This window comes from Myotis nattereri (genome assembly GCF_964212035.1).
Source record: "Myotis nattereri genome assembly, chromosome: 18".
Lineage (NCBI taxonomy): Eukaryota > Metazoa > Chordata > Mammalia > Chiroptera > Vespertilionidae > Myotis > Myotis nattereri.
This window is the reverse complement of record NC_138093.1, coordinates 2545629-2671187: the sequence shown is the minus strand read 5'-3', so window position 1 is coordinate 2671187 and position 125559 is coordinate 2545629. Positions and strand designations below refer to the sequence as shown.

The following is a 125559-nucleotide window of genomic DNA, read 5'->3' as shown; positions in this document are numbered from 1 at the left end:
CCTCATGGCAATTAAAGTGAGAGTTGCATTTCCAGAAAGGGGCTGTAGGTTCCCGTTATCTAACTTCCTGCTCCAGACAATCTGTGGAGCTGGCAGGCCTTCGCTGGCACAGGTCATTGTCACAGAGCCGCCCTCCTGCAGCCTGGTAGAGGGGCTCACAGAGACAGTGGTGTCCTTGGGGGCGACTGAAAAGACAGGGCACGATGTTAGCAACTGCTGAGCCCTGCCTCGACCAATAGGAATGACGTATTTTTTCAACAGGCCGTATATCTGTGCGCCCACAACTTTGACAAACTTACTGTGTCAGACTAGTGTCAAAAAATTAGTCCATCCAGTTTCTGACTAGTTTGATTGGGCTAATTTTTTTTTATGGTTGGTGTTTTCAATTGGCTATAGATACTCAGAAATTAAGAAAGATCCTTAATGTGGTTCAAATACTTAATTGTAGCTCTCTTTTCCAAGTCCTGCATTGTCTAGCAAAAATATCCCCTATCTTGACTATTCAGAATTTTGATAGAAGTCTCTCCCTCTCGTTCTCTTTCAAGCATGCTCTGGTGGGCAATACTCCTTTTCAGGGTGGTGTCCAGAGCAGAACACAGTGTTTTAGTCTAGAACGGAGTGCAGCAGGGCCACTCCTACACAACCCTGGGACCGTGAGGCAGCCTTAGAACCCCGCAGCCTCTGGGAGTGTGGGGGCAACCAGAGCTCCTTTCCATGCCCCCACCCAACACACATGTACCCACAGAATCAGTGCTCGCCTTATAAGATCTGTGTATCTTGGTATTTCAGGGCACAGTATAAGAATTTACAAACAGGATAAAAAATTATACCATTTGAGCCCATTTCCTACTACCCAGTGTATGGTATTATTACTTCCCTTCGATAGGCTGGGAAATAGAGAAATTCAGTGACTCAAGTTCATAAGTCTTATTAACCCACATCCAGCACTCTTTTCATTGAAACTCACTGTTGACAAATATTATGTTCTTCGTGAATGAAAATGGTCTAAAACAAGTTTCTGCCTGACTTCAGCTGCTAAGCAGACTGCCGTATCCAGCCAAGACCAAACTCCCACCAGGGCTGACCAGTCCCACAGCCCTTACCATAGACCTGTAGCTCTTTCGTGGTCTCCCTTTCCCGGAGCTCTGCATCAACTCCAGTGATGTGCAACGTGGCTCGGCACACAAGAGCCTTTCCCATATCCTCTCTGGTCGGAGTGAAGGTCACCTCCAAGCTCATGTTTTTAAGGGACTTGCCCTCCATCGGTTCCAGAAATTCTTGGTTTTTCAGGAGACGGTTGTCCTTCAGCAGATCAATCTCCAGCCTGTCGAACGGGTAAACGTCAGGGACCAGGCACGTGACTGTGACCGGCTGTCCCACCTGCAGGGGGCCAGGCAGGTGAATCTCCAGGTCCTTGGGGAAAGCTGCAAAGATCAAATGAACACTCGTGAGTGGGCTCCGCGCTCGTGTGTGGCAGGTCCCGTAGGGGCTTAATGCAATGGAAACCGAATCTAAAGTTTCTGTTAGGACAGTCTTGATTCTCTGTTTAAGTTGCCTTTCACGATTCGGATCAGCTCATGAATCAGAGTCAATCACCTTTTAGCCAATTCTTCAGCTCTGATTCTGTATGTCTGAGGTGTGCATGTTATTGAGTAAAAAGAAGGGAGAAGAAATGAATGTTTATTAAGGACTTACATGTGCCCATCGCAGCGCCATTCATTTAACATGAGTGATTTTATTCTGTCCTCACAGTAACCCATATGGAGACCACACTTCACAGATGTGAAAACACAGACATGGTGCATTTGCATGACTGGCCCAAGTCACCCGCTAGTCAATGCGAAGTCTGGGATTTAAACACAGGATTTCTATTCTGCACTGTCTCCACAGGTTTATATTTCGTTATATCACATTCTCTTATTTTAGCTGGGGCAGATATATTCCCCTTTTACATGTAAGGAACCAGAGGCTCAACATGCCATTGCAGAGAATATCGGTTGGGTGAGATGTGCTAAGAAGGGGAGAGAGTCACGTTAAATGATTGGCTTCTGAGAAGGGCACCTCTGGCAGGAACTGATCCGCCAGGAAGGGATGCCTGTGCAATGTGTAAAGTCTGGAAGGCAGGGCTGCCTCCCGCAGTGCCTAACTCGGTGCCCACCCGGTCCTGTAGGGTGCCTCTCCGGGCCCGGGGCACGCACTGCTGGGCTCAGCCTCGGCCTCCTTGCAAAGGCTTCCTTTTCAGACCTTCAGGATGCTGACGAGGGTTTGGCTGGATGCGAGGCTCTGTGATAGTAACCCAAAGGTCTCGGCCCTAAGACTCTCACAACCGAGTGTGTGCAACATAATGCAAGACAGACACACGGAAGAAAAACTCCAGGCAAGATAACGGGGGCCAGAAGGTCTTCCTGTCTCTTCTTTAAATCGTCAGCGATTTAGGACGATGAGCAAAGGCAAAGGACCTGGAAGTCTCGGATGTGAAAGAAACGGAGCCCTTTCATTTTCCCACCCACAATCCCTGTCCCTCTGATTCTGGAAGGACTGTGCCTGTTGCCCACACAGTTCGCTGCCGGTAATCCAAGCCCTTGCTACTTTCCCTCTATTTACAGAAGGGGCCCTTCTGGGGCTCAGGAAGCTGCACACACAGCGAGGATGCCTGCACGGCCCGCACAATGGCAAGCAGCCCGCCAGGCAGTGTCCTGGGAAGAATTAGCAGCACATGGGCCGGGAGGAATCGGCTCGGGTTTCTGGGCAGAGCTGAGCTCCACGACACCACAAGGGAAGCACTATAATCATAAAGCAGGCAAAGGAGGTGGGCCTCCGTGAAGCGCTGGAAAGCACTGCCGGTTGGTGGTTTTTGTTTGTGAAAGAGGGGCCCTCAGTCACCAAGGCCAGTGATTGATTTCAGCCTAGTTGTGCACTCCCCCTGCTGACTGTACTTGCCCGACTGAGAGCAGCCAAGGTTGGATTCCGGTGGAATGCTAAGCGAGGGGCATCCATTCACATTCACCAGGCAAATCTAATTCATTATGCAAATGTCCTTGGGCTTGAGCAGTTGAGCATCCAGGATTCATGGCACCAAAAGCAGCAAGGACGAACTCAAACTGACCCACACCAAGATCCAGTGAGCGACATGGATGCAGATATTCTTCTTATGTCCCGGGGGGAGCTTTTGTACAGGGGCCTGTGACTAAATCACATCTCCCCCTCACACCCATGCTGAGCACCCCATTGCATAAGACTAAAGAAATGGGCAATCCCTGAAGGATGCAATTCATGAATCATGTAGACGCATGGCCAAGTAAACATGGAAGGATCTAATCCAAGAGAAAGTTTTGTGAAATAAGAACGTTAGAGAGCTTCACTTCATGGCTCAGAGCAGCAAAGCCCGGAGCAGTGAAGTCTTCCCGGCTACCAGGTCTGTGCAGAGTGGGAAGTGGAAGCCAAGGCTTGGGTGTCCAGGCTCATGCTAAACTCAGCTGTCTCTCACTCTCTGGGTGCAAGAACCTAGTCCTCTGGCCAAGAATCTAGACATGGACGATGTTTTTCTTTTCAAACCACCCCCCTTAGAAACTTCATTTAACGCAACCTTCAGAGACGACAGGACACGCAGGTACTCACAGTAGACTTGCACCTCGATGCTCCTCTCGGCCTTCCTGACCCCGCACGTGGCGGTGCACAGGTAAGAGTGCTCGTTCTCGAAGCTCACGGGGTCCATGGTGAGCGTGGACGTGGAGCCGGCGCTCCGCACCTTCCCGTTCAGCGGGCTGTCGATCTGGGTTCTCCAGGAGAAAGCCGGGTCCTCGCAGCCCGCGGCCCTGCACGTCAGCGAAACCGAGGCTCCGATCTGAGCCATGACGGGGGAGCCAGGCGAGATCTCGATCTTAAAGGCTTGAGCTGGGAAGGCGAGAGGAAGGCAAACTCACCCGGGTTTGTCTAGGGTCCCCCTCGCCTCTGTCCCAGCATGATGTCCAGTGTGCTCTGGCTGCGCTGCCACTCTGCTCCCCCCACTGCACGGCCCCCCAAAGGCACGGAGTCGGAGTCGCTGCCAAGGAAGGTGTCGGAATGACCTCCATTCAGCGACTCTGACCCTGACGCCCATCTGTCAGCCTTGAGTTGTTGTTTGCTAAGCTTGATCTCATTATCAAGCTCAGGAAACCAAAGAGATAGCCCTTGCCAGGGGCAGATCCACAGACTCGCTTGACACTGGGGGAAAAGTATCCAAAGCAACATCCATCCGCAGCTCCGACTGTGGCACATAAGGCTCCATAGCAGTGCTCACAGCACGTTGGAAGCCAGGTTCCGTCTGTTCCCGCCCCGTTAAAAATCCCAGTGCCTTGCCCCACTCCCCCAGCAAAACTGGCCGAAGCCACAGTCAGGGCTAAATCGGAACCCGAGCTTTCCCAACGGGTCGGGAGCAGAACTTACACGCAGCAAACACCATCCAAAGTAGAGCCAAGGCCCCAGAGATCCCCTCCATCTTCCAGGCGTGTTCCGCTGCTGCCCGAGGGGAAAGCGGTGGCTCCCAGACCTGCCTCTGCCCGTGAACGTGCCTGGGAAGCGCGGTCAGCTCCCGCAGCAGTGGGCGCAGTGGGAGTGAAATAGAAAGGCTGCTCTTTATAAAGGGTCTTGTCGCAGAGGCGGAGGGAAATCCCTTCAAGGGGAAACCCGGAGCAGAGCCAGAAAAAAAAGTTTCCCTGACAGGCGGCCAAGGCCAGGTTAACCCCTTCAGCGGCCGCTGCTGAAACCGCTCCCTCACAGCCAGGCTTCTCCCGAGGCTCCCGCCAAAGGCCACCTTTGCTAGATGCACCGGAGGCCCTGCTCACGGACCAGGCAGGGGCTCAGAGTGCGGGTGGGGCAAGGGGCGGGGGGGTGGGGGGGACTAGGAAACGGCACTCGGGTTTTGGGAGCAGCTAAAGCGCCACTTGTCCTGTGAACTGATTTTTCTTCATGAAGAAGAGATATTTGTGATTCTAAAACAGAGGCTAAAGTTCCTCTTACAAGAAAAAGTGCTGTCTTTTTGATGAGTGCATTTTTTTAAAGGGAGACAGCACAACTTCTTGGTCTTCTTTTTTTTAATTTATAGAAAGAGGGGGGTTGTGTTTTGGTTTTGGGGTTTTTTTTGTTTGTTGTTTTTTACCACAGACATCAGCTTTCTGAAATGGTGTTCTTGAATGAAAGTAAAGGAATGCTACCAAAACAAGATAAATCTTTTTTTTCTCTCTTATTTCAGGAAAGTGACGGGCCCTTTGGTCCTATTGCTGGATAACTGGGAATCTTTTGCAGACTCGAGTGCGAATGTGTGGAATTCACCTGAAGTGGCGGGTCTCGGGGATTGTGAGGTTTTAGCACAAACGCAGCTAAAACATGACAAATAATTAGTTTTTGTCATATGGGAGGTGATGATAACCATTTTTATGCTCTTCCTCCTCCCTCTCCACCCCCCACCAATGCAGTGACGTGTTGAAAGCCGTGTGAAATGCCTGTTCCAGCCTTACGTTCACATAGCTCATCTTTGCAAAATGCTTGTCCATCAGAAAGAAACCGGAACAGCCACTTCCTCGTGCTATACACATGCAGATCTGTCTTCCCCATTGGACCATCAGTTCCTTTTACGGCTGGGGCCAGTTCTTGTTCATCGTCATCTCTACCTCTGCATTCCCCATAGCTAATGCATGGTTTTGCAGTTAGCAGATACATACACACACACACAGTGCAATAATAAATTAAAATTTGGAAAAGAAACTTACAAAGCTGGCAATACCATGTACATATTGCACGAGGAACATGTTGGATTCTATGAGAAAATCCCGAAGCTCACGGACTCACAGGGATGCGTACAATAAGCAGCACTGTGTTATGTGACAAAGGCCGCCACTGGGGTGTGGAAGCTGCATCTGTCTCTCTCCCCGTAGCTGCAGAGGCTTCCAGACCTCCTCTTGGCTTCTGAGGAGGCACCTCGGAAGGACAGGGAGAGAAGCTGCTGTGGGGCTGGGGTGACCTGTAAGTATGACTCCACCTTCCATGAATCTCGGGGTCAGAAAAGTGGCCTCAGGCAGAGTTGGCTGGTAACCAGGAAACCAGAGGTCCTTCATGATGTTGGGAGATGATCAGAACCATACGTGCTGATTGTTCAACTTCAGGAGAGACCTAAAGGGGGCTTTGAATGCATTTCTCAGAGGTGCAAAGACAGGTGGCCCGTAGGATCCCAGTGGGATCACAAGGACCAAGTCTTGGTAAATAACTTCACTTCTAAATTTGGATGTCATTCCAAGTTTGGAACATTGGAGAAATGTCTAATCTATTGAATTAGTTCATAGCAGCTTCAGCAAAATCCTTGATAAAGTTCCTCATTAGATCTTTGTGTTGGATGCCCCTTGAAGTTCTACCTGCTTCTCCCAGGTTGCATGGCTTGCACTCCCTCCTGTGGCCTTTCTACATTCGTGCATGTTGTATGTCAACACATCTGTCTTTCTGAACTCAGGTGGTTTCATTTCTTCATCTCAGCATCCAGCCTGGAAGAAGGCACTCCCTAAAGTTTGTGGAATGAATGAGTGTACAGAGTTGCAAGTGGAAGCTTGACAGACTGTGTGATTAGTCTTCCTGGAAAGAGTGTTGCTGGGTTTTGTCTTTGAAACTGTTGAGTTCCACATTTTTTTTTTCAGTAACATACAAGATATGATTATCTACTATATAATAAAAGGATAATATGCAAATTGACCCTAATGGCAGAATGACCTGAATGACTGCTCGACCAGTCACTATGAGGCACATGACCACCTCTCAGTCCCTCCCCCCGGCCAGCAGGCTCTGATCAGCTGATGGCTAACAGGGAACCGGAGGTGGGTGGCGGCAGGGGATGGGGTCAGCTGCGGGCAGCTGGAGAAGATGGCCCTGATCACAGGTCAGGCCTGGGGACCGTACCCACGCATGAATTTTGTGCACTGGGTCTCTAGTTTATTCATAGTACATGACTGGGAAATATCGATAACCTCAGAGGTGACAGAATCAAGGTAAGGAAGAGCTCAAAGGATGGAATAATGGTGCAGATGATGAAGAGAAATCTAACGGGAATCCATTGAAATTTCTAGCACTGAGATGTGAAATGCCAATACCTGAGGACAGTGTGGAGGAGAGTTGGCCGCCTGATGATCTACAAAGTGAACACAAGCCAACATTGCCATAAGAAACCAGAACAGATGCAGTAAGCTCAGGTGCACTGGAGGCATTCACCCTTCTACTCGCCCGAGGCCATGGTCTCCAAGACCATACTGGGAGCAGGGGCATCTGATTCAGGATGCCATTCCCTGTGAGAGAGGCTGAAAAAAGAGAGGATATCCAGAGGAAAGTGACAAGGGTGGTCAAAAGCTCCAAAATCCCTGACTGAGTCAGAATTGTTGAAGGAACAGGACATTCTGCTTGGATAAGAGACACCTTTAACGCCACTTGATAACTGAATGACGGGTGTGCAGAAGAACGAATATACTTGCTGCTCTGTGTTCTTTCGAGGGCTAAAAGTAGGGCTCACTGGTAAGCAGTTACTAGTTGCTAACTCTAGGGGGGTCAGGGATGTGTCTTGTTCACCATTAGAGCTTCAGCAGGTAACATAGCAGCCAGTAGATAGTAGGGACTCAGTAAATCAACACAAAACTAATAAATGATAACAATTGGAACTAGAGCTTCAAATAGCATTATTCCCAGTGGTAATAGTGGCTCACTGGGTGATGGTGATTCTCACCCAGGGGAGAGGAAGAGCGGTTCCTTTTCTGGAGGGGGTATCAGAATGGGGGAGGGAGGGGGTGACGAGCCTTTGGTAGAGTCTACGATGCCAATCCCTCTCCTCCATTTAGGTCCTCCCTTCCATTTGGCCCCATGTTACAGAAGTCCTGTCAGGGGCATCACTAATGTGGTCCCCAGGGTATGCAGGTCAAGGCGGGATCAGCGACTTGAAGTAAACTTCGAGCGAGGGCCCAGATTGATGCTAGCTCCCGGTCCTGCCCTCCTTAGCTTGTGGCTAAGCCTCAGGATCCTAAGGTGGCTGCTCCAGCTGCAACCCTTGCGTCTGTATTTCAGGCAGGAAAACGAAGGGAAAGTGAAAGGCAAGAAGACAAAGCCGTGGACGTTATCCCCTTTGAAAGAGCTTTCCAAGAGGTTCCAGGATGTGACTTCCACATACATCTCACTGAAAAGGTAGGAGTTTGAATATTTTGTTCAGTAGTCAACCTAATACGTTGTCGCCCCGAGTGGATCGGGGTTCTGTTCATAAGGATGCAGTAGTGGCAGAGCAAACAGTACCCCTGCTTTCATGGACTTCACATTCTAGTAAACTGTAACTAAACTAAACAAAAGAACTCAAAGAGCAAACGGACCAGCAGAGGAAAGGTGAATCAGAAAGGACGGGGAAGCTAAGCAAACACCGGGTGGAGGTACAGAGTGTTTGAGCAGGGGATGGTGAGTTTTATCAGAACTGCTCCTCTCCCTCCCCCTTCCCCAGTCTGTCTTTTAAAAAAAAAAAATGGCCTGAGATATGGACTCCAATGTTAAATACATACCTTAGTAAGTCACACACCTTGCTCTCCAGGTTTAGCTACCACGGGCAGGTTCTGTTGGATTAGCCGACAGGTGAGGACAATGGCGGAAAAGAGGGCACAGGAGGAGGGGGTGAGTCTGGGAAGCAGTAGATGGGGACAGTGAGGCAGAGTCCAAGGTCTGTTACAGGCGGCTTGCAGGAGAGTGAGTGAACTGGGAAAAATAAGGAGGTGGCGGTCAGAAAATAGGAATGTTGATATCAAGGTTTCAGTTAGGAATATTATGGGTGATGACAATTTCAGAGAATGACGAGGAGAGACAATAAGGAAAATCAGGTAGAGACTGTGATCATTACAAACAGGGAGGTTAGGAGATCAGAGGGAGGTCCATGAGGGTATTCAAGTCACAAAGAATAAAGACAGGAGTGGTGGAGAGGAAGGGATGGACGCAGGCGTCACATCGTGAACGAATGCAGCGGGGTCACCAGGAGGCATCGGGACGTTGACGGGAAGGGCTTTGGGCAGTGGTGGAGGGGGAAACGTTTTGGAATTGGCAATGAGAAGGAGACTCGGCGGCATGTGGGGGTCACCGTGGGACAGGACTCCAGCTTTCGAACCCAGCCAGGCTTCCATCAGAATAACAAGGTGAAGGAAAGGCTCAGTGAAGGTGGAGGCCATCAGGGATGTTGTAGATGATCGCTCTCAAGTTCTAAAGGGCAGAGGAGAGGCTCGGAAGCTTGGAACAAGGAATGTACAGAGAGGTGTTGAGAGTGAGTCGAGAAGTGTGGGGAAGGAAGGATGGAAGGAAGGAAGAAAGGGAGGGAGGGAGGGAGGGAGGGAGGGAGGGAGGGAGGGAGGGAGGGAGGGAGGAAGGGAGGAAGGATGGAAGGAAGGATGGAAGGAAGGAAGGGAGGGAGGGAGGGAGGGAGGAAGGAAGGAAGGAAGGAAGGAAGGAAGGAAGGAAGGAAGGAAGGATGGGAGGGAGGGAGGGAGGGAGGGAGGGAGGGAGGGAGGGAGGGAGGAAGGAAGGAGAGGTGGAATTTGCCCTGGTGGCCTCTCAGAGGAGGCCCTGGGACCGGTCCTAATTAGCGCCATCTTCTAGGTTCATCTCACAGGTAATTTATATTGATAAAGAGGACGATGAGCAGGGGAGGGGCGGTCTTTCCAGAAGCTCATTGGCTTTTGGGAAGAGCAGAATGGAGGGAGGCAGTCTTAACAGAAATAACCGGAGCTCAGAAGCGTCTCTTTAGTCCCACAGGAAAGTCATTACTAGTTGTTGACCCTGCTCCAAAGCGATATTTGGATAGATCCTGAGCGTGTAAACAAGTGCCGATGGGCGTGAGCACGCCTGGGCCGCCAGCACGCCCCGCTCACCTTGCTCTCCCGCCCAGCTTACATCCCCTGTGCAGTGGGTAAGTGCACTATGAGAGATGTTACAAAGATCTCTCACATTTGTAAAGTGCTTTATAATTCTTTAAAATTCTTAAAATATTGTATCTCAGGTGAGTCTCCTAACAACCCAGGCGCTCCACAGGGCGAGCATTTTTGTCTCCATTAGATGGAGGAGGAGGCTGAGGGTCAGGGAGGCTGGCTGACCTACATGGTATGCAGCTGGTAATAGGAAAACTGGGACCGGAAGTTCAAGTTCCTGAGTCCCTGTTTAGTGTTCTCTCTGTCCTCCCACATGGCAGGCTCCATGCAGCTCGCGCTCAGGCCTCAGTTGCTTTTCCTGTACCTGGGCCGTCCAGGAAAGCCTTATAGATAACGCGGGCATGACCCTTTCCTTGGACGCCACGTCAGAGGCAAGCTATTTTACCATTTTCTCTCCCTTCACAAAATCCAGCTTTCTGTTTCCAAAGCAGCTATATCTGCACTGAGTAATGTTGTGAAGTCAATCGACTGATTTCCAGAACTCCCTGCTTTCCATCCATCTCCGTGTGTTTGTGTTGGCTCAGAACACACACTGTGGAAATTCCAAGACTTCATATAAAAAAAAGTAGAAACGCTCGCTTGTGATTTGCCACATTATAGCTAAAATAAGACTAAAGGAGAATATCCTGTTTTGGAAGACTTTGTGCCAGAATAAATAAGGCAACTTACTGAGTGATGGAAGTGTTCAAAAAGGAAATTATAACTCATATTGCTTTGTCCTTATGGAAATGAAAAATATTGCATTAAAAAGTTATAGGCAGGCAGGCAGGTGCTCTAACCACTGAGTGAGCAACCAGCCAGGGCAGGGCAGGCTTTTAAGGAATGGGAGTCCCTCTGATGGAGTCCAACCTCATGTCATGTACACGCGACAGGTGGTGGCTGGGCGGAGGAATGAGCCACCTTTCCACTCCTCCCTGCTGACACAGGGATACCTGCCTGGGGTTGCACACATTCAAATAAAATAATTGTTGAGTAGTTCCACCAAATGTCAGCAGGAGGAGGGAGCACAGGACCATTTTGAGGAAAGGACATGACAATAATTCTCCAAGGCTGAGACCTGCAAGGCGAGGGAAACAGGTGGTAACAAATTGGTGGAGTGTGGCCCTTGGTTTATTGTGGGACAGGGGAGTCACCTCTGAGACATTTCAAACATCAGCCCTGGCCCGATGGCTCAATTGGTTAGAGCGTCATCCCAATTCCCCACGGTTGTGGGTTCGGTTCCTGGTCAGGGCACATAGAAGAATCAGCCAGTGAAGGCATCAATAAGTGGAATGACAAATCGATGTTTCTCTCTCTGCCCCCCCCCTCTTTCTTTCTCTCTCAAATAAATCAATAAAAATAATAGTAAAGTGTTACAAAAAGTACTACCTCATAGCCACACACATCCTTCCTCTCTGGCACACGGTGTCTGCTGTCTTCCTCATTCCCACGCCATCCCCGGGAGACAGGCCCTGCCACCAGTACACAGTGGGGAGGGACGCGGTGTTCCAGTGCCATGTGGTTGGAGGCGGTGGGGGCAGCAAGTCCTAGTTCTACAGCTCTTTCTTTTTTTAATGTCCTCGGGCAAGATACTTCCCTCCCTGGGTCCTGGTTTCCCTGTCGGTAAAATGGGGACAAAAAGAATACCCTTCTACTGGGGTTTGTCTCAGGGTTACGGGAGCTCAAGCAAGTGGAGTTCACAACTCATTTCGTGGTAACCAGAGAATACTCAGTCATGTCGGCGTGTCCAGAGAGAAAGGGGGTCATGTCAACTCGGATTTGTGATCTTTCTCTCTTGGCTTCTGTTGAAAACTGATGGTCTACCGCCCCAAACGCCCGTTGTTTCAGGCCACGTCTGAGAAGTAGACTTCCGACAGGTTGAGCCATGAAGAGAGAAAGAACGGGGAACGGAGAACGGGGTGACTATGTGTTTGCCCCGTTTTCTGCTTTCTGTGTTCCTTGTGCGTGTGTGTGTGTGTGTGTGTGCGCGCGCGCACGGGTGTGCATGTGCATGCGCACGGTGATTATTACTGGAAAACAGAATCTTCTGGACTTGGAAATGGAAGGCCCTGAACTACCATGGAGGGATTCTGATCACTGTTCTAGAACAGGGGCTCCCCAAGTGTGCTCCCCGACCAGCAGCACCAAACTCCCTCCTTCCCCCGCCCCCACCCCCAGATCTACTGGATCAGCAACCCTGGGGCTGGAGCCCAGCAGTCCCTGCGATTCTGACGCTGCTGCTATCAGCTGAAAACTACTGTTCCCCTTGCCCGCAGTGCCCTTCCCTCCTCCGCTGCCCAGTGAGGGCCCAGGACCGCGTTCTCGCGCCGAGCCTGCTTCTTAGCACTCACCCGCCACATGTGTGGAGAGATTAGATCATGGAAAAAAGTTCCAAGATGAAAGGAAATAGTTTTTTATGTTTTGATTCAAAAAAAATTAAAGAAAGGATAATCAGAAGCATAACTTGAAATCCCCACTGGTTTGCTCTTTCCTCTGCGTTTATGAGCTTAGTAACTTACGAGTGGACAGGGTTTTGGCCCTGCCTAGTCCAAATGAAGCCCAGAGGAGCCGTCATGTTCCTGAATGCATAGCTGTTTGCAGAGAGCGTGGTCACAGCCCAGGCCTCGGCCTGAAATGAGCTCACTGCCTTCCCAGTGGACTCTACACTAAGTCACTTTTTTATTATTGATTTCTTTAGAGAGAGAGAGAGGAGGGGAGAGAGAGGGGGAGAGAAACACTGATTTGTTGCTCCACTCATGTATGCATGCATTGGCTCATTCTTGTATGTGCCCTGATGAGGGATCAAGCCCACAACCTTGGTGTAGTGGGATGACGCTCCAACCAACTGAGCTACCCGGACATGGCAAGTGAGGGGACCCGAGAGAATTTTCCTTCTAAAATTCGAAAATGGCGCATTACTTAACCCAGGTTCCTAACAGCAACCTGTTACTGTGTATGGGAGCTGATTGCCCCACAGTCATGGAGGAAACTGGCCTTACAGTCACCGCGTTCAGTGGGGGGGGGATGGTCAAACACCAGCTGGAGGTGGATCAGAATCTCTTAGGCAGAGCTCATCGTGTTTCCAGCCTCACACCAAACACAAGCACCTCCCAGAGAGGCCGCCGCCCCCCTCCCCTGTGCAGCAGCCTCGCTCCTGACGGAGTGAGCCTCCCGGTGAGCCACAAGGCGCGCTCCCCTTGTAAAAGAATTCTCTGATTGAGCATCCAAGTTCAAGGCCCCTGTGAAAGAGAAGTGTCCGTGTTAGAATGTCTGGAATGGCCGTATCTGGCTTTTCTGGGGACTGAGAACCTCGGGCTGATAAGAGAGGAATGACAGTGTGGCCACAGGGGCAGCCGGGTGACAGTGTCAGAGAACATGGGCTCCGTGCAGAGTGACGTGCAAGCAAGCAGAACAATGCATGCATAGCGACCGAGCGCATTACAAAGCACCGTTCGTCTAACCCTGGGCTTTTACCTTGAAGTAAACTTACCAGAGGGAAGTGTTCGCGTTGTGTGGTGGTTGGAAGCAAGGGATTAAGTGTGTACACAGCAACATGCGTGAATCTTCAGTACATGGTCCCGGGGAAAAGAAAATTGAAACTAAATCGTAACACAGACACTATTCCAAATAGGCAGATGTTGGCCATGGCATTGCCTTTCCTTGTCATCTTCGGGGGCAATCAAGACAAGCAGCTTTCCTTCATTATTTATGTCAATTAAATGCACACAAAACTCTATGCATTTTGAAAGAGCGCGGGCAAACAAAAAGATACACATTGCACACATCGAATGGCTACCTGGGGAGGGTGGGGAGGTTGAGGGGGAGTGAGAAATAGGAATGAAATGGAAAGAAATTAAAAACAGAGGAGGAGCCTTGCTTCGACCAGTGGTGACAACGTGATAACTGAGGGTGTCCCTGACGCAATCCTGTGCATCTGATGTCAGAGGAGAGAAAGAGGAAAGAAAAGCACAGAAATGGTCTTTGTTTAGATCGCTGTCACCTCCCTCGGCAAACCCTTCATCTCTTTCCTTCAGCTCTTCACTGAAGGAGAGTCCTTCCAAGAACCCTTTTATTCGTCAGCTACAGCAATCCTCCCATCAGAGAACCGAGAGGAAAAACGCGTCTCTCTAGCATTGTGAAGCCCATTGTCTTACTCACTCCAGCACTATTTTTTATTACTAGATGGAAAGAGATGCTTCACATAAAAGGCTCTCCCCTGTATGGGGGGATTTGGGCTGAAACAAATGGGGGAACCATCTGGGAGCGCCGAGGTCATGAATATTCAAGACCCTCAGAGATCTGGGCCTGCAGATCGGACATTTCAACGAGATCTCACGAAATTAAAGAGAGACTCACAGGTGGCCGACCACCCTCTCCTCTCTTCGGAAGTTGTCGCAAAGTAGAAGTGTTCAGGTCAAGGTGGTCTCCCCCCAATTCTTAAACCAAGCACACATGGACCACTCAGGAACTGTGTCTATTTTCATATAGCAACACCTCTGTGATTGTGTGAGTGGAGAGAGAGGGGAGAAATGAGGTAGAGCAGAAAGGCTTGAATAAGGAGGATTTGGGGGTAACAAATAAAAGACTGACCAAGGTCAAATACAGCTCGCTGGGTGCATCTGCCACAGGGTCGCCCAGCAAAGTCTCTCCCATGGCGCCCGTAGGGGCCTAGCCCTCTGGGCCCCCCCGGGGAGTGAGGCAGGAACAGTGAGCAGCTCCCTTTGTGCATGAACAAAGGGCAGGTGCTTGTAGGTGGGCTGCGGAGGAGGCTCTGACGCTTCTGCTGCTGCGGATTATGTTTAACTTGTCGCCTTGTCATCTCTCCTTTGTGTTTCTCATGTTCCCCCAGGAACGTCTTCACCCCGACTTACCGACTCCTTTGTTCCATGAGATGTTAAGGGTCATCAAGCTTTCAGAGCCGTTGTCAAGACTCTGTCATTCTGTCAGGAGCATCATCGCTGCACCTGCCCCTGCCAGCCCCTCGGTGAGCCTCACCTGGTGCCGAGCGCACCCTTCTTGTCCTCCGCTCAGCCTGTCAGTCTCCCAATCCTGGAAGGCTGTGAGGGGCACAGCATTCGGCCTGCCCTCGAGCTTTCCTTCGAAATTACCTTCCAAAAAGTTTACAATAAGAGCATTAACAGATAAGAATGTTAACATCTCCTTCTTTCTCCCTCTCCCTCTCCCTCCCTCTCTCTATCTCTATCTCTATCTCTATCTCTATCTCTATCTCTATCTCTATCTCTATCTCTATGTCTGTCTCTCCTTGGTTTAGGAGCACTTCTGACATTATTTGACCAGCATGTTCTCCTCTATAAGACCCAGATGTTGCATTGTCAGTCGCGCAGAAAATAATTTTAGGACTGCGTTACTTCTGTGTTAAGCAGTTGAGTTTAATTTTAGTCATTTGTGGGAGTTTAGCTTCCATTATGATGTCCAAATAAGAATGAAACTCAGCCTGCATTGTTCACCTGGGTTTCACATGCTGGGAGCTCATCTCAGAGGCTCAGGGACATGGGGGCCGGTCTGGGGGCTGCCACTCGCTCTACCCAGTCACGAGCCAGGACTGGGAATGAAGGCACAGGAGGGGTGTTTCTGTCCCTTCGGCCTAAGGAAATGCTGCTGCAATGGATTGACCCCAAGGGGAGAATTAGATGGATGAGTGGCGTTCCCAAGTAACAGAGCAGGTGTTGGTCCTGGTGCTGCCTTTCTGCTCCTCTGCAGGGGCAGTTAGGCCCTCAGTCTCCTCATCCAGTGCCCGGGCAGGAACGCCCAGCTCCTTAACAAACGCTGGCATTTGGGACACACTCGGAATTGCCCTTTCCCCTCCGAAACATATCTCAGAAGAGAAGAGAACTATTCCAGCGTAATCTCTAGAAAAGCTACGCCACACAGCCAACAGAGTCGGTCATTTTTGGATCATTTTCTTTATATCATTTTAACAATTTCTTATAAGAAAATTCAAAATCTATGTAAGAGCTGATGTAATACAATTGCACGGGTCCCTAGCTCTTCCCCCACCAGCCTGACGTCACCACACAAGTGACCGGGAAGAACATGGACCCAAACGCTGATCTGAGAACGGGTTAGGCCCGGGGAGGGCAGTGTTTCAGGTCATGGCGCTGGTGGGGGCGGGGGAGAGTGGACATGAGTCAGCACGGAGTTGTCTTTATTCTCAGAACAAGAGAACCAAGAGCTTCTGAAGCTCGTGTACATCGTCACTTTGCTGGCTTAGTGTGGACATGTTATTCAATTAGGCAATTAATCTAGAAATCAATAAAAGCAAGATCTCTGGAAAGTGTACAAGTGTTTGGAAACTAAGTAACACACTTCTATGTAATCTAATCCGTCAAAGAAGGAATTCATGAGGAAATAAGAAAGAATTTTGAATAGGATGAAATTTACAACACAGTATTTATAGTAGCTATAGTACTAAACACCCCAAAAAAGAGGAAATGTCTCAAAAACCTCATCTTATACACAAGAAACTAGAAAAATATCAACAAATTGAACCCATGTAAGCAGGAGAAAGATTCAGAGTGGGAATCAATGAAATAGTAGGAAAACATAAATCTTGAAGGAAAGCTGGTTCTTTAAGACGAGCAATAAAATGGACAAACCTCCAAGACCAACAATTTTTTTTTAGAAGCCAGAGAGAGAGAAGAAATAAATGACCAGTATCAGGAGTGAAGGGGGTAGCAGTACGATGAGCTCTGCAGGTATTGAAAGACTTTAAAGGGAATATTATATAACCAACTTTATGCCAATAAATCCAACAACTTAGGTGGACAAATTTCTTGCAAGACACAAACCATCCAACATCAAGAAGAAGCAGGCGAAGTGGGTGTCCTGATAGCAGCCTGGTGGCTTCACTGGTTCTCTCTGCCAAGCATTTAAAGAAATGATGCCAAGTCTACACACATTCCTCCAGAAAACTGGAGAGAATAGTTTCTGTTTCATTCTATGAGTTTGGTGTTTCCCTGATACTAAAACTAGAGAAATACTTTACAGGAAAACTGCAGTCCAGTATGTTTCATGATCACAGATGGAAATGTTCTAATCAGAATGTCTAATCAGCAAATCAAATGAACAGTCTATTAAGAGGACAACATGTTGTGACAACTGTGATTTTATCCTGGAAAGGCAAGTTGAAGGCCATTGCGGGGGTCACCCTATAAATTAGATGATTGTCTAACCACTATGCTGTACACCTGAAACTAATACAAAATAATATTGAATGTCAACTGTAATTGAAAAATAAAATTTAAAAAAAAACACTTTAAAAAGTTGAATTATAGGTTAATCACCATAATGCATCCTATTAAGAAACAAAAATGGCCGAAACCGGTTTGGCTCAGTGGATAGAGCGTCGGCCTGCGGACTGAGAGGTCCCGGGTTCGATTCCGGTCAAGGGCATGTACCTGGGTTGCGGGCATATCCCCAGTGGGAGATGCAGGAGGCAGCTGATCGATGATTCTCTCTCATCGATGTTTCTGGCTCTCTATCTCTCTCCCTTCCTCTCTGTAAAAAATCAATAAAATATATTTTTTAAAAAAAGAAAAAAAGAAACAAAAATGGAAAAAACATATGACAATCTCAAGCAGACTCAGGAAAACCAGTTGATAACATCCAGCAGCCATTCCTGATGAAAAACACTCAGCAAATTAAGAAATGAGGGGAACTTCCTTTACTTGGTAAAGGTCACATTCAGAAAGCCTAGAGCATGCATGGAGGGAAGTAAATAGTAAGGGTAATAAATTGTATGTGTAGGTAAACCACGGGAGAAACGTAAGTTTTAAATGGCCAGAATAGAATTTAAGCTAGTCACACAGCGACAGGAACGGATTATTTTTAAGGAAGAGAAGGTAAATGGGAGACATGAAATGAGTTAGCAGAGATGCGTTAGTGTAAGAGTAACTGCCATCAGAGGGTAGAGGTGCATTCACCAAGACCAGGTGTGAGGAGTCACAGTATTGATAAAGGAAAGGATAAAGAGGGTTCCCGACAAAGGGAGAGAACTCGAATTCGAACCTAAAGAAAACCAGAATAGAAACTGTTATATCAAAATAAAACCGTCAGAAGAGTTGAGGGGGGATGTTCTATAACGCTGAGAGAATGAGCTATCACTCATGCAAAACATCTCTCTTGGTGGCTGGTAATTCTAGCACACCTCTCTCGGAAAACCGGGAAGCAGGGAATTCCTCGGGACTTGAGATTAGCTGCCTGTGGTGAAGAGTGGGGATGGGATGTCAGGCCAAGCTGCCTCATCTCCGTGGGGTCTAGCCCCCAGCCCCGTTCACGGGCTCACCCTGTGCAGGTCACTGGCCTGTGGACGGCAGCGCCCCCCTCAGCCTCAGGGCCCACAGGACCGCACTGACCAGCTGTGCGACTCTCCGTTTGCCTCTGATTCTCAGCTTCCAATTTTTAGAGTAGATGTTTTTTAAAAACTCATTTTAGCAAACTCACCGGGTCAGTGAGCGCAAAGCAGAAAATGACTGGCGAAATGAGATTTACCATAGATGTTACTGATTGGTGCGCTTCTTGGTATCACGGCAATGTACTCTTTGGCTGCACTGTTTTAAAAATTAGGCCGTGTCAGTGTAATGATACTGTCGTGTGTGCACATGAATGCAATATGTTCCCATGCTTTTCACCACCTGAAGGTTAGGTATCTGTGTCCCCACTATAAAGACCATGGCACTGAGGCTCAGGGGTCATGAACTTGGCAGGGTCATCTGGTTAGAAACTCACAGGGACTCTGTCAAACTCATGTCTTCCCAACCCGAGTGTTAAAATAAACATAACAGACACTCGAACCAGTGAGCAGACACTCTGAAAGGAGCTACAGCGAGGAGCGGAAATGGCCCCTTAGCCCTCAAGGAGGTGCGAGGGCTGAGGAAGTCATTGGAGAGGCCTCAGCTTTCCTGAAGCCTCGGGTCCTAAGAGCAGGGGGCAGCCGGTCCCCGAGTCCTCGCCCTGCCCCTGGGCGCCAAGGGGCACAGCGCCCAGTGCTCTCACCTGTCCACACGGTGCTCGCTTTCAGAGCGGGGCCTTTTCCTCTCCTGCCCGTGGAGTTCACTCGGAGCAAAATGAAACCCAACCCGATGCCGAACCAGAGGGATGACCCTGCTTAGCAGGGGGAGCCAGTGGAACCCTCCCTTCCCCCCACACACCAGGCTTCGTTCCTCTCTGGTTTCTAGACAGGGAAGAGCAGCCACGTGCATGGAGACGAGTCTCGGGGAGGGCCTCTGCCAGGGGCCTCTTCAGCGCTGGCGAAAGGCCGGACTTGGTTAGGAGGTGAGGAGCCGCTGCAGGCCCCCCCTCCCCGACCTGTTGGCTGGAAAGGCCCGGCTGCCTTCCCCTTGCAGCCAGCTTTCTCCTGCTTCCGTTTTCCATCCCTGACACCTCAGTGGGAAACCAGAAGCTGTGGTTCTGGGGCACCTTCCGCAAGCTTCATCTCTGGCCGCGGAGGGGAAGCTGGTCACCCCGCAGGCAGCTGCAGGGAGGAGGAGGAGCAGCTCTGGGTGGGAGAAGCTGAGGGCCTCTTTTAAAAAAGAGTCTTTAAAAAAAAAAAATCTTACGGCCACTCTGTCTCAGTGTCTGTCCACTTCCACCAAAACACAAACAAGCAAAGAAAACCTCAAGGAGGAAAGCAAGCGCCTCTCTTCAGGAGGGGCCACGCAACCACGCCTGTGTGTGCGCTGCCTGCTGTGTGTGCAGTCAGGAGGGAGAGCTGTGATCCGTTAGTGCTGGACCCTGGCGTGCCTGCTGACCGCAGAGGCTGTATTCATAGCTGTCTCTTTGGCTCATGAATCCTCAACAGAAGCACAGTTTTTTAGTGAGTATTTAGTGGAATTAAACCTGGGCATCTCAACATCCTGTTACTAATCGCACTCTCCTTTCACCCCACGGTCGATGGAGCCAGGCCTGGCTCCCAGAGACTGTGCCGAGGCCCGTGAAGCGTGCCGGCCCAAACCACGTCTGAAATAACAGCCAGGATACAGACTTCAGACCCACCACGCTCAGGTCAGCGAGGCCCTGGGGTCGCATCATGAATGGCAGAGATTTCCTGGACCACAACGACTTCCTCTGCTTGCAAGGTAAACGCACTGGGCGCCGTTTAATTTATTTGTCCTAACAAAGGGGTGATGGATTGCACCCCAGTGAAGAAGGGGATTCAGGAAGAAGAAGATAAATGGGCATTCGTCTCCCAACGGAGACATTCAAACACTTGTGTTTAGCTCATGGGACAGGCCTGTCCACGTCCTCTACCCGCCGCAGTCTCGGGCTCCAGGAGGGGACAATGCCCAACAGTGTCTGTGTGCACAAGGCATGGAGCACCCTGCAGCAGCCCAGCCCCCTCGCTGCAGCCAGAACACACAGCCCCTTTGAGTCGCCGCCGGCCGCCAGCCGAGGGCGCGCTGCTGGAAGTCCTCTCCCACTGCCATGGGCCCTGACCCAGTGCTGGGAAGTCAGCTGTTCTGCCTCTCACACACCTGGATTAGGAGGGGCTGCGAGGACAGACGGAAAGGCACAGAGAATGGGAATGAGGGGCTGGTCGGGAAAGATTTCATGGAAAGAGAACCCTTAAGCTGAAACTTGCAAGATGAGTAGCTCTTCTCCTGGAATTTTGGAAGAAGGAACAGGCTGAACAAAGCTCAGAGGGGAGGGACAGCTGGGCATACAAGGCTCAGGTCCTCTTCAGGCCTGGAAACACATCCCAAATTCTTGGCAACTTGACCCAGCACCAAACAAACAAACAGAGTCAATGGGAACAAAGCATGATAGCCAACCATATATGCAAACGATGACACCTCTTTTCCCATACGTGTGCCACTTACTATACACACACATATCACTAGAAATATTAGCAGTGAACTCAAGGGGTGGCTGCTGTCTTCGGAGTCCTTGGCTTCTTTCCCACAGCGTGTTCATAAACACGCATCCCCTTTGAGAGCTGCTGGTCCAAAAGGCAGATGGGCCTCGGGCTGTGAGACTGTGGGTTTTGTTAACTGTGGGGAAACCTGTCCAGAGTGCACACAGCAGTGGGTCTGAGCTGTCCCTCCCTCCAGAGAGTTCTTTTTTTCTCTTTAATTCAAGCACATACGGCACCTTCTGACCTGATAGGCTGAATCGCCCACTGTAATGTAACACTTTTCAAAGGACCAGCTTGATCTCTCACCTGGGAACATGCCACAATCAGCAATATCAGCAATTTCAACCCTCCTAACTAGTACCTCTGTCGCAAAGGGCACAGAGGAAGTGACAGGACGTCCCGGTGCAATCTGCAGCAATGGCAAGAAGGCGCCTGAGAGCCTGGCCCGCGGGCCCACAAACACGGCGTGTGCGTTCCCCCTGTTCCTTTCTGCCTGCTCATCCTTCTGACCCTGTTGTTTTGATTTCCTGACTCCGCTTGTCCTTCGGTCATCTCCGCAGCACCCCTTCAGTTACTGGGCAAAAGGGAACCTGCGCCCTATGGGCACCTTATAAGGACAATGTGCCTGGTGCCAAGTAAGCAGCTAAGAACTTTTCTTTTTTTAACGGAGCCAAGATGGAAGACTGCGGAGGCAGCCGAGAGGCAGCACCACGCATCCTACAGGCCGCTTTCCACGGGGCTGCACACGCGAGCCCTTCGGGGAGCTGCAGCAGACCGGCTCCTGGCCACTGTCCGTCGAGTGGGGAAGGCAAACCATGAGTCTCATACTGCGCTTTGTTTACACACTTTTACAAACAGGAAGGCACTTGTCATTGGAATACAAAACTCCCTGCATTTCTTCTCAGATGTAGCCACACCTTCCTCTTTTGTAGCTTTTTATATATGGAAAGTAGTTTATATTCTCCCACGTGGCGTAGGGGCCTGGAGTATTAGAACCATGTTCTGTGACTTCTCGTGGATCCTGGGCAGGGTTATGGCCTTTGCCAGGCTAAGGGCACACACTCAGTCAACTGACGTTGGAGAAAAGAATGGATGATCGGCTTTACCTTAAGCTAATCTCCCCCACAAACCCCACCGCCCCGACTAGCCCGCCAGCCTATTGAGGGCCTCAGTGACATCCTTTGCATCAGTGTGGCTACCGAGAGTATAAGTACATGGAGCAGTAACTACAAGAAGGAAGTTATTGAGATTTCAGAGAAACATAGCATATAAGCTTAGTATTAGTTTTCACTGGTTGTTAGGAAAAATAAAATTGCAAGACTTGAGATGAGGCTGAGAGGCAGGGAGAAGAAACGGCCATGCCAAGGCAGAATTGAATTTTTTTCCTGTATTTTATTAAATTTATTGGGGTGACATTAGTTACTATGACCATATGAATTGAACTGCACATGGGTACCCCATTAAAAGGAAATCTTGCTGCCGAAACCGGTTTGGCTCGGTGGTTAGAGTGTCGGCCTGCGGACTGAGGGGTCCCGGGTTCGATTCCGGTCAAGGGCATGTACCTGGGTTGCGGGCACATCCCCAGTGGGGAGTGTGCAGGAGGCAGCTGGTCGATGTTTCTCTCTCATCGATGTTTCTAGCTCTCTATCTTTCTCCCTTCCTCTCTGTAAAAAATCAATAAAATATATTAAAAAAAAAAAAAAAAAAAAAAAAAAAAAAAAGGAAATCTTGCAATGTTCTTATTTCACAACTGCTCATTAGCAGCATAGAGGCTCGGCTGGACTTCTGGATAAATAAATATTTACACGCTGGGGACTGTATCCGACCATTATTTGTAGGAGATAATAAAAAGCTGACTAATACATCGTTATCGGGGACACTGACCACTTCCTCATCCAGGAAGACGAGGCTGCTTGGGCTAAGTTTAACCAGCGAGGTGCCAGTGTTTTCACAAAGGAGTCGAATGATAATAATAATAACAAGCTTCAGAACAGCGTGCCCCCAAATTGAAAATGCAAGGGTCAAGACTTTTAAGTCTTAAAGTTAAGAAAACTTGGCCGCAAATACATAAAAGCCCCCCCACACACACACACATAAGGGCAGACATAGCGGTAACCACATTTCCACCTCTTCCTTTGGGAATAAAATTACTTATTAACATCTTGGCATACTGTATTATAATTTTTTTCTGAATTCCTTACATACCTGTAGGTATGTAGTTATAGCATGTAAATTTAGAATCTTGAGGTTTTCCTACTTAGTGTAAGTTTTCAGCCTATTTCTTATTGTTCTTGAAGAATAGAAAGATGTGAGCATATAAATAATTTAAATATATGCAGCCAAATTGCTTTCCAGAAATTTTGTACCAATTTACCCATCAGCATTGATGACAGTGCCCATTCTGTTTTATTCTAATTAGCACTGGATTTTTTAAAAAAAATATTTTCTGCTAATCTGAAAAAAATGTAGTTTCCTTTCTATTTTAATTTACATTTATATGAATGCTAAGGGGGAGTGTTAATATTGATGGCTAGTTACACATTTTTCTTATGTGAATGGAAAGTTCGTGTCCTTCGCCTGTTTACCTCTCAAGGTCTTACTGCTTTTATTATCATTGTGTGTGAGTTCTTAATATGTTAAGATTATAAACCTGTCTATCACATTTCTTATAAATACCACACTTTCTTGATTCTAAGTTGCCTCTGATGGGAAGACACATCATTACTTTAATAACAGCTTTTAAGGGGAAAATAAATACTACAGTCATAAGATGTTGATTATAAGACATCTTGATTTCAGATGGTAAAATATTAAAATACAGAGAAGGTTAAAATGCAGTGTTGGCTCTGAATGGACATAGTATGAATGTATTGAGGAATGAAACAAGCTGTGTAGTACAGAAGCCCGGTGACAGCCTGTTGCCGGGGAGACAGCGGTCCCCACAGAGGTCCTGGTGCGGGCAGGTCCCGGGAGCCCGTGGGGCTTCCACACCCCAGAAGCTCGGGTGCCAACACCGGCTCCAGAGAGCCTGGTGCCCACCCATCACGGGAGCTGTCAGCCGGGAGCTATAAATAATCATGGAATCTCCTCTCCCATTGGACGAAATTCAAAATATGCAATGGCAGCGAGAATTAAGGTGCCTTTGCCAAAAAGAAATCAAGAGAAACAATGGACATTGGAATGTTCCCTTGAAGTCTATTTCCCTCAGGGACTTTTTTGCTTGTTACCTGTAAATGTCTCAGTTCACAGAAAGGATCAGTAACAGAAAAAAAGAATATTGCAATATTCCCCAGTGTCCCAATGGCTACTTACAGAGGAGACCATGACGTCAGGTAAGAGAATTAACTCTTTAAATTCAATTTACTTAAAATATTTGCTTCCTGGATTATGGTCCCATAAAGCTTGTGGCCGAGGGGACCCTGAGAGCAAACAGACTCCACTTTCTCCTTTTAAACAAAAAAAAAATTTTAATGAAGGAACTAAGGCCCAGAAAGGAGGTAGAAGCTAGGTCCCCAGACTCTTGTCCTCGTGGCTAGTTTTCCTAAGAGTTTCACAACCGCCCCAAAGCCCTTCAGTGGCCTTCACGCTGCCCAACGACTTCATAGCAGGACACTGATGTCAGGAGGACATTTATAAATTCCAATTTCTTTATATATTTAACATGAAAAGGACCAAGCAATGGTTTTGAAATGAGCATCAATGTCTCTTTCAAAGGGATGAAGCAGTGGATTTTAGCTGCTTGGGGCTGGGACCCCCAGACATACATCTGTTCGTAGTTGGAGCCTCGGGCACTCTCCGGCAGGATGTGTGTTCCGGTGGAAGGCATCGAGAGCAGCCACCCTGGAGGGGCCGACGCCCAAGGACATTGCCTTTGAAGGCACGTGCGGGACCCTAAGTGGTAAAGCCGAGAAGTCATGCTGTTACACGTCCTTACTCAACCGTTCAACAGGCACACGTGCCGCGCACTGTAGGACCTGCCACCAGGCTCTGCCCTAAAGGGAGGCAGCAGGTTAGAATCTGTGATGCCTCTGAGGAGCACAGTCCCAGCTGGGCTCTGAGGACTCATGGGCGGAGCCTACGGTGATGGGGATGGATGAGGACCTGAGCTTTTCGGGATGAGTAATAGGAGGACAAGCTAGGTCCTAGCTGCTAGGAAGGGTGTTCCTGTAGAGGAACCAGTCAATCATCGCGCTGTTCATCAGAGATGGTGACTCTTGGCTAAATTCTGGAGCCTGAGTAAGAGCAGGTGGAGAAGATAAGATAAGAGCGATCCTGGAAGAGGAAGCAGATAAATCTTCGAACCTCAGAGCCCATTTGATAAGCTCCTGAAGGTCAGAGGCCAGGGGTGCTGGCCTTCATAGCCCTAACTGCAGCATGGGCCAGGCCGGGCGCAGGGTGCGTGGAAAGGGGCTGCTGAGTGGACGAATGGGGGCTCGCAGGGAGCGGACCCTCGTGGTCAGCCCTTGGCATTCGGGCCTGGCATCGATGAACCCGTGGCTGGAGGCATGCATCAGGTCGCTGTGACAAGGGGACGCGTGGGCAGCAGCTGTGGGCTGTGAGACATGCCACATAGACAAGGGAAAGGCCCTGCTTTCTTAGCTTTGGGCTCTGCTGGAGAGTGAGGAGAATCTCAGCGCAGAGATAAGTACACGCTGCAGGGTAAACCACGCTGTCCCTTCCTGAGAACTGCATGGGGTGGGGGATAAGTGAGCATATTAAACTCCCCCTCACAGAGCAGACAGCATCCCTTTGATGTTGCTTCTGCGCATGAAGGATGGCTTTACAGTATCTGGAGGACGTTAGCGGTCCTTCTAGCCACACAGCTGGCAGAGTTTAAGAGCAGAGTGGCTAACACTCCACCCCCAGCCCCCCAGACCCTGAAGCTTCTGGGGACTGAGTTTCGGGCGAACAAGCCCATAGTGGGAGAGCCTTGGGTAGATCACTGTCATTATGTCAGATATTTTTTAATCTGAAAAGAATACATACTGGTGGGAATTTTTTTTTGAAACAAAACAAAAGGATAGCAAAGTCAGGTAACTGTTGAACTTGGGTGTTGAGTACAGGGGGAGGGGTCATTGTGGCATTCCTCCTACCTGTGTACGTTTGACATTTTCCATAACAAAAGGTATTTTAAGAAAGAGTGTCCATCTCTCCCCATGGCCTATATCCCTTAGACTTCCAATTCCACTCTCCAGAGTTAGTGATAATGATTTCTTCTGCATTCTTCCAAACAAGCACATACATGCATATATAGAACATATATATAATTGTTTTTAACCCTCACCTTAGGACATGCTTAGAGAGAAGAAGGGGAGAGAGGGAGAGAGAGAGGACAGGGGCAGCATGTCTTCATATGTTTACTGGTCATTCATGTCTCCTGCCTTTGTGGTTAATGCCACCAGCTGCCCCTCTGTGAAGGGCTCCCTCTGGCTCCACCATGGGGCCAGCCTCAGGAGGGCCTCCCGGGGAGGCGGATGCCGATGCCAGACCTGAAGAGTGAGGAGGAGACCTCGTCATTGTTGTGTGTTTGATTACCTTGTTCTCTAGATTCCACATGTGAGTAAAACCATGTGGTGCCTGTCTTTCTCTGTCTGACTTATTTCCCTCGGCATAATACCCTCCGGTCCATCCAGGGTGTGATATGGTAAGATTTTATTCCTTTTGATGGCTGAGAGTCTGCCATGGTGGAAATGTGCCACCGGTTTTTTACCCACTCATCTAGTGGTGGGCACGTGCTTCCATATTGTGGCTATTGTAAATAACCCTGCGGTAAACATAGGGTTCCCCCACTGCCCCAGTTCTACAGGAGTCTCTGTCTACTCAGGGACTGCATATAAAATGGGGGCTGCTATTTGCCACTCATTGTGAAAAAAGGTTGGAATTCATGACCTCCTCTGAGCCTCACAACCATCGTAGAGGATGGTTCCTCTCTCAGAGGAAGAATCCCGGGCTGGGAGCAGATCTGTAAGATCCCTGCGTTAGAGGCTGCCTTGTCCACCCACTTCGTGTCACAGGGCCCGGTGCTTAGTAGGTGTTCAACCCAGGCAGATACTGACTGCATTCATTCTCACCCACTGAAATAAGTGCTTGCCGAATTCTACATGATAACATTCACAACTTTGGGGCCCGGCGTCATATTACTATTCAGAAATTCTCTAGAATCTTAGAAGTAATGCTGACCGAGAAGTTTGCCCACGGATCTCATAAATAGCTGGTGTGAGGCCCCTTTTCCGGGAAGCAGCGATTGAGAGGCCTCCCTAAGTGGCCATTAGTCACACCCAACCCCACATTCCTCCCGGGTTTCCGTTGCCCTCATGCCCCAGGGGCTGGGACTTCTCCCCTGAAACGATTACTTCCTGTGCTTCTGCAAGACCCTCCAACTTCACTTCAGTGTTTTGTTTTCAGCTGCGATGTCTCCGTGGCTACCGCTGAGGTCCAATTGACCTTTTATCAGGGCTTCAGAGCAGCAGCCAAGAAACGGTGTCTGGTGCTCGGTCAGCTTCTGTGAGATCCATCCATGCCGTTGCCTGTGACAATAGCTTGCTTTCCCCCATCGTTTCATAATACTCTACTGCTGTTCCTTTAAGTCTTTGGTTATTCTGAATAAAGCTACTGTGGGCATCTTATATATCTGAGGTGGCCATACTTCTCTTGGGTATAGACTGGGAAGTGGAAGTGTTGGAGGATGGAGCCGGCTTTGTTTGGAATCTTGAGCCAGTTGGGAAAAGTGGTGGTAGGGGACAGAAAAGCGACCTTTGGTTGCCATCTATTGCATTGTTTGACTTTCTCAGGGAGTATTTATAGCTGCAGTGGCCCAACTTGAACAGATGTGCTTCCAGGTAAAGTCTCAAGGAGCCAGTGGGTCAAGTCAGAACGCCCTTGAACTGCGTCATTCATATGTATGTGGGCCAATGAGAATTACTTAAGTGATTTATTGGAGCCTCTCAGAAACACTGGTCTTTAAAAACCCTTGGAACGATGAGAACGCTCTAATTAGACTCGACTAGAAGACCTTTGAGACAACACAAAGCCATCTAAGGACCCACATATCCCTGTGAATGGCCTTTTCACGGGGAAGCAGGTGGTGCTCTTGTCCTTGTTACCTTTTCCAGGGGCCACCGTGGGATTTGGGGGCTTCCACTTGGGAGTCATCAGTGAGAACGAAAGTATTTTTCCTTATTATTTCAGCCACAGCACCCACCTTCAAATGAAATGTCTTCTCTCTCTCAGGGTTTTTCCTAGGTTTGAGTTAAAGCCTTTGTGTTGGGAATAGATCTGGTGCCAAGTCCACGCTAATAATTAAATTATGCTTGTCCCTGGGGAAGCGGGCGTCTGATCAACTTCCTCCACATTGCAGATGTGTTTCTATTTCCCCCGAACACTTCCCTGCCCTCCCTGCTCTCCCAAAGCCACCACACATCGGACTGGTGCCCACCTCTGTCCCGGTGTCCTTCTGCAAGTCACCTCACTTTCTGTAAAACCCCTCTGATAACTCAGGTCCCCAACTGTCTCCTCACATCCCATGGGCGTTAGATCAGTTGCACAAAGGTTATCTTGGGGTTTTGTCTAGACTTTAAAACAAAAGCATCCTGGGAATAGTTCCAGGCTTTTTGATTAACTGGGCTGTTCTGGAAATGAAGTCGGCTTTGGCCAGTCCTCACTCGAATTACGGTACTCATCACCGGCTATCTGCATCAGGGCGTGCTGCTGAGTTTCTGCTCAGCCCGGATGTGGCAGCTTGGATTCTCATAAAAGTGTTCATTCTGAGGCCACTGCACTCTCATGTATAAACCTTTGGTTAGATTTTTTTTTAATAAATAAATGAGGAGTCAATGCTAAACCTCTGCTGAAAAAAATATTCTACTAAGTCCTTGTCCAGCGTGTGGCCCGCAAACATCTTCCTTCTGATGGTCTTAACTTCTGTTGGTCTAACTGAACTTTGTTTCAAAGGAACTTGGGTCCGAACAGACTCCCTTAGACACAATGCGCAGCTGCTCTTGAAGAGACAAATCTGTCATATGCTGGGATCTACAATGGCTGTCATTTATCCAGATCGCTCGGTGCCATGCGGTCACCTGAGAGACACCAGCCAGTGGAGACTAGCCAGCATGGAGATGGCCAGCTCCACCGCTGAGGGGCGGGAGTCGCTTCTTGCTAAGTGGTCTTTTGCATGTCTTGCCTCTGAAAGAAAGGAAGGAACCAACGTTCATCCAGTGCCACGTGCCAGCCGCTCTGCAAACATTTTACGTGGTTAACTGAAAAGTCTCCATCGCGGGGGTCAGGGGGGTGAAATACCTTCACAACAAGATTGGGGAATTCCTTCCCCTGCGGGTGTCACAGATTTTATAGATTCTTGTCCGGCCGAAGGGAAGTTTCTGCAGGGATGACTGGAAGGGGTTGAGCAGCCGGGTTAAAAGACTTCCCCGTCTTGAATAGTTATTGGTTCAACTCATGAGTGTATATTCTCCATTGCTGCTCCCTGCACTTGCAGCCTTGCCCCGTCTCTGTCTTATTAAGTATTCAAAGCAGCTTATTAATAATTGACTTGTCTGCTCCTGCACCGCTCTGTAGCCACTTTGGGGATGGAGGTTTCCCTTGAACACTTCCTGGGTGCTGGTCCCTGCTGCTGGCCCTCATCCTGCTGGGCAGCCGCTCTTGCTCTTCCAGCAAGTCCTTGGCAAAGCTCTTGTTTGGCTGCAGATGTCATGCCTACTGACTCTTGCTGGTTCCTCCCACACATCATCTCGACTCCCGGTCAGCTCTGGACGTGTTCCACCTCCAGCTGGTGCCACCCCGCTTGGATTTCCAGTCTGTGTAACCCACGCTGGAGCTGATGCCCAGGGCATGCTAGGCCGAGGCGCGCAGGGTCACCCGTGTCCACTACACTTCCGTGCAGTCAAACCAGATAGATCGCACCAACCAAACCTCATGACCAGGATGACTCCCGATGGCGGCCATCAGTTGTTTCCCACCTTCTGCGTGCAGGCCACACCTCACCGAAGGGCGGAGTCCCGTCCTCGCCACCTGGAAGCTGGGCTGGCCCCTGCCTGCGTCAGCCCGTAAATATAGTGGAAATGACCTTGCGTGAGTTGTAGGCTTGGCCTGAGCGAGGACTGGAAACTTGCACTTCCTGCCTCCTGGTGCCCTGACTCCATGTCGGGAGTCTGAGCTCCTTTGCAGAAAGGCCGAAGGTGTGGAGGGGCTCCGAAGTGACTAACAAGGCCTCCTGGACACTCACCCGGTTGAGCCCTCTTATGGCTCCCACGTCTCACGTGGCAGCTCTGGGACCAATACAGCAGGAAGGACCCTGGTGAAGTCGGCCCAGGGGAGCTTGCGCAACTCCGCAAATTAGGAGAGAGGACAAGACGTTGTTGTCTTGAGCCACTCAGCACGGGTGGGATGGGCTGCAGGGCGATAGGTAACGGGGCAAGTGAGTCCCCGAGGGCCATGATAAAGCAGGACTGCAAACCAGGCCTCCCCGTTAGAGTGCTACCTCGGATGGCCTTTCCGCGTCAGCTCACCGCTCGCCAGTTGTTTGGCCCATGCTTTTAGTCACAGGTGGGAATTATTACTGTGAAGCCTCAGTCTTACCTGTGTGTGTATATACCAGCGGTTCTCAACCTGTGGGTCACGACCCCTTTGGCGGTTGAACGACCCTTTCACAGGGGTCGCCTAAGACCATCCTGCATATCAGATATTTACATTATGATTCATAAGAGTAGCAACATGACAGTTATGAAGTAGCAACAAAAATGATTTTATGGTTGGCTCACAACATGAACTGTATTTAAAGGGCCAGAAGGTTGAGAACCACTAGTTTATACACATACATCTTCAAGTTTGTTTGTAAATTTACTGTAGAAACACACACAACTCGCAGAAGCTATCGGCCCGGCACAGAGTCGGGCCTGGAGATTAGTGGAGGGGAATCCCAGCGGAGATCACCAAATTTTACATGTCAGGGACTGCCTGGCAGCAAGGGCACCAGCTAATGCCTGTGCTTAAGCTTCTCCATGAGAGGATCCCGACGGGAGCCACACCACAGCCACGCAACCCCAGCACGGCCATTTGCTCCCTAGCTTCCTAGAGAAAACGCCGGCGTGAGTATGCGGTCTGGCTTCCAGAAGACATCCATCTCCTGCCAGAACCAGAGACCACGGCAGCCGCTGCAGCGCAGCCCTGCCTGCAGCCTCCGCATTCACAGCGTGGCCTCTGAGCAGCAACCGCCTCCCGCTCAAACTGACTCCAGAGCCAGTTCCGGAAACGGGCCTTTGACTTGCTCTCTGTGTCCTTTTAAAAATAGGAGAGAAATGTGTGTAGACAAAGATGAGCCCACACTCTTTTACACTCGCAGCGCACTAGGCCTTTCCCATGGCTTCTCAGGCATCTCCTGGCCCCGCCGTGTGGGTCTTCTCTCCTCCCTGGTGCTCAGCAGGTGCTGCCTGTGTCCATCGCTTGCGTCATCCCTGGTCCAGTGGCATCTCCACACCCCTCTCTCCTTCTCACTCTGAGTCAGCTCGTCACCGAGTGCCGTCCTGTCTGCCTCTACACCCACCAGGTTGTACCCTCTGGATGGGCATGATTCAACACAGTCCTATCCTGTGTGAGTGGCATCTCAATAAAGCCATCATTAAACATTAAAAATACGTCTAGCGTCTCCCCCACCCCTCCTCCCCAGAGTTTTGTGGGCGCAGATGCCCTCACCACCAACACCTCAAAGTGGCGGAAGGAGAAGTTCACTACCGCGCCCTCAGAACAGGCTGAAGACTACCTCCTCCCATGGGAAGGACACCGAGACCAGGTGACGGGCTCCAAGTCACAAAACGTCTTCCGAAAATGCCGCCCCGCAGCCCAGCCATACATGCTCCAATAGCCATTTCTTGCTTGTGACTACATGGCAGACCCCGCGCTGGACATGAATATATAGAAATAGGAACAATCGAGTCGCTTGGGAGGGTCCTTCAGCTTCTCTTGACTAGTTTTATATGCATCGTTTTTTAAAAAAACTAACCTGATTTCTCAATAACACGTAATTATTTTCTTATTTCAAGAAGTGAACCCATTTCTTCTGCTCTGCCCTGGGAAGACCCACCTTAAAGCCACGCCTTCCCAGGGGCAGTTTCTCTCTCAGCAGGTCCTCCTCCCGCCCTTCTTTCCAGAGCTTCGCCCACTCACAGTACTTAGACGCCCCTCCAGCGACCCCTCCATCATTCAGTCTCTGTCATCGTCATTATCAAGTCTCTCAAAAGAGCATCTCCGTCCTGTACCGAGGCGGTTTCTGCGCCCATGCCCAGTGCCCTCCCCTAAGCTCACAGCCCCATCTGCGCACTCTCACGCCCCTGGCGCTCTCTGCAGGATTTGACCCTGCTGACTTCTCCCTGCTCACTCGCACCTCCTCCGCTAGGTGGACAGCCCTGCTCTGCTCTCTCCCCTTGTCCCTGCGTTCTTTGTCTCCCTAGGAGCTGTCATCTTCCCCCAGCAGCCACTCATCCCTTCTGTTACCTCAGCGGCACCCCTGCCGTCAACTGGCACCCTTTGGGGGTCCCGCAGGTCTCCGTCCTCAACCACAACCACAGCCATAACTCGGGCCCCCCGGAGCCATCCGTCTGGCAGTGCACGTGGCCCACAGGGGACAAGGAGGCGTGTTGACTAGAGAAATGAGGGGACCGCAAGCAGCCGGTCCAGGCTGACACCTCCAGGTTGAGGGGACCACTTCGGGCGAGTGTAGTGCTCCAGGTGGCAGAGAAGGGCCCTGGAGAGCTTGCGAGTGGGCGAATTTGCTTTCACTCGATGGAATCTTACTCATGGCTCTATTTCTTGTTAGTCATGTGGCTTTTCATATGACCGCTGCCCTTGGCAGGCACCACAGCCAGTTTATCTCAGAGTCAGCAGCCAGCGCCTTCCTATTTTCAGATTTAATCTTCATGAGAACTGTGGGCAGAACCTCCGGGCTGGTACTGCTGAGGCCACCGGAGCTGGGAGAACTCGGTCCAGCAAGTTGTCCAGCTGTCCAAAGCGAGCAGGGCAGCCACCTCCCAGCGTTTTTGGAAGAAATCTCTCCCTCCCTCGTCTGACATGAGCTTGAATGAGTCAGATGCCTTTTCCTTGGGCTCATAAATGACAAAGTCAGGAACTGATTTAGTAGCTTAATCCCGAGCCCGGTGTCGCAGACAGGAAAGCGTGGAGTGCAGGAGGCGGGCGGGAGGGCCGGCAATGGAGTCTCGCCCTGGCCGTGCCTAACCTAGACTGGGCTTGGCACACGGGTCCTCTCCAGGGGCTCTTCCGGTCTGCAATTCCGAGTCCAGGTCGCCAACACATTCAGAAAGGTGGGCCTCTGGGGTGCGGTAGCCCACTGACACTGGATGTTGTTGCAAATAACAGCGGGATTGAGGTGCTCACCGCCCCCCTCCCGTGAGTCTCCTAACTAGCGGCTAAGCAGCGTCTGTGAAAGGCCAGGCCCCTGGCTCCCACAGGGAGACAGTCAGTGGGACCCCACTCTCGCCAGGACCTGAACCCAAGTGCCTGCACTAGAATAATGTCTCCAGGCAATGAAAGCGGCTTCTCCCTGTCCAGGGAGGCCATTCTGTAAAGACAGCGTGAGGGCGCCCCTGCTGGGCCTAGGACAGGGTTTACCCTCCACTCCCCATAGCTCCCCCCTGAGCCGGACACGCAGCCCTCCTGGCCTGCTGCCAGGGCCTCCGTCCTCACGCCTGTAGGATGCACAGAGCCTCTTCCGGCCCCCAGCAGCCTTAGTTCTCAGTTTCCCTGAGCGCTGGCTGGTATCCCTGACACCCTCTTGGTAATAACCCAGGAGCTCCCAGTCTGGGAGCTGGCAGTCTCCCCCTGCCCGGCTCCCTCCCCCATGACCCAACTCACTCAAGTTCCTGTGTCCACCCAACGCTGACCTTGACCTCCACCACCCGCTGCTCTTCCAGCTGGCCACTCTCCTAACTGCCAAGAGTGACGCCCCCCCCCCCCTCCCAGCATAATGAAAGGGTTTCACATCTTCCTTTCTTTGCTGTCTCTGTATGTCAGTGTTTTCGGGCCTAATATTGGCCATGTGCTCTGCAGCTCTCTGGCCTCCGGTTTGCAGAGGAGGAAACTGAAGGACGGGGAGATGGATGATGTACTCAGAGGGGGCACCAGCAGAGGTCAATGTCAGCGCTGAGTGCCCTGCCTTGTCTTGATCCTGTCCTCTCAGTGGCCAGCAGGACTCAGTGAGGGAAGGCCCTTCCTAAACATTGTCTGCTGGCCTTAGGGAAAGTGAAAACTCAAAGGAGGTAAGTGAATTGTCCCAGGATTAAATCATGTATATATATATATACTAGAGGCCCGTTGTACGAAGATTCACGAAATAGGCCTTCCTTCCCCTGGCTGCCGGCACTGGTTTTCCTCTGGCACCCGGCACCCAAGCCTTTGGTCCAGCCGCAGTGGAGAAGCCAAGCCTCTTCAGTCTTCAGTCTTCGCTCCGTGCCTGCATATGCAAATTAACCCGCCATCTTTGTTGGGTTACTTTGCATACTCATCCCGATTGGCTGGTGGGCGTAGCGGAGTGATGGCCAATTTACATGTTTCTCTTTTATTAGTGTGTGTGTGTGTGTGTGTGTGTGTGTGTGTGTGTGTGTATTACTGATTTCAGAAAGGAAGAGATAGAAACATCAATGATGAGAGAGAACCATTGATCGGCTGCCTCCTGCACACCCCACACTGGGGATCGAGCCCCAACCAAGGCATGTGCCCTGACCAGGAATCAAACTGTGACCTCCTGCTTCATAGGTGGATGCTCAAGCACTGAGCCACGCCGCCTGGGCCATCGTAATCAATATTTAAACAGGAGGTTTGGTTAGATGGACAGAGGGCCGGGTGTGAGGAAGAGGAACCAGCACGGATAAAGCTGGGAAGCTGAGAGGAGCCTGCCGCTGATTCCACGCTGTTTGGACAATGTCCCCGCACTTCACTCTCCTCCTCTGTGACAGGAGGCGGGGCCGCGCCCACACTGGCAGGAGGTGTCCCAGCCGCTGGAGGCTGTCGCCCAGCACCCTGTCTTCTGCGGGTACACAGCTAAGCTGTGGGGCATGTTCTTTATCACATTCCCACCAAAACTGTCCGCCTCGCAGGCGGGAGCGCCACTCGCGGCATTTCCCAGAACCGGGGCAGCTTGAGAAATGCCTCCTGCTAAACAAGAGATAAACAGCCAGGCAGCCAGCGTGGGCCCAACGCCCGGCTTCTCGAGGGAGTGGCAGTGTTTATCCCATGAGGCTCTGGGGGTTTAGCCAGCATTCCTTAAGTTGCGACTCCAAGAGCTCCATCTCCAAGACCCTCATTAAACAGGGTGCTGGTGATCCAGGAAGCCTTTGCCCTTCGGACCGAGTGAGTTGACCTAGTTGATTAAAAGACTGACCAGGGGCTTCGCATCCCACGAAGGGCCAGCTTGCTTCACGGAGAGAGAGCAGGCCCGCCTGGTCCCACACTGCCCACTCCTGAGCTCTGGCCAGACAGCAACACAGTGGCACACGCTGCTGTGCCACTAAACAACGAGGGTTCCTGCCCGTACCATGGGCCCGGAGTGCAGTAGTTGCTCAGTAAATATTTACAGAGAAGCTGAGTGAACACAGCCCCACATGTGTAAACAGAGCACTTGTCATGAAGGACGTGGGGTTCTGTTTTGAAGGTGGGACTCCCTCAAGGCTGTGACCTTTGGCTCCTTGCAGTCCCTGCGAAGGTGAGTCCCCTTCAGGGGTCCCAAAGGGGCCCCTGCTGTGGAGACAGGACGGGCTCCAGCTGCTGGAGGGACCCTGGCGTCCCCTTCAAGGGCCTTTGCTGCAATGGTTCCCCCGCGGGGGGCAGCTGTTGGACTGAGGGTCACAGCAGGGGACCAAGGGAGCCTAGTCACCCTGAGAGGACGCTTGTCTGCAGAGAACGCAGGTTCTAAGCAGCAGGACTGCACTCCAAGAGGAGGTCCGAGAGGGGCCAGTGACACATCCTGGTGCAGAGGACACCCGTGCCTCTGAAACCTGCGCATCCCCCGTCACCTCCAGCCATCAACAGGCCTGGCCGAGTCCTGCCTGGGGAGACAGTCTCGGGGCTCAGGATCTTCCTGTCCGCGGACCCCGGGGACACCTGTCGGAAGCCTGGGCTTTCGGGTGCCCTGAGCTGGGACCAACCTGTTTTGCTCCCGGGCACTTTCCTCTTGGAGTGGCAGCCGAGCCTGGGCTGTTTCCTGGGCGAAGAAGCAGAGAAACCCACAGGAGAATCTGCCTGAATAAACCGAATGCCTGTCGAGAAATGGAAGTCGTCAGCAGCACCAGACACTGCAGAGGCCAACGTCACGTCACTGGGACGTGAAAATGACTTTCAGCAGATTTGACAGATGGGTGGCTGTGGGTGACCTTAGCAGGATAGTTTCAGGAACTAGGAAAAGCAAAGGAAGAAATAAAACAGATCGTAGCAAAGTAGACAGGGACTGGTAGGGAGAGAGGGCAGTCAGGAGGTGAGCAATAGAAGGAGGGCTTGTACTTGAAGATGGGTGGGGCGAGGGCTCCGGGGTCAGAGGGCCGGTTGGCACGGAAATCCTCAGCTTTGTTCTGGTCTGGGTCATTCTGAAGAGCCCGAGGGACATCCAGGCGCCATCATCAGGTAGTTAAACTGCAAGTAAAAGTTAGAGCCCAGAGGACACAAAACATGTAAACCACTCGGTGCCAGGCCTGGTGCATAGGATGCCCACTCCATGCTGAGTATGACTTCCCGTCGTTTTCATTATAATAGACTAGAGGCCCGATGCAAGGGTAGGTCTTCGTAGCCCAAGCTGCCTCGCAGCCCCGCCCCTGCCCACTGGTCATTCTGGAAGGTCGTTCTGGAAGGTCATTCTGCCATCCAGTCTAATTAGCATATTAGCTCTTTGTTATATAGGATGTGGCCAGAGGTAGCTTGTTAGCGTTGCGTGCTGGTACATGTTTGTCCCGGGAGATGAGACTTAAAGTACAGTGAAATGTGAGGTGCGGCATGAAACGGGTCATAGCAAGCCTTGAACAGGGCCCGTGTGGGATGAGACAGGCTCATGTCCTGTTGCCTCCCCCCTCGGCACCCCCACCCCCCAGTCACCTCGGAGAAATGAGGGTTTATTCTGCACTTACGCGCATTCCCATGTTCAATAACTGCTGCAGTCGCTGTGTGTTTTGTTTGTTTTTTTCATTTTGAATTCATCTAAACCTAGTGAGAGCTCACACACTGATCCCAGAATGCAGCTCCTTCAAACCCTCATCTATGGCGTGGTTATGCCTATAATATGTGGTGTGCTTATGCCTATAATATGTGGCGTGCTTATGCCTATGTGACGTGGTTATGCCTGTAATATGTGGTGTGCTTTTGTCTGTTTATCTGACGTGCCAGGGCCCCTGCGGAGCTTTGCAAGGCAATATTCTTGGATGCAAAATGCAACCGGGTTTTAGGTAGCTTTGTTAGGAGTCTGCATTCTTCGTCAGGTACGGCACACAAGTAGAGCCCTAGCTTAGCCGTGTGGGCGGGAAATTGGGGGAAATGAAGACCTGTCACCCATGTCATGATTTCTACATGAAGCCTTTAGTGAGGAGGTGTCGCTCAGAGATCCCTGCCGTTGCCTGAGCGACATCGGTGTCACCAGCTGCCTGGCACCCTCGCTTTGGTGCCGAAACTCCCGTTTTCTCCCCATCGGGGCATCCCTCCCACTCCTCAGCGGAAACCAGACCAGAGTTCGTTCAAACTCAGTGGGAAATGGCGGCGAGCGCCATCTTCGCTTGGACTCTCCACAGTAACAGCTAACGTGTGCGTGAGGAGGCGCTGGGGCCACGTTCAGTGCGGCTGTGTCCAGTCCTCCTAGCCACGGCCCCGTGAGGGGTGCCCGTTGATGCCCACACCTTCCAGGGGAGGCCTCTGGCGCTCCGGGTTAAGCAGTCTGCCCAACCAGCAAGGGGGAGATTTGGAATTCAAAACGGAGTCAGACGGCCACCGGAAAAGGCTCCCCCTGCCGCGTCCTCCGTGTCACCGACAGGAATGCCGTCGGGAGCCCAGAGGGCGGACGGCCAGCTGCCCTTCTGGAAGCTTCCACCCCAGCCACAAGGCTCTGTGACTTCCTCTCTGTTCCCAGTCTTCGCTGGCGAGCCCTCCTACCGGGCCCCGCAGCCTCCTGACTCCAGCCCGGGCCTGGGGCTTTCTCCAGGGCATTGGGCCTTCAGCGCCCCCAGGGTAGAGGAAGCTGCGCTCACACACCCCGGAAAGCGATGGTGCTTAACTCACAGGCCTCTGGGCCTGGCGTGTGTGAGGCCATCTGGGTTAGATTCAGCGATCGGAGGCTGGGAGGAAGGGGGAGAGGGAGCAGGCTGTGAAGGATGTGGGGCAGGAGAAGACTCAGAAATCAGTCCACAGGCTCTGGAGCCAAAGCTCACCCGCCAGGTCCAGAAAAAGGCAATGTGGCGTGCATGGGCCCCTCGGCCATGGCAGGGTCCTGCTGGCTGTGGTGACGGTGTGAGGACCACCGCCAGGCAGCTTTTGGATGCCTGTCTACTAGAGTTTGCTGTTTTCTTGCGATTGCACTGGGGTGATGGGCTTAGGGGCGGAATGTCATTCTCGTTCCATGATATTGAGGGTCAAAGCCATCAACATGCCTCATCGCTGTTCCGACAGCCTTGATCGCCGGGTGGGGGTCTCCATGCAGCTCGTACTGGAGGGCTGGGAGTTACATTCTACGTCCTTGAGGAGGGGACATCTACGTAAGTTATACACTCAGATTTTTTAAAGCACATTGTTCTCCTGGATTGTCTTGAATACCTGTCTTACTCTTGGGTTTCTCATAACCAGTTTGGCCTCTTCTTGGTGGAGTGTTTGGAGTTTGGATAGAACTTGGGTTAAAGACAAGGTCCGGTTTCCTAATTCCCTTTCTAAGGCCTATCCTCTAAATTGGACTCACTGGTTACACTTTAAACTTATGACTTATAGTCTTTATTAACCTCTACAGATAATAAAGAATCCCAGCTGTTCTTTGGGAACAGGAGAAACAACAGACTTGCAGTGTTAATGGTTCAAGGCAGCAGAAAGGGGAAATGATTCATAGACAGGATAACTGTTGGTTTAATATAACTGGTCAGTGAAGAAAAAAATCATTTATTCTTTTTGTTTTTTAATCCTCACTCAAGGATATGTTTTACTGATTTTAGAGAAAGGGGAAAGGAGAGAGAGAGACAGAGAGAGATATAAGAGAAACACGCCTACACCGGGGATCAGATGGAAACCCAGGCCTGTGCCCTGACGGAGTGGAACCAGTGAGCTTCTGGTGCAGGGGTTGATGCTCCAACCCACTGAGCAACACCAGCCAGGGCTCCTGTTTTCTTAAAGTTGCGCAGATACTTTCTGCCCCTCGAGGACAGCTCAGTGCACTTTTGAGGATTTGTCCTCCTCCCCGGCCCCACTCAGCACCGGTACTGCGTGAGCATCGCGATCTAGGCAGAACCGGAGATCCTCACGGCGTCAGCATCAAGGTCCTTGGGTTCATCTACTTCAGAACAAGGCACTGGCCCCGCCCCTTCTCAGACTCGGGCATTTATTCTCTTCTCCAACTGGCCAGTCTGCAGCGTGCACATCTTGTGGCCAAACTTACTGTGTTTATAAAGCCTTTCTCTTTGAAAGAAAAACCCACCTCCCAGAAAAAGCCTCCTGTTTTAGCCTCCTGTAAAAATCAGCTGGAAAACGTGCAGGAAAAGTGGGCCCGGTTGGTAGCTGGCTCATCACTAGTGGTTTCACTGACTCAACTATCTTTTCCCCAGAAACGAGTCTATGTGTAGCCAGGGCCTAAACCCAGATCCTGTTGGATCACAGTAAAGTGTGGGTCCCTAAGGACCCCAATTTCAACAGTGAAGGCCAGTGAGCTGGCCTGACTGTGACCCCTGGAATCCCCCTAAAGTGCTTTCCCTGGGGCAAAATCTCCCAGAGAAAAACACCACCAAAGAGATGACGTCACCTTTGTTTTTGGAATAGCCGGACGGGTAAGGGAGAGGCTAGCCATCACAGAGAGTGTGTCTTAACGTTGAACTTTCCTAAGCACAACTGCAGGGTACTTGTAAAACAGACAGCAAGCCAGCCCTGGGGCAGACGGAGAGACTCGCGGGCTTCTGGGAGACACTATTTGGTTCTGAGGTGACCAACTTGCCCTGGCTGGTGTGGCTCAGTGGTAGAGCATCAGCCCACGCACTGAAGGTCACCGGTTTGATTCCCTATCAAGGGCAGTACCGCTCATGCCTGGGTTGCAGGTTTGTTCCACCAGCATGCAGGAGGCAACCAAGCAATGTCTCCTCTCTCTCTCTCTCTCTCTCTCTCTCTCTCTCTCTCTCTCTCTCAATGGCGGGAAATATCCTCAGGTGAGGATTAACAAAAAAGAAAAGCTACAGCAATGAGGTGACCAACTATAAAAGGAATACTGTGTCCACCCAATAATTTCCCCGTGTCCTGGACAGGTGGCCCCGGACTGTCTCAGGCACAGGACATGGGGGCCCACGACACCCAAACTCCGTGAGCGACGGCTGACAGTGCTGGCCACAGGGGAGACGCCCTAGCGCCGCGGTGGCCCACCTCTCGGCCTCACGGATCACCAGTGTTCCGCGGACCACCGATGGGCGGCCGCTGCCCTAGAGCCTTCTCTGCACCTACATATCCTGACGGAGCTAGAACCACAGGCTGCTACCTTGGCAAACAGTGTGCCAGGGAGCATCTGATTTTTTGGTAAAATAGAGATCTACAGTATAAATGTCTATTTGCAAAAATAGTAAAAATCAGAAAGATATGATTGCAGTGCTGGCGGTGGTTAGCACTCAGCGTGGTCCTCAGCGAGAACGCGGCTGGTTTTCAGTTTCCGCTTGTACTTTATTATACACCTTCCGGGGTTTTCTCATTGTGCTTTTTAAAGGCTTTTAAAAACGATATACGTGAGCATACTTTTCCTCTGTCCTGCTGGCGTCTCCTTTCTCCTTCTCGGTCGCATTTCTCCCAACTCCCCGCCAGTGCGACCCTCCCATGCGCCTGGGCCTCCGACTGCAGGGGGTGGAAGGGACCCCGACGGAAAGAATGTGCCGGTGCCGCGGCAGCCGTGGGGACTGGGACCAGCGGGGGCCACGGAGAAAAAAGCACAAAACTCGCATTCGCTTTCTCCCTGGGAGAATTTCCCGAGGCCCGGAGAGCCGACGTGACCACCAGGATGCACAGAGACTTGATTCCACGGCGTCTGTTGGCATCCGCGGTCGTAAACGGAACTCGCGCTTTCCCCAGAGAAGGGGCAGCATGCCGTCTCCCTCGTTCATTCACAACGAAAGCCTCGTCATCGTCATCGGGGCAGATCAGGCCTAGCCGAGGCCGGCGGCGGGAGCGGGGAGGTGGTGCGTTCCGCGGGCGCCAGTCCCGGTCCCGCGGGTCCTGCAGGGCACGCATTCTTTGGATTCTGAGACAGACGCGTCCGAGGCGGCGGGACGGCCCGCTCTGCCTTGGATGGTGTGTGAGCCGCGGAGGGGGGCGGTCACACGGAGGAATGCGCTCTCCACGAGCCCCCGGCTGCTTCTTGTCCGGCACAGGCCCTCCTGTCCTCGGGGTCAGCCCTCGGGGCCAGCCGCCAGCTGCAGGAGGGATGTGCGCATGCGCATAACCACCCGGCCAGCTGCACAGCGTCCGGGACACCGCACCCCACTGAGCGCAGCGCCGGCTCCCAGACACTGGCTTCAGGGCCCCAGACTGCGCAGGCGCCGTGGAGGCTGCAGGTCCTGGGAGGGCACGTGGCGAGAAAGCAGAGCCCGGGGGCCGGCGGCATGCCGTCTCCGGCCCTCCCTGGCCACGTGCTGTGAACACGGGGGGGGGGGGGGGGGGGGGGGGGGAGCCAGTCCTTCCGGGCTCAGTGGGCCCCTCTGTGAAACGGGGTGATAACCGCCCCTGCCTGCCAGCTGTCCTGAGGACTAACTGGCCAAAGCCATCCCAGGCTCTCAGCTGTTGTTTTTAATGCTCATGTCCTGATGTTTTCTCTAACCTTCCCGACGTAAAACTGAGGAAACTCAGGCCCCAGGAGGGTGAGGGACTGACTCTCCCGGGTCCCAGAGCTGATGGCGAGTGAGGTGGGCAAGACCCTGGGCTTCCAGGTCCCTCAGGACACCGGAGCCCAGACGCCCTGCAGGAGCTGAGCACTTCCCACGGGTCTCAAACCCACGGCCTTCGCGCAGGAGGTAAAAACAGGCTCCCCGGGCACAGCACCTCCCCCGCTGACCACCAGCCGGGCGCACTTCTGCCAAGCTGGAAGGGAACATACCGTCCAGGCCATCGGAGGGGAACCAAGGTCACGCTGCACGAGGAAGCTGTCACAGCCCTCTCCCTGGGGCCGGCCTCGCCTGCTGCTAGTGGACACTGTTGACATTGGAGCCATCCCCGACCCACCGGCGCGGCCCGAGGGCAGTGCGTCCCAGCGCAGCTACTCCCAGGGTGGCCGCCCTCTGGCCTGCTGGGCCAGGGAGGACTCCTGTCCTTCGGCTTCCATAAAGTGCACAGTTCTGCATTTTTAGAATAACACAAGAGTCCTTCTTCCCCCCCCCCCCCCCCCCCCGACTGTAATGTGCTTTTCAGTAAAGCTGCTGAGAAAGGCGAGGAATCCCAGCCTCACCTTCGTGTGTGTCTGGCCTGGAAATCAAGGAATAAGCCGAATCGTTTGTGTCCATCAACATGTGCTTTAAAGCAGGGGTGCCCTGGGCTCGGAGCAGTGGCCGGGCAGTGGGCAGGACGGGAGTGCCACCTAGCTGCCCTCCTGGGGGACACCGCCCTTCGTTGGATGTTCTCCGTGCCAGAAGGAACCAGACCGGGTCCAACACCCTGCTGGGCTGATGAGACAGAAACAGACGAAGAGGCCAGCATCTCCCTTCCTATCCGTGCAAAGAGCGTGCACATCAGAGGGGGACCGGGAGCTGGGTAGGATCCTGCACAGTCCGGACCCAGCGCCCCGGCCCTGCCCCACACCACCCCCTGCCATGCATACAAACTCAAGATGGATTAAAGATTACAGAAGAAGGCCTGAAACCGTAAAGCTCCTTGCCGAAAACTCCTTGATGTTGATCTTGGCCATGAAGTTTTGGACTTGAAACCAAAAGCTCAGGCAACAAAAAGAACAGTAAACCAGTGGGATTGCATTAAACTGAAAAGCTTCTGCACAGCAAAGAAAACAGTCAACAAAATTAAGAGGCAGCCTGTGAAATGAAAAACATATTTGCAAATCAAGTTAATATCAAACTAATCCTTATGTGGAACGATTCGATGTGCAATCTGGAGAGCTTAGGCCACTGGAAGAAGAATGAGGCTGGGGGCGGGGCCTGGGTGTGAACAGACGAGTCCCTCACAAACATGGGGTGTAAGGCCAGGAAAATGGACGCCCTATGGCAGCGATTTTCTACCTTTTTCATCTCATGGCACAATAAATGCATTACGAAAAGTCTGCGGCACACCAAAAATTTTATATTTTTTGCCGTTCTGACAAAAAATAGGTATAATTTTTATTGGTTTACAAAAATAATAATAGTGGTTACCTACCGTTTTGCTCCAAAGTTACTTTTAAAAACATCAGATGCCTATACTTGTATATCAGGATTTCTGGTACCAAGAATTAGCCAATCAGATGCCACCTTAATATGCAATGTCACCAATAAGATGCAACTCTTATATGACCTGCAGATTTATGGTTCACGACAGGGCATTCCCACTGGACGGCTATTGTGTTGGCTGTTGTCATTTTTTATTTGACAGTCTAAGGAAGAAGAGGCCGGTGCCCCTGACTGAATAGTCAGGTAGTGCATGTTTTAAAAACAATCGTGGCACAGGTGGAAAATCACTACCCTAAAGAAAAAGAATATTTTAGAATAGAAGTAATCCTGTTATTTGCAGCTTTTTAATATGTCCTACACCTTTTGTGCTATTGTACTATGTTAGTACAGTTTGGGTAATATTATTATATTTAAAATCTTTTTTCCTGAAATATTACTGTTTATTGCATGTAACATTATTTAAAATCTTTTTTCTAAGGGGAGAGTACAGAGAAAGAAAGAAGAGGGTCTGAGACCGATGCTCTCTGCGGGAGGTTGATTAGAGGTGAACCCATCAAGGAACCTGAGGTGCTGTGGGCAGTGAGACAGGGATGCCATAAAGCACGAAGCAGGACCTTCAAGCCAGGGGGGCGTTTATGAAGAAAGTTGTCACTGTGCCGATGCTGCTGAGACATCAAACGACCGGGGCGAGTCAGCTCAACTCGGCCACTTGATTCTAGGGCCTCCAGGAAGCTCTCAGCCCTCACAGACACACCCCAACCCCCACCCAGCCCGGGATGTATGAAAGTCTGCACTTAAATCGTCATTCCTTTGTTTAATTACATACAAAGTCCCACGAGTGAAATAGCAAATTCAGTCATTTCTACCCCCCAGAGAGAATAAGCTTTGGATCATTTGTGGATCCTGGAGATCTGTAAGGAAGAGGCGAGAGAGGGAGAGAGAGACAAGCGTGGGGTAGTGAGGGAAGAGAGGGGATGTCAGAGTGGCGGGGAGGAAAGGCGGACATGCTGGGAGACACCAAGCAGCAACTGATCTCACACATTAGCCCGGGGCCGGCTCCTGCACTGAGTCACTTCTGTTGCAAACTGGTATTCTGGCTGACACTTGATTTCATAAATGCATATGAATCTCCCTCACATCCCCTCAGGGTATACCCACATGGTCTCTTTATATGTGATACATCATCGATAATGAAATTTTTGACATACTCTCTTTACAGTTGTTACATCACCATCCTCCCTGAGGATGTATTAGAGACATAATTAGGGAAAAAACTCTGATGGTCATATAAACACCACATGACAGCAATTTTCAGCCGGTGTGCCCTGGCATGCTGGTGTGCCTCAAGAATTTTTAGAACATGCAATACTTGACTATTGAGTCAGGGCACTGACCTCTTTTCCTTTATAATGTCAAATAAAAAATGACAACGGCCAACACAACAATAGCTGTCCAGTGTGACTAAATCAAAATTGTATCTTTTTTTGGTTATATTGGCAAAAAATATATTTTTTTGGTGTGCTGCAGAAGTTTAGTAATTAGTTTATATGTGCCATGAGATGACAAAGGTCGAAAATCACTGCCACATGATGTTACTATTTAACTAATGGCGATGTGGTGAATGAAATAGACGTTCCAGTAACTAGCATCTTCAGACCAGCCCATACCCAACTAGACCTACCCACAGCCAACTAGACCAACCCACACCCAACTGAACCAAACCACAGCCAAATAGACCCACCCACACCCAACTAGACCAACCCACACCCAAATAGACCAACCCACAGCCAAGCTAGACCTACCCACACCCAAACTAGACCAACTCACACACAAGACCAACCCACATCCCTAGACCAAACCACACCCACACTAACTAGACCCACCCTCAACCCTCAAGAGGTTCCATTTGTCAGAAAGAGGCCCCCCTTCCTGGCTGGGTGCTGGTGAACGTGGATTCCAGTTGGCATGCTTGAGTTGAACCCATTGGTTGCCCACTGCTTTATAGACTCTTAATTCTTCTTTGTTGGTCTTTCACAGATCCTGAGGGGAGAGAAAAACTGATAAACCATCCATCTTTAATGTCAAATGTTTCCACAGTAAATGAGTTCCAGTGACCAGATGGGGGGTAGAAATACCATTCATCAAAGTACTTAATTCTTTAAAAACCCTGCTTCCACATCAGCATGTTCCGAGGAGCAAAACAAAGGAAGTCAGCATCCTCCCCACGACTTGTGGTTAGAAAAATAATGATGTTATGTAACAAATGTCCCTTCACCATAGGAAATTCTACTCAGAAGAATGCACAGTGAGCAAACTAACAGGTTAATGAATGCAGGGAAAAGGCACACCATATGCTGATTCCCGATAGGTCGAGCCAGGTGTACCTCTAGGGAACGTGATTCCTTCCAGATGCAGAGCAGGGCATGAGCCTGGGACAGCGGGTTAGGAATGCAGGAAAAGCTACAGGGGCACAAACAAAGAGACCTTGGCCCCTGGGTAACGGGGTGACTATGCTCTCCACATGTGTCCTTGTGGCGTCTAATCGGAAGTCCCAGCCAGTGATTCTCAAATCGCTTATCTGAGGATGAAATTTCCCTGACTGTGCAAAAAGGAGGCAGCGACAGTCTCCCTAAGGAGGTGTTTTTGAAAAGCAAGCATTTCCTCTCTTCAGATCAACCCCCTCGGAGAAGGTCAGCATTCCTGGAGAGCCTCCAAATGGTCCAGAGAGACTCTGTCCCTGGAGGCTGAACAGCAACAAGAAGGAGAAAATTCAACAAAGTTGCTTAAAAACCAAACAAACAAACAACCACCAAAAACCCCACTTTTCATGTGGAGGCCAAAGGATTGTGGGGTGGGGGTGGGGGGGGGGCGGCGGGTGGGCAGGGGCCCAGGACAGTCGTGTCCCTGGGGCCATGGGGCTGCACTGGGTCAGAGCCAGGACTGGGATTTCGTTTCAGGCGCTGCCCCAGGCAGAAGAGCTCTCCTTGTTAAAATTCATCAGCGGCATTTTCTACGTCGCCCTAGACCAGTGGTCGGCAAACTGTGGCTCGCGAGCCACATGCAGCTCTTTGGCCCCTTGAGTGTGGCTCTTCCACAAAATACCACGTGCGGGCGCGCACGTACAGTGTGATTGAAACTTCGTGGCCCATGCGCAGAAGTCGGTATCTGCCCCTTGGGAACGGTGCCTCGGTAAGACTCCACAACCAGACTGAGAACGTGTGTCTCGCCCCCGACTTTCTCCATGTTCTTCTCCCGCCTGCAGGAGAGCTGGCCCTCCGCCATCTCCACCGCCTCCCGCTACAAAAATGGGGGCTTCGTATGGGATTATCACTTGTCCCTAATACTTTGAATCAGCAACGTGGGGTAGAGAAAAGAGCAGGCAGGTCCGAGAAAACTGGTTTAGCCTCCCACCCCCGCCACTTACTAATTGCTTAATCTCAGGTCCAAGTTCCTGAACTTCTCAGAGCCCTGCTTCCCAACCTGGAAACTGGATCCACACGGGATGGCTGTGAGGGTGACAGAGGTGACACCCTGTCAGCTATTGGTGAGCTCGGAAATGAAGGTTCCTCTCTGTCCCCTACACTGTGTTCGCCGCGACCACAAATGACCTTCCTGGTCCTACACATTCCAGAGTGTGTTCCCCACCTACAGAAGGCCCATCGGGTCCTGCCTGGTCTTCTCGGCTCCTCTGGGCTCTCCTTGAGGGTGTGGGAGTGCGCGCACAATCTCATCCTCTCTCCCCGCCTCGAGGCCCCTTCACAAGTAAGGCCCCTGGGACACCAGCTAAACAAACAAGTCTCTCTCCTTCATCGGGACAGACGGGCAGGACACTCCCCTCCTGTGCGTCCTCAGAGAAGGACTGAGAGGTCCGAGGACCCATGAGATGGAGAGAGAGACACCAGCACTGGCTGAGGACCGCCCCCCCCGCCCCCCCTCCCCCCCCCCCCCCCCGGCCCTGTGCTAGGGTCTCACTTCCTGATCTTATGATTTCTCACCCGACCTCCTTCAGCCCCAATTTACAGAGAGGTCCCTGACTCAGAAATGTCCTAACTCGCCCAGGACTCCCCAGATCGTAAGAGCGTTTCAGTGACCCTAATTGATACATTTCTATGTGGAATTATGGGGAGACAGTGGGTTATGTCCGGGGCCCCCGGCAATCATTGCGTTTGATCAGGTCTCTATTTTGCCAGTCACCATCCACACATGACAAAAACAACTGAAAATCCGCTAACAATTTGGTCAACTTGTAAAAACTGCCCATTTTTCTTCTAAGGAAAACAATTAAAAAACTATACTAGTGAAAACAACTCCCTGGCCCAGCAGGTGTGGCTCAGGGTTGAGCACGGACCTATGAACCAAGAGGTCATGGTTCGATTCCCGGCCAGGGCACATGCCGGAGTTGCAGGCTTGATCCCCGGTGGAGGGTGTGCAGGAGGCAGCCCATCAATAATTCTCTCTCATCATTTCTCTCTCTCCTCCTCCTCCTTTCCTCTCTAAAATCAATTTTAAAAATATTAAAAAAGCAACTTTCTGGAACCTGTGAGCCCTCTCTATTGGCTAAAGTTCAAAACCCCGTGGCCACCTTTAGTCTCATTCCAACATGCGTGGCCCTTCACCCACTGGAGAGAGGCTTGTCCGGAGAGATGTTATTTTAAAGGCCAAACCCCGGCTCAGCAGTCTCGCTCTGGAGTCAGGAACAGTCTGTTTTCCACCGCAGTCCCCTGGGCTCCTCCAGCCCAACAACCGTGGGCTCAGCCTCACACCCTCCCCCTCTGGCAGGCCTGGGCCCAGGACCAGACGACAGGCAGACAGGCAGCCCTCCCCGTCTTTCTGCCCAGCAGTCTCTCCAAAGGATCCGCATCTCAAATCCGCGGTTTGCTCCGGAGGGAGCACCTTAATTAGGTCCCACTGGTCTTCCGCATCCTCTTTCTCCTGCTAACCGGAGGCAACACGGCTCACGGCATGAGGCAGCCAGGAGCGGGGCCCAGGAAGGGGTGGCGTGAGGATGCGGGGCCAGCTATCTTTTTTTTTTTTTTTGCGGGTCCCGCTTCCCTTCACCATTTGATTCTGCCCTTCGGCCGCATCAAGATCACCCACATCCTTCGACTCCCACAGTTTCACCTGCGTATTTGAATCTCAAACAAATAGGTTACAGGCCAGTATTTCGCACCCTGGGTCCCAGCCCAGGGGAAAGCTGCCCAAAATATCAATCACGTGTTTAGGAAGAGAACACATTTCTACAAGTCACCTCTGGATTTAACCCCTGGGCCAACACGCAGGTTTTAGGGACCAGAACTCCTGCCGTAAGGAAAGTCCAAACTAGAAAGCTGGCCCCAGCGTGGTCCTCAGAGAGAGAGAGACCACGCCGCGCACGGTGCGGGGGGATGAGGGTTCCAATCGCACAACTGGAGCCACTGATGGATAATGAATCCCTAACGGGTCTGGAGAGACTGGGGCAGCCCCTGAGTTCAGGGCCAGGGGCAGGCTCTCTGACCGCATCTGACTGCCCCGGGCGCTCCGGGAGTTTGCAGACAGTGTCCACGCGAGGCCCAGGACGCAGGCATTGGGACCCGGGTGCCGCGCAGGCTCGGGGTGCAGCGCAGGCGCGGGGAACAGCCCTGCCAACACGGACTTGAAGATAAAAACAAAGGACTATGGAAACGTGACGTGTTTATTGACATGAAAACTCGATTGGACACCTTGGCTCTGTACTTAATGTCTTTAAAGTTCAAAATTTCTCGGGGAAAATAGCGACTTGAGAGAGAGGGACCAGGTCGCTTGCTGCTGTCACGGCTTCTCCCGGCAGATTTCGTGGAGGAAAGTCGGTCTCCCCCAGGAACACACTCTGGAGTCGCCGGGGCCTCGTCTCCGGTTAAGGATGGGAGTCAAGGGAGGTGGGGAGCACGACCCTCACCCCGGGGTTTGCAGGTCCTGTTGCCTGGACGGCACCCAGAACCATTGCCCTTCCCTCCACCCAGCTCCCGGTCATCCTTAGGTCTCCGACGTCACTTCCTTAGGAAGACCTTTCCCGACCCCTGTGGGGGCCCTGAGCAGAGTACCCCAGTCGCCATACACACACGTGCAGGCGAGGACACGGCAGTGTTACTTTAAAGGCCCGTTTGCCCTACGCATGCGCAAGCAGTGACTCAGCAATCGCGCTATGCGTGCTGCGCAGGCGCAAGCAGTGACTCAGCAATCGCGCTATGCGTGCTGCGCAGGCGCGAGGCAGTGACTCAGCAGTCGCTGTGCGTGCTGCGCAGGCGCACCCTCGTGCACCTGCTCACGTCAGTGCGGCACGGGCGCCGCTAATTGGCACGAGGCCGTTAGCCTGAGCGGGTATATAAGTGCACCGACCAGCCACTCCGGCTGCTTCCGTCGTCATGGGCATGTCCCGCCCGCCTGCTGTCGCTCGCGTGTTCTCCCAATTCCCTGCACCCGCACCCCGAGCTCCTCCAGTCCTCTGCTCGGAGATGCCCGCTTGCTCTCGCCGCTGGCCCAGCTGGCACGGGAGAGGGGCGTCTGTCGCGTCTTCCTTCTGTGCCCTCTCCTCCCTCTGCGCTCGGCCTTCCCCCGCCTCTGCGTCCTCGGGTCTCAGCTTCCCAGCAAGAAAGGCTGGCTTTCGGGAGGAGCGAAGGGGTCTCCGCCCAAAGCGTCCTCCCACCCTCCTCGGGGTGCAGGGTGCCTGGGGGGTGCTTCTGTAGTGACTTGGGAAATGGCTGCAACCCTGAATGCAACAGTGATGCTTCCCTTGTCTCAGGGGGAGGCCCCCCAGGAGCGGAGCGCGGTCAGGCCATGCGGCAGGGCCTCCACCTGACGCCAATGCTGGGGGGGGGGGGGGGGGCTCCTTTCAGCTGCAGGGAATCGCCCTCCTCTGTGCCAGGTGTGCACCTCCTCAGGTCTTCCCGAGGAAAGACAGACTGACTTCTGTGAGGGCCGAAGGGGGGGTGTCTCTGAGACAAACAAAGGTCCTCCTTCCCTCTCCGCCCAGTGCCTGGCAGGTGTGTGGGCCGGGCGCCAGGGCCTGCAGACCAAGCGGGTGCCGCTGACCCCGCCGGAGCCCCGGGCTGCAGGCTCAGTCCCCGGAGTGGGGCGTGCAGGAGGCAGCCAATCCACAACTCTCTCTCATCATGGATGTTTCTATCTCTCTCCCCCTCTCCTGTCCTCTCTGAAATCAATGAAAACATATTTTTTAAAAATCTGATTTCATCCCCCGCCCAGCCGTTCCCCTCCTGGGCTCAGAGTCGGGCAGGAGCGTTGCTCCAGCTCCTTACCGCATTGCCTGGCCTCGGGCCTGCTGCCTCCTTTTCCTTCCTTACTTTTTCTCTGCCGCCTTCTTTTTTTCCTGGGCTTCGCTCTTTAAAACGTTTCATTATGAGAAATTTCACAAGTGGAGAAAGCTGCACGGTAACCCGTGCTCCCCCATCCCGTCCACATCTGACCCACGCTGCCTCCCCCGCACCCTCTCACCTGGGGGTTAGGCCGTGGTTAACCCACGTGTGCACCTGCCTGAGCAGTCCCCGCAGGTGGGAGCCGCTAGGAGAGGCTTCCCGAGAAGGTCCTACGGGAGCCCAGAATCGCCCTCAGACTCAGGAAACTGGGTCCCCACCCGGGTCTCACGCTTTAAAGGGCCTGCTCCCACCTCCCTGGCCCCCCTCCTCCCCAAGGGACGAGGAGGCCCAAGGAAATGTGCCCAGCTGGGGCCCAGAACCTGGGAACTCCCTGCCCAGACGTCTCCAGGCCACGCTGAGCCCTGGGTGCCCTGGTGGATGTGGGCGGTGGGTACGGTGCCCACTGCGAGCTGGGTGTGGCAGAGCTGGGACCTGGGCGCCGAGTCCACACACACGTGGGAGGCCCCTCGAAGTACTGAAAGGGCCCCCCTTGTTCCTGCCAACCAAGCCTCCATCTGAAGCCCCGCCCGCGCCTCCCCACCCACCAAGATTTTTCAGCGTCTGAGCAAGACATTGCAGTGCTTCTCGATGTCCCTGAATGTCGTTTAGGTCCTTGGTTCTCCCGTCAAGTCAGCTCATGGGGCTGGGGAGGAGCCGGGCGAGCCTGTCCGGGTCCCTGGGAGAAGGAGTAACAGGTGCAGGTGGAACAGGAGGCCGCCAGGCGGGTGGAGCAGGTGGAAAGGGTTCACTGAGGACATTGCAGACCACGCTCCGCTGGTACAGAGCTTCCCAAGGGCGTCCTGGGTCCCAGAGCTAAAGGGGCCCCTCCACCCGCCAGCTCCCTCCTCCCCCTGGGTCCTCCTGAAAAGACAGTGCCTCCGTCAGAGTACACTTCCTCCCTCCTCCCGAGCCATGGGCCACTTGCCTGACCTTGGCAATCTCCCCTGACCTTGGCAATCTCCCTGTAGTGTGTGAAGCAAAACCACACGTGGATGCCTCTATACAAACCGAATAAGTGTCTGTGCACTTACTTCATTTTGGAAAGTGGGGGGAAGGGTGTTGTCAGGAAAAACACCCATTACATCCTAGACCTCAGCAAGGGGCAGGGGCAGCTCTAAGTCTTAACAGGCACACCCCTCAAGAAAAAAACAAGTTTATACGCGCAGCAAATATTTTATAGAAGCATCGGGAGATAGCGTTTGCAGCACCCACAGTGAGAAACAAGGAGAAAGGCCTCATTAAAAGACCTTTTTGCTAGAGATTTAGAAGAGGGTCCCCAGCCCCCTCCCCCAAAGGAAAATCCTTTGCCCTGTCCTTGCTGCAACCTAATCCCCAATGAATCCTGCTCACAGCCAGGAGCCTGCACCCATGTCCCTATGCTGGCCCAGGGACCCTGTGTTGTTCTCTAAGGGGGAGGTTATCTTAGAAACTGAACATAAATCCAGCCAGAACGAAGAGTGTGCTTCCACCATGGGTGCCCTGGGACACGGTGTCGCCTGTTTCAGTGACAAGGGGGCATGCAAGGAGACAGGCAGCAGAAAACTCAGAGGAACAGTAGTCTCCACTTTAATCATTTGAATCGAGGAAAATGGGAACAGATGATACCTTCGTAAGAGAGAAATGGTGCATGCACTACAGGTGGAGGGGGCAGGTAGATTAATAAAACGACTGCTGATCTATTATTAGTGTTGAACATGTTTGTTTTGCTTGGTTTTTCTACAAACACATCCAAGTTTCCTGCAACTCCCCATCATTCAAAGGCACGTGTCCCCGCTCTCCCAGCTTACAATGTCCAGAGGGCGGCAAAGCATTACCCGGTTCATGGGGGCCGCTCGGCCCTGTGGGGGATGTAGGGAGCAGTCGGACTGCTGGTAGCGCTGATCGTCTCTTCCCAATCTCATGTTATGAAGTGATTTCACACCATTGTGCCTTCCCAGTGTTCCTGAATACAGCAAGTACACCAAAGGTGAACATGACAAGCCTCAAATCATTTCAGAGCAACTCCCTTTGAAACTGCTCTCATATAACTGAGTTTGTTCCACCTCCTGTAACAGACACGATATTAATGTTAATGTCCCGGGAACACATACGAACTACCTAAGAAACAGCGCTGCCTCCTAACGGGTGGCCTGTCAGAACCCTAAAAGCACAGGCGGCTTCACAGACCTCGTTACTGATCCATCTTGACTGCGGTTCCATCGGCAAGATAAAGTCCCAACTGGGTGCCTTCTCCTCCATCGGGTCAAGGCCAGAAGGACTCTGGGGAGCCGCAGGTGTCTCTGTTCTCTTTTCAAATAGCTGAGGGCCGCTTCTCCCGGCCTGGGGGGCCGTGCAGTGTCCTTGCTTTAGGTATTGCTTTAGGAGGCCGCACGCCCGTAAGTTCTAGCGTGGAGGAGCATGCAACAGCGGCCGACAGGAGCTATGCAGTCGAGGTATCTTTGGGGCTCAGTCACAGCATGTGCACTGAGATATTTTAAATGGTAAAGAAAAAGAAAAAAACAGGAACTTGCTCTCCTTAGCAACCCTTATAGTACAGAGTTCAAGGCTGCAATCACACCCATTATGCAAGTAAGTGGACTGCAGAATGAGGGGGCTGCTGTGTGCATGCTATAGGGCCCGGGACACGGGTACCTGAAGTGGGTGAGCCTCCTACCGTCAGATTCCCGTCAGCACGATGGAAAAGGTTCCACTTTGCCACTCGGTGCCGTTTCTCAGTCTTAGAAGTGCAAAAAGGACTATAAAATAATGTACCTGTGGTTTTATTTTTTTTCCTCACTGGCTAAGATTCTGTCTCATTCAGGAATGATTTTGCTTCATAAAAACCCTTTTAAGAATAAAGGGCTTGAGGTGTTCATGCGGCGCATCCCGGTGTGCGCCCACCACGGAGCTTCTACAATACGTTAAACTCTCATTTCTTCCCCAGAACTGCCCGCGGCTCGCGCACACTCAGGGCGCCCTGTGTATCAGAAGACCGTGAACGTGGGGAGGGTCCTCCGTTCCCAGCTCTTTTCCCCAAACTGTTGAAATAAATGACTGGCTCTGGTTAAACGTCATTTCCCAAGTCCAGGACGTTTCCGGTATTTGACTTTAGGATTTCCTCAAACCACAGAAACCAGGGGTGAAAGACAGGGGCCGCCCAACATGACTTTGGGGACCCCCTTGAGGGAGAGACTCGGTTCGCGTATCCCCCCCTGTTGGGGGTGGAAAGCAAAATCTTCGCACCAAAAATGTCCTGGGCATCGCGCAGGAGCCTTGGGTCCGGGGACCCTTTCCGAGGGCGCGAGGCGACGGCACCAAGGACGCCGGGAGCCGCGCGCTCCGCCGCCCCGGCCCGGCCGGGTCACCAGTGCTGGCCCGCGGCGCCGGCGCCCAGCTGCGCCTGGGACACGGCGGGCATGGCGGTGGCGGCGGCGGCGGCGGCGGCCGCGTCCCCGACGCCGGGCAGCACGGAGCGCACGGAGCGGCGGAACTCCTCGTTCCTCCACGTGTAGAGCAGCGGGTTGAGCGCGGACAGCGCGCAGCACAGCAGCCAGCTGGCCGCCTGCACGCCCCAGGGCACGGGCAGCGCCAGGCCGCGGGCCAGGCTGACCCAGGCGAGCGGCTGCGTGGCCAGCAGGAACACGCCGCCCAGCAGCAGCACCGACAGCCCGCTGAGCCGCCGCTGCGCGCGCCGGGGCTGCAGCGCGGGCGGCAGGGGGGGCGCGGGCGCGGGGGCGCCGGGGCCGGGCGCGCGCGGGGCGGCGGGGAAGGCGGCGGCGGCGGCGGCGCAGCCGGGCAGCTGGTGCAGCAGGTGGAAGTTGAGGACGCTGACCCGCTTGACGCTGACGCGCACGCGGCGCACGATGCCCAGGTAGCAGTGCAGCAGCAGCGCCGTCTGCGCCAGCAGCGCCGCGGCCGCCAGCAGCGCGGGGTAGTGCACGCGCGGGCCCGCGGGGCCGGGGCCGGGGCGCGGCGCCCAGGGCGGCAGCAGCAGCGCCAGCGCCAGCGCCAGCGCCCAGGACAGCGCCAGCAGCCCCGCCGTGTGGCGCCGCCGGTACAGCGCCTGGTAGGTGGCGGGCGCCCGCGTGATGAGCAGGTAGCGGTTCAGGGCCACGAGGCAGTGGGACAGCAGGGACGCGGTGAGGCCGAGGCCCAGCAGCGCGCCCCGCAGCAGCCGGTAGCGGCCGCCCGCGCCGTCCCAGCCCCCGGGCGGCCCCGCGGCGCCGGCGGGCAGCAGCCCCAGCACCGCCTCCTGCGGCATCCAGAGCGCGCACACGCTGAGGTCGGCGGCGCAGCCGTTGACGATGAAGGCGTTGCTGGTGGTCTGCAGCTTGCGGAAGGACGCCACGAGGTAGATGACCATGCCGTTGGCCAGCGTGCCCCCGATGGCCAGGCCCGAGTACAGCAGCGACACGGGGATGCGCCGGCCGGCCCACGCCTCCTCGTCCTCGCAGAGCAGCAGCAGCGAGCCCCCGGCGGCGGACGGGGCCGCGGAGGACGCGTTGGTCATCCTGGCCCGCGCTTCACACCTCGCCGCGGGCTCGGCTAGCGTGGGCCCCGCGCCCGGCGCATCCCGACGCCGCCTGCGGGAGGCCAAGGCGCCCGTCAGCTGCTGCCGCCGACACAAAGGGCTGGAGCCGGAGCGCGGCTGGGGGAGGGGAGGCAGCTCGGGAGGACGGGGGTGGCAGCTGACAGGTACCTGCCTCGGGGGTGTCGCCTGGGCCAGGGAGAGGCCTCTGCGCGCAGCAGGCACCAGGGAAGCCCGGGCACAGAGCTGTGTCCTGAACAGCCTTCTTCTCGCCCCAAAACACACACACACACACATGCACATGCACACTCACATAGCACACTCACATACGCACACACACACACAGGAATACTGCCAGGTGGAGCCCCTAGTTTCCAGGAGAACGTGGAGGTGTCCCCGCTGGGGGAATGCCGGGGAAAGGAGTTGGGTACCTTACTTGTGGGCTCGTCCTTAGCTGGCAGATGCAGAGGGAGAGATGCCAAGAAATGCCTCCTCACTGGCAGCATCTGTGGTCCCCAGACCAGCAGGACAAACTCAGCTGGGACCCGCGCCAGGAGCGAGTGGCTTCTCCCGAGTGGCGGCCACGCCCATGGTCCTGGCAGAACCGGCAGCTGCCGGAGCCTCCTCCGCGGGCAGCTGGGCTGGGGCGAGGCAGGCGGGCTGCGGGCCCAGCCGGTGGGCAGGTGGGCAGATGGGCTGGCGGGCGGACAGGAGGCGGCAAGGATGCCGGGCTGCCAAGCAGAAGCCGCGCTGGAGACAGGCGCGCCCGCGCTGCGCCCCGAAGCGAGAGGGGCGGCTGGTGGGGTGAGCCCACTCACGCTCTCCTGCTCAGCTATACATCACCGGGAAGGCATCTCTCCTCCTCGGCATGAATTATTCAACAGCGTCTCACTGCAAGGAAGAAAGACACCTTGCCTGGAAAGTCCTGTAATTAGCAGGTTCCTCTGCCTTGTCTTCTCTCCTCCTCTCCTTCACCTCGCTCTTCACCCTGCTTCGTTCTTCTTCGCTTTTGCTCCCATCCCATGAGTGCGAGAATAAAATTCAGGGTACTCCCCCGCCGCCCCAGTGTCATTCATCCCAGACTGATGCGTGCTGGGGTCAAGGTTTTTCTGAGGGGCAATATACCCCCAGTCCCCAGGACTGACCTCCTCCATCCCACGATTTCAGGGAGAATTCTTTCTATTCGAATTGAAATTTATTTTTTCTTCGGTGCGGTGGGACATGGGTAATTATCCCCAGAAAATCCCTGAGTCTCTGTTTAAATCAGAATTTGGATTTTTTTTTTTTCTCATCACCACACTCCTTTTGGAGTTCGGCTTGTGTTTCAGTCATGAAAAGGTTAGAGGGTGAGAATGACAGGGTCAGAGGTGAGAAATGGGAATGGGGGAGCAGGGACCCCGAATACCCACCAGTGTCCGCACGATGCCGCCTCGGACGTCTGCCCCTGCGGTGCAGCCCAGAAGGCTGGCGTCTGGCGTGGACTCCGGCACGGACTCCGGCACAAGCATGTGACTGACTAACCTCATCCCCCAATAAATCATTTTTCACTGGGACGATGATTATTTTGAAAATGTAACTCAACAGGGCAGCGTGGTTATGGGAAAAAGGCAGGGCGGGGCTGCAGGACACCGGGGCTCTAAGCTGGGCGTCCAGCCGGCCTGTCCTGGGTCATGTTCATCTTGTCAGAGAAGTTTCCACTCAGGGATCCCCACCAGCAGCGCCCGCATCGCTTGGAAACTTGTTAGGAATGATTTGGACCCGGAGTCAGCCTTTATTGCCGAAAAGAAGACGGAAACCCTAAGACTGTCAGTGACTTACCCAAAGTCACACACACACAGGGACGGTCCGTGCGGAGAACTCGGGTGTCCCATGACACACATCCAGGTGGCCCCACGGACCCCATAACAAAATAGCATAACAAGCCCACAGCCTCATTCTCGCCCTGGGAAGTTATCTTTTTTTTAACTCCATTTGTCTTTTTAAAAAATATATTTCTATTGATTTCAAAGAGGAAGGGAGAAACATCAATGATGAGAGAGCATCATGGATTGGCTGCCTCCTGCACGCCCCCTATTGGGGATCGAGCCCACAACCCGGGCATGTGCCCTTGACTGGAGTCAAACCCGGGACCCTTCAGTCCGCAGGCCAACGCTCTACCCACTGAGCCACACTGGCTGGGGCCATCTCCATTTGTCTTTCTGGACTAATTGAGCTGTGCTCTCAAGTCGCCTGCACCTGAAACCACTGGTGTCTCCGCAGCTCTGGCCCGGACCCAGGAGTCTGCATTGTAACCAGCTTCAAGGGGGTCCTTCTCCCCATTGGCACGTGTGGGGGGAGGGGGGCGTGCAGAGCGGCCTCGCTCGCATCTGAGTGTCCATCTGTGAGGTCGCCAAGGCGCCTGTTTCCTGAGCTGCCTTTTCAACCTTTCCAGGAAAAGCAATTCCAGTTCAAATCGCTTTGGCTTGGTCTCTGTCCAGGAGGGACTTTTTTTTTTTTTCCAGTAAGAGGTTTAATATAGTTGTGTGTGTTTTTAATCTGCTTTAAAAATACTTCTGTCTGAGAGATGTAGGAACTTGATGGAGATAGATTCGTGGTTTTAAGCATTTAGGAATTATTTTCGGTTGTTTCAATGATGAGATCAAATTACTTGAAAAATGTGCCGTGTGTGTGTGTGTGTGTGTGTGTGTGTGTGTGTGTGTTCGTTCACATATCGCTGATGGGAAAAAGGATCGGACCCTTATAGGAACTTGGCCACAATTATTATCACCCTTAATTACAGGTCAGCAGAGGTGACAGGATCATAAACGAAGTAAGAGGAAAACAATCAAAGAAACTGTGTCGTTTTCAAGACTAAATTAGAATAATTAGGGACTAAGTGCCCGGAGCCACAACCTGGTCCCGCTCTCATCGAGGCCATGATGGTGGCCAGGAAACTATGGTGTCCCTTCCCTCTGGGATCCACCCTAGAGTTCAGCCAGAGTGGGTCCTGCTGGGGCCAGATCTCCGATGGCTCCGAGGTCTGAAGGCGGTTTCCTCATTCCTGGCCAGGACGCACGCCGGTTTCCAATTAGGACAAGGATGCCGGGATCCACTCCCCACCTCCTGCTGCCTTCAAGCCTCAGCACACGCCCGCTCCTTGGGGTCCCCCTCCGACCACACTCCCGCCCCACGTTTATCCGGTTCCCCCCGAGGCGTGTCCTGGGGCTGGACGGTCATTGTTTCGTGTCTGTGTCCTCAGAAAACTGTGAACTTGACGGTTTTAACTTCCTGCCTGTGGCTCCTCCGTAGCCTCTCAAACTCTGTTGAATGGACCTCAGTCCACCATCCACTTGCCCATCCCCGTCGGTCCATACGGGCTGTCTTAACTCCTTTCTCACTGTGACCTTTCCAGACCAGCAAAGACCCCACAGGCAGCGTCCCCTCATCCTCCCTGCCGAAGCTCCACCCCAGTTCTCCCAGCCGCAGGCCGGCCCAACCGGACTTCGCTCAGACTTCCAGGCCTAGGGGCTCAGGGTCCGCCCCAGAAAACGAGATCTCTGTAGCTCTTAATTTCTGAAAGACTCCGAGAAAGTAGGAAAAGAATCAAAATGAGGCGAAATAAAAGGGCTCACCCTGTGCCCGCGTCGGGGACCTGGGAGACAGCAGGAAGGCGGGCCGCCCCAAGGAGGCTGTCACAGGTTCGCCCGGAGGGAGAGCTGCCCTCCCCACCCCCAGCGGGGGAAGGTCCCCGCGAAGTGGGAGGCGGGCTGGGCGCTGAGGGTGGACACGTGTGGCCCTCGGATGAGTAAGCAGCCTCGCCGTGTTCCTCACGCGGGGACAGGGCCTGTCCAGCCGCCAGCTCATCCTGTGGCAGGAACACTGCGCACATTTGTGCGAGAACAAGAAAAGCCGTAGCATCTCCGGTGTTCAGACAGAGCCTGTATGCAGGTACAGAACATGCCTCACAAAAGCATGTGCAGGGGGAGGGTGGCCACAGCTGCTGCGGGTGAGCCGGGTGAGGGGAGAGGGCGACCCGACCCAGCGCGGCTCTGATTGGTACGAGCCGCACGCCCCTCTCAGAAACAAAAGCGATACTCGGACGCCGAGCAAACGGTGCTTTTAATCAAAGATTTTATTAAGTCGGGGCCTCATGATACGTCAGGAATATTCAGGCCCAGGGTCCTGGCCAATAAAACCGAGAGAGGAATCGCTCAGGGCTCAGTCTCAGGACGCTGAAAAAGTCCTCAATGGCCTGTTGATTCGATGCTGCCCCGTGCAGGGAGAAGCCTGTACCAGGGAAAGGCGGCGGGCAAGTTGCTATGGAAACTTCAAACCTGAGCGCTTCTGCGTTCGGCCAACGCGCCTTTTCAACACGGCATCCTAACAATTGTAATTTCAAGAATTAAATGCTTTCCCGTCAGGTTCCGGGTACCAGTGTTCAGCTTTTTACGATTTTACGCTCCAGCTGAGGACCTGCACGAGGTTGTTAATTTATAGGCACGTCTCTCAGACTCGCTGCCTTGCAACCTGCTCCAGTTTCAAAACAGTGAAACCTTTTAACCCAACTTTTCTAGGTCCGGCAACGTGTGCTCCCACCCAAGGCTTTGAAACGCTGAGTATCCGCTTGCTTGAGGTGTTTCTGTATTTTATTTCTGTTAATCCTCACCTGAGGATTTTTTCCCCTCCACTGATTTTTAGAGAGGAAGGGGGGAAGGGACACATCCACTGGTTGCCTCCTGTGTGCGTGCCGACTGGGGTGGGATTGAGCCTACAACCCAGGTACGTGCCCTTGAGGTACGAGGGAATTGAACCCTCGACCCTTCAGGGCAGAGGCTGACCTCTAACCATTGAGCCACCAGCCAGGGCTCTGGTATTTTACGTGGATGGGTATTCTTTCACACCAGCCTGGCCCTATTTTAACAGGTGCTGTGTGGGGCCCGGTGGGTGCTTGTGTTGTGGGAGGGATCGCTTTATAACCTCTATGAATGTGTACCCGCTACACACCTATCTGAAACCAATACAAACAAGTGTTGAAGGCAAACTACAGTTGAAAAATAAAATAATAAGAGGCCAAAAAAAGACATACATTTGATAGACAGTTACTCCTCAATCTACCGCTGAATGTCAGTGCAAACATCACAGTGGGGCTCATTTCTGCAGTCGCCAAGTCGTCCTGTTTGCGGTCCAACTTTTTAAAACACGTTGGGCAACTTGCTTCAGACCAGAGGAGAGAGGGCAAGCCGTGATCCCGTAGCTCACCGCTATTGGGGCAGCATGCAGGTTAGAGGTCAGTGAGCTTATGTCTGTCCAGTTACAACCAGCTCCGAAGCACTGCGTTTTGCATGAAAGGTCGACTTGCAATCTAAGTGTCTACCTGCACTCACCAAAGTTTAGAATTCTCCACAAAAGCTGTTTTTCTCCTCCTCAATATGATTATCATACTTCGATCCACAGAGAAGGAACTGGGTAGGAATATATTACCATTTCAATTCAGCTCAAAATAACTTAATACAATTATTCTCCACTTTCCGGGGGATGGGTGCCACAGCCCGATGCAACCTGTGTGTAAATGAAGGACTTGTGCTGTGAGGTGCATCTTGCTGGAGCTGGAAATCCCCCTCCCTTGTTCCCAAAGAGACAGCAGCGACACAGTTCTTGCTTTGCCGGGTGTTGCAAAACCACAAGGTCCCCGCAGCGTCCTGACCTCGGCCTCCGAGGGCGAGGAGGAAAAGAGCACATTGTCATCTGGCACCAAACACCAGGGTACGGTCCGGCCCCTGGGCCAGCCATTGCCTTGAAAAGAAACTTTTAACCTATCAGTGGTTTAGCCCACAGGCCGTACACGGCCGGTGGAATCCTTTGGCCTGGCCCTGCCAAGGCATCAGGGGCGAGTGCATTAAATGGCTGGCCAGGGTGGCGGGCTGATTGTAAGCTGATGCTTCTGTATGGCCCACACGCGAGGTGGTAAGTATCCCACGGCCCTTGGCATGGAAAAGGCTCCCACTCCCGGGCAGCGCATCCCCGAGGAAAGCACGCGAGAGCAATTTTGAAAATGGGTTCGTGGTGCTTACCTTCGGGGAATCCACGTTCCTCTGCGGCTGGGACCGCGGCTGGCGGTGCACAGGCACCCCTCCCCAGGGCTCTGGCCAGAGGGAAACCACGTGAGCTCAATGACCCGCAGGCGAGAAATGTGTTGCTATGACGAGCTCGTTGGTTTGTTTGTTGCTTTTTTGGGGGGGTGGAGGCGGGAGAGGAACTAAATCTGTCAAAAAAGACTGTCTGCCCTTCTAGACATGTTTGCCAGGTTGTGACTTCACAAGAAGCCTGTGTAGGAACCGTCATGACCTCGGCCCGCTGTCCCGTGCTCTGGACTCAAGAAGGGAGGCTGCCGTCCTGCCCACAACCCTTCCCACGTGTTCTCAGGTTTTTAAAGAGGCAAACAGAAGGGAAGAACCTCAGAGATACCACACCCCAAAGGGATCCAATCTAGTTGGGGACATAAAGTAGCTCCAACGTCCCCCCGAAGCTGACTTCTCCCCGGTGTGGCGTTCGCAGTCACAGATGACCACGCAGAACCCCGATCGGCGCTTTCTGAACAGAACGGAGCATTACAGAGAGAGAGACATGAAGACACCGGCGTTATCTGACGACTGTGACGTTCGAAGGTTCCTCAGGGCTCATCGTCATGGGTTCCAGGAAATGGAGAACTTGAGAAACTCGACTGAAGGCACCAACCAGGCTGGATCAAGTACAAAATTATCAAGAGACTTCAGGACATTCGTAACTCAAAATCCCAATGATAAAAGCCAGAGGACATGTGAACGGCATAAAACTTTTATTATTTATTAGCAGTGTAGCCTTCTACACTTTAAAATAGAACAGAATATCTTTTGGAAGGTAAACTATTCATAACAAAATACATGTCAAACAATTTTTATTGCAGTAGAATTACTTTGCTATATACTTTCTATGTTATATACATACTCTTCTTGGTTTGTCTATGTATGCACATGTGTATTAATAATTTTTAAGACGTACACATGTAGATACATATGACGAGCATACACACGTACGCATGAGAAATTTACAGCAGTCAATTTTACAATCATTTTCATAGCTGCACACAAACGTGTTCACAGAACTAACATGTCAATGTGGTTCCCTTTCCCACTTCTCCGATGTCACCTGGATTGTGTCCCACTGACCAGGTTTTTTAAAAAAATACTATCAACAGCCTGTACAATTCACCAGTCTCTCTTTTTATACAATAACTCATAATAAAATATTTCACTATTTCAGGTTTAGAAAAAGTATACAATTTAATTCCATAATTTGTGATCCCTAAAAACATATCATCCTCTTTATTTTAAATCAACTTAGTGCAATTATTTGGTACTGTCGTTCTTGAAGGTTAAGCTAACCCACCTGAGTCAAACATTCATTCAAATGCCTGTTTAAAAGTGTAAAACGTAAAACAAACAAAATGTTTTGCTGAAGCGCGTGTGACAGTCTGGAGGTACCCATCCTAATAAATACACCATAAATAACTCAATGGGTGCGCAACGGGGAATCGGGATGCAGGCCCCGACTCCCCAGGAAATGAGCCCACAGACCTCCGAGCGAGGCCCCTGCGGGGTCCTCCCAGGCCAGCTGCGAGCCCAGGGCCCCTTCTCTCTGAAACGCAGAGAACCACCCAGCAGCATCCTTTCCCACTGTTTCTCTTCCTGGATTTGGACACTGGTGCCTGGCCATGTGCGATCACGGGCCAGCGCTGCCTCGTACCCAGAGCGGCCATCCTCCTGGCTTGGGAGCCCTGAGTCCTTCTCGGGGGAGAGACCTCTTGGGAGCCACACCCAGCGAGTGCGGGCGGCGAGGTGCTCAGTGTGGAGAAGCCCCGAGGGTGCAAAAGTAAGCGGCTCAGCAACAAAAACGAAGGGGAAAACGAGTCCGGAGCCAGGCCGGAGGCTGAGGCCCTCCGGGAGAGGAACCTGGGCAGATCCTGACCTTGGGCAGACTTCCCTGAAAGGAGGGCCTGCCGGCCACGTTCCTGGGGGAACAGTCCCTCTCCGAACGGGCCTCCCTCGGGCCTTCCCCGCCAGGGGGTGGCGGCTCATCGCACTGAACAGCGTGCTGCACAAATTCAAAATACAAATGAGTTCTTTTTTGGTAGCAAAGAGCAAGAAAACCTAAGTCAAAATATAGTCTAGCTTTTCCATCATTGTAAATATTTATAAATTTATCAAAATAGGCTTTTTACGTTCACAATACATACATCATGTATACTGTACAGGTACAATAAGAAAGGATTCCCGCGGTACATGAAAAATAACCCTTCGGAATCACCGAGCCCGCGTTAAAACGGTCCTCAGAAGTGTGTGTCACAGCCTCAGTGCCTGTGCGTGGTCTGGGCCAGCGGCGGGTCCCCTGAAGGTCGCTTTAACGAGAGGGAGGACGGCGGAGGTATCCGTGTGCCGCAGCCGGTCCTGGCGCTGGTCCCGGTGCAGCGGTGGCGCTAAGAGCAGCGGTCCCCGACGGCAGGGCCTTAGTAATGAACATACTCAGACTGAAGGGACTGCGCGGGGAGAGACACAGCGGGAGGTTAATGCGGCGCACAGAGCCCTCAGCTCATCACACACTCCTTCCTCCCTTCCTTCCTTCCTTCCTTCTTTCCTTCCTTCCTTCCTTCCTTCCTTCCTTCCTTCCTTCCCTCCTCCCTCCCTCCCTCCCACTGGGGTCTGCTCTACAGAAAGTCAGCGAAAGCCAGGAGGGGACAGATGAGAGATGCAAAGCACCGGCTAAGGAGGGGACGTGCGGTTCCCAGAGTGACGGCATGAAAGGTTTACATGCTTAAAGGCTTGCCTAAGGGCCCCAGCTGGTGGCTCAGTGTCCCAAACACCAAAAGGCTGCGGGTTCAATTCCCAGACACGGCACACGCCTAGATTGCAGGTTGGATCTCTGGTTGGGTGCGAATGGGAGGCAACTGATCTCTCTCTCTCTCTCTCTCTCTCTCTCTCTCTCTCTCAGAAAATCAATAAACATATCCTCGGTAAGGATTAAAAAGCCCACTAATTGCCCTGGCCAGTTTGGCTCAGTGGATAGAGCATCAGCCTGTGAACTGAAAGGTCCTGGGTTCGATTCCGGTCAAGGACACATACGTGTGTTGTGGGCTCGATCCCCTGTAGGGGGCGTGCAGGAGGCAACCGATCCATGATTCTCTCTCATCATTGATGTTTCTATCTCTCCCTCTCCCTTCCTCTCTAAAATCAATAAAAATATTTTTTTAAAAAACTCACTAATTTATTAGTAGTGATGACAAATTAAATATTATTTGAAAATTGGTAGGTAGGGCTCAACTCGCTTCAATGCTCTTGTGCAATAATATTGAATTTTACTCAAAAATATTAAATGACACCTGTAACTAAATTGGGGATTATTAGAATAGACTTTAGGAATATATATAATTTTGAATGCAATGCAATACATAGTGATTGGATGTTAATGCTTCTAATGCAGTAGAATGGGCAGTCACTTAAATAAATTCCTTGAGAATGGGTGAATTTAATACAAATACCTTGCGAATCCTTTCCTTTTAGGGGGGACACAAAGCACGGCAAGCTTTGAACTCGGACCTTAAGTCCCCAAAGCATTTGTGCGGAAGAGTCAGGCAGTCACAGGAAACAGTGGGAAGTTTCTAAAAATGTAAACAAGGCAAGTTCCTCCCTTATCATGTCAGATACTAACATATACAAGGAGCGTGTGGGGGTTTGTAACCAGAAAGCACTGATGGGGCATGTGACCAGAAAGCACTGATCGGGTCATGTGACCAGAAAGCACTGATCGGGTCATGTGACCAGAAAGCACTGATGGGGAAAGTTAGCCAGGAAAAGACAGAGGGAGGAAAACAACGGCCCCACAGTCACTTCTGAGCAGAAACAGCAGTCAGAAAGAAGGAACACAAATCAGTTTAAACATCAACCAAAGTCCCTGCCCGATTCTCCTGCTTAACCGCCGTAGAACAAGGTTTGCTTGCTTTGCGCACGTGCCCTTTCCTCCTCCCCCAAGAATTCTTTTCCCAGTCGGTCTGGGGCATTTGATGACGAGGTCGTATCAGTTCTGAGGCCGGTCCGTTTTGTTGACGGTACAGGGATCAGTAAAAAAGGAATCTGTCCACTTTGCAAATAATTTACTAAAAGATTCAAACTATCTTTGTTTACCTTTCAAGTGCCAGAATTTTACATCCTAGCCACAGCCACTCACTAAGGAAGTCTCTATCAACCCCGCGAGCCAACAAGTTACGGCCCTGCGCCCTCAAAGGGCCAGCACCACCCTCATACCATGTAAAATGAGAGACCAAGGAGTCAGCATTTAATTATACAAACTGAGGGTGAGGGTAGCACTGGGCGCAAGTGAAAGGCTAGGCGAGGGGTGGGCAGGGACGGTTTGGTGGTCGGGGGCTGGGGGTCTCGAGGCTGCAAGTTTCAGGACGAGGGGAAAGGTTACGAGCGCCCCTAGGAAGAGTGAAAAGGGCTTGGCACTTCTCCCCACGGGATGTGGTTTATGCCAAGGCTTCAATCCAGGAGGTGCCCGAGCATCAGGCACTGTAACACACACACCTGAACCCACGGTGAGAATGTGTATTGGCATGATTTCCAATAGGGCTGAATCCAAAATCGTTCTTGGGACTATTCTAAAAAGACATTTTCTTTATAAAAACACCCAGGATTAAGCATTCTGACTAAAGTTTTCATTATGCTTGGCCAACTTTTTTTTATCATTGCCATAAGAAGTAATACCTAATGCATCATAAGTACTAAAAAGGAGGGAAAAATAGCAATGAAAATGAAGGGAGGGAGACCTGAGGCATAAATATTATTTATATAATCAAGCACTAATTTATATAATCAAGAGATTTCAATTACTCAAATAGAATATTCAATTTCTTGTGACTAATAAGTTCAAGCAGGTTATACTGAGTTCAGACCAGATAACTTCATCATGAATATATGAAACGCATACCGTAAAATTAATAACACAGCCATAATCAACCTGGAAAATAAGCATAAAGTTACCTTAAATGTGCAGTCCCCAAAATAAACTATGTCAAAATAAAAGAAGTCTTATTCCCTGAAAGCAGTTAGATCTGACATAAAACCAAGTGTTAGGTAAGGAGAGCGAGACAATTTGTTCTCCCTGCAGCCTGCTCCGAGTCTGCTGGCAGGTGTAGGCAGTGCCTTTAAGAAGTTAGCTGTTCTGGGCGCTTCTTTGTTAAACAGCCTCGTTACCTAATCATGGTAGGAAAACATCTAATGATTATAGCTATAAATACGGGCAGATCTTTAATACATAAACCTATACGATGGCCAGCAAAAGCAGAAAACGGTAAGGAATCGTGAAAGATTACGGTCTTTGCCAGTAAATGAATGAAACTTATCTTCATGTTCAAACGCCTTGGGCCACAGGACCCAGGGCCCAGATGCCAGTCTCCTACTGGGTCCAAATCCTGGCTCCAGGTCCCCGCGGCTTTTGCCACACTGCCCGCCCCCCCGCCCCGCCCCAGCCACTTTCCCAAGTCCCTCCAGGAAGAAAAAGCAGTTCATCGTTACCCTTGGTTTGAGGTCTAACTACAGAGGCAGAAAAGCACCTTAAAAAGTGTTTTGTTTTACTGGCACCGATCATTAAAGGGGATACAGCACACGCGTGGCAATACGTGTCTTATTTCATATTTAACTCCAGTGTTTCCGTTTTAATGAGCAAGTGGGGGGGTGGACGCTGGGGATAGGTCATCTGTTACTGCCTCTGCCATGCCGTCTCCTCCTGGCTCTTCCGCGTTGTGCTGCTTCTAAGGTAACCACGGACGGAACGTGTGGACTGCGCTCCCACGAACAGAGGGCACCCGCCTGTGCTACCCAGGACCCTCCTCCAGGGACACCAGCAGACACTTAGCTCAATGAGGGGTTTTTGGAAACAGTGACACCAAAAGCCTGTGATAAAATGGGCCTGCGGGAGGTATCACATCTCTCCGTAGCGCTCTCTAGCCATTCCCGGGGTCCCAAGAGCCAGCCGACTTGGGTTAACGAAATGTTAACCTAAAATATCCTCTCACCGTAACTTTAATAGATTCCCTCCGCTCCCCCGCCCCCCGCCCCAGGGGTGTAATCTGCTTTTCGACAATCACAGGGAGCTCAATCCTTAGTGACCGGGTGCTGACACCTGACTTGCCTCGGCCATTCCCGAGGAAGCGATGGCCAGTGTTTTCAGTTCATCTGGACGCCGCGATTACACTTGCATTTTCACATGAGACCTCTTTTCTCTTATCCACTAAAGCCACGTGTGCAGGGAGCCGAGCCGCTCAGCTGGCTGCATATTAGAGCTAAGGGGAGGCACCAGGACACGACCTGGGCCCTGGGGGTCAGGTGGGGACAAGGTGGATGCACCCCGCTCGGTGGGAAGTCTCTATAATAGAAGAGATGGGATATTCACGACAGCAGACTCAGTCATCTCACCTGATAAAACGCTTCCCCCACCCACGCCCGCCACACGCCCCCCAGTTCTCAGCGCTGGGAAACACCGCCCCTGATGGCAGAGAGGGAGCTGGTTTCTCACTGTAAGTGGGTCACTGAGCACCCCTCGCCCCTCGCCCGGGGCAGCAGGAACCTCGGACCGGACCAGCCGAGGAGGCCAGAGGAACAGAAACGGCCAGCTGGGCTGCCGCAGGCCCGGGGGAGCCTTTCCCATCGTCCCGGTTTAGACGGCCCAGGGCCTCGGGCCTCCATCTTTCCGGGGGCTGAGCTGCTGCTCTTAGGAGAGATGCTAATTGCAGCTTCTTACCTACTAGACGCCCTCGCAAGGCCCGTCGCCCGCGCCCCAGGGCTTTCTGGGTCTTTCTCCCAGGTGCCGGGAGGGGATGGCCACACAGCCTCCTGTCCTCCGAGGGTTTAAGAACATCACATCCTCAGGGGCATTAGCAGAAGGGCCGGTTCTTTAGACAAGAAACCCACACCCTCAGGACAGCTGCACTGGCCCGGCCGGCGGGGCTCAGGGCCTGAGCGGCGACCTAGGAACCAGGTCAGGGTTTGACTCCGGTCGGGGCACAGGCCCGGGTGCGGGCTCCATCCCCAGCATGGAGCGTGCAGGAGGCAGCTGATCCATGGTTCTCTCTCATCACGGATGTTTCTATCTCTCTCCCTCCCCCTTCCTCTCTGAAATCAATAAAAATATTTTTTAAAAAAAAAAAAAAGTAAAGAAAAGCTGCAGTGGGCCCACAGGGAAAACCCACAGCCCCCTGCTTAGCGCCTCATAAAGCAGGGATTTCCGAGGCGGGCGCAGCCCCCTCTCAGGGACGGGGTCTAAGGCAGAGGGAGGAGGCAGGGCAGTGACAGCAGACCCGCTGCCTCCCGGGGGCTGGGCGAGAAAACGCACCCTGCTGGCAGCTCTCCTTGAAAATGTGTTTTCTTTACAAGAAAATGACAAATTTAAGGGGGAGAGGAGGGAGCGAGCAGCCGCTGCCCACACAGACTATGACTTTAAATTTAATTATTGGAAAATTACCCTATTCGGGCCAGAAAGAGAGAGGAGGAGAGGAGGAGAAGGAAAATAAGAAAATAGCGACTGAAGCCAAGATGAGATTATATAAGCGGGAGGGCGAGGCATCGACGGGCACCTAAGGATTCCACCGGCCACGCGGAGACCCAGAAACATGCGCTGCTTCTGGCCCAACCACGGGGGCTCCGGTACCCGCCGCGACGTGGGCGGCACCAGCCTCAGCCGTGACCTGGGCAAGGTGCTCACGGACCGGCTCCACGTCCAACACCCGCTCTGCCAAGGGCAGGGCCTCCCCTCGGGTCTGACAACGGCCGGCCTCCATCAGGGGGTGCAAGCAGGCGGCCTCCACTCCTGGGCAGTGTCTGACCTCGAACCCCGCTGCCCACACGGAAACGCAAGGCCGTTCCCATCCGCCGCCGCGGCGAGGATTTAGGCTTTGCCGACACGCATGCACCCACAGCAGAGTGGGATTCGAGTCCAGGGGGGGGGGGGGGCTGGCAACTGCCCGGGCCCTGATCGCCACAGGAATCTAGAGTGATGGGCAACACGCCCCTGGGAATAACGTCGCGGGGAATATGCGCGAAGGACATGTGGACGGAGGGGGAGAAACTTTGAACAAGGCCTGAGGTAGAGGTGGGCGTGGCCGAGTTCAACCAACACACACACACATGCACACACGTGTGCACACTGCACATACATGCAAACAACATACATGTGCACACATGCACGCTGCATACACTCACACTGTATCTCCATGTTAGAAAAGTGGTTTCTGATCTGCCATCTGAGGACGTGGGTCTCACTGTCGCCCACGGGGCTACCGCTCGGCTGAGGGCACTGCACCCGCACGCCCCCTCCTCGCTGCGGAAGCAGCCTCTCCCGATAACACGAGGAAGCGTGTGGAGAGCGCGGGCACAAGGGCGGCCCGGGGGGATCAGTGCGGCTGCTGACGTCGGCCACGTGCCCTGACCGGTGCGGGCTTGTTCCCCCAAATCAGAACTCACACCCCGCAGACCTCAGTTCCCTTTGAGACGAGCAAAATGCCCGGCCGGCGTGGCTCCATTGGTTGAGCGTCGTCCCGTGCACTGGAGTCACCGGTTCGATTCCCAGTCAAGGCACAGGCCCGAGGTGCAGGCTCGATCCCCAGTAGGGGGCGTGCAGGAGGCAGCCAATTGATGTTTCTCTCTCTCCCTTCCTCTCTAAAATCAATAAAAAGGTGTTTTTTTGTTTAAAGATTTACCCCAACAGGGATCCCCAATCAGGAAAGGGGGCTGGTACCCTGTGGGTAAAGCGTGTCTGGGGAGCTTTCATCCAGTCTTGCGGGGAACGGCAGCTCATTCTGCCCGTCGTCCTGATACCCTGCTTCTGCCTACGCCCCAGGGACCCCTGTGCGCTGCCTTATGCTCACCTCCCCGGGCCACCGAGTTAGCGCCGGGCCAGTGCCCTGCGAGCGGATGCGCTCAAGGACCTAAGGCTCCGTCCTGAGAAGATACTGCTCACGATTCACCCTTTAGTGCGGCGGAGGAGGTCCCGGCAGCGCCCGCCCGGCACCCGTCTGCCGTGGGAGCCGCTCTGGCTTGGAGCAGGCTGGCCGGCTACCACGCAGGGAGGAGCGAGGAGGGAGGAGCCCGGTGGAAGCTGGGCGTTTACTTGACAGGGAGGCGGCGGACGGGATGCGCCCACAGTCCGGCCGAGGGGCGCTCAGAGGGCCCCCTTCGTGCTGTTGAATTTCTTTGGGGGGAGCCGGGGGGAGAGGGGGGAGGGGGGCGAGGGGGGCGACGCCCCGAAGCTGCGACCGGGGGTCTGCGGGCCGAGCGGCGGTGTCTGTGTACTTACGGGGATGGACCGGCTCAGGAACCGGGCCGAGGAGGAGGACAGGCCGGTGTAGGAGGCCCGGGGGCTGGGGGCGGCGGGGCCAGGGCCCAGCTCCTCCGTCGGGGTGCTCGCGGGGCCCCGCTGGCTGCTCGCGGGGCTGCGGCTGTACTGGTTGTTGTTGAGCTCGGGGCAGTGTCTGGAGGACGCCGGGGAGCTGCCGTTGAGGAGGTTGGCGAAGGGGCTGGCGGCGAGGCCCACCTTGCAGGGCGGCGTCTTCCTGCTGTCCGGGTCCTCCGCGGCCGCGCTCAGGTTCCCCAGGGAGCTGGCCAGCCGCGAGTTTACGGAGAAGCTGGAGGGACACAGGAACACGACAGCCATGCTACCGGCTCGAGGCCAGACACACAGCGCGGCACGGGGGGTGACGAGGACAGTGCGGGGGACAGAGGGGGCAGATCGGGTGCTGTTGGTCCTGAGATCGGGGTGCTGTTGGTCCTGAGATCGGGGTGCTACAGGATGCGAGATCAGGTGCTATTGGATGCGAGCTCGGGTGCTATGGGTCCTGAGGCAGGAAGTAAGTGAACTCTAAGCACAGGGTGAGAAGCGCCAGCTTTGACTCAGAGGCATTTGGTCACACGGCTCCATGAACCGTCCCGGCGGAATGACCATCGGCTGTACCTTAGCGCGTACAACTCAGCTCCGTTTTCGAACCAGGCGACTACAGAAAAGCGTGCCGCCCGCCATCCCCCGCAGCCTCGTCCCCACAATGCAGGAGGGGACAGGCCCGGGGGGCACAGGGCCTTTGTGGTTTCTCTCCCCTCCCCCCAAGGGCAGCCGGACGCCCTGCTGCTGACCTGGACCCCAGCCCTCGGACGGGGGAGTTACCTTCTCCCACTGGCGCCCGAGGCCAAGCTGCCCCTGGTGATCCGCTTGGCCGTGGCGGACGGGGACGAAGCCACTTTGCAGATCTTCAGAGCAGACGCAGACCCTTGTGAGGAAGAAGCCAGTCTGCGGGGAGAAAACAGAGCCAGTGTCACGGGAAGGCTGTGCCACGGGGACACGCAGCCATCGGCGAGGGCGAGGCGCCGCCCAGACAGCGGGTCTGCCGGGTGCTCTCCGGGAGCCTCGGCGCCCAGCCCCCTTTGCCAGCGGCCGTGCGGGGGTCCAACCGGGACCCCACGCCCTGCTCTTCACCTCCCGCCATCCTGGGCCCCTCCCCCTCGGGTCCTCTCCTCCCACCGGCCCCTGGCCGGGGCGAGGCCACGGCTGTGCCTTATCCCAACTGCCCGTCGCATCTTTGCATCCGACCCCCTGAGAGTCCACGGCTGCACAGCCTCCGGCGGCACCTACACCCTCATCCTGTGGCTTCGCGGGGGAACCGCCTCCTCTTTCCTCGGGGCCCAGCGCTCCCCAGGGCATCCCGGTTTGGGTCAAACCTCTCTCCTGCCCCGCCAAGCCCTGCACTGGGTCCTGGTACCCCCATGGCCTGACACGACCAGAGAGCACTCAGGGGACTTTTCCCCGAGAAAAACACTAACGTGTCCTCTGCGCGTGGAGGGTAGAGGAGGGAAAACAACGAGAAAATAGAGGAGGGCAACAAACGTGCAAAACGAGGAAGGAGGAATAGCAGGAACGGGGTCCGTTCACCGCAAAACCGAGCACCAGCTCCAAAGGGCTGTGCCAATGGCCTTTATCAGAGCCCCCCCCCACCCCCCGTGCAGTAAGCACCGGCCACTGCCACAGCCACCAGCCCCCCCACCCCCCGCCCCCCATGCAGTAAGCACCGGCCACTGCCACAGCCACCAGCCCCGGGGCCGCTCAGGAACGGAACCCCTTCTCCTGGGGAGCGTGGAACACACCCCATCGTCACAGAGAGGAAGGGGCTGAAGCAGTGAAATACGGGGCGCAGCTCATTTTCACCAGTTTGCAGGGGTGGGGAACGTCTGGCCCGCGGGCCGTATAAGCCCGAGAAATCATTGGTCTGGCCCTGCCCAGGCGTTGGGGTGCGTTAATTAAATGTTGGGCCAACCATGGCAGGCTGGTTTTTAAGCTGATGTTTTTGTGTGGCCCTCGAGTGACGTGACGTTATAAATATCCAATGGCCCTGACAGGGCAAAGCCCCCCCACACCCCCCCCCCCGCCCCCCGGCTCAGGCCCGGGTGTCGTCAGCTCTGGTCACCGTACCTGAAAGGCTGGCACACCACTGCCCTCGGGTGCCCTTTCATATCGTCCAACCTACAAAGAGCAGAGACAGGCGCTCAGGGTCCCTGCGCGCCCCTCCCAGCGAGACCCAGGCGCGCGCAGGCAGAGCCTTGAGGGAGCCCCTGGAACGGGCATCCGCGTGCCTTCACTGACAAATAAACCCCAGCCAGCAGGAAGCGACGCAGGCTTTTGGTTCATCTTGAATCCCATGTAGAGCAAACTGCTTTCCTTGTTTGCTTTTGTTAATCCTCACCCATAGATATTTTTCAATTGAATTTAGATAGAGAGGGAGGGAGGAAGGGAGGGAGGGAGGGAGGGAGGGAGGGAGGGAGGGAGGGAAACATCAATGTGAGAGCAGCACACTGATTGGTTGGCTCCTGCGTGTGCCTAGCCGGGGATGGACCCTGCAACCCAGGTGCATGGCCTTGACTGGGAACCGAACCCAAGGCCCTTCAGTGCCCAGGCTGATGCTCTAACCACTGAAACACACTGGCCAGGGTGCAGCTGATCCATGATTCTCTCTCATCATTGATGTCTCTCTCTCTCTCTCTCTCTCTCTCTCTCCCTTCTTCTCTGAAATCAATACAAATAGATTTTTTTTAAAAAAGGAGAGGGTTAAATATTCTGTCCACACATGGAACACACATGAAGGTCGAAGTTTCAAATGCTCTACCTGAAGGCGTAGGGCGGCGAGGAGCGTGGCTGGCGCTGGCTCTTTAAGGCACGTAGTTTGTCTCCCTGGGTTATGCTGTTCTTCATTTCCACATCCTCATCCTCTTCTAAGTTGTTCTGCGGGGAAAGTGCATGTTCCACAGAAAGGTCACGGTGAACGGTTGGCTGTATGAGTATTTCTTACTAGATGGCAGGCTACAGTGTGTAGATGTATTTCATACGGATTATCTTCATCGCTTTAATGCACTATGAACTCAGCACTGCTCACATGTACATTACAGAATGTGAAGTACAGCATAGGGAATGCAGTCAATCATAGAGGATGCAGGGTAGAATTGCATACCCCAAACCCCTGCAATTTTATTAACCAAAGTCACCCCACCTGACAGCCTCCCTGCGCCCTGTGCGTGGTCACCCCGTCTTGCTGTGGGGGAGGGGGGCTCCACACCTAAGATTCTGGTCCTCTCAGCCTCAGAGAAGAAACAAGTTCCGCCCTGGGAGTCCACGTGCAGGACGGGAGTCCTGGGGGGACACCGATGCCTCCCCGGGGGGCTCACCTCTCCAAATCGCTCCACGTTCTGTATTTTGGATAAGTTTCCACCTATAGACATGTCATCCAAGTTCGAAAGAATTTTATTAATACTTTCTTCGCTGGACGGTCTATTTTTCAATTTGGATCGAAAAAGGTCTCCTTGGACCCATAACGATGCCTGTTTTCTGTAGAAAGGAGAGAAAAGCAAAATGCCCTTTACAACAAATACTGTCGTCTCAGGAGTATGATGTCTTGTCAACAAAAGGACGAGCGGATAAACATTTACAAAGCAGAACAGAGCGATTACAGAGTCTTGGGACAAGGAAAATAAAGTCCCTTTCTGAAGCCGCAGCAAGTTAAATTCTATATAAAACACAAATGACCATCTTCTGCTACAGGTCCCGATCGCCACACAGGGGTTGACTGCTAAGGTTCTCAGATGCTCAGAACAAATTCCATCGCAGAAGACTGGGAACCCCTTTGTTGTTTTTTAAAATATGTATTTTGTTGATTTCAGAGAAGAAGGGAGAGGGAGAGAGGGAGCAACATCCATGATGAGAGAGAATCATGAATCGGCTGCCCCCTGTGCACCCCACACTGGGGATTGAGCCACAACCTGGGCACGTGCCCTGACCGGAAATCGAACCTCGACCTCCTGGTTCATAGGTCGACACTCAACCACTGAAGCCACCACGGCCGGACTAAAATCTGCTTTTTGAATCCCCCCCAAAGAAAGGCAGGCCCGTTGCCTTGTCTCCGGCTTTGAATTGCGAGCACGCGGTTCACTGTGCGGCTGCTTCTACTTGGAGCTGACCTCCCTCCCTCCGCACTTCCTGAGCCCGATGCGTCCTGACCCACAGCATCACCGCGACCTTCATCACCCTCCAGTCCGGACACGCCCTCCCAGTGCCACCCTCCCTTTCCCGTTGTCCACCCAAAGCCACAGTGGTCATGTCGCCTGGAAACCCACCCACTTTGTGCCCCACCCAGGCCTGCTGTGCTGCAACCTGCGGCCAGGCCACCCCGCACTGCTCCCAGCACCACCCCAGGGCGGCCGTGGGTCCAGGGGGTGCTCCTGGATTCGAGAATCGGACAAATGAGACCCTCTCACTTGGCATCAGAGGAAGATGTCAGAGAGCGGTGCCCATGACTGGGGAGACGGAAGGAGGCGCTAAGCAAGGAGAACTGTTCCTACTTCGTACTGATGGATGTTCCATCGGAAGATGTTTAGAAAGAGTGTAGGAGGGCGTGGGAGAAGGTTCTGCTTCTGCAACACCAAGAAAATGTAGCTAGAAAGGAAAGAAGTGATTTGGGACATTCGCCAAAGAGTCAACTACCTGAATCTAGTTGAATTTAGGGGTAGAACCCCTCCATCCTTGCCCTCAGTCACTGCTATCAAACCAAAATACAAACTTCACAACGAACCCTAACGCATCATTATTTCACCTCTAACCCCTTTCACACAGGAAACAAAACAAAAACCATTCCATGTGCCACAGTAACTGGCATGAGATTTTCAGGATCAATTCCTGATGCCACCATTGCCGAAAATTCTTCTAATACACCTTATTCTTCAGACCTGAACCCAGGTCCTTGCTTAGCCAATGGCGTCAATGCCAATGGGGTGTCGAGTGAGTCGAATGATGTAATAGTGAATATCGAAAAGCAATTCTCAGGTTTGTAGTAGCTGTTCCTGCAAAAAGGCGACTGTCACGCACAGTTCCAATTCAAACCCAGCCGTGTGCTTGTGGCTCCAATAAACCAACCACAAGACTGTCAAGCATTATTTTCCTTTGCTTCTAATATTTCAGATCCTAATTATTGCTATTTTAGGAATAGCAAGTTCCGAAATCTTTTAATAGATTATTTTAAAAAATGGAACCCACTTTTCTTGACCCAATGCCTGTATCTAACACACCCACATCCTGAAGGCACACAGGAGGAGTCAGTCATGATAAAAACCCCAGCTCTATGGTTAGACATGTCCAAGCATTTTTCCATCTCGTGAACAGGCGTTCTTCATCTCGTGTTTGGTCATTTCCTGAAATAAACAGCACTGGTTGACCTATTAACTGCCGATGTCACTCGGTTCTATGGTGACATTTACCAGATGCTGTAAGCACCACACGGAGCGAGGCAGCCAGTGCCGAGACGAGTGAGCTCAGGCCTCGTCCACCCTGTGGGTGGGACCACCCGCCTCACCCGGGCACTTGTGAGAAACTCGGGATCTCGGGTCCCATCCGACCTGCTGGCTCAGAAACGAGATCCCCACGGTCCGCGGGCGCCTGGACCTTGAGGAGGTCTGCAGACCCACCGCTACGTTCGCCGGCTGGCAAATACCCGGCGGACTGGACGTTGAGGAAAACAAATAGAATGGGGGCCCGGCTGGCGTGGCGCAGGCATTGAGCGTCAACCCATGAACCAAGAGGTCACGGTTCCATTCCCGGTCAGGGCACAGGCCCGGTTGCAGGCTCGATCCCCAGTGTGGGGCGTGCAGGAGGCAGCCGATCAATGATTCTCTCTATCATGGAAGTTTCTCTCTCTATCTCCCTCTCCTTTCCTCTCTGAAATCAATAAAAATATTCTTTTAAAAAGACACAGAAATGAACGCCTGGGCGTGTGTGGTGTGAGGACCGGCAGGCGTTCGAAGCAGCGTCCTGAGGTCCCGGGGCTGGAATGCCCTCCCCTCAGGGCTCCGTGGCTCACGTGGAGGAGCACACCCGCCCCCCGTTCAGGGTCTGACAGATGAAGACCCATCAGGAGACGTTTCACCCTCATTTCTTCCCCGAGGAGCGTGTTACTTATTCATGCGTCTGCGTCATCGCCGACGCCACTCTCTTCATCTCTCATGTCTTTCGTCCGTCCTCACCGCCTGAGACTGATGTCCTGCAACGGCCCGGGGCCCCCCTTCTGGCCCGGGGCCCCCCTTCTAGCCCGGGGCCAAGTCCCAGGCTCTTTCTTTAGCCTCTGACTCCAGCCCCCACACCTGCTGGTGGGAAGCCACCGGACACGTCGCTGGGCCCAGTCTCGAGTAACATGAGGTCGCAGTGCCCCCCTCTGAACCCCCCCAAGGGAGAAATCTGAGGAACGCGACTCGTTCCGAACAGCCACACCCACAGGCGGCCTGGGGTCTCACTGCCCATCCTCCCCTGACCCGCCACAGGTGACGACACCTCCACGGGTGCCTGCATCCTGCCTACACGAAGCTGCTGGAACCAATTCCCACGCACGTGGCAGCCCAGGAGAACACGGCACTTCTGCATGGTTCTGGGGTCGGGAAGCCAACGGCGGCTCCAAAGCAAATTCCCAGGCCAAACAGAACGCGACGGCGTGACCAGAAGACTGACCACACCACGTGTCTGCACGTCTGTGCAGAAGCCCGAGCTCCCACACCTGCCGCTGGGCACACGGGCGGGCGTGCCTGCCTGGGATCCCCTGGGGGGACACCTGCTGTGGTTCACTGTCCCTCTCAGGGGCGGGCAGCCAACAGGCCGCTGGGCCGACGGACAGGGGGACAGCCAACAGGCCGCGGGCCGACGGACAGGGGGACAGCCAACAGGCCGCGGGCCGACGGACAGGGGGACAGCCAACAGGCCGTGGGCCGACGGACAGGGGGACAGCCAACAGGCCGCTGGGCCGACGGACAGGGGGACAACCAACAGGCCGCTGGGCCGACGGACAGGGGGACAGCCAGGCCTCTCCGTGCATGGACACACTCACCCACCGAGCCCCAGCGGCCAGGGCTCCTCGTCCCTTAATGGGCGAATGGCTGGTGATTTCTAAAATGTTAAGGGGAAACCGGGAAGGGTTGTGCACCTACAGGTTAAGTCTCTCCTTCTTGGGGACTGGGGTTTGACCAAAGCCAGTGGGTGAGCACGGGAAGGAGGGGTTATAAGTATTCCTCTGAGTCCGGGCCGGCGGGACCAGCCGCTCTCCCTCCTGCCCGGGCAGCTCCTCAGATGCAGCCACACGCAGCTGCCTCCTCGTCCAGGAGCGGCTACCTCGCCACCGTCACCCACAGACCTCAGCCGCGTTTTGTTTGGTGTGTGTGTTTCCCGCTCTGCTTATAGACGTGCAAACAACAGGAAAGAAGGGAATGACATGCCAGGTGGGAAGACGTAAGAAAATCACACTGAGGCCAGATCACACCCAGGAAACCACAGGGAACAGGCAGGAGCAGGTGGCTCTGTGCCTCCTCGCCTGCCCGGCCCGGAGACCGCCGGAGCCGTGAGGAGGCCGGAGCCGTCCCCTCGCCAGGCTCCTGGGGCGCGGCCTTCCCTCCTGATGCAGCCGTCCATCACCCCGGCTGCCAGGGTCCGGGGGGAACGGAGGCAGGGCGACCAGGGACCCGGATGTACCCCGCCCATGGGGACGACAGACTTACTCTTCCAGGAAGTGCTGCTGGGGCCCGATGATGGAGCCGGGCCGGCATATCCGGATCCAGGAGATGACCTCAGCGTGCGTGAACCTGTAGTGCTTCATGACGTAGCAGGCGATCAGCGTGCCCGTCCTGCCCAGGCCGGCTGCAAGAGAGGGACGAGCCGGGGATGCAAACCCGCCCGGCACCTGCCTGTTTACAACGCTACTGACCCTGTTTCATCAGACGAGGGGCATGGGGGGGGGGCCTGTTGGCACCTGAAGCAGGGCCACCTCCTGACCCCAAGGACCTGACCCGGCACCAATGCGCTAGAAAAGAGTGACGTTAATGTGGCCTCCTGGGCTCTTCTTTAGACGTAGGAGTCAGGAGACATTTGTCCTGGTCTCTGCGGAGGTCTGACAAGGACACAGATCAAGTTGACAGAACACAGCCCAGTGGCCGGAGCAGGACCAGGGCCAGTCGGCGTCCAGAGCCCCTCCGCTGGCCTCTGTGGGGACACCAGTGCCCCCATGCCCTCTCCCTGGGCCGGGGAGGGGATGGGAAGGGGGGGGCTCCTCGCCACACACACCCACAACCAAAAAGAAAAGGTGCAGAAAGTGTTCAGATCCCTCTGAAACTAAGATGCTTCCCCCTGTCAAAAAGCCTGTAATTTAATCTATAAAAAGAACGTACTGGCGCTCTCACCAGGATCGCACAGGAGAGGAGCGTTCCGCTAGGTTCTAGAAGAGCCTGAACGGTTTGTGAAAGCGGGCCTAGCGAGAGGGCTCCCGGTGCCTCGGGGCGAGAAGCTGGACGGGGTCTATTTACTACCGACTGCCCCGCCGCCCGCCTTACAGGGCCAGGCGGTTCCTGAAATCCCTACGTCAAACTCACGGCCCGCGGGCCGAATGCCTTGTTTATTTGGCCCGTGTTAGCCTTTGAGTTTGACATGCTTGCTGTAGAACCTCAGCAATCGCAGGTCCGGACTGCACAGTGCGGCCATGTTCCAAAAGATTGTGCTAGAAAATTTCACGAGTCCCCAGCCCACTCTTCACTCAACCAGATGAACAGGAGACACTGAACGGTCATAGCAGGTCACACCTTCCCGGCAAACTCGGCTCTGGTTTGTCCTCGGGGGGTGAGGGGGGAGCTTTTCCTGCCAAGGGCACCTGCACATTTATAACGTCACTCGCGGGCCACACAACGTTATCCACTTAAACATCTGCCTGCTCTGCTTGGTCAAACATTAACACCCCTGATGCCTTGGCAGGGCCAGGCCCAATGATTCTGAGGGCCTTACACGGCCCGCGGGCCGGACGTTCCCCACCCCTGCTCTGTACAGCACTTTGCGGGAGGCGCGTGGCACAGCCGTTCTCTCTCCGCGGCCACCGAAGTTCGTGGGACACGGAAGACTGTTCTCGCTGCCTCCTCCTCGCATTCAGTTAAAATGCTCGAGGCGGCTGAATTCCCAGAAAATTAAGCTGACTTAATTAGGGCGGATGTCAAAATAATTAACGGGCCTCCAGCAGATACCGATGCTATGAAAAGCAGTGGAGCGGTAATTACTCCGAAGGTGTGATTCTTGTAAAAGGCTCCCACGTGTGTGTACAAGTGGAAGCAAATGAAACACTCTGCCACCTGGGAGCGGGACGGCCCACACACTGACCCCACACCGATATCACAACCGAGTTACAGAGCGACCACCCTGAGCCGCGCAGACTCACTGCAGGGTCCTCTGTGTAACAAGGCGCACGTCCAGGCTGCAGTGCACTCGCTGTACCAAAGCTGCAACGGATCATTCTAATGCAAAAACCCACAAAACCAAACTAGACATCAGGCCAAACTCATCCCCGGAAAGACAAAAGTAGTTTAAGAGAGAGTCTGCGAGCATTTCCTGTTCCCAGGACCTCCCAGCTTCCACGGACACGTGAAATGTGGAGTGCGGGCTTTTTCGTGGGCCTGGGCAATCCTTCCATTTATTTTTACTTGTTTTATTTGAGAGAGAAAGAGAGAAACATCGACTTGCTGTTCCGCTTATTGATGTATTCGTTTGTGGGTTCTTGAATGTGCCCTAAACCAGGTCAAACCCGCAACCTTGGCCTATCAGGATGGCGCACAAACCACTGAGCTGCCTGGCCAGGGCGTGCTGGGCAATCTTGACCAAAATGCGAGGGCGAGGCAGTTAGTCTGCGAATGGGCCACACCCGGGGCACACCCGCCCCCCCAACGTGACCTGATGGGAAGGGAGAGCAGCAATCCGCCAGGAGTGAAGGAAAGACCCCCCTAAGAGGCAGGGAGGCCTGCCCTCGGGCCCCATCCTGCTGGGGAAACGGGAGGGAGGGGCCTGTCGGGTGGACTGGCCCGACGCGGGAGCCCCATCTAAATGGGGGCCGCGTGCCGCTCAGCCCCCCTCCCGGGTTCCTGCAGAGGCAGCCTCCGTTGCTCTCACATGTTCAGCAAAGTACCTCCACCTACTCACATCTTAAACATAGCAGCAGGCCCGGATGGCGTTTCATCACTGTCAGAGCCAGAGCAGCTCGCGGAGCACGTCAGCTCCAGCAGCGCAGCCCCCACATGGACCAGACTCTGAGCACCAAACCCCACAGGTGCGGGAGCAGCGCCCCCCAGTGGCGCTCGAGACGCTGCATGTGGGGAGCCGGGGGCCCAGCCCAGGGGGCCAGAGCCATTCCTCTCAGCAGGGAAATCACAGACCGGCTCGCGGCTCCGAGCATGTGTTCTCTCCGTTTGCCGAGCAGCGGACACGGGCTGCAGGGAACATACAGCACGTACGTTCCGTGCATATTTGAGACACATTAAAAAAGTCCTTGTCGTTTATCTAAAACTGAACTTTCACAGGGCGGCCTGCAGTGCTCTGTGCTAAACCCTACAACCTGGAGGACCCTGCCCCAGCGTGCCCCGCCCTCCCCGCCCCCCGCCCCCCAGACCAGAGATTCCTTTACACAACCAAGTCCTGCTCTTCACTCAGAGACAAGCCAACCGCCGGTGACTCCCGTGGGCTGCGGTCCCCTGGCCTCGGGCTGGGAAGACACGCGCAGAGGCCCATGGGGAAAGGCAGGCGCGGAAGGGGCAGGCCCGACAGCTGGGGCATGAAAGGGAGCATCAGCCCCGGGGGTATGGAAGGGAGGAAAGGGGTGGCCGATTCCAGGAGGGAGAGAGGGACCAACCAGCCCTCACCTCCTGACAGGTGTGCCGGCACCTGCCCGGCCGCATGGCTCAGCAGCTGAGCGTCGACCAGGAAAGTGCGGGTTCCATTCCTGGTCAGGGCACATGCCCAGGTCACGGGCTCGATCCCCAGTGGGGGGCGCGCAGGAGGCAGCCGACCAATGATGCTCCTCTCTCATCAGTGTTTCCATCTCTCTCTCCTTCTCCCTTTCTCTCTCTCTCTCAAAATCAATACATATTTTTTTTAAAGTCTTCAACAATTAGAATAAAAGTGCCCTGCCAGCCTACAGACGCTGCCCGGCCCCGCACCGAGGCGCCTGGGAAGGGAGAGGACCCGGAAGGCCACACCGCCACCGGCACCCACATCCAAGCACCCTTTCCCGGGAAGGGGTTGTGCCAACAGGCTGCGTCCCCTTTCCTCGGACACAGCGGCTCGGGCCTGGCGGGCGCGCACCTTTGCAGTGGACGGCGATGGCCCCCTCCGTGTTCTCGCAGATGCTCAGGAACCTGCGCACGATGTTGTCGCAGGGCGTGCTGCCGTCGATGAAGAAGAGGTCGTAGTGCTCGAAGCCCGCGTCCGTGAAGCGCCTGGCCTCGTAGATCTTCTTGTTCAGCCTCACGATGGCCGTCACGTTGTGCTTTTTGAAGTAAGGGAAGTAGGCTTCGGGGGCGTGGAGGGGGTAACCTGGGGGAGAGGGGGCTGTCAGCACAGCGGGGGACCCCTGGGGATCCCCCATTTCTCTCCCTGGGATCCTGGCTGTTTCCTAAGCCTCGTTCCGCGCCTTCCCCGGGGGCTGGGACTCCCAGCATCATTCCGATAGGTGCCTCTTGGGCTTCATGTGCCAGAGCTGGTTCTTCCGCCTGCCCCCCCACCCCGAGCCGAGGGGTACACTGAGCCGAGGTCACCCCACGGAGGCAGGCAGATCTGAGAGGCAGGCCTGGCTAACCCACAGCCCAGATACACAATTTCTACTTTTGAGCAAAGAGGTGAGAGCGTATCTGCCATCTTCCATGTAGAGAAGTGACTCACACAGGCACCAGAGGACAACTGCTTTCCCATCGGGAAAATCACACCTGTGTTCCTCGCTGGTTTACTGGCCCAAATCATCGTTCTTTTGAGAAAAGTGCACTGATGTCACCAACTATGGCAACAGGACGCTGAAGTAACGACAAGAATGAGAATAATCGTGGCCGACGTGCACTGAGCACTTGCTATGGACCAGGCGCGACGCGAAGTGCTTCCCTGAACCTTGCAATCAGCCAGCTGCCGAGGCCTGCAAAGGGCCTGGCCCTGCCCACAGCAGGCAGGAGAGACGGCAGCGGCTGCGCCCTGGAGTCAGGCTCCGGGCTGCGCGGGGGCTGATTTCCGGCCAGAACCAACCTGAGGCTAATTGTTGGGTCTCCACTTCCTAGAGTTGGTGAGCAGGTTTCTTAAAGCCCACAAGTGTTTCACTGAGCTATACCCAAAGCCAGTGGCAATATCCTATGGTTGGGGACAGCTGCTTGGGGTGCCATCAATGCTCTCACAGCTGTTTGGGGTGCTGTCGATGCTCTCACAGCTGTTTGGGGTGCTGTCGATGCTCTCACAGCTGTTTGGGGGGCTATCAATGCTCTCACAGTATTTGGGGGGCTATCAATGCTCTCAGGGACTGGTGGTAGCGCCATGCACGGCTGCCCTTCTCCGTCCGGCCGCTAGGTGGTGCCCTGGCATCAGTGAAGCTCAGGCAGGACCCTGGAGCTACCAAACCAGAACTTGAGGGTGGAGAGAGATTTAAACAGTCATCTCTTCCCTCATCGGAAGTCAGGAAACTAAAGAACAGCAGAGTTGAATGACTAGGCCCCCAGTCATTATTAAAAGTAAAAAACTGCAAAATGGGCCAATGAAGTAAATAAAATATTAGGCTCATCCGTGATAAACACGGAATCTGAATATCTGCTCCCTAATAAGCACCTATCGTGTGCAGAGCACTGGATACAGTATCTCTAATCCTCACTGCGCGCCTGCAATGAGCGTTGCCCCCCCCCCCTTTGATAGAGGGGGAACCCCACTCAGAGGTGCAGGAGCTCACACGGCTCGAGGGGTGCAGCCAGCGAGGGGTACAGCCGGCTCCCACCTGCCCAGCTCCCCACCTGCTCTCTCCTTAAAGGGGCAGGCTGACCTTCAGAGAGTGGGACTCCCCCCCTCCTCTCTCTCTCTCTCTCTCTGCTTTTGTTCTTCCTTTTTTTAAACATAAATGAGAAAAACATTATCCCCGGAGGGTTCTGGGTGGTTTGGTGTTTTGTTTTGTTTTAGAAAATTTGAAATCCAGACTATGCTGCGGTCTACCGCTAAATTATGCATTTATGATTCCAGCGTCTTTAACCAAAACACGGCGGCTCTCGCGTCCCCACAGCCAAAGTGGCCCCAACATGCTCTCTGTGGCCCTGAGACTCTGCGTCCAGAACCCAGCACCCAGCACCCGGAGCCCCTGGGGGGAGCAGGCGTCTCTCAGGGGTGACGGCCTGTTTCTCGGGGTCTCCTCTGACACCTGGTCGGGGCAGTGAGCCCCTCTGACCCCCTGACCATCGGCTGGTCTTACAGCAGCGGCCACGCCTCCACCCCTAAGGGTGGCATCGAGCACACGAGTTACTACGATTCCGTTTCCAAATTACGAAATTCTCTGGAGAATATCACCGAAAGGAAGGGTTATTGGAGGAAATGAAGGAATTAAAGACGGTCTGAAGCACATCGTTGGGTGGTAAAGAAAAACCTACCGTTTTCAATTTTGCTTTTTGGATGTGGTCCACTAAATGCTAAGAATTTCCCCGGAACGATCCAGTTGAAGTCACCATTTTCAACTCGCTGGAGAATTTTGTGAGGGAAAAAAAGAAAAGAAAAATATGTTGTAATTCTTACACCACTTAGGAAACCCTTACGGAGAAAGTCGCTTTCATGTTACTGGTTCTAGACTCACTGGACATATGTAAAGACAAAGTAACAGTTTAAAATAAAAACATGCATCGATTCGCAAAATGGTACTTATGAATTCAATCCACTTCAGAAAAGTGTTTTCCTAGACTGTGTAAAACTTTAAAAAAATGTTCTTAAATTTGCTTAAAAGAATTTTGTTTCCTGGCCACTCTGCAATGGAAAGGAATCCAAACAAACATTGCCTGTCCCAGCGATAAGTAAAGGGAAATCAGAGAAAACAGACAATATACGCACTTTCCATGAACGTGGGATACATACTTTAAGCCATTTTTTTAAATCTACAAATTGATCAGAGGTATGATACACACACTTTCGTGGGGCAGCTGTTGTCAACACTGATTTTTAGAAGGAGGAGGGAGGGACAGACCCTGGTCCCACCCTCAGGGTCACACCGCGACCCAGACTCCGCCAAGGGCTCTGGCCGTGGCTGCAAACCCAACAGCCCCAGGGGCCAGGCAGGAGGAGGCCGGCCCCAGCGCTGGCTAAGGAGCCATCCCGCAGGAAAGCGCTGGATGAGGCCCACCCTCTGACGGGACAGTCGCCCGACATCTCTCTGTTTGACATCTGCCCTTGGAAGGATGCCTTTAGATGCCGCACAGCCCAACAGGACACGCCTGTGGGCTGACGGGGATCACCAGGTCTCAGCCTTTGGTCCCCACACGCTAAGGGTCCCGAGAAAACGCTGAAGACCAGGGAAGGGCCGAGCCTCCTCCCACTGCCCATGCTCTCCTCCTCCCCTCCCCTCCCCTCCCCTTCCCCGTGGCCTCTGAACCCAGGGACCACTGGGGCAGGGCTGGGGGCACCTGAGGTTGTGCGGGCGATTGGGACACATGTGTGCGATGCATCAAAAGGTGTGTGTTAGCGCAGCTTCAAGTTTGCTTTCTTGGCCCACCCACAACCACACCCCCACTGCCCCCCCCCCGCCCCCGCCCGCTTAGGGCCCCCAGAGGGCTCCGTGCACAGCTACCAGGCAGGGGAGGCAGTGTTCTCTCCCGGGCCACGGCTCCCCACACAGAAGGCTCGCTCCGTCACTAGGAGGAGCAGACGACGCAGGGACCTGAGTCCGATACCGTCTGAACCCCGCGGTCTGTCGGGGCTTCTATTTGTTCAATAAGTGGGAGCAGGGCCCTGGGAAAAGCGGGAACCTCCGCCTTAGTTACTTACTCTGCCCACTCTCACCCCAGGAAAACCCAACCTTGGCGCTACTGGGCTCATGTTTCAAATGCAGACGTTTCTCTCCGGGTGCAAATGAAGCCTGACAAGACGCCTATGGGTGTCTGCATTGCATCAAACTCGTCGTAATAAACATATTCTCTCTAGAATGCCCTAAGTAAAATCCCCACCATCTCTGTGGCTGTTAGGGGTGCACACACCAAATGTCAAGCATACCTGTCTGTTCACATCAACTGGATTAAAGCATCTCCTATACGACTCTTTTTTAAAATACATAATTTAAAGTAAATTTATTTTCAATATAATATTATTAGATTTTATTTAAAATACATTTTACAAGTCTTTAGGATGAACATTTTCTTGCTTAAATAAAACAGTCTGGCCAGGCCGGTGTGGCTCAATGGTTGGGGTCACAGTTTGATTCCCGGTGGGGGCACATGCCCGGGTTGTAGGCTCGATCCCTACAGGGGGCGTGCAGGAGGCAGCCGATCCATGATTCTCTCTCATCCCTCTCCCTTTCTCTCTGAAATCAGTAAAAATGAAAAACAAACAAAGTCTCCAACTGATGGCCTGCTATCCCTCTCACGTAAGTCTTAAGCTTAAAACATTACTTAAAATTTCAAAATTAAACCTAGGCTCTGACCCTCAAAAGGCGAACACCCATCTTCTGTGAACAGTGGAAGAGAACGGGTTTCTGTGTTCACTGTCTCCGTATCCCTGACCGTTCAGCGGGCTGGACAGGACACTGGGCTGTGTGTTTACTTGGGTCGTGGACATCCCTTGGTTAAACAGTAATCTTTCATACCCGTCAGACGGGCAAGACAATGGCCTCACGAAGGCACATTCGCTCCCAGAACCAAAAGAGCGTGTTTGCAAGCCTGCCTACCCAAGGAGATAAACATGGGAAATACTGAACTATAGTCAGTGGCCTGGACGGGTGGATGGGAGAAGCAAAGAGATTTAGGTCTTAGATCCACGTCTAAAAGAAAATGAGTAAGAACGTGAACTGACTGGTGTGACAGAAGCCGAGCTTGGTAAGCTTCCAAAATGAACATCGGGCCTCTTTCGGAGTGAAGTACACATATGTCAATATTTACCACCGTTAGAACAGTTAACGCAACACAAACCAGGCTTTCTCATTAAACAGACACACACACCGCAGCAGAACCTGGCTCACACAGACTCCTGCCCGACGCACTCGGTAAGCAACAGCTCAGCAAGGATGAGGCCATGGGGCGAGTTCACCCTTCCGGCCGAAAGCCTACTCCTCCGCTCCCGGGGGAAGGCCCAGATGCTCTCACTGGGAGGACACCCCAAGATAAAGAACATCGGGGCTCCGAGAGCGGGTGTATTTAGGTGGTTCTCGTCGCGTTACCATAGAATTCTCGGTCCACGAGATTCACCCGGTTTCTTCGGAACAGCTAACCCGCCCGGTGCGTTTGAAATGCCGTGGGACTTGAGCACTTGAATTTTCACAAGTTCTGGAAAGTACGTCTGTGCCCGTGAGGTGGGCCACTGCTGTGATGGCCACAAATACATCTCTCAGCCCCAAACTGGGAGATAGACAGCCTTTCGATAATTGACAATATAGTGTCCTCGACAGTAAGACGGAGACGCTAGACCTGCGGTTGACAACCACAGGGTTGGTTCCTTACGAACAGGTGTCTTTTCTAAGACAGCACAAGCACCATTCAACCTTCACTCAAACATCTATCAAGGACTCTAACTCACACTAAATACTAAAAAGCAATCAATGATTCTCTCATTACGGAGTCTGGAAGCTGTGGGAGTGACAAGTAACAGTAATGACAGCAGTGGGTACATACCTACCTGTGACTCTGTGCCAGGTGCCACTCAGGTGCACGCAGCTCACTGAGCGTCAGAGCAGCCCCTGGGACAGGTGCTACTGTCGTCTCCTTTTGCTCCATGGCTGGAGACTGCACGTCCCAGGCCCTCGACATTCACATTGCAACCTAACCCCAGTGTGATGGTGCAAGGAGGTGGGGCCTTTAGGGAGAGATCAAGTCATGAGGATGGGGCCCTCGCGAATGGAGTTAGTGACCTTATAAAAGAGAGGCCAGAGAGTGTCCTCGCCCCTTCCACCACCTGAGGACACGGGAGAGGAGGGCCGTCCATGGCCTGGGGGCTGCTCCTTCCTAGACGCCCAGTTCCCCCTCACCCCTCCGTCCCCCCCTCCCCGCCCCCCGATCCCAGACCTCCAGCCTCCGGAACTGAGAGAAATCAGTGTTTGCTGCGTAAGCCACACGGTCTATGCTGTTTTTCTTACAGGAGCACAAACTAAGGCACCCGTTAAAGGAAATGCGACATTACACGTGAGAACAGCCACCACAGATGTACATGCGAGGTTTAACAGCGCCACAAAGACTTCTGAAAACCAAAGAGACGGAACTCAGACTTTTTTTCTTTATGAAGTACGACTGTCTAACCCAGTGGTTCTCAACCTTCCTAACGCCGCAGCCCTTTAACACAGTTCCTCATATTGTGGTGACCCCCAACGTCATTGTTACAAATTGAACATAATTAAAGCGTGGTGATTAATCACAAAAACATTATGTAATTATATATGTGTTTTCCGATGGTCTTAGGCGACCCCTGTGAAAGGGTCGTTCGACCCCCAAAGGGGTCACGACCCACAGGTTGAGAACCGCTGAAACCGCTATGCTCTACACCTGAAACTAATGCGAAGAAATACTGAATGTCCCTGTCATTGAAAAGAATGCTGACAGTGAGAGCATCCCAAAAACACAAACATGCTGGGACGACAGGCACTTGATGAGCTTAAGGCAAAGTAAATATTTGAGGCATTTGGTTAATTAAGTGTCCGCGCCGTTTGGCTCCGAATCATCTTCTCCAGGTTATTAGTTCAGGTTTGCCCTGGACGGGCCTCGCGGGGGAGGGAGGGGGCGTGGGGAGGGCCTGACCTCCGAGCCTTTGGACTTGTTTCCCCCGAGCAGGTGCAGCCGCGTTTCCGAATAAGAATGCGGCCGGCAAAAGTATTACAAGGCACACGTCCAGTTTTGTTTTCAAAAGAAGCCGGATTTTCAAATAAATGTAACTTACAAGTTCACTACCAAACTGTGCGATTACTTTTCTCAGGAAGCTGGAAAGTAATTGTCAATAAAGATTCGACGGCAGAATATACAGAGATCCGGCGTTTCCCGAAACCGGAGTGATGGCTCCCAGTCGAAGCTGAGAGGAGACACCGACAACCCGGGGAAACGCCAGGGCGCTGTCCTCCGCCGGCCGCCCCGCGGGCACCACGTCACCCACGCGTGATCACAGCCACAAACACGGACGCACACCCACCTCGTAGTGTTCGTACTCATCCACGTCGAACGTCTCAAAGTCGAAAAATCCGTGCTGCAATCCCTGGAAGCAGAAGGGGGGTCAGTTTCCACGCTGAGCGGAGGCGGCTCCTCCGGCGCCGGTGCCCTCGCCCACGCCGCCCCGTGTCCGCGCCGCCCCGTGCCCGCGCCACCCCGTGTCCGCGCCGCCCCGTGTCCGCGCCGCCCCGTGCCCGCGCCGCCCCGTGCCCGCGTGCAGAGCCCGGAGGAGGCCGCTCCTCGCACAGCCTTCGTGCTCTGAGCCCGTCTCACAGGGGACGACACACTCAAAACATGACGGTCATTTCGCGGCCATTTACGTGACTTGTGTGTAAAATTACTTCTGTCTCCAACATGCAACATACCAGCAAGGTTCTAGCTAAAACATGTCCCCAGATTCTCCCATCTTTCTGGTTAGCCTCTCCATGCTACACACCAGGGTGGGCAAAGGCAGGTGAAATTACCAGCCAGCCAGTGACTCTGATCACTGACGTTCCTCTCCCGCTCCCTTCCTCTCTGAAATCAATGAAAGCATAAACATCGAGAGAGAGCCAGACGGGGTCCTCCCGGCCAGCGGGGGAGCAGCGGTCGGACTCCTGTCCCCCCCACCCCCCACCCCCCGTCACCTGGCCGATGGCGCTGATGCCCGGGCCCCGCAGCAGACAGACGGGGGACAGCTGCCCAGAGCAGTTGCAATGGGAGGGCGCCCCTTCCGCTGCTGAGAGGAGCGACAGGGCGGCCAGGCCTCCATTTACAGACCGTCGTTGGAGCGGAAGCCTTCCGCCCCGACGCCCTCTCCTCCCGCAGCACACAGGGCAGGGGCAGGTTCCCTTTTCACGTTTGAAACGGCCGTGTGGCCGCAGCCGGGAGAGCTGGGTTACCTTTCTGATGCCCTGCAAACAGTCGAGGATGGTGAGGTTGTACGTGCAGTTTCCGAAGGAAGCATCCCTGTCAACACAGAAAAGCCCCCGTTAGCCGGGCAGTCAACAGCCGGTCTGTGTGCAACGCCCAAGCCCACGGGCACGGGCTGGGCTGGCTCCCAGCGGCGGCCGTGGTCAGCGCCTGAGGCCCATCAGATGCGACCGGTTGGGGACTCACTCCACGGCGTCACCCAGCACTTCTGAGACGCTGTACCCCAGGGGGCGGGTGGCCGAGCCCGAGGCCCGGGGGTCGGACTCAGATCCCAGCCCTGTGGGACCTGGGCCAGTTACGCCACCTCCGTGGTCTCGGCTTCTCACCTGCGAGACGAAGGTCCTGAGAGTAGCAGCTACGTTCGTGGGACTGTGGTCGGGTGACCCTTAAAGAACAGAAGTCCTTCCCACAGCGCCCGGCACACAGGAGGCACGTACTGAATGTGATCACTACTCCCATCATTACGAATGGGCATAGAACTGGGCGGTTTTATTTATATATGTATATTATTGATTTCAGAGAGGAAAGGAAAGGGAGAAACATCAGTGAGGAGAGAGAATCCTGGACCGGCTGCCTCCTGCACACCCCACAGTATGGATGGAGCCCGCAACCCAGGCCTGTGCCCCGACCGGGAATTGAACTGTGACCTCCTGGTTCGTAGGTCACACTCACCCCTGAGCCAGCCAGGCAGGCTGGACTGTTTTATTAAGAAAGATGTTCATCGTCATGAGAGGAGCAAGCACTGTGAGAGGGCAGAGGGGGGCGAGGGATGCAGGTCACAGAACCCAGCAGCTATGCTCATGGGTGAAATGCCAGCCTCCCTTCCCCCGGCCTGCCCCCCAAAACCACAGGAAACGGCAGCCATGCCTCGGAAGGACGTCCTCTCGGGACCCACGGGAGCCGCGAGCGCCCCCGCAGCGGAGGGGCGCCTACTGCGCTGAGCACCGAGCGCTTCATCCTTTATTTAGGTTTTTAGAGAACTTAGCAGACCTGCTCTCGGAACCTAAAACTCCAGTATCAGGTTCAGGCCAGTGAGCAGGAGCTGGCACGGCTCTGCCTCGCAGTGCTCCAAGGTGCCCACGGCGAGCAACTTGACCTCGAGGCTCCCGTCTCTGCCCAGCCCCCACGGCTGACGGAGGGGCAGCGCTCCGGCCCCGGCCAGGACTACCCGGGTCCTAGGGTGGCAGGGGCGGGGCCAGGGTGTTCCCAGGGGAGGAGGTGACCCGTAAGAGCTTTCACACGGGATGACTATACACCTGAGTTTTACGTCGCACCAGCCAAGGTAACTTGAACCGACGGTTGCTAAGCCGTGAATTAAAATGCGACGTCAGCCCTGACACGCCCTTTTCTCAGGCTGAGCTGTATTTTTTAATTTTTTTTATTTTATTGAATTTATTGGGGTGACATTGGTTAATTAATAATCAGAATAAGTTTTAAATGCATAAAATAAAACACAGAGAAATAAGAGAAGGCTCACTCAATTAAACTTACAGTTATCAAAAGCAGTAGGAAAATTAAATTTAAGGAACGTCTCCCAACAGATACAAAGAGAAAGGGCGCCCCTCACTCATGCCCCAGCGCAGAGAGTGGCTGGTGAGTACCAGGCATTGTGGGCCCCACCGGTACTGGTGGGCTGTCCACACCATGACGCCCGCAAACCCTCGCTCCTCCCCCGCCAGGCCGCCAACACCCCCCCCTCCCCCGTCACCTGGGAATCTAAGAAATCGCTCGGAGGCAGCAACCTCGTGCGCGTTCACGACGAGAAGACGAGGCCAGAGAGGAAGGACGTTCACACACAACAACACGCAAGCGCTTCTGGCAATGACCCTGCTTGAGATGAAGAAAGAGCGGAGGACAGCAGCCGGGGTTCAGTGTGAACCCCACTGAGGAGTGAGGAGGAGCTGACGATGAGGGAGCAGTGGGATGGCCGGACCCGTCTGTCTCGGGTCTGTGATTCTCCGTAGCCCTCCGGAGAGCAGCCAGCGGGAGATCCGCAAATACCCGCCGAGCTGTGGGCCGGAAGGCATCATCCTCAGCAGCTTCCAAGCTCGGAGAGCCCCAGCGACCCGCCCCCCCCCCCCCCCGACCATGAGCTCCTCAGGGCAGGGGATGGGGCCGCACGCCTGGGTGCCCAGCATCTAAGATGGTGCTGGGCACATTTCCATGTTGCAGATGTTGAATGAATGAATGAATGAATGAATGAGCCTTCTACTAATGCCTGGACAGCTCTAGTGGCTGGGAACAACTGACCTTTCAAAGCCAAAGTTTTATAAAACAACCTTTAATCATAAACAATGCGCCATAACGAACACAAACGCTAATGGAAATCAGATGCCAGCCACAGCAGAGAGCCGCGTGTGGCGTTTTAAATACGTTCATAACCACATTGCAATTAAATAAAAAGAAACAAATTACATTCGTTTCAATAATAATTTTGTATAATCCGACATACCTAGAAGAGTGCCACCCCGCATGGAATCGATGCAATTGCAATTGTAAATAATTCTAAATTTTATATCAGATCTTCAAAATCCAACGTGTATTTTAAAGTTACAGTCGCCTTCAGTTTAGACTGAACCAGGGCTCCCCGTCCTATCAGTTCAGCCCGAGACTAGACTGTGTGGGTCCTCGGGCACCTAACCACGGCCCCCAAACACTCCACACAGCTGTCCCACGGGGCCTGGCTCCCCTCTGGACAAGCCCAGGACACAGGCCCAGCTCCGGGGAAAAGAAAGCGCCGACTGCTGGTCCCAGCGAGGCCCACGGTGAACATGCGTTTGATAAGAATTCGTGGGCCGAACAAAGCGATCGCCCCCCACGAGAGAGAGCCCCGTGCCTTCGCGGGACAGAGCCGGACACCGATGAAGCACGGCTCTCCTGGTGTGGGGCACGTTTCCACGCTGTAGGCGTGAGTGAGTGAATGAATGAATGAATGAATGAATGAGTGATCGGACTTAGCAGAAGGCTACACCCTGCTCGCTCTGCTCATCCAAGAAACAGAGATAAGTGAAACTCACTTCAGAGTCAGGGCTTGAAAGGTGCCGTGAAGTCAGCAGCGTAGAATCACCTCCAACCAGCAACACAGGCAGCGGGAGCACAGACCCCGGGCTGCTGACTCGACAGCCCAGCAGCTCCATCCCCGTCACAGAAAGGCTTTCTTTGCATCAACACCACACGCCGCTCACTCCTGTACACGACTGCAGCTTCGTTCCCCACCACCCCTGCCCACGGGAACGGCTCTCGGGAACGGACCATAGAGAGGACCAAGAACGCTGGCCCTGGCCCTTCTATCGATGGCTTGGTGACACTGACCTGGGGCCTTAAAAATGTGAATGAAAGCCTGGCCTGTGTGGCTCAGCGGTTGAGCCTCGACCTATGAACCAGGAGGTCACAGTTCCATTCCTGGTCAGGGCACAGGCCCGGGTTTCGGACTCTATCCTCAGTGTGGGGCGTGCAGGTGGCAGCCGATCGATGATTCTCTCTCATCACTGATGTTTCTATCTTTCCCTCTCGCTACCTCTTAGAAATCAATAAAAATATTTTTAAAAAAATAGGAATGAAAGAAGCAGTCTGAGCCCATTTTCGCAGCTCAAACCACTGAAGCTAAACACGGAGCAGATGTTAACTCGCCTCCTTACATGGAGTCAGTGGCTCCCGAGACCCAGCTGCTGTGTCTGCTACCAGGTCCCCGGCCGTGTGCTTCTCAGCCACTGTGACAGGGAACGTCTGACAGTCTGCTTCCCACGGTGGCCCAGCTCCGCCCGGAGCCCCGCCGCCAAGAACAGGCTCCGCGGTGGGGACCAGATCAGCCGTGTTTCCATGTATTTCCCACTCTTCAAAACGCATGTCCATTTCCCCCGTCACAGCAAGCATCAAAGGCGAGGGTTAGCAAAGACCCATGGGGGTTGGGGGGACATGACCCCCCAAAGATCAACAGGGAGGAGCAGAGAGGCAGCCAGCCATCGCTGCGAGAAGTGGAGAAGGAAAGGAAAGCCAGGAGAGAGCGTAAAGTAAGTGTCGCTCCCACATGTTTGAGACTCAAGAGAAAAACGTGGTGAGAACTTTCCCTTTGAGGCACAGAGTGAACTGCCTAATGAACTGCCACAGAAAGCACGGGATCATGTGCAAGCTAACAAACATCTGTTCCAACATTTGAGGTAAAGAGATATTTTAGCCCTGGCTGGTGTGGCTCAGTGGATAGAGCGTCAGCCTGCGACTGAAGGGTCCCAGGTTCAATTCCAGTCAAGGGCACATGCCCAGGTTTCAGGTTCCATCCCCAGTGTGGGGTGTGCGAGGCAGCCAATCAATGATTCTCCCTCATCATTGGTGTTTCTAGCTCTCCCTCTCCCTTCCTCTCTGAAGTCAATAAAAATATATTTTTTAAAAAAGTTAAACACACACACACACACACACATACACACACACACACACAGATGTATTTATAATGGCAGCTCACATCTCCCAGCGCCTGTCTGCTTCGCTTTAGAAGGAAGAAGGAGGCAGCCAGTGCCAAGTTCTGAGTAGCTGACCCTCAAGCCTTTGTGGGACCTGCAAGTTCTGACTCGCCCAGGCGACCAGTCATCGCTCAGCAACAGAGATGTCACCAGGGGTCATCCCAACCGCAACACACCCTCGAACGCAAACAGGCGGGTGCATTTCATGCCAAACGCCATTGCAGCAGGGCCGAGCGGGAGGCCTGTGAAAGGCTTTCTCCCCCAGAGAAAAGCTGCATTGTTCTCCGTCACTATGAGATAAGCCACCCATTTCCATGCCCCAGGGGGTCGGGAGCACAAACACAGCTCCCGCTGCGATGCCAGCGTGTTGTTCTGACCGCCAGGTGGGTGTGCTCCACGCGTGCGGGTCAGGAAAGGTGCCCTGGGTGCTTCAGAGCGATGGTCACAGAGATGGGGTGCGGGGGAGGGAGGTTCCGGATGAAAGTTTATTAGAAAGGCACATTCAGGATCTTAAAATGAGGAACATGCTTTGTAAATCCCCAAGACAGAGAGCTCTAAGCTTCTCTGACCGCTGACTTTTCCATTATTATCCTCTTCCCTTGGTAGACGCAGAGCGCGTAGCTCTCAGCCCCAGCGGCACATTGACATCTGTCGGGAGTTTCCAGAAAGCCCGACACCCAGACCTCACCCCAGACAAATCCTACGCGTTCCTGGGGACAGAACGCAGGCAGCCATCCTGTTTAACACTTCCCAGACCTGAAACCAAGGGCGGGAACCAACAGCACCTTGGGAAACATCGACCTATCCATTCTCACATCTTCTCCAAAGAGACTACAACAGCCACACAAAATGCACTCCGGGGCCAACCGGGGGGAGCGTCTCCCACCACCACCCTCAGCCCCGAAATAAACCGGCCCCTAAACTCACAGCTGGTGACAACACCCACCACCCACCACCCCGGCCCCGCGAGAGGCCGCGCAGCCCTGCCTCCGCTCACTGGCCCCGCCATCACCTTTCCTGCTGTGCTTTCTGTCTGTCTTCAAAACTGGGCTCGGTGCTGTTCCTGCCCGTGGGGTTCATTGCCTGCGGGATTTCCCCTCGAGGGAAAACGGGGTTTGGCAGATTCATGGACCTCCCCCCTCCCACAGCCAAGGCATGTGCCCAGCTGATGCCATGGGCCCGGGAGCCGAGACGTGTGAAACGCATGGGAAGCACACGGGCTCAGAGCTGAGCAAGGAGACCTCGCCGACATCTCCATGAGACGTCACGGTTCCCCCAGACACTGTGTGTGAGCACCCACGGAGGCAGGTTTGCAAAACGCTGCTGCTGGCGGCCAGGAAAGCACAGCGTCGGCCGGGGTCTCGGACAAGCTGCAAGGAGCATGGCTTTGGGGTGACTGGCCAAGAACACGGACTGGAGAGGGGTGTGCACGGGAGGGAAAGAACCTAAAGGGATCCCTGCCCGGCTCCCAACCCACCTCTGCTGACTCGGGGCCGGGACCCAAAGGTGCCTGCTCCCCTGAAGGTCACCCGCAAAGTCAACGCTGCGACGGATGGACTTAAGGAACTAACACAGGTGGTAGGGGCCCCTTTCCTCTCGTCTTCAGATACAGTCGCTCTTGATAAATACCCCGGCTAGCCTCAGGGCAAGCGGAAAGTACAGTTTGACACAACGGCTTTATAAGGAGTGGAACACACTGATGCTGCCATCAGATGCTCCTGGGGTCCCCCCAGCCAGGAATGAAACGTCCTCCGGTCCACGCGCACCTAACGAATCAAGGTAGATGGTGAAGCCAAGCGGCATGAGGGAGGCAGCGCTCTACGCACTGATACCCACACACGTCCAAAATGAAGAAATCAAGGGGCAGAATAGTAATGCGTGTGCCACATGGCGGGGGTAGAAACGGGAAAATAAGAACGTGTATCTGGCCCGGCTGGCGTGGCTCAGTGGCTGAGTGTCAACCTATGAACCAGGAGGTCACAGTTTGATTCCCCGTCAGGGCACATGCCCGCGTTGAGGGCTCACTCCCCAATAAGGGGGGTGCAGGAGGCAGCTGATCCATGATTCTCTCTCATCATTGATGCTTCTATCTCTCTCTCCCTCTCCCATCCTGTCTGAAATCAATAAAATTATATTTAAAAAATTAATAAGTAAGCATAAAAAGATCTTCTTCAGTGACACTAACTGTAGTCTCCCAACACTGGAAGGAAGAGACTGCCGTCCCGGGTGAGAGCCAGATGTGCGGGCCGCACCGTGAGTCGGACCTCTGAGCATCCGCTTCGGGAAGATGCTGAGAGGGTCTGATGCTACCTGCCCAGCCCCTGGCACGGGGTCGGCGCACAACCATCGCCCGTGAAATGAAAGAATGAATGGGTGCGTCAATGAGCTCGAGTACTGAGCGCTAATGAGTCTTGATAAGGTTGTCAGCGCCTAAGTCGGGCACTCCTTGCCCTTAAACGGTCAGGATATAGAAAGGGTCCCAGGGAAAATTAATTCCTGAAAGGAGAAAGCTGTTTTATCTTACTAGATGGGGGGCGGGGGCGGGGGGGCAAAAAGGAATAGCAAAAACCACCATCTCGTTTCACTCCCTATAACATCATGGTCACAGTCATGAGACAATTAAAAACAGTAACCCGGCCGGACAGTAGCGAGCCGTCCAGCGAGGCACTACGTCACTCGCACGCAGCGCGGTACCTGAACGGAAGGTAGGGGGGGTTGGAGCCGGACAGGAGCGCTCTGTAGGCTTCTTCCGGAGTCTTCTTCAAATAGATGACCTGCGGCAGACAAACGGCAGCGTTTAGGTCACACCCGAGAACGGCACGAGGCGAGCTGACTCCCCACGGGTGCATCCCCCTCCTCCCCTCTGAGGGCGAGAGTCCTGATGGGCACGGGGGTCTTTGCACAGCAACGGGGCTGCCCCAGTGTCCTGTCCGCCCTGGCCTAAGGGTGGGTGAGAGCCTGGAGACAGAGGCAGACCCAGAGGCCGGCCAGGCTGTGCTCAAGGCACACCAACAGCCGCCGGACGGCTCCGTGGTGAGCGTCGACCTAGGAACCAGGAGGATGGATTCCCGGTCAGGGCACAGGCCCGGGTGGCCGGCTCCATCCCCAGTGTGGGGCGTGCAGGAGGCAGCCGGTCCATGATTGTCTATCACCATGGATGTTTCTCTCTCTCCCTCTCCCTTCCTCTCTGAAATCAATAAAAATAGATATTAAAACACACACACACACACACACACACACACACACAGATATCACGGGGGGTCCCCTCTGGGAGCAGAACAAGTGTGGGTCCCTGACGGTCCTATGTGCCCACCGCAGACCACCGTGGGCCCCCTGTCCTCCCGCCTCGAGGTGATTCCGTGCTGGATCACACCATTAAAGCGCACAGCCTCCTCAGCAGAGCAGATCCACCTCCCCCAGGAGCAAGAGGCGTCCTCCCACGGGAGGGAGGCGGCCGCCCGTGAACCGCTCTCCAATGCCCCGGCCCGCTCCTCTTATCTGCATGGCTGAGCACGCATGACCCTTGCTCCCAGGGGAAAGCGAGCCTTTGTTTTTATTTTTATCCCGGGCCTCAATTATTCATAAGTGCAAAGTGAAACCCCGCGAGGCCATCGCAATTCCAGGAAGGCTGCGGGGCAGGTGAGGGCAGTGGCCTCCCACAACCGCTGAGGGGAGAGCGGGGGCTGCTCCAATGCACGAGGCGTTGCTGAGTGCACGCTCGCGGGGTCGTTAAAACCCCAGGTGCCACGTTTCCAGGGGAAAATGTGTCCTGGATTCTCAGGCCACATCTTCTTAGCTCTGCCTCCCATTAAAGAGAGAGAGGGCCCTGGCCAGTGCTCAGCTGGTTGGAGCTTCGGCCCAAAGGTTACAGGCTCAATTCCCGGTCAGCACTCATCCCGGGGCTGTGGGCTCAATCCCCGAGGGGCACGTGTGGGAGGTGGCCGATCAATGTTTCTCGCTTACCTCTCTCTCCTTCTCTCTCTCTCCTTCTCTCTCTCTCCCTGCCCCCATCCCTTCTTCCATCTCTAAAAATAAGTATTTTAAAAGGACATATATCCTCAGTGAGGTTTTAAAAAATGAAATAATTTTTTTAAAAATATAAGCTCTGGAGGTGGCTGGCACTACTCCAGGAAAGTGGCGAGCTTTGGTCCCCAAATACCTTTTCCTCCTTTTCTCCCCGTGTCCATGGGACTGGGACCCACGGCGGTCAGGGTGTCTGACGCCCCAGCCCTGAAGACTGGCTGTGCATACAAACCCCAACACGTGAGGGTGAACATCCCCACGACAGCCGCAGACGCACCACCACACGGGCCAGCGCTGAGCGCAGCCTCCTCGGGTTAATGTGCAGACGTGGCCTCAGCACCAGCACCCCCAAACCAAGGCACTGGCCGTGTTACCACACGCGTTGTCGAAGCCCAGCAGGTGCCAGGAGGCCCACGTCCCTGCCCAGCAGAGTCACGTGTAGCCAGAGGGAGCGGATGCCATGCCCGTTTCCCTACGCCAGTGATGGCGAACCCTTTGAGCTCGGCGTGCCAGCGTTTTGAAAAACCCTAACTTAACTCCGGTGCCGTGTCACATATAGAAATTTTTTGATATTTGCAACCATAGTAAAACAAAGGTTTATATTTTTGATATTTATTTTATATATTTAAATGCCATTTAACAAAGAAAAATCAACCAAAAAAAGTGAGTTCGCGTGTCACCTATGACACGCGTGTCATAGGTTCGCCATCACTGCCCTATGCGAACGTCTCCTGAACAGAGCAAGGCGAGCAGGCTGGATGCTCGTGGAGGAGAAATTAATGACCCGCCGCCCGCAAAGGGGCCACAGGAGCCCAGGGAGTGAACATCTAGAAGAGACGCCATGGTCTCCCCGCTTTGCTCTCTCCCGCCTCCCTGACCTGTCACCAGGGGAGGCCATGAGCCCCCTTCCGTCCCTCCTTTGACGGCAATGAACACAAGATGAAAAACCGCCGTTCTCCGGAGCATCCCCCCAATATGCTGAGACTCTGCTTCCAGCAACTGTCAACAGTTTGGCTCAAATAAACTCACAGGCATTCTTTACAGGTTTAAAAACAAACACACAAAAAACCACTATGAGGTGAGAAATTCGGCAAAGACTTAAGACGTAAAACATTCGTTTTAAAGTCTCGTCCTGGGTTCCCAAGCCGGCGCTTCTCAGACTTCTTAGCATCACGTCCTCGCGGTCGTACGCAAGCACCACAACATGTTTAATTTTCTTATTTTTAGCCACATTTTTCTCCTTAATCATTTCCTCCCATTATAACCCCTGACTGGGAAAACAATGTCTGTATTCAATTAAAAAAAAAAATAGGAAAAAGGCGACCATTTTTCAAATGCGCGACTGATGCTACTTCTGTTCTAAGGGACTCACGCGGTGGTCAACAGTCCCCTGCAAGCTCCATAGGGAAGTCGGACTGCACATCAGAAATGCGCTGGTGTTTAGAGCAGCCTGCATTCGACCGGCCTGCTTACCCGACGGTGCTAAACGGTCCGTCGGTGAAAGCCGGACAAGAATGAGTCCCCATCGCCAACAGTCTAACACGAGTCCGGGAAGGCGAGTCATCCTTCCTGCTCTCCAGGCTCGCGTCTATTACATCACGGCACTCGGGGCCTGCAAAATGGGTCCCGGGGGTCGAATAGATGGTGACGGAAGAAGACGACCCTGGGCGATGGGCGCACAAGGCAACGCGCAGAGGATGTAGCACAGAAATGCAGGCTGGAAACCTGTACGCCTTGTTAGCCAAGTCACCCCAATAAACTTAATTTTAAAACAAGAAAAAGCACAAAGAGACCAGTGAGCGCGCGGATGATACCTCTCACGGGAACCCTGAGTTACTTCCCGTGCTTGGTGGATCCTTTCTGGCATCGCAGGCACCTTCCAAAGGCACTGCTTCCCCAATATTGGCATTGTGCTTGGACCGACTCCAAAGCGGAGGCGTGGCGGGCAGGGCGGCCGTCAGAGGAGAAAGATCTTGATGTCAACAGGGAAATAATGGGGAAGAGCAGTGAGGGAGACAAGTCAAAAGACTCTGGCCCGGCCGGCGTGGCTCAGGGGTTGGGCATCAACCCATGAACCAGGAGGGCACGGTTCCATTCCCGATCGGGGCACAGGCCCAGGCTGTAGGCTCCGTCCCCAGTGCGGGGCGCGCAGGAGGCAGCCAACCCATGATTCTCTCTCACCATGGATGTTCCTATTCCTCTCTCTGAAAAGTCAATAAAAACATTAAAAAGTAAATAAAGAGACAGTCTGCGTTACACAGGGGGAAGGCCTCCAAGCTGGCCGGGGTGGAACCCGGCGGGGTGGGGGCAGGGAGGCCGAGGGTGGCTGGGCTCCCGTGGATCAGGACCACTTGCAGAGGCTGAGCATCTCCCAGGAGGGGGGGCGGGGACCGGACAACCCACGTATTCATTTAGTAACTGGAGCATGTTCCCAAGGGACCAAAAAAAGCCAGCGTGTTCCTTTCAAACTGAAGACGTTTGTAGGTGAGATGTTATCCACACGCCTAAGACAGAGGCCAGAGAGCATGGGAACCAATCTCCCGTCTGGACTCGCACAGTGACGGAGGCTCCTCTCCTTTGAGTCGACTCAAGAATAGGAAACCAACAATGAACCCCCAACAAGGAACTGGCTGTTCCCTCCGCGTGTTTACAGAGCCGTTGCCTGGCGAGGGCAGCGGACAGGGAGCGGGGGGTGCCGGTCAGGTGTCTGCAGGGAGGGGCTGGAGCCGCGTGCCCTCGCCCAAGCGCTCGGCTACGTGCCAGGTGACAGAGCTGTCCTCCGAGAACGCTGCAGAATTAATCATTCTTCAGTGTCGATGCACTTTTAGCCTGGTCCAGCGTGGCTCAGGGGTTGAGCATCGACCTATGAACCAGGAGGTCAGGGTTTGATTCCCGGTCAGGGCACAGGCCCGGATTGGGGGCTCAATCCCTAGTGGGGGGCCTGCAGGAGGCAGCCTATCCATGATTCTCTCTCATCATTGATGTTTCTATCTCTCTCTCCCTCTCCCTTCCTCTCTGAAATCAAGAAAAACACACAGTACATTTCAGACTGCATATTCCACTATTATAACGATGGTTTTCTCATACAGAGGTAGGTTTTAATTTTTTGTATGTTTTTTTATTAGACACTGGCCGGGCTGTACACTTCTGAAAGCAGCAACCATGCTCCCTGAATATTTTCGTTCACTGGTATCAACACAGTAGAACTGAAACAAGTGGAGGCGACGTCAGCTTAAGGAGAAGCGACCGAAACCCAACCAGCAGAGGTGTTGCTCACAGACCCAATAAGTGCACCACGGACCCGACGTCTGTCCACCTTCCCCGAGGCTGCTGGGCATTTCCTCCCCTTCCAATCACGGCTGCAGGCAGACCTCGCCGCTTCCAGAAAACACCCCTCAGCTCAGTGCACCCGTGAAACAAATGCACACGAGCTTTTTCATGGAGAAAGTCAGTGATTTTTCAAGGCTACTAACACTATAAAAAATATATATATATATATATGTGTGTATATATATATATATATATATATATATAGTTGTTGATGTCAGAGAGAAAGGGAGAGGGAGAGAGAGATAGAAACATCAATGATGAGAGAGAATCATGGACCGGCTGCCTCCTGCAGGCCCCCCACTGGGGATCGAGCCCGCAACCCGGGCATGTGCCCTGACAGAGAATCGAACCCTGACCTCCTGGTTCATAGGGCGACGCTCAGCCACTGAGACACGTGGACCGGGCTCTGAGAGCTTATTTATAGCACAGACGAGGCTTGTTATCAGGACCCAAAAGGAGAATAGAAACCAAAAATTCCTGGGAAGATGTATTTATTCCGTTAAACGTGAGAAACAACGCTTCCTCAGATAAAAAGCATTTTCCTAGCCCACAGCTAAACGGAGTCAAAGATAGGGACCCCTGCTTCCCCCCCACACCCCCCCAGCTGCAGACTCAGAGCTTCCAAATGCACAGTCTGTATGATTTTAGGGGCCTGACCTCTTTAAAAGCCACCAAAAATACCGGCCAGGGTAAGCGCCCGTCCAGCCCACTGGCAAGCAATGGTCACAGGCGCATTCTCACCGGCCAAGCTTTAAAAGGAAGGAACTGGGACCGGAAGCTGCGCGGCCATGTGCCTCTCCTCCCTTCCTCGGAAAGGCCCACAGGCACCGCGGCTGACATCTGCTTGGTGGCCGTCTATAAACTCGGGAGGCAAATGCCCTTTTTTTTTTAGGTAGATGCTCAACCACTGAGCCACGCCGGCCGGGCTCTGCATTTAATTTTTAAAGCCAAACCAGGGCATGTAATGTAACTGCTCCTCGGACACACGCTCTCCCTCCTTCGGTCGTCACGGCCTGACCCCCCTCCTTGGCCCCCTGTGCGCAGTCTGTGAACTGAAAACTGCACAGTAGCCAGTGAGGACCTGGTCCTGCCGCCGGCGGCAAGGGCCGGTTAACCCGTGCTGGTCATTTTTAAAGCCACCTTCTTCAAACTGCTGGGGCTTGGGGGCTCCGGTGACCCAGGCACCCTGACCCTGAACTGCACTCGGCATTGAGTCCTGGGAGAGAAACACCATGTTGAACTTGTTGGGGCGACGCTGGTGAGTAAAATCACACGGTGTCAGGTGTACCGTCCTAGGACATGTCAAATGCATGTTGCACTGTGTTCACCACCCCAAGCCATGTCTCCTTCCGCCACCATTTATCCCATTTGCCCTCCCTCCCTCTGGCAACCACTGTTGTCTGTGTCTACGAATCTTTCTCTTTTAATATATATTTTTATCAATTTCAGAGAGGAAGGGAGAGGGAGAGAGAGAAACATCAGTGATGAGAGAGAATCATGGATCAGCTGCCTCCTGCACGCCCCACACTGGGGATTGAGCCCACAACCCGGCATGTGCCCTGACCAGGAATCAAACCCTGACCTCCCGGTTCATAGGTCGACGCTCAACCACTGAGCAACACCGGCCGGGCATGTCTTTCTTTTTTCTTTGCTTTAATCCCTTCACCCTTCTCACCCAGCCCCCAGCCCCTCCCCTCTGACAGCTGCCAGTCTGTTCTCTGTATCCATGAGTCTGTCTCCACTTCGTTAGCTTATTTTGTTCAGCAGATCCCACATCTACGTGAAATCCGATGGCCCTTGTCTTCCTCCGACTGGCTTGTTTTAAAGTTGGTGTCTCGGTCACCTCTGAGCCCTCCGGCTCCAGGAGCTCAAGGTCACGCTAGGGACGCAGAGGTGCTCACGGGGGAGGGGGGCTCCCTGCAATGCCTGCCATCTGTCCCACTCACTGCGCTCTCGGGCGGTCACGGTCACCCCTGGCTGCGGCATCGCCCACCCAGAGGGGTTTGTGGGTTTCCTACTGGGCACCACATCCTCCATTTCTTCTCCTTCTTCAGACTCATGACGGCCCCGAGGTCAAACATAAGAAGGCCCTCCCTCACGCAGAGGGGAGGAAACAGGAACACAGGCATATGTTTCGGACTCACACTCGCGACCCGGCAGGAAACCACAGCACGGCCCTGGCCCAGGAGGTGCCCAGCTGCCAGGCAATGGCATACCCAGAGCAAGGGCTGGTGGCCCGGCCGGCGTGGCTCAGGGGTTGGGCGTTGACCTATGAACCAGGAGGTCACAGTTCAATTCCCGGTCAGGGCACATGCCCGGGTTCTGCGTTCCATCCCGTGGGGGGCATGCAGGAGGCAGCCGATCCATGATTCTCATTATTGATGTTTCTCTCTCTCTCTCCCTCTCTGAAATCAATAAAAACATATTTTTAAAAAGAAAGAAGGAAGGAAGGAAGGAAAGGTTTGGTGGCTGCACCGCACTGTGAATGTGCCTAATTCCACGGCACCGTACACTTAACACTGGTTAGGAATCATCGCAAGAAAAAAGCATGTAACTATGTATGATGACGCGTGTTAATTAGGCTTTACATCCAACTTGATCGTTTTCAGAGTTTTCCTCTGACATGGCCATCCTTCCTTCTTTCCTATTTTGTCATTCCATCTTCCATTCATTCACTAGATGTTTATGAAGCACCTGCTATGTGCCAGGCACAGTTCTAAACTCAATGCTCCATGTTCAGACACTGAAATAGTCCCATTGTTCCACAGCCTGGCAGCACCCCACCCCTTCCATGCTGGCGCACCTCATCTCTCTCCTGGGACGCCCCCACCCCGGACGTCCCCATGATCCAGCGTGGCAGGAAGGCTCCATGGTGGCCAGCGCTCAGTCAGTGAATGCCTGGCCCTAACCCCTTGTTGAATATTTTATCACCTCCCACACACAGCAATGCATGAAACCAACAAGGTCCCTGCCTTCTAGTCCAGGAAAGAGATAATCAACAAGTAAATACACACATGAATCGGATAACTCCAGACACGGTGCGACAGAGAACATGAAACAGCCAAGGGCAGAGGGTGGCTGGAGGCGGGGGAGCAGGGAACACCTGAGAGAAGGCTCTCTGGGGAGGCACCATCTGAAGGAACCAGGAACGCAGAGGGCGGGGGTGAAGACGCTGCCGGTGGGGACAGAACTGGCAAGGCCTTCTGCTGGGAGCACACTCCGGATCCCATGGGTGGAGGGCCACTGGGATGGGAGCATCTGTCTTTTTAAAAGATTTTTAAATTGACTTAGAGACAGAGTGACATTGATGTGAGAGCGAAACATTGGTCAGCTGCCTCCTGCCCTGCCAGGGATGGAGCCTGGCATGTGCCCTGACTGGGAATCGAACCCACAACCTTTCCCTGTACCGGGCAACACCCAAACACCTGAGCCCGCCGCCAGGGCTGACGGGAGGAGGGTGAGCCAGGAGATCAGAGAGACCAGAAGCAGACAGGCCGGCTCAGGGAGGACCTCAATGGCACCGGTAAAGAGGTCGGACTTTATGCCACGAACTGAGGATCCTAGACGGAGCTGAAACAGGGCAGTGACACGATTCCATTCATGCTTGTGAAGGGTCACTCTGGCCCTGGATACAGGAAGGAATGGGAGGGGGGTAGGGCGCTGTGCTGGCGTCCAGGTGAGCAGCGGCCGTGGCCGGCCGGCTGACAGCAACAACGTGCGGCAGCGATATGTTTGGAGGCAGAGCTGCCCAAACTGATGAGTGAGAAGAGGAAGGAGAGAAATCAGTGTGACAAGTCTCCTCTGGGCCGGCACGCTGCTGACGGTCGTCCACTTCTTTACTGCCCTGGCCGGTCTGGCTCGGTGGATAGAGCGTCGGCCCAGACAGAAGGGTCCCGGGCTCGATTCTGGTCAAGGCACATACCTCCATTGCAGGTCCATCCCTGGCCCTGGTTGGGGAGTGTGGGGGGGCAACCAATGGATGTGTCTCTCTCACTTTGATGTTTTTCTCTCTGTGTGTCTCTCCCGCCCTCTTCCACTCTCTCTATAAACCGATGGGAAAATACCCTGGCGTGAGGATTAGCAACAAAAAGCAAGGACTGGGGGAGTAAGAGGGTTGTGGGGAGAAGGGAGAACACACGGAGACGGTCAGTTTCAGGTGAGCAGTAACCAGACCTGGGAAGTGAGCAGGGAGATGCCTGCAGACGCGGCTCCCGCACCCCTGGACGCTCCCGCCGGCGGCCTGCCTGTCGGGGCTGCTCTTAAAATAAAAGCAGCAGCCTGGCCGGCGCTGCAAATCGCCCCAGTCTCCTCGGAATTGGGAGGAAACTTAGAGGCCACCATATCCACCCTCTCGTCTTACAGATAAGAAACCGAATGAAGCCTGGCGATAGTGGACTCCCCCCAGCATCCCAGAGCCACGCGAGCGAGAAAGCGTTTTTCTGGTTCGTGCTCAGGACTCCTCGTGCCCACAGCCAGGCTGTGCCCAGAGAGCAGGGGACAGAGGGACCAGGAGGGACGGCCCGAGGTTTCCGGCTGCCCCGCCAGTGGGCGGAGTTGGCATCTCGTTCCTCGTTCCCAGGCTGCGTCCGCCCATCACCTGGTCACCGCGCTCAGCCTGCACCTGCCTCGGCTGAGTCTCCCCAGCACACGGCCGGGCTGCACCCCGCGGCTGTGGCCCCTGGGGCGGTGGGGTGCCTAGGAGCCCGGCCTCCCCCGTCAGGGTCTTCAGGGGGCGCTGACCCTCCCCAAGGACGCCGGGCAGTGACGCCTCTGTCCCTGCCTTTCCCCCAGCATCTTCCTACCCGGCCATCCCTCGTCCCTAAGAAGCTATTCGAGGTCACAGATGTGGCTGAAGTCCGGATGGCTTGTCTTCCAAGATTCTGCCCCAGCCCCGCATGTTACAGAAAAGTCTAGAAACGGTCACATCCAAACTCGGTCGCATGCATGTTACCTTTCAGTGCTCACCGGAGGCGAGACATCTCATCCAAATGAGCTTTGGAAAGTTTCATCTAGTTATGGGGAAAGCTGTACTACATGCAGGGCTTCTGATTGGTTTGCTTCCTTGATAGGGGAGTAACTGGGCTGGTAAAAACGATTATCATCAGCCTCCCATTCACTCTAGAATTTCCTTTCATCCAAAAAAGGGACATTTCAACAGCCTTTTCATATAATTTTTTCTGGAAATATCCTCTCTGGGTATTCTTTTTGTTATAACACCTGCACAGCCCTGGAATCGCAGCCACACACTGCGGTTCCGAGATTGTGCCGTCAGCTACGAAAATAAAACCCAAGAGGGAAGAGCCCATCGGTACCAGGTCCACTCTCTCCATCCGATCAGCTCCCAAGCTGCCGAGAATCCCCACCGCGCCCCCCGCCCCAGACCGCAGACAGCGGGGCCCGGGGCCAGGACAGCATCAGCACCCCATCACACGGAGCAGTACAAGTACTTACGGCATAAGCACCTATCAAAAATGCTGCGTTTGCTCTTTTCCGCTGGTCAAAGCAGGTGTAATGCACTATTTTCTTTCTTGATAAACTGTATGACTGGAGAGAGAGGGAAAGAGAGTTAGGGTGGCCACAGCCACAGGTGGACAGATGCGAGACACACCCTCTCTCTCCTCTCCGCCACGGGCCCTGGGGAACCGGCACACCCTGGGTTTCTATGGCGTTTGGGCGTGAGTGTCGGGAGTGGAGGGTTCCCAGCTCGGACTCTCTGCAGCTCATCACGATGGAAGAACTGGCACTGGACCATGTATGTGTCTCCCCAAGAAAGGAGACGCATACATTGGAAATAACTGAGTCACTAATTAGCATCTTTATCAGAGAAACCATTTCTGAAGATTTACTCGGATCTTCCATGTAAAGTCCTTTTCACGTCCCACATCCCCACACACACGCCCAGAACAACGGTCTACGCCGTGCACATTAGATAGTTGGTTCTGACACGTGCCCACGTTAACGAGAGCACCGCACTCATGCCTTCCTTCTAGCGTGTCCTATACGAAGCCCCTCTTCATGATCTGGAAACAAATGGTCAATAGAAAAAGATGAGCCATGAACAGGATTCTCTCAGCAAACATCTTAACACAACAGCCGTGTATTACATTCACGGGTTCAAACAGGTATTGAGCCCCTGCTGTATGCCAGGCAATATGCTGCGTGCTAAGCATTCAGCTAAACCCAGAATAAGCAACATGGTGTGTGTGCACATGCCAAACAGGAAAAGGACTGTGCAAATAAGAAGGCCTGTTAAAATGAAATCAAAGCACTAATCAGAACTCAAACATAAAACGTGGAGCTCAATAACATCCTCAATTTCCTCATATTTCCAACATTATAGTATTTTTTGTTGTTGTTAGTTCTCACCAGAGGATATTTTTTCCATTGTTTTTTTCAGGAGAGTGGAAGGGGGAGAAAGGGAGAGAGAGAGAGAGACATTGATGTGTGAAAGACACATCCACTGGTTGCCTCCCGTACACACCCCAACCAGGGGTGAGGAGCGAACCCACAACCCAGGTCTGTGCCCTTGACCGGGAATCAAACCCAAGACCCTTTAGTGCAAGGACCAACACTCTAACCACTGAGCACACCAGCCAGGACCCAAAGTTATAGTATTTGGACGAACGGTTTTCACAGTACAGACGCGTAAGTAACAATACTTACCCATAAACTCACACCGACGGTAAAGCAGCTTGCGATACCTTGCACACTGACCACCGCACACAGAATATCTGCGCTTAGAGACCCCTTGGGGATGGAACGGAGCTCAGCAACCTGCCTGCCTTTACCCCCAGCACGTCAAACCCGCGGCCACGGATGCATGCCTCGCTTATTTGGTCCGTGTTTGCCTTTGAGTCTGACATGCTTGCTTTACCCTCATGTCCTCCTATGAGGAGAAACCCGTCCAACTCAGAAGTCATCCAAGAAGGCCCTGTACATTCTGGCCTTCACCCGGGACCCAGGGAGCCCAGTCCAGAGCCCTCCCACCCAGGCCGGGCGTGTCTTTGATAACCAAGCCCCACGTGTTCCGAACACGGCACTGTCCTTAGCAACTTTCAAATATACAATACAGTATTATTAACTACAGTCACCAATTGACCTTACAGTAACTGACCTGTTTAATAAGTTTTCTATCTGACTCTTAGGAATAGTTTTAAAACTGCTAGCATTTACCTTGCTTGGGCATTTTTGGAATTCAGGTGTTTTTCTCAGTTAATCTCAAAAGCACTCCAGTTGAGAAATACCTGCTCTGTGAAGCCAGGCCAGTGTCTCCCAGGTCAGACCCGTTCCTACCTGAGGAACTCAACCCAACTCCAGGTGAATGGTAAGGGGGAACGGTGTGAGCTGTCTAACTTCCCTCCCTGCCCCAGCCAGGCCTCCCTCTGCTGGGTCGCCCTGCCCCAGCCTTACACCAGCAACACCGTTCAGCAGAAGACCATCTGGCACTAGAAGGACAATGTGCAGGCATAACAGAGCTTCTTTTATCACAAAACCTTTTGCCAGTTGCAGGTTCAGTCCCGGGTTGGGCACATACGGGATGCAACTGATCAGTGTTTCTCTCTCACATCAATGTTTCTCTCAAACAAACAAACAAATAAACTGCTGATGCTGAGCATAAAGTCAAATTTTTAAATAGCACTCATGCCCCCAAAACAGGTCTATGGACTGCACGCAGCCTGGGCACCCGTTTGCTGAGGCTGGCGCGGGTTACGGGGGCTGAGGGGGTCGTGTTTGCTCTATCAGCGAGAGCGGAGCCCGAGTTGTGTGTGAAGCACAGGCTGAGAGCGGTAACAAGGGGACGCCAGGCACTAGGCTCGCAGCGCTCGGTCTGATGGACACCTGATGCTCAGCAAGGGGAAATGCTGGCCAAGGCTACCACAGACGGACCAGCAAGGGCCAGTGGTGACCTTCATGACAGGTACGGTCATGTTCAACAAGGGAAAGAGCCCTGGCCGGTTTGGCTCAGTGGATAGAGTGTCAGCCTGCGGACTGAAGGGTCCTGGGTTCGATTCTGGTCAAGGGCACATGCCCGGGTTGTGGGCTCGATCCCCAGGAGGGGGCGTGCAGGAGGCAGCCGATCCATGATTCTCTCTCATCACTGATGTTTCTCTCTCTCTCTCTCCTTCTCCCTTCCTCTCTGAAATCCATAAAAATACATATTTTCTAAAAAGGCAAAGAACGAGCAGATAAAAGGTGGGACAGGCCTTGGTATTGCCTATCTATCAATTCCCATCCTGAAACTCCGGACACCCCTCACCTGCACTGCTTCCCTGAGCGAGAGGCAGAGCTACAGCGCGCTCCTGGGGACGGACAGGCGTAAGGACGCACAGACACGCTTAGTGGCACTTGTAAGCCAAAGTCCCATGAGGGCGAGGACAGAACAGCACAAATCAAGGTGGAGGCCTCGACCCCGACAGGCACTTCCTGTCGCGGGAAGGAGAGCCTGTGACCGGCTGACAGGCCTTGTCCTAGTGGAGTCACTCCTGGTGGAAAACCAGCCCCGGCGACGGAGGGCGAGGCGGGCCACAGGCCGCACGATCGCAAACGGCCCGGCCGTCCTGGGCGCTGGTGACATGCACACACCATGCTTGGCTCAGGACAGGAGGTCACAGACCATGAGCCGTTCGAAGCCTAAAGGTGAGGGAGGCGGGAAGCTCGAAGCCAGAACGCAAGAACAAACGCGCTCACGGCCGACTGAGAGCAGCGGTGTCTTCCCTCGGGGAAGGCGCTTGCATGCGGGAAAGTGAAGGCTTCCGGTCGTTGGGTGAGGACACCGTGTTTCGTTAGGCTGTGCCTCGGCCTGGCTGCGCTGAGGAGACACCAGCACGGCCTGGGGCATCTGCTCATAAACCAAAACGCAGCCCACGCAGCCCACACAGGCGAGCTCAGCCGGAGACGGGGTCAGGTTAAGTGGGTGACGGCCCAGGGCCCGGTGACCAGGCTAGCCCAGCCATGGCCGCAGCCATCAGCGTCCCCATAGCAACAGCGGTCATCTCTCTGCAAAAGCCATCCAATGTGCTAACGGGTCCCCCTGTGCGCAGCCAGCGCCTCTACACGGTTTACCTCCAACTTGCCCAGGAAAGGGATGTTCTTGAACATTTTCGTTGGCTGCACACAAAACAAAGCAGGGTTTACGTCTTCGCGCGGCGCTGGGAATGGTTTCAGCAAAAAGGAAAGGGTGGCCCATTTCGTCCCACACCCACTCCGTTAACGTCTGAGTCAAAAGATCAGAGAACAGCGGCTCATGGACATCATGTGAGCAGGCTGATCCCACGGTCCACAGCACGTGGGGATGCACTATAAAGGGGGTTCCTCTCGCCCGGCCGGCGTGGCTCAGTGGTTGAGCATCGGCCTATGAACCAGGAGGTCACGGCTTGATTCCTAGTCAGGGCACAGGCCTGGGTGGGTTGCAGGCTCGATCCCCAGTGTGGGGCGTGCAGAAGGCAGCCGATGGATTATTCTCTCCCATCATTGATGTTTCTCTCTCTCCCTCTTCTCCCTTCCTCTCTGAAATCAATAAAAATACTTTTATTTTAAGGGGGGTTCTTCTTGCTGGGGATTTCTGAATGGCCATAAGGGTCCCAAGTCTTGCAAACTCCATGAGAGCTCCCTACCACATGAATTCATGCTGCCTCGAACCCCTGACACCTCTATAATCCACAGGAACTGCCTCCAGAAGGTAGCTCACTTCCCCTCCCCACCCCAAAGCCCATGACCTGAGGCAGAAGATAACCTGGTGAAGAAATCTCAACATGTTTTCTGTGCTTGTACTGAGAGGGTGGTCTGATCATTATATCAAAAGGGCTTTTGTGTGCAAGCACCCGATACGGGGGCGGGGCCGGTTCCCAGCTAGGATTACGGCGCTGATTCACTCAGCATCGGGGACATGCGCCGGGCCCGCCATCTGCCAGGTACCTCTGTGCTTCAGCACAATCGCCCGTTTCACCGGCTCGCCCCTCCCCATTCCACCCGAGAGGGCTCCTGGGCTCTTTTGATCATTTACCATTACATTTCTGTCAGTATGCTTTCAGACCTTTAAAAGCAGTCCTCGGGAGCATTGTAATTGGCCCGTGGGGTCATCAGACCAGGTTTTTGGTGTGTTTTTTAAATCACTGCCCTAGAATGTCCCCTTTTTTCAGTAATACTCTTAGATTTCCCCTCCACCCGCGGCTAGGGCTTTCTTTTCCTCCGGGGAAAAGTGAAATCAATAGTTAAAACTGTATTAACTATTTTAGAAAAAGCTGGTTGAACCATATCATGTTTATAAAACTTTCAGATTATTGAATCGGTAACAAAGATTTTCTTAAATGACTAAGTTTGAAGGAGGTATTCAGTTTTTTAAAATACCACTTCTGCCCGGCTGGTGTGGCTCAGGGGTTGAGCACTGACCTATGAACCAGGGGGTCATGGTTCAATTCCCAGGTTGTGGGCTTGATCCCCAGTGTGGGGCATGCAGGAAGCAGCCAGTCAACGATTCTCTGTCATCATTGATGTTTCTATCTCTCTCTCCCTCTCCCGTTCTCTCTCTGAAATCAATAAAAATACATATTTTTTAAAAACCACTTCTTAGTCCTCTGTGAGTATAGGCTACTCTTTTACAAGCCCTTATACTCTAGCCCAGCGTTAACACTGTCTGTGCAAACAATCCCTTTCAGAACCTGTTGGAAAGCTGTGAATGCTCTCTGAAGAAAAATGTAAATGCACCAACACTTAGCTTAAGTTCAGGAGTTTTTGAATCCCTTGGAATATCAGATTAATAATGGCTGGTCTAGCCTACCAATCATCAATGACATTTTTACATTAAGTAATATACACAGATTTACAAATTGTTCTCATTTTAATAAATTTTCCCTCTTCTATTTCCCTCATTATGGTAACTATTGACCAGAAATAGCAAACTATAACCCATTACTACTTAACTCTTGTACTTGCACTTTTTAATGTCTAGTTTAAAATAAGAAATGAGGGGGTGGGAGGTGGTTTTGTTTGTGATGGTGGTTTCTAGGTTTTAGTTTTTGAATCTAAGCCGGTGTTGGATAGAGATTTTCTATTCTAGTCAACTTAATTAAAATGAAGGCCATTGGGAATAAAATGCCTACTAACATACACACACAACAAATAACAAAAGCCCTGGCTGGTGTAACTCAGTGGGTTGAGCACCATTGCGTGCACCAAAAGGTCACAGGTTCTATTCCCAGTCAGGAAACATGCCCGGGTGGCAGGCTCCGTCCCCAGTAGGGTGCGTGCAGGAGGCAGCTGATCCATGATTCTCTCTTATCACTCATGGTTCACTCTCTCTTTCCCTCTCCCTTCCTCTCTGACATCAATAAAAATATATTTAAGCCCTGACCGGTTTGGCTCAGTGGATAGAGCGTCAGCCTGCGGACTGAAGGGTCCCGGGTTCGATTCCAGTCAAGAGCATGTACCTTGGTTGCGGGCACATCCCCAGTGGGGGGTGTGTAGGAGGCAGCTGGTTGATGTTTCTCTCTCATCGATGTTTCTAACTCTCTATCCCTCTCCCTTCCTCCTTGTAAAAAATCAATAAGCCGAAACCGGTTTGGCTCAGTGGATAGAGCGTCGGCCTGCGGACTGAAGGGTTCCAGGTTCGATTCCGGTCAGGGGCATGTACCTGGGTTGCGGGCATATCCCCAGTGGGAGATGTGCAGGAGGCAGCTGATCGATGTTTCTCTCTCATCGATGTTTCTGACTCTCTGTCCCTCTCCCTTCCTCCTTGTAAAAAATCAATAAAATATATTTTTAAAAAAATAGATCAATGTTGACTATATGACCCAAATTCCGTGATGACTGCCAGTTCATCACTCTTACTTGGCTGTAACTCTACCGAACGACATTCAGGAAAAACTGAACTCCTGGTCGGACAGGAAAACGTAGGCTCCAGAGCTCTGCCGGGCAACGATGAGCCCCTCCACCCGTCCCGGGGCACCCAGGGTAGCGCAGACGCGAGGGCTCGGAGCATCCACCCGGGAGCGAACCGGATGGGCTCAGAACGACACCGAAAGGCTGGGTGCTTCCTTCCTCAGATCCCTGCCCAGAGACTTCCTTCAGCTCCAGTGCCAATTCATCCCGACACATGAAAGAGGTCGGCACGCCCTTCGGGGGGGACCCATTGCAACTTCTGCGGGAGCTTCTCCCATGAACTCCCAAAGACCAAGATCACCGCCCGACAGGAGCACCCGCACTCCCGTCGGCCAGAGCTCACAGTTCAGGGTGTTGAGACCAGAGAGAGACAGCACCACGATACTCACTTTCAGTTTCTTGTTCAGCTTACAGCAGTATCTGTACACCATTGCCAAGTTCAGAGGTCCGAAATCTGCATAGAAACTGGGATTAAAACAAACACGGAGTTAATACACATGTGATTTTCAATCACACGTGTACTCATTTTCTTTTCATTAAAGCTGCCATCGAATTTCAGTTATCTTCAGGAACAGGGTCAGTTTATAACGGATTCATAGAAATCCAAAGGACTAGCCGTCTCAGCGCACAGGCACTCGGGCACCACAACCAGCGCCTCACAGGGGGCCAACCGGACTGCTCTGCGTCCCCCTCCCCTTCTCTCTCTAACCTGCCAGGACCTTCACCTGCCAGGCAATGAGCCCCACGAACACAGCACGCATGTGGCCTCCGCTTGCCGCCGGGTGTATTTCTTTATCACCTACTGAGTCACAAAGCTCATGGGCTCTGGGTTCCAGTTCCAAATACTCCACGCAAACCTCGCTCTCCATTCACCCAGTGGCCTCTGTTCACTCTCCCGGCCTCTGTAATGTGTGACTCACCGGCTCATCTCCCTCTCTCCACCCCCTGACATCTCCAGGACACGGTCATCAGTCCGCAATCACCCATAACCCCGAGGAAAACGGCTCCTAACCTGACACCAGCACCCGCCTTTTCCATCTTCGACTCCCTGCTCAGCCTCGCACCCGCAGGTGCTCCCACCACCTGTGTGAGCAGCACCAAGAGCTGGCTAGCCCGGCCAGCACGGCTCAGCGGCTGAGCATCGACCTACGAACCAGGAGGTCCCAGTTCAATTCCCCGTCAGTTCACACACTTGGGTTTTGGGCTCCATCCCATTAGGGGGCATGCAGGCGGCAGCCAATTGATGATTTTCTTTCATCATTGATGTTTTTCTGTCCTTCCTTCCTCTCTGAAATCAATTTAAAAATATATATTTTTTAAAGCTAGCTAATATTAATAATAGGAAGAGGGCAAAGGGGAGGCCAGACATGATCAGCATGGCCATCTGGGCAGCTTCACCAGGAAGCTGCAACGTCACACTCCCCAGGGAGCCACGGGTCCATTCCCCCCAGATCACTGGGGAAGGGGTCCAGCAAAGGGGGGGGGGGGGCGGGCGCATGCGCAGTGAAGTCAGGGTGACGCAGGGGAGGTGCTTGTCTGTCAGTCTAACCTGGGAACAAAGATCATTGGCTGGAGGGGCAGAGGCCCTGCAAGCACGTGAAATCCTGAAATGGTCATTGGTTATGCTCCTAATCATAACCCAAGATGGAGAGTTCTCCCTCCTGCCCCTTGTGCTCCACTGCTGCTTCCTGTGCTCACTTCCCTTCCACGCGAATGAACGAGTGAGCAGACGCCCTTACCTAGCTGATGTTGTGTTGTTGTTTTTAGCAAACTCTAGTCTACGTGGTTCCATTCCCGGAGGAATCACTGCTTAGAGCACGGTGGTACCTTCTTTCCCATCCCAGAAGTTTCGTCTGAAAATGTTCAACTCCTCGGCCAAAAGAGGAGCTACATTCCAAACAATGCTCATTCATTCAACAAAATGTACACCCACCAACTGAGCAAGGCAGTGCCCGTTAGCATATTTTTTATTGAATTTACTGGGGTGACATTGGTTAATAAAAGTGTATAGGTTTCAAGGGCCAGTTAACATATTAATCCAAGAATGTTGACAATACAAAAAAAAATTTAACTGCTTTATAAATAGATGAAAAACAAGGCACGCCAGCTCTTCAGTGTCTTCCCAGCCCTGCTGATGTTTGTCTGCTGGCTCCCTCGCTCACTCACACACTCATGCAGGGTCTTTACCGAAAGCCGGCTGACCGCCCTTCCCTTACCCACAAGGCGCTCACCACCCAAGGACACGACAAGCCAGTGTATCATTCCAGTGCGACAACGGCTGAGCCGCAGTGGCCTCCGACGCAGAGGGGCGTGACACCCGTGTAGGCGCGTGTACATAGAAATCGTGGCTGACATTCACCCGCCCGGCCCTCTGGGCCACACACACCGCCCAGTAGCCTCCCTATCACCGGGCGATGATCAGCATCCCTCCGGTCAGACAATAAAGCTCCTATACCTGGCTGAGACTCCGAACAGTCAGGTTTCAAAAAAGCCGAAATTGCTCAACAAACACTGACCTAAGATCAAAGCACCGCCGGAGTTTTTGCCGGAGCCCTCCCGGTGCAATAAGCCGCAGTCGCACGGACGCTGGCCCCCGGGGAAGAGACTGCACGTCCAAGAAGCGCCCGGCCCCACGTCCGTCACAGAGAATCCGGAGGGAAACTGGGAAGCAAGGGGTCTGGTCCCCCCTGGGTGCCTCGTGTCCCTGGGCTGGTGTCTCTGCCTGTTGGGCCTCCACATCCTTATCTACCAAATAAGCTGCTGAATTCGACGGCTTCTGAAGTTCTTTCCTGATATTAGGTGGTCTTACCCGCACGATTTCTATTCTATCGCGTCACATCGCCATTCTGGCCGCTGTATGTATTTCAGACTATTATGTATGATCGTATTTAATTTACACATCACATGGTAGGTGAAAAGGAGGTTCTATGGAAAGTAGCCTCTGAGCTGATCTGATCATAAATTCCTACCTGGGCAGGTCCTGGAGGGCAGTCACGCCCCAGACACGGAACGTTTTTAGTAAAAGGTTTCTCTTTGCCTCGAGCAAGCCCTGTCCCTTCTTCTTGTGCCTCTAGGCTAACATGCCTTTGAAATAAGTGAAAAACCACCGTCCAGAGAGCACAGAGGTTACTGTAACTATCCTGGAATTCCAGCCCGCCTCGCTTTCTCCCACCCTCCTGGGACCTGCCTCCCTTCCCTCCGTAACTCCGAACGCACTGCTGTCTTTCCCTGCAGCATTTCAGACCTGCTTCCCGCACTGTCATCCGTGTGGCTCCCGGACATTCTTGTAGTAATCCTCTCCAGGCCGGGACGTTTCGTGACCCGGGGCAAGCAGCGGGGCCACCTCAGGCTTCCGCTGCGGCTTCTGCACAATGGGTTTGGCCTTCAAAGCCATGCAGCCGGTTCGATGGTATCCATCGGGGTCTGCGAGTCTGTGACCTCCTCCTGGGAGCAAGTCAATTAATGACACCCGCTTGGAAGCCGAGACAGTGAAAACAAGACTCCAGGAATGCACTGGGGAGGCTCCATTCCCTCCCACGGAACACTCTCAGGCGGCGTGGGTTAACGCCTTCGTCAACCGCAGGACGGAAGGCGAGTGGGCCACGCAGACGGGAGACGAGTGGCTTTGGTACAAACCAGATTGATGAGCTCAGCTGATGTGGCTCAGTGGTTGAGTGTCGACCTATGAACCAGGAGGTCAGGGTTCGATTCCCGGACAAGGCACATGCCCAGGGTTTCGGGCTCAATCCCCAGTGTGGGGTGTGCAGGAGGCAGCCGATCCATGATTCTCTCTCATCATTGGTGTTTCTCTCTCTCTCTCCCTCTCTCCCTTCCTCTCTGAAGTAAAAAAAAATATTTTTTTAAAAAACGAAAGAAAAGCACTAAAAGACACGAGATGTTTAGCAAACAGACACGATCTGCGACATAAGCAGAGAGCCCTGAGTCTTTGGAGGTCCTGAAAATATTTAGTTGATTAAGAAAATTCAGTGTTTTAAGTAAATCAAAACCAATGCTCGAAAGTCTGTCTTTCAAGAAGCCATGCATCCCACACATAGCGAGCCCAGCTCCATCTGGGAGCCAGAAAGGAACCTGAGACCACGCGGCCCACCCACCTCCCCAGACTTTAAAGCAAGAAAGTATCTCAATATCCCGGCCAGCATTGTCTATTTCCTGCCGAAAGACCACAAAGGACACAGATCCTCTTTGCCTTTCATTACAGACACACACATCCTCTTTATTTTGTCTTCCCCTCCCCAAAATCAAACAAAGCAACAAAACATCCTTCTGATGTGCATACAAGGCCTACGTGAAGGTGCCACTTTCTCCCAATCACCTAAAACAGAACCCCTAAATTTACCCTCCATTCCCCCTCCTCCTCCTCCTCCTCCTCCTCCTCCTCCTCCTCCTCCTCTCCTCCCTGGTCATCTGGTCAACCGGTCAACCTATCCTTTCTAGCCCCTCCCCCACCTGGCCTTTCTGTTCCCATTGCTACAACCTAAGGCACCGCCACCGGAGTGCTGTGCTGAAGCCCAGCTGTGGTCGATCTCTCTGCCACTCACATACCAGCATAACCGAGATCCAAACGCCGTCCCCTAACGCGGTCCCAGCCGCGTGCCCAGCCTCGCCTGTGACCCCTCTGCATCCAAATATCCCGCCTCCCCTAACAGAATCTCGCTGTTCCCAAACACTGACTTCTTTTTCTTTCTTTCTTCCTCCCTCCCTCCCTCTCTCCGTCCCTTCCTTCCTTCCTTCCTTTCCTCTCCCCTCCTTCTTCACTCACTCAGTCATTCAGCTAACATTTCCTGAGCACCGTCTGTGTGCCAGGCACTGTGCTGGGTGTAGGGAGACAACAGTAAGCAAGTCGGGCAGTACTTGTCCCCACAGAGACCATACATAGACCCTTTGCTCTCCCACACCCTGCAAGCTAGTTCAGACGTCGCTGTGACGTCATCACGCTGGCGGTAGTCACCTCTCCCTCTCTCAGACTCCTGCACGTACATTTGCAGCTTCTGGCGTTGATTGCCCTGTGCTGTGTCCACTTTCTTCTCTGTGTCTTCGAGTGGCCCCAAAGCAATGGCGTGGTGCTCTGCAGGGAAACCTATCCCATCTTGATTCAGTGTCTTCTGTAGCAGTCAGCAACCACTTATACGTTTTAAGGCAGCGGTTCTCAACCTGTGGGTCGCGACCCCTTTGGGGGTCGAACGACCCTTTCACAGGGGTCGCCTAAGACCATCCTGCATATGAGATATTTACATGACGATTCATAACAGTAGCAACATTACAGTTATGAAGTAGAAACGAAAATAATTTTATGGTTGGGTCACAACATGAGGAACTGTATTTAAAGGGCCAGAAGGTTGAGAACCACTGTAATGGATGCTTTTCTCACGTCCCATAAACATGTGTAAGTGTTTTTGTTTTGTTTTTCATCGCAAAGGCGTATGGAGCTGTGGCTAAGTAAAATTCATTGACTTTGGGCTCTTGAATGTGTTTATGAACTTACAAATGAGAACATCTTACATCTTAGGAGCCTACATCGAACAAAGAGCTGCCCAGTGGTGATGTGGGCGGGGCCAGCTCCCCCTCCCCCCCACACACACTCCCCTGCAGCCCATGTGGGGCTCCCTCGGGCTGCCTGATTGAGACCAGCCTCTTTTAATGGAGCCCTTAGCACCTCAGTTAAAATCTGCCTTTTCACCAGCTCTATGGGAAGGGACTGATAAGGATTTTTCCCCCCCAGGATGAGACCCACTGTGAGTGCCAGGGGCCAAAGCAGCAGGTGTTTGCATAAACCAGGGTCCAGGGTCCCAGCCTCAGGCGCTGCCTGACGAGTGTGCTCCTTCCTCCTCACCTACCCCAGCGGGCAGACAGTCACAGGCACAGGTGCACACCCACAGGCACACGCCTACAACTCGGTGCGTGGAACAGCATGGACAAAAGCGGCCCCGAACAACATTTCTGGTTATCCTTGCAAGGCTCCGTGTTTAGGGGGCTCCTTGGGGGCCCCAGTGTGCCAGACTATGCTCTGATTCTCATCCTGATCTGCGAAATCCTGGCCCGGGCAGATAATGGGTTGCTTTCTTGGCCACCGCATTTTACACTCAGGCCTGGATAGGAGCCTGGTCAGTGCTCTTTACAAAGGGAGCAGAAACCCAGACCTTCGTGGCTCATGCACCGCCTTCCGTGCCCACAGGACCACTGTGACCTTTTCTCCACCCACGTCTCAGGCCGCTTCAGCCACGAGAGCCACCGCCCCCCTGCCCACGGCACAGCGCACGGCCGCGCCCACCACACCCACGCCTCAGGGGCCTCGCCTTCCAGGTTCACAAGTAACGGCTGTGGCTCCAAGGTGGCCATCGAGCCTCGCGGGCAGCACTGCGTTAAACCGGTGGTTCCCACGGGGGCGCACGCCCCCCCCCCCCAGGACAATGTGATGTTTAAGGGGGGCAATCCGAGAATGAGTTATTCACGGTGAGTTTTTTGCATTTCCTATGGTTCTAGGGGCCTCATACACAGCATATAAATATGTATTGTGACATATTTATGCTTTTGGTTCTATTATATGTTTTGAAACTTTAGTTGCTCTTTTTTCATATCACTTCATATGATTTTTTTTTAACCATTTCTTAGGGATTTCTCCCTCATACTTCAACGGTCCTTTCGTTCTTTTATTTTTCTCTCATGGATGCCATGTTCTTTGGAAGCTCATTTAGGCCAAGTTCATGGCCTTCTAGGCTTCCTCCACGTGAACGGGAGCTCACTTTTTGAATAATGAGAATTCTGTGTCACGTGGGGGGGTGGGGGGGCATCAGGGTTTTAGAGATGCTCAGGTGGGGCGTGGCCATAACAGGCTGGGAGCCACCGCGTTCAACACTCGGCGGGCGGGCACCCGGCGCAGGGCTGGGCAGGCCTGTGGTGCAGATACGCTCCTCTCTGGACACACCTATGTTCCCATAGGACAGCCGAGACTTGTCCCCCACCAGCCAGGTCACCACGACATGTCCCTCCAGGGGCCTAGCGGTCTCTCTCCTTCTCTGCTTCCAAGAAGAGGTGGCGCCAATGAGCCAGACCCCACTGTCTGTGTCCTCGCCCTGCCTCCTCCCTCCCCCGGGTGTCTGTCCTCTTTCCCTCTGTCCCCTCGCCCTGGCTCCACTGGGAAATGCACACGCTGATCAGGTCTTCTTCCTCCCTCCCCAGACCTCACACCATTCTCACTGCGTCCTCCTCTCTTCGGGGAACACTCCCGAACTTACGGACTTCAAGTGTAGCGCCCGGCCGGCATGGCTCAGTGATTGAGGCCCAACCTCTGGACCAGGAGGTCACAGTTTGATTCCTGGTGAGGGCACATGCCCAGGTTGTGGGCTCGATCCCCAGTGGGGGGTGTGCAGAGAAGGCAGCCAATCCACGATTCTCTCTCATCATTGATGTTTCTATCTCTCTCTCTCCCTCTCTCTTCCCCTCTGAAATCAATAAATATATATATATATTATTTTTTTTTAAGCCAAATGAACAAACAGCTGGAAGCACCTAAGACAGACAGCACCTGTCATACGTGTAAACGCACCATAAATGCTTGCTGTTATTCGCAGTGAACGCAGGCCAGGCACACCGGGACCTGCCCAGAGCCTCTGGGACATGCGCCTCCTCGCCTCGCACTCCGTCCGCCCCCAGCAGACGTTCCGGTTGCAGACTGCACACCCCACCTGGCCTGCATCCACACCAGGCAAACTGGAGGCGTGCCGGTCCCTGGGCAGCCTCCTCGCCCTCGCTCTTCTCCCTCCTGGGGTCTCTCCTCTCACATCTGGGTCCGATGAGGCTCCACCGGCCTCCCAGCCAACCTGGACGACCCCATGAACCCCGCCCCCAGGTGTGCGCCCGCCGCTGGTGAATTCCTCCCAGCCCAGGGCTCAGTGCAGGCCCCTCATCCTCCCTCCACGCTCGGAGCGCCCGGAAGGTGATGTGCACATTCATCATCGCTCGCTCATCCTCGCTGCGCTGACAGCGTCCAGCCCCTGCCCTCGGCTGCAGTAAGACGGAGTTGCGGAGGCTCAGAAACAGCCACCGCTGGGCCAGGGCAGCCGGGCACGTCTTGCCCAACGGGAAGGCTCTGCCGTTCCGGAGGCCTCATCCCAGTTCCCACTGGCATCAAACCTCACACTAGGGCCCTGGCCGGTGTGTTCAGTGGTTAGAGCTTCAGCCTGTAGACTGAAGGGTCCCAGGTTCCATTCCCATCAAGAGCACATAACTCGGTTGCAGGCTCGATCCTCAGGCCCCGTCGGGGCACGTGCGGGAGGCCACCAATCGGTGGGTCTCTCTCACATCGATGTCTCTCTCTCTGTCTCTCTCCCGCTCCCTTCCACTCTCTCTACAAACCAATGGAAAAATATCCTCTGATGAGAATTTTAAAAAAACCTCACACTATCAATGGATGGTCTCCCTGCAGGTCTTTCTTTCAGAGGCAGCAGAAATAAATATGAGAGGGATGCTGACTTGTAGCCCGACCCTAAAGTGCCAACATGAAGATCACACCAAAAAAATGGCCCTCGTCCACCGGCCCTAGGATCAGAAGCCCACTGAGCCGCGCGGTTAGTTGGCTCAATGTCGTTTTCTGCTGGGCCCACCGTCTGGCAATCCCAAAGGAAGCCACTCGGGCCCCAACTTCTTCAGATTCACCACCTCCAGTACGTTAGTCACTGCGGAACTGGCCATAACAGCGCATGCACAGTCCCCTGCCCTCAGACGCCCAGGGAGTGCCCAAACCCTGAACTCGCCAAAGGAAAGCCTCAGCAATGCACCATCCCAACAGCCACCCGGTAAACACTGCAGGCAGGGCCTTCACCAGGTACGCAGGTCGGGAACAGGCCACCTATTCCTGGCTTGGCCCAGGAGCCCAGCTGCAACCTGACACCAGGCCTCAGCCCTTCCCTGCAGCCACGGGGGCATATTCACAGGCTCCTTCATGCCCACCCTCACCCAGCCTCACAGAGCACCCTGCTCCCGCCCCTCTGCCTCAGGGAGACGTCCCCGAGACACTAGGTCCGAGCATCCCAAATGCGCGTTTGTTTTCCCTCAGACCACAGACAGGCTCCTGATCAAGGACACTCACCCTCGGGATGCCGGGCGGTGCCCACAGATCCTTGGGCAGAGCTGCCCAACTCCCTCTCAACAGGACAAGTCCTAGGAAGCTAGCTAGAGTGACCACGGTTCACTGAACGATGCCCATCTCATTGCGCATGTAGGTACGACAACAAGAAAGTAAAAGGACGTGTTCAGTTGGAATAGATTAGACGACAAAATATATGAAACACCAGCTTTTTTTCCCTAATTTTTAAATTGATTTTGGAAAGACAGGAAGAGAGAGAAACACTGACCTGTTGCTCCACTCATTGGCTGGTTCTTGTCTGTGCCCTGACTGAGGATCGAACCTGCAACTTGGTCTAGTGCAGCGGTTCTCAACCTGTGGGTCGCGACCCCTTTGGGGGTCGAACGACCCTTTCACAGGGGTCGCCTAAGACCATCGGAAAACAGATATATGATTACATATTGTTTTTGTGATGAATCACCATGCTTTCATTATGTTCAATTTGTAACAATGAAATTGGGGGTCACCACAGCATGAGGAACTGTATTAAAGGGCCGCGGCGTGAGGAAGGTTGAGAACCGCTGGTCTAGTGGGATGCGGCTCTACCCCACTGAGCTACCCTGCCCAGGGCTACACCAGCTCTTCCAATAAAAGGACATACTCAAGTCCATTCAGTCTTCTTATTCCTTATTATCTGTTGCTTTTATTGAAGAGAGGTTTATCTCTATTTAAGTTGTTACTATACTTATTATTTATTAAGGTATCTTTTTCCGGCAGGTCCTTCACAATAAACAGGTCCACACTCTTATCTTACACTCTCAAACCCAAATTCCAAAGCAGCAAGGTAGCCAAAGAAAGCAAATCACACCCCTCTGCCCTCCGCAAAGGCAAGGCGAGGAACACTGGGAGGCTCAGAGCACCCAGGAAAATAACGCCCTAAATCAAATTTTTAAAAAAAATCTCCTCACGCACAGAAAACACTTGAATCCAGCTCAGCGTGTCCCACTTTCCAAAACAACAAGCCGCACCGACGAAAACACCCTGCGCGCCAGCAGCAGCCTGTGGCCGGCGAGGCTGAAGCCCTGGGACACACACTGCCCGGCCTCTGCTCGTCCCGGGGCCGGACGCCAGGCCACGACAGAGTCCGGCAAGGACCGACGGCGGTCTCCCCGGCCCTGCTCTGGGAGTGTGAATCCCCAATTGCAGTCTGTCCTGGTGGTCAGAACTAGTACAGACGGACGGACGGCCAAAGGACTGAGGTGTTGACAGGTTCGCATTATCTTCACTTTCAGCCCTGGCTGGGTAGTCAGGTGGTTAGAGCACCCTCCCGCTATGTCAAGGTTGCAGGTTCGATCCCCCATCAGGGCACATTGCACAAATAAGTGGAACAACAAATCGAGATCTCTCTCTCTCTGTGTCTGTCTCTCTCTATCTCAAATGAATACATTTAAAAGATAAAATACAGGTATGTTCACCTCTCCCCAAGCACCTGAGCCTTAAAACAACTGGTACTGTTACTTGCACCATTAAGGAAAAGTGACTAAAACAGCCATAAAGATAGTAGCGTTTCCTCACCAAACTACAAGGTTGAGAAAAGAGAAAAAAGAAGAAAAAAAAAAGCAGAAACTTACTTTTCATAGACCAGCTCCTCATCGATGGAGAAATAGTGGATATGTACTGTGCTTTTTGGTCTATTCCTTAAAGTAGCAAAATATAAACGATCTGAAAGACAAGTTTAAAAGATGGGAGAAACGTATGAGAAGCGGGGAAGCTGGCGGCGGGGTGGCCACACACACGGAGAGATCAGAACAACCAGCGCTGCCCAGGACTTAGAGCCGTCAGCACGCGGGCTTCTTGCAGAAACCTGATCTCGCCCAGAAAGCGAGAGACCCAAGGGCACGGCCGTCCCAGAGGCACCCAGGGCACCCGAGGGAGGGAGGCACTCTGCGGGGGCAGGGCACCCCGTCGCCCTCGGGTCAGGCCAGCGGGGAGCGCCTGGAAGCCGGGGTCCCCGCAGCACTGGCGACGCACGTTGGGTTCAGAAATGTGCCGCCGCAGGAAGGGGAAGCGAGGCGAGCCTTCCCCTGCAGCTCCGGGGACTCGAGAAGAGGAAGGGAGGAGAGACGCGGGGTGTGATCGTGGGGGGTGGTGGGGGCTGGACACCGAGGCCACCTAGAGTGACCCCCAAAGGGTCCCCCGCAGCGGGACGCCCGCCCCCGCGGCTGCGTGCGGAGCGGGGCAGGAGCCGGAGCTGTCCCGGGACCGGCGGGAAGGCCACCGGCGGGAGCTGCGGAGGGACGAGGGACGAGGGACGCCAGAAAGCCAGAGAAGCCGGAAGCAGGGGGTCCTGGGGGACAGGCCCGGGGCGAGGGGGGCTGAGCGCGCGCGCCGGCTGCAGGGCGCAGGGGGCCCGGAGAAGTCGGGGCGACAAGTGAGGAGTTGGGGGGAGGGGGGGTCGGAGGAGGCGGGGCGGCTGCTCCTCACCTTTCATGAACTCGCAAGCCCCGATTAGTTCCCCTGACTCCGCTGCCATCTTAAGCGAGAGGCGCACGGGGGAGGGCTGGGTCGTGGCCCGCGGAGGACACCCGCCCCCCGGCGCTGCCCCGGTGCCCCGGACCCGGGGGGCTGGCGGTCCCGAACACCGAGCCCGACCGCGAGGGGCGGCGGGCGCCGAGGGCGGAGGCGGCTCGGGGGTCAGCGCGCCGGGCGCCCCGGGGACATTCCGTGGGGAACCCGAGCCCGCTCCGCGCGGGGCGCACACGCCCCGGGCTGTGGCCGCTCCGATCGGGACCCGGCTGCCGCCGCTGCTCCGCCGCCACCGCCGC

At 53.6% G+C, this 125559-nt stretch overlaps 3 protein-coding genes across 7 annotated transcripts in view; all 3 read right to left on the bottom strand.

Moving 5' to 3' along the window:
• Positions 1–4645, bottom strand: part of VCAM1 (vascular cell adhesion molecule 1) — a 17952-nt gene extending 13307 nt beyond the window's left edge. Inside the window, exons 1-4 of the mRNA XM_081112200.1 lie at positions 4426–4645; positions 3619–3894; positions 1104–1424; positions 1–185 (exon numbers count right to left, since the gene is read on the bottom strand). The exon at positions 1–185 is cut by the window's left edge and continues 82 nt beyond it. Of these exons, the coding sequence (XP_080968326.1) occupies positions 1–185; positions 1104–1424; positions 3619–3894; positions 4426–4477 (834 nt within the window). The 5' untranslated portion in view covers positions 4478–4645. The remainder of the gene's footprint in view (positions 186–1103; positions 1425–3618; positions 3895–4425) is intronic.
• A 49477-nt stretch (positions 4646–54122) lies between these two features.
• GPR88 (G protein-coupled receptor 88) lies at positions 54123–55287 on the bottom strand (the record flags this gene model as incomplete). The annotated part of the gene is made up of 1 exon (XM_081112855.1): positions 54123–55287. Exon 1 carries the CDS (start codon positions 55269–55271, stop codon positions 54123–54125), a length of 1149 nt encoding a protein of 382 aa, XP_080968981.1. The 5' UTR covers positions 55272–55287.
• Positions 55288–62087: 6800 nt separating this feature from the next.
• Positions 62088–125319, bottom strand: CDC14A (cell division cycle 14A; the record flags this gene model as incomplete). 5 transcript variants are annotated; one of them, XM_081111911.1, is made up of 16 exons in its annotated part: positions 125219–125319; positions 124366–124456; positions 114042–114117; positions 107227–107319; positions 97117–97196; positions 89938–90004; positions 89040–89102; positions 84323–84410; positions 82023–82253; positions 78413–78551; positions 74054–74213; positions 73498–73613; positions 72807–72857; positions 71508–71630; positions 70647–70974; positions 62088–63840 (listed from the first exon to the last, which is right to left on the bottom strand). In XM_081111911.1, the coding sequence occupies exons 1-16, from the start codon at positions 125265–125267 to the stop codon at positions 63811–63813; spliced, it is 1785 nt and encodes a 594-aa protein (XP_080968037.1). In that variant the 5' UTR covers positions 125268–125319. The 5 variants fall into 5 exon arrangements, with proteins under 5 accessions (XP_080968037.1, XP_080968035.1, XP_080968034.1 ...); XM_081111910.1 differs by lacking the exon at positions 62088–63840 and having other exon boundaries at positions 70512–70974; XM_081111909.1 differs by lacking the exons at positions 114042–114117; positions 124366–124456; positions 125219–125319 and having other exon boundaries at positions 62089–63840; positions 107227–108094.
• Between the last annotated feature and the right edge of the window lie 240 nt (positions 125320–125559).